The 106,744-nt window shown below is 39.8% G+C and overlaps 1 protein-coding gene across 7 annotated transcripts; it reads left to right on the top strand.

Annotated features, from left to right (window-relative positions):
- The first annotated feature begins 5,464 nt into the window (after positions 1-5,464).
- Positions 5,465-86,743, top strand: TWSG1 (twisted gastrulation BMP signaling modulator 1). Of its 7 annotated transcripts, none has more exons than XM_063077361.1 (8): positions 5,465-5,589; positions 7,371-7,530; positions 22,915-23,014; positions 50,286-50,552; positions 52,692-52,802; positions 62,281-62,384; positions 84,123-84,243; positions 86,663-86,743. In XM_063077361.1, the coding sequence occupies exons 2-8, from the start codon at positions 7,408-7,410 to the stop codon at positions 86,716-86,718; spliced, it is 882 nt and encodes a 293-aa protein (XP_062933431.1). In that variant the 5' UTR covers positions 5,465-5,589; positions 7,371-7,407; the 3' UTR covers positions 86,719-86,743. The 7 variants fall into 7 exon arrangements, with proteins under 7 accessions (XP_062933431.1, XP_062933430.1, XP_062933429.1 ...); XM_063077360.1 differs by lacking the exon at positions 86,663-86,743 and adding an exon at positions 85,717-86,337; XM_063077359.1 differs by lacking the exon at positions 86,663-86,743 and adding an exon at positions 71,863-72,065 and having other exon boundaries at positions 84,123-84,235.
- Positions 86,744-106,744: the final 20,001 nt, after the last annotated feature.

The raw sequence follows: 106,744 nt of genomic DNA on the forward strand, positions 1-106,744 counted from the left end.
GAATTTGATAGTGGTGGGGGTGGCTTAACATTGTGACTGTACTAAATGCTACTGAATTGCATACTTTAAAATGGTTAGAATGGTAAATTTTATGTTATGTGAATTTTAACACACATGCACACACAATAGACATTAAGTCTGCTGGATACTTGGAAGACCCTCTTGTACACAATGGTGTGGCCCTGCCATCAGGGACTGTGGTTGCCTTGGGTGGTCTGCTGCAGGGACACTTAGCTCTACTCCCAGCTGGCCATTCTCTGGTCATCCTTTCAGTCTCCACGCCAAAGTCTCCCTCTTCTCTGTCTTTTCAAGTTCGACCTCACCTTCAGTTCATGTGTAAGCCTCAGGGAAGTTTTCCAATTATTCCAACTCCACTCACTGATTCCTGGTTTTCCTGATCTTTTAAAGAGCCTATTAAGCTCTCGACTCTCTCTATGCAGTCTTCTGTTTTTCACAAATTGTTTCACCTTTTCACTACTGTTCTTATCTTGGCTAATACAGAGATGACCAAAGTCCTAGTTTTTGTGGATCCTCCAAGGGCCTTAGCAATCCCTGCACACAGTGGAAGTAATGCATTAATGACATTATTACTGCCCTGGGGAAGCCTCCAAAATTAGTTGACGAAACTAAACATATATACATACACTAAGAGTAAAAAGTGAGTGCAAATAAATGCTTTAGGAGCTCAGAAGCTGTTGGGGACTTCAGCTGAGCGGGCCCTTAATTTAATTGATTCATTGAATAACCATGGACTGAGTACTTACTATGTGCCAGGCACTGTTTGCTCATGGAAGATGACATTTGATATCTGAATGGGGTTTAAAGAGTGAATAGAATTTATGTAGCCGGAAAAAAGGTAAGAATCCCGTCACAAGCAAAAAGAAGAATGTGCAGAAATACAAGAGTGGGAAAATGTGAAGTGTGAAATAGACTAGCTCGGCTTATGGAGAGGATTCATGCAACATCAGAAAAGAAGGTTGCAGAGCTACCTAGACTGGCGTGAAAAGATGTCCTAGGTATATTAAGTGGGAAAAGTAATTTGCAGTGCAGTGTGCTTAACATATTTCATTTTTGGCAAATATATGTTAACATATGTGACCCCCAAAATACAGCAGGAATATACATATAACTCTTAGTAGGGGCAATCTCTAGGGAATAAAATGGAAAGGGGCTGTCATTATGAAGTTCCATAATCTTTGGATTTTCCCCAGCCAAGCATGTATTACTTCTGTAATTGGGGAGGAGGAAGGGAAGCTAAAATGAAGGTAAATTAATAAATATTTTAAATACATAAGCTACAGAGTTTGGATCTAATTTGGTAGGCCTCAGTGAGCATGTGTCAATATTGGATTCTGTGAAGCCTAAGAGGCTTTTGAGAACATTTGTAAATATCCCAATAGTCCTTGATAACCCTTGCAAACATCTTTTGCTGAAAGAGCATTTTCTCTCAGTAGGCAGGCCCTGATACTTCCTTCCCCTAACCTTTCGGGTTAGCCTGAAATCCTGCAGCTCCAGACCCTGAGCCTTACTTTAGCTTGGTGGATTTACAACTCCTTCATCGCAGAGGGACTTCAGAATTCGAAACAAAACTAACAAAAAGCATCCTCAAGAACTACTACATTTTTTGTTTAAAACGGGAAGAGCTGAGAGGGCTTTGAAAGTAATTTCTTTCCTATTCTTTTGGTAACTTTGCAGTAATTCCCTAACAAAGCCACAAGGGAGGACTTATGGAAGAGAGTGAAGAAGAGAGAAAGGTTTCTCCTCACACAGCCTTCCATCCCCAACACATCTTCCCCCCAAAACAGCAGGCAGAGCAGCTTAGAAACTGTGGCTCCCTTTATTCCAAATCTCCAAAACCAAATCACCTGGTTCAGTTGACTCACCCAAGTGGAAAGAGATAAGAATGGGACCATGGATTCTCAACCAGAATCCCACGCCGCTGCAGTCAGCTGGTCACTGGGGTGCTGGAAAGCCTCCCCGCCTGACCCTTCACCTTACCTCCTGCAGGCCAGGACTGGGGCTTTGTCCACCCTTTCCCACCTTACAGAACCAGCAACATGGAGCTCAGAAGTGGAGAATCAAACCAATTGATGCTTAGTTGGGCACCAAAAACCTTTGCCTTGGACTCCCCTTACACTTCTTCTCTTCTGGGGCGGATCAGTAGTGCAAAGCAAGGCCCAGAGGTGAGATGAGAGTGGGCTCTAGTCCAGAAGCCTACAAACTACAACTGTCCTTTTATCATCCCTGTGGTGGGCCGAATAATGCTGCACCTCCCCCACACCAAAGATTTCCACACCGTAACCTGTGAACATGTTATCTTATATGGCAAAAGGGACTTTGCAGATGTGATTAAGTGAAGGATCTTGAGATAGGGAGATTACCCTGGATTATCCAAGTGGGCCTAATATAATCACAGGCATTATAAAGAGGGAGGCAGGAGGATCAGAGTCAGACAGGGAGATGTGACTGTGATAGGAGAATTCAGAGAGAGAGAGAGAGAGAGAGTGGAGGCTGCAGGAGGAATTGATTTGAAGATGCTGAAGCTGCTGGCCTTGCAATGGGGGGAGGGGCCCCTAGAAGCTGAAAAGACAAGGCAAGGGATTCTCCCCAAGAGCTTCTAGAAGCTGACACCCTGATTTTAGGACTTCTGACCTCCAGAACTGTCAGGTAATAATTTGGTTGTTTTAAGCCACTAAATCTGTGGTAATATGTTACAATAGCTATAGGAAACTAACACAACCCCCTTTCTGTGGCTCGCTGGGAGTCTCAATCCACTGGTGGATGCATCTGTAGCTGATTGAAAGTTAGGAGGATCGGTTCATTTGACCTTTTCATCAAACCCCACTAAGAAGCTTTATGGCACTGTAAGACCATCTCACATTGATCATAAAGGTTTCTGGTAAAATAAAACAGCCACTATAGTGACTCCTATGGCTCCCAGATCCTCAAAAGGCCAACCACAGATCTGGAACCACTTGATATCCACCTGAAGTCTCAACCACCATTTGACCTTCTGAGGTCTGTCAAAGAGGACCTTTAATTGAAATTTAAAATAACTGTATTTTTTTTTCTTATTAACAAAGTAATACAGCAAAGACATTGGAAAATATACATGAGCAAAAAGAAAAACATAACATGTAACAGCCTGAACAGAACTGACTCCATTTTGTTAAGCCTTAGAATTTAAAAACTTGTTCTCTCCTGTAAGCCAAACCACACAGCCTGCAGCTAATTGCTAGAACACAGTGACTCTTGCTCTCACATTGTACACAAGTAACTAGAGAAAAATTATTTACCCACATGGCCATTCTTTACTAGCTTACTAACCTAATCTTATTTGAGAATACCAGGAAATGAACCCATGGAGAATAAAGTATGACACTGGTCACCACCCACCTGGGAATTTCCTTGATGATTATCATCTGAAAAACTCAAGCGGGTCTGCACATCCCCGCTTGGTCACTATGAATCAACTTTTCACCAGAGACCCCTATAAAGCCCTTTGGCAAAGCTGGGAGGGGTGGAGATTGTCTTTGAGACACAAGTCCACCATTTCCCAGGCTGCCAGCTTCCTGATTAAAGGCTACCCTTCCTTACACCAACCGTTGTCTCTCAATGATTGGCTACTGTGCGGCAAGCAAAAGGACCTTTGGGGTCTCAGTAACAGACCAACACTTAGTCTTACTTAGATAACTACTGCTTGCTAACACCATAATTATCTTTCCAGACCTTTAAAAATAACTATACAGAATTTTTAAAATTAATCATTCTAAAAATACTACTTAAAATTTTTTATATACCATGAATATCTTTCCATGTCAACCATATCCATCTGCAACACTAGTTCTCAAAGAGTGATCTGGGAACCCCTGGGGGTTCCAAGACCTTTTCAGGGGTTCATGGGCTCACAAGTATACAGTAAGTTTCCTAGAGGCTAACATAATATATGATATTGCAACAGTTTGAATACAGAAGCAGAAATAAAAATACAGCTGCCTTCTATTAAGCTTAACATTAAAGAGAATAGCAAAAATCTAAAACCATGTCCTTCTCTCACTGTTCTTTCATTTTGTAACACTGTATATACTCATTTTTCATAAAATATGTTACTCCTGTTACCATGAGTTTATTTTTATATGAAATAATGAATATTTTAAAAATTTCTCGGTTGTAATTTCAAAAGTGTCGATAGATGTAGCACACATAAACAAAACCTTTTTGGAGCCCTCCCTAATTTTCAAGAATGTAAAGGGATCCTGAGACCCAAAAGTTTGAGAACGTCTGATCTACAATATCATTTTTTAGTGGCTGAATTAGTCCACTGATCTGGAGTGTCGTAATTCATGTAACCAGTAAGTAATGCAGAAGAATAAGATCCTTGAATTTATATTTGTGTACACCCTTACTTATATCTTTAGGATAATTTTCAGGGATTTTTTTAAATCTATACTTATTGTACAAAAAATAGAGCAACATCAATAATGCGAACCGCCCTCAGCCAATCAGCTATTTCCATCCTTTCTGTTTCCGGAAAGCATTTAAGACTCGTTGTAGATTAAGGGTTTGACACCAGGTTCTCATTTACAAGGGGCAAGTGCCTCGTGGATCGTCTAGTCCAGTGAGCTTCAAGTCCATCGCCCTGGAATCTTGTTTAAATAGCGAATTCCCAGGGCTGTGGGAAAGAACTGAGTGCAACTCTCGATTTCCTTGAACCCCATGTTTCTAAAATATAGGCTGAAATGAGTATCCCCGTGGGGCACGCTCGGGCCTGCTCTGCCGCCTAGGCCGCGCGGCGCGCTGTGGCCATCGTCTACCCGCAGGCGTCCGCCCTTCCGGGCCAGGGTTCTCCGCGTTTCCAGTGCCAAGCACAGTGCCAGGGACGCATGAATCGCTCCACGAACTCCGGAAGGCTCTACCCTTGGAGGTCCTTATTCAGTAGGTCTGAGGCAGATCCCTGAAATCTGCATTTTAAATCATGCTGCTTCTGATGTCAAATAACAAGTGCCGCGGTCTTGCGTGCCGATGGCGGGGCCAACACCAGCCCCCTCACAGGGGCGCTGTGAGGATTCAGGGGCTCATTCTGAACGCACGGCACGTCCTCAGCTCAGCCACCAGAACATGACTAGCCTTTAATCCTTAGTAGCTGCTGATCTGCGCACTCCGCAGCCGAGGGGACCGTGAGAACGGGTCTGACAGGAAGGTCTGCGGGAGCCCGGGGTGGGCTGCGCAGGGGACCTAAGCCGCGTCGGGGAGGAGCGCGGGGGCGGGGCCGGGGCGGGGCCGGGGGCGGGGCCGGGGCGCGCTAGTTGACGGGAGCGCCGGGGAGTGAGAGACGCCTCCTGGCGGGAGCTGGCGGCGGCGGGACCCGAGATAGGGCGGAGGGGAAGGGGGAGCCGGGAGCCGCGGCCCGGGAGGAGGGCGGCGGGTGGGCCTGTCTCTTTAAGGAGCCCGAGGCTGGCGGGCGCTGCGCAGAGCGGACGGCGGGAGGCGCGGCCTGGCCTCGCTCGCACAGCCGCCGCGGCGCGCCCCGGGCTCGGCCGACCCGCCGGGGAACGAGGGGCAGTCGGCCTCGCGGCGCCGCGGCGCACGGTGAGCGGGAGCGGCCGGGGGTGCAGCCTCAGTGGCCGGGGAGGGCCGGGCGCCGAGCTCGGGCCTCTGGAGGCTGGAGGAGCCTGGGCCCGGCGCACGCAGAGGACAAAGTGGGGTGCCGCGGCGGTCGGCTCGGGCGCGCAGGCCGGGCGGCGCGAGCCCGCAGCATCTCTGTGGCCGTGCGGGTCCGGGCCCTCGCAGCCCGCGGCGGCCGAGCCGGGGAGGGTGGGTGCGGGAGTCCCCCGGTGCCCGGCCCCCCGGGCTGCCCGCGCCCTCGGGGTCTGGGACAGCTGAACAGAGGTGTCTGCCCTGTCCTGGGTGCTGTCAGTGCCGTCTGCCTTGGGGACCACAGTCGCCAGTCTGAGGTTCGCAGAAACTGGTCGTGATGGATGAAGAGTAGTGCGGATGCGTCATTGTTTCTAATTCCTTAGAAAACAACCGAGAGGCCCTTTAAATAATTCCGTTACCTGATCGTACATGCCCTTTGCACTTGAATACTTTTTCCAGCAGCATTTTGGGAGCGAGGTGAATTTGTTAAACATTTCAGGAGACAACTATCAAAGATGGGGGGAATCCCATTTTTAGTGATCGTAGGGTGAAAACTAGTTCCAGAAAATCCGTTTTCAGATATCTTCTTTGGCCTCCACAAGTACATACTGGTGGCTCCAGAAATCATCCGACTTGGTATGTGATGTTAAATAAATCAGAAAATTAGGTCACTAACGGTCTTCAGGGAATCCTCTCGGGCCTCAGTGAAGATCTCCAGGGCTTTCTCTTTCAGAACTGAGTCATACCGGCTACAAAGCCCTTTATTCTTTTCACCTTCTTATTGCTTTTCCTTTATTGTACTTCGTGATACTTAGAATAAAAGTTTAGAGTAATCATAAAGGCCCCGTAAACCCACCTTTTATCTTTTCTCCCTGTTACATCAGTAGTCGTCTATTTTAATTGGTTATATTTTATGGGTGCGTTTTAACCCCAAGAAATTATGTTCTTTTTTTTTTATATATATATATAACCAGGTTGGCCATTTTAGCCCCAGTCAGAATTTGTGCTGGCTTTCTTTTTCTTTTTCTTTTTGAACTGTAACATCTTAATAACTTTGAAGAGTCTATGGTACTAATAGAATTAAAACAATATCTTCACATTTTAATAAATTACTTAGAGTTCTTAACGCAATTAACAATTTACTGTCCCTTTTTGCTATTTGCTTAATTATTTAAAGAGTGACTATGGACTCTACTCCTTTCTTTGAGCTGCTTTATTTTGGCTAATTGTAGTGAGACAAAATAGGATAGTCATGAGTAATCAGAATAATTTCCATTTACAAATTTGTTTTGATTCTAAGACCTGAAAAATTGCTAGATGTTTTAAAATTATAATACAATACTAATAGTTTTTATATGGGCTTAAAGTTGAATAATGGACCTAAAACTAAAGTTGAATGCAGTATTGAAACTAGTTATTTGCTTGATAGACTCTCAGATTACTGAGGGTTTAGATATATTCACTCTAACTTTGACAGTCACCGTTTCTGGGTAATCTGAGGAATTTCAGTATTCTAGGTCTTTGAAAATGGCTATCAGCATGATATTATATAAGATATGGGTTTTTTTTAATGTTTAAGTAATCTTTCATTGAGAATGATCTTTACATGATCACTCAAGAGTCTTTTGACACAAACAGTAAGTCTTGGTTTATGTTTTTTTCATTTTTGTATTTGTTTTTACCCTACTGCTTATCTTTGATTTTTTTTTTTTTTTTCCTTTTTCTTTGATTAGCTTCCTGGGAGTTACTGATTGTCTTCTGTGAAGAAACATGAAGTCAGACTGTGTTGTTATGCTTGCTCTAGCCATCTCAACGTTCCTGATGTGGCTCCCTGTGTCACTGAGCTGTAATAAAGCACTCTGTGCCAGTGATGTGAGCAAATGCCTCATTCAGGTAGGATGATGGGTACTTTTATTACTATTAAAATATATTGTAGACCAGATATATAGGGTATACATACACATCTAGAGTGTGCATATAGTACAGTGTAAGGCCTCAGTATTAGGTCAAGGCCTGAGGTACATGACACACTGGTCTGTATTTTTACTCCCTTAGTTCTCTTGCGTACAAATGAGGTTAAATTCAAGAAGTTCAATACCAAGTATAAAATCCTGCTTTATAAACATGTCATTACAAGGTGATGAGTACTCTCTAAAGAGTTTCCTTGTGCTATGGGTTTAATGTATCTTACAAAAATTCATGTACTGGAAACTTAATCCCCCTATAACAGTGTTAAGACAGTGGGAAATCCTATTATGGAAATTGAAAGGTCGGGCCTTTAAGAGATGATTAGATTGTGAGGACCATACCCTCCTGAATGGATTAACCCATTAATGGTTTAATGGATGGTCATGGGCATGGTTATGATGGCTTTATAAGGAGAACGAGTGAGCAGGTTAGCACTCTTGCTCAGCCGTTCACTGTGTGATACTTGTGTCACTGTGGAGAGTCACCACCCACAAGAAGGCCCTCACTGCATGTGTTCCCTGGGCTTTGGACTTCTCAGCCTCCGAAACTATAAGATAAACTTTATTTCTTTATAAAATACCTAGTGTCAGGTATTTTGTAATAAGCAACAGAAATGGACTAATACACCTTGTATAATCTAGTTTACATAGCAAAGAGGCTCAATGACTATATTTGGACAAAAATTTAGCTAGTCAAATAATAGACAAATACATAAACCTAAGTTTAATGTATTAGTTATCTATTGCTTTGTAGCAAAGTGTTCCCAAGCATAGCAGCTTAATGCAATAAACATTTACTATCTCATGCAGTTTCTGAGGGTCTCGAATCCGGAAGCAGTTTAGCTGGGTGGTTCTGACTCAGGGTCTTTCACAAGGTTGCAGGCTGGGATTGCAGAATCTGCTTCCAAGATACTTGAAAATTTTATCTCTCTTCCAGTCATCAGGACAAGCCTATTAATGTAGCTACCGTTCTCATTTTTTTGAGGAGAAAAGTGAGGTTAGGTAATTTGGCTGGTTATTACTCTCCATGAAGTTGTGTTAATTAGTGGTAAACTGCATGTCTTACATAGCTGTTCTCTCTTTCCCCATCCTATTAGACCATCAGCAGTCTTTCGCCTTTTGTACTTCTGCCTTTTTTTTTTTTGTGACCGGTAAGGGGATCGGAACCCTTGGCTTGGTGTCGCCCTCACTGCGCTCAGCCAGTGAGCGCACCGGCCATCCCTATATAGGATCCGAACCTGCGGCCTCGGCGCACCCAGCGCCGCTGTGCTCCCAGCGCCACACTCTCCCGAGTGAGCCACCGGTTGGGCCCGTACTTCTGCCTGTATTAACCTCCATTCTAGTTATTGGCTGTGGGCTAAGAAGCTCGATAACCACACATGTTAGCATTCTGTGTAAAATATGAATCAGCTAACTCTTGACTATAATCCTCATTTGAGAGTACATGTGTGTATGTACTAGAGTGAAAATTATTTTTATAGATCAGAGGCATTTTGTGCTTATTACTGACATTTTGGACCTCATTAATAGTTGAAATTCTAGTTGCCCCCATCTTACTTTGCATTACAAACCCAAACAGTTAACTAGAGATGTTTGTTTGTTGGTGGGTTTTTAACTTTTTTGGTATGGACATTTTCAAGTATAAATAGAGAAGAGTGTAATGAACCACCCATCAGCAATTATAACAGTCACTAACTTATGGCTACCCTTATTTCATTTATACTCCACTTCACCATCCACCCCCAGCTCTGTTTTCATTTCAAGCAAATCTCTTATATACTATTTTATCCATGTGTCTGAGTATCTTTAAGGATAACTCTTTAAAACGTATACATCAGACCAGTATTACAATTTAAAAATTAGTAGTACTTCTTTAATCATCTAATTCTACACATGGAGAGTTTGACATGGCATGTCTGCTGGGGCTTGTGCTGGCAGGAAATTTTGTCATCTGCACGTGAAGTCCGGCTTTGTGCTGTGGACAGCAGGGAATTTGTGCCACTTTCCAGGTAGTTTCAATATAGCTTCATTATTCATTATTAAAAATAAAGTCTCACAACATTTTCTATACTCATGGTTAAGTGGAAATTCATTTAAATCCCAAATTATTTTTTTGACTTTTCAAGTCTATAACTCTCATTAGTTCAAATAGTTAACAATTATACTTTATTTAAAATATCTAGCTTTGTACGGGAGTATTTAAAAGAGAAAGCTTTTGGCTAATATTGATAAATACTCTCAAAGGATTTTTTGTTTGCTTTACTTTTTAACTTAAAAAAATTTAAGACAAAATACTTTAAAAAGTAAAGAGTACTATATAAGTGTGAACATTGGAAAAGCAAGTGAAGTGTGTTATCCTTGTTACTAGTGATGAACTGATATTGATACACTATTATTAACTAAAATTCATAGTTTGCATTAGGGTTCACCCTTTGTACTTTCTATGGGTTTTAACAAATGCATAATGTCATGTATCTGCCATTACAGTGTCAACCAGAATAGTTTCGCTACCCTAAAAATCCCGTGTGCTCTAACTTGTTCATCTCTCCTTACCTCCCCACAAACCCCTAGTCACCACTGTCTTTTACTATCTCAGTAGTTTCACCTTTTCCAGCATATCATGTACTTAGAATCGTACAGAATGTAGCCTTTTCAGATTGGCTTCTTTCACTTAGCAATATGCATTTAAGTTTCCTCCATGTCTCTTCATAACTTGATAGCTCATTTCTTTTTATTGCTGATTAATACTTCAGTGTATGAATGTATCACAGTTGTTATCCTTTCACCTATTGAAGGACACCTTGATTGCTTCTAAGACTGGTAGTTTTAAATAAAGCTGCTATAAATATCTGAGGCTAATCATTTTCCTGAAGAGAATTTTTGGTTGGTTGGTTGGTTGGTTTTGATTGGCTCGTTTTCTTGTGATTGAAGGGTGGGTTGATGGTCAGTAGATCCCTGGTGTGGGGTGTCTGCTCTAGTAGATGCTAGAGTGTGGGGTAGCCTCACTGGTCTGATAGACACTTGAACTGTTAACACCCTCTTTTTTAGCCCTGTTCTCTTCAGTTGAAGAAGGCATTGGCTATTGGTATTTCATGCACCAGCAGTTTTTAAGTGGGATCCTTAGGTGTCTTAAGGGCTTCAGGGGATCCCCAGAATTATATTCAAAATTGTATATGTACAGTTTTCTGGGGACAAGATCCATAGCTTTCAAGAGGTTCTCAGAATGGTTGATGGCCCTGAAAAGGTTAACAGTTGCTGAGTCTTTGCTTTCTATTGCAATATACTGAGTTATCATTAAAATTCCACTTTCATATTCAACAAAGCACAAGCTACATTGACGTTTTAGATGACAATAATAGCTTTCTCCTTAAACTTACAGAAGAAGAGCATGTACAGAAATGACTAATAAAAGGTAGGAGGTAAGTACTGTAAGAAAGACAGAGATACAATGCTGTAGAAGTTTAAAGAAAGATATTACTTCTCTCTCAGAAAGAATTTAGATTTTTTTTTGCTGGTTTGGTTTAGGTTGAATAACATCTGTAGTGCTGAAATGAAGTACTATGAGGATAAGTTAGAACATTTGTTTATGTTGAGCCCTCTGCACTCATGAAATAACTAAGTATAAAAAATTTTCCCTGGAAGCTCATAGTTATGTAAATATTTTTTACCGGCATGGTTGCAAGGCAGTACAGTCACTCCTGCCACTCCTACAAGTTGCTTATGCATAAGGGTGGTCCCTATATAAATATTTATTTTGTGCTTCTAACAGGAAAGAAATCTACTCTAAACATCAAGAAAGTAAGATTGTCATCCTCTTGATATAGTTCCTTGCTCATATCATGAGTGGTTCAGCTATCCTATTTCAGGAAAAAAAAAATTGATAATATAGGATTTTGCTTTTAGCAAGGTTTTTATACTTTCTTCTGCTGCTTTTAAAAGGACCTTTTAAAATTTGCATCAATATTATGCTCTGCTCCAGAAATCTCAAGGCCTATTATGTACCAAGGATGGAAAAACCCTGTATTGACTTGTGAGTACTTTTGGCTGATATTTATGGTCATTTTAAGGAGAATATATACATTATATTTCATGAAAATATTCAAACTTAGGTCCAGAGATCATTGATGCATTATTTTAGCACATTACTGGTTATCTGAAAGTTTATTTAGCATTTTTATGTGCTAAATCAGCAGTCTGCTTTTTTATTCTAAAAATTAATTTACATATTAAATAAATTAAAAATGTTCTGAAATAAGTTGGAATTTCAAAATAGTTTATTTCTTACCAATAATTCTAGTTTTGGGGGGGGTTATTTTTTATTTTTTATCTTTTTTGGTGGCTGGCCAGTATGGGGATGTGAACTAGTTTTTTAAAGTATATTTTGTCTTAAGTTAAAAATATAAATAGAGGAGCCGGCCCGTGGCTCACTTGGGAGAGTGTGGTGCTGATAACCCCAAGGCCACGGGTTCAGATCCCTGTATAGGGATGGCTGGTTGGCTCAATTGAGAGAGCATGGTGCTGACAACACCAGCTCAAGGGTTAAGATCCCCTCACCGGTCATCTTTTAAAAAAAAAAAAAATAATAATAATAATATAAATAGTTCAGGGAACTTTAGGGCTTTCTTAATTACTGTAAACTAAAAAATTAACTTTCTCTCTTTTTCCTTAATCAGTGCAAATTGGATTACACATTAGTCTTTTGCTGCAGTTAGCTTGAATTTGTTGCTTTACTAGTAATATTTTGGCTTACAATATAAAATATTTTATCTTTTCTCTGTGAACATTATTTTCCTATATTGTTTTTTCTTCTTCATCCTACTTCTTGCTATTAAAAGTTGTGGTTCTTACCCATTTTTGTCCTGTTTTGCTTTAGTTAACACCCCATGAAAATCTTTGAAATTAATGTCCAAAGGTAGTAAGTTAAGCATGCTGTAATTTAAAGGAAGAATAAGTCATTGTTTCCCTCCAAATGTTTACAGCAGATATAATAACTGCTAAAATGTATAAGAGGAGATTAACTTTATTTTTACTGGCTATTTCACCTATTGAATTATTACATTAATACAAAGATCAGGATTTCATTGGAACACTTAGAAATTTTCCAACACATGTAAAATAGAAAGAATAATAAAATAACCCTCCATCTACCCATCACTCAGCTTCAACAGTGATCAATATATGGCTGGTTCATCTATACCTACCCCAACTCACCCCAGCTGGATTATTTTAAAGAAGTTCATTGGGGCACTTTTACAGTAAATAGGATTAACATCATTAAATTTTTGTTACTAGGTTTATATAAGAAATGGGTGCCATTTGATGTAGTTCATGTATATACATGAACTTGTATGCTGATTTATTTAGCCAAAAGGATAAATTCTGTTTTCAGTACCAACACTTAAGTTTATGTTATTTTCAGGGCAAAAGTTTACCAATCAGTTAGAATCCATAAAGAATAATATGATAATGAAAATTAGGTTGATATTTCTTTTCTGAGTTTTTATGTTTATTCTTTTGTATGTAGGCTAATTGTTTGAGGATGTTTTGCTTTATTATTTGTTTTTAAATACCCATTGACCTAAGTAAAGGTTGTAAAAGAACTGTCAGCATAGGTATAATCTAATGCTTGGTTGATTACTGATGCTTACACAATATGCATTTACTTAATTAGATTTGTTCTTACACCCGTTTTTTTTAATCAAGATATTATAAATACTTAGTTTGCTTAATTTAATATTTAAAAACTTCAGTATGTGTTTTTGAGTATCTTATTTAATATCTCCTACTCAAAAATTCAGAAAATACGTAGAAATAGAAAAAGGAGATCAGTCCTATTATCCAAACACAGACTGTTCTTACTCTTTTGACATAGTCATTTCTAGGTTTTTATTCTATGTTTAGGTGATTTTTAACAATTATGTTGTAATTGTATCCAACTTTTGTGTTCTCTATTTTTCACTAGCATTGTTTTATGTTTCTTTGTAAAAAAATAAAAGTATTTGTGTTAGTTTGGAAAAGTTCAGTTTTAGCTGAAAAATCAAATAAAGAAATGTATTTTCAGTCTTCTGCATTGCTTTAATACCAGCTTGCATTTAGATAATGCCTTATACTTTTCAATTCAGGTTTATTTTTAAAAATTTTATGGAGAATCCACAGTGTACCATACTGGGTTTTCAAAGATCTCCCAAGCATTTTTTTGGTCAGGTTTATTGAGGTATAATTCACATACAGTACAATTTACTCTGTTTAGGTATATAGTTTTATGACTTTTGACAAACATATACTTATGTAACTACTACCACAATCAAAACAGAGAATATTTCGTAACCCTAAAAAGTTCCCATGTGCCTCCTTTGTAGTGGGTCCTAGCTCTTTCCCCGCCTTAGCCCCTGACAACAACTGATTCGATTTTTGTTGCTGTAGTTTTGCCTTTTCCAGAATGTAATGTAAATGCAATCATACAGTAGGTAGCCTGTTGTTTCCATCTGGCTTCTTTCACTTGGTATAATGCTTTGTGATCCATCTATATTGTTGAGTATATCAGGTAATTCTTTCCTTTTTGTTGACAAGTAGTACTTCACCATGTGAACTGCCACAGTTTGTTTATCTATTCACCAACTGATGGACCTTGGGTTGTGTCCAGTTTTTGATGATTATGAGTAAAGTTGATACCTTCCTGTGCAGGTCTTTGTATGAGTCTATGTTTTCATTTCTCTTGAGTAAATATCTCAGGGTGGGATTGCTGGGTCACCAAAGCATTTTGATATTCATTACCTCATTTGGATGCCAAAGTCTGGAAGGGAAAATCCAGCCATACCATCCCCTTTTTGTGGCTGAGAAACAGACTCGGGGTCATATGCTTCAGCTTGTGGGCTGGGACTTAAATCCTCTAAGTCCAAGTCATTTGTTGTCTTTACTAGACTATAATGTTGTTTTCAATGATGTTTCCTTGTTTTAACAACAGAGCTAATCTCTCAGATCTTGGCAACAGTTAGAGAATGGAAATATTTATCAATAAATGAGCATCAGAATATAGATAAGATTCTTTCTCAAGTTATTAGTTTCCATCTCTGGCCTGGAAATTTGGAAGTTTATACAATAAATTTTAAATTCTTATAGTGTAGTTATAGTCTTAAATACTGCCTCTCCTCCAGTTTATTTTGCATAGAGGATTAAGATCTCACCAGAATGTTAATTGTATATGGAATAATATTTTTTGTTAAAGTTGACTGAATAGTTATATAAAATCTCTGTCTTCTGGTATTCAAAAAATTGAAATTCTTTCATATTCAAGGTTTTCCTTAATACAAATGTAGTAAAATATATTTTAAATGATAACTTTTCCCCAAAACTTTTTATCTTTGCAGATTTTCATTTCATATAAGCTTTTAAACAGCTTGCCATATTCTCTCTAAATACTCTTACTGGTCAATAGAAGATAGCCCAAAGGTATAAATTTCAGTTTTCCATTTAGTATAAAGTTTTTGTTTTTTCCATCATAAAATTATTGAACCAACATGGTTACCACAGTTTAAGGACTTCTACCATAGTACTAGAACATATGTCTTCGTACACTGGCTGTAACATGCAGTGGAGGTAGAAAAAGCCTTGAGTCAGAAGACCTGGTGTCAAAGCCACAGTTGTGTGAACTCAGAGGTATCTCTAAACCACTCATTCTGTCTTCTCATCTGTGCAGTGAGGATCAACCACACTTTCTCTGAGACTCCAGACTAGACTAGCAGATGATATAGTCATTAACTGGCTGAAGCAACAAAAGAATTAAGTACTGAATTCCAAGTCACTGGTTTTGCGACTCTTAGCCAATGATACCTATTTTACCTTTACAAACAGTGATTAAACTTGGGCAGTAGCACTTCTAATTGTATTCAGGTACTGAGAGTGAAAGATATAATAATGCCTTTGATTAAATAACCTAAAGGATTATCTAACTTTAATTATGGGCTCATTCTGTCTAAGGATGAGTAATAGCTATAATTGAGATGATAAATTAATGAGAAATAAGCTTTATATTTCTCATTCCAGTGTTTCAAAAACAGGACTATCTAACCAAAACTGGGGTCAAATTCCAGCCACTTACTAATTGAGCAGTAATTGATGTATAAATTTCATAAATTCATTTGAAAATTGAGGATAATACCTATCTTGATAGGGGCTTTATGAGATTCCACATAATGCATATAAAACAGCACAGTGCCTGTTCGTGTTAACTTAAGAACTTTGGGGGAGGTGGTGGCAGTAAATAATTGGAAGCATTGAGTCAGTCTTTATTTTGGACTTCTGTGAACTTTGTGTTTGGTTTTAATCACATGTTCCACTCAACTGAGCAGTACCCAAGTTTAGTCATAGTGAGGTTAGTAAAGAATGTAAATAACCCAGTCCAAAGAGAAAATTACAAATTTTAACTCTACTGTATTTTCTACTTAAGAAGTGGAAACTTTGAAATAATAGTAAAATGAAGGCTAACAAAATTTTTCAAAGTGCTAATAAAGAATGAGAAAGTGGACAGGGTGTGGAAGGGATTAAACATTTAAGGACTATTTCTGAATTTTGGCACGTAAGAAGTCCTGTTATACAGCTATTAAATTATGTTGACAGATTTTTATAATAGGGAAATGCTTATATTTTTAGGTCAAGATAGTGTATATTTATTATTTTGTTAGAAATGCATAAGAATTTACCAAAGTGGGAGGAATTTGAGTGTTTTTTCTCCTTCTACTCTAGTAGATATTTTCCAAGGTCTTTTATAATTAAAAAAACAAAAACAAAAAACAAACAAAAAAAAAACCCTGAACAAATGTTGTAAAGCATTCCTTTTTATTTTGACTCTAGCCTTTCTGGTTATAGAAGATTCACTTATGTCCTCATAACTGAAACAGCTAAAAGTAAAGTTTTCTTTTTAAGTGTCCTGAAGAAAAGATTCTGCTTGATTTAAATGGAGTAATTGTGTTTTTCTGTAATCCTTAATTTATCACAGAGAGATACATTTTGACGGTCTTTTTAAATCTCCAATATTTGAGTTCAAAACACTTTAAAACTATTTTTTATATTTAGAAGCATTCATCCTAACCACAGTTTACTTGCTGTCAAAAAAATTAAAGTGTATATTTCCAAATATGTTCATGACAAAACATTATGCAGTGATGTGATATTTAAAGACATGTAGAGTGAAAAGAAAAAGGTGAATTACTTGATGAGCTACAGTGTTTATAACTATTTACATGTGGAGATTCATTGTTACACTTTGTTTCTTGACTTAAAAACAATAGTCATAAATCAAGTGATTTCCGTACATTTTTGCTCTCTTGATTTGCAGCGAGATTTTGAGATCCTAGATGCCATATATTAAATTTATCTATATGCATTGTTTTTCTCCTGGAAAGTGAGAAGTTTGTTTTTGAAAATTGAAAAGGCACAAATGCGGACCAAAAGGATGGTTTGAGGATCTTGTTTTTCTTATTTCCTAATATCCTAAAAAGAATGCTGACATGAGTTATGAAGAATAGAGTATTTGATTTACTCTCTATTCTTTACTCAAATTACTAAAATATCTTAATTATGTGATTAAATTTCTGTTTTATTAAGACAAAGGTTTTTTAGTTTTTACTATAGTAAGGTGGAAAGAAAGAAAAATATTAGCTAGGATATTGTTGCTTGGCATCCACCCAGTTATAGCAGTAATTCTTATCATTAAAGTCTTAGCCTGGATTTTTGTCTTTTGAACAGTACACTAATAAAGATTATCTTTCGGTCATTTCTCCCATATCTCTCCTTCCTATAGCTTTTCACTTTGTATTCTATCACTAAATTATAAATCAATAAGCACCTTAACCACAATATATTATTTTATCATACAAACATTTAAAAGGACAGCACAAACATCTGTTAAGAGGGTGTGAAATACATTTAATCTTCAGGGCTGGATAACCCAGGCCAGTTCAAGCAACTTAAATAGGCTGTTAGTTTTCACTTTCCATTATTAGCAGTAATTTTATAGTATCACCCATCCTTTTATTGCAATTTAAAACATCTCACAAATACCTAAGAGTAAAAGGCATAATGAATGCCTTGAAGACTCAGATTTCTCTGATGGAAGCCATTAAGTTGACATTCATTTTTCAGTTATTTAGCATAATATACAGTAATTTATTGAACAAACTACCATTTGGAAGCTGCATTAAAAGGAGAGACACTAGGTTCTTTGTAATTTGTTACTTTTCTTATTTGTTTCTCTTGAGTTAGCTTAAATAATAATGTAAATATAAGCAACTAAGATAGTAAAGGGATATTTTCTATATGGAATGTAAATTAAAATTTAAAAGAAACTTTATTTCTTTTCTATGGGTCTATGTTTCCATTTCTTTTGAGTAAATATCTCCGGGTGGGATTGCTGGGTCACCAAAGCATTTTGATATTCATTAGCTCATCTGGATGCCAAAGTCTGAAAGGGAAAATCCAGCAATACCATCCCCATTTTTGTGGCTGAGAAATAGACTCGGGGTTGTATGCTTCAGCTTGTGGGCTGACAACCTTTATAAAGCTAAAAAACAAAAAGTATCAGTATCGTTACCTCTGATAGTATTTTCTAAAAATGTGCCCTCAGAAAATTTTCTCTGGCTCCAAAGACAAGACAGACAGGTTTTTATGGAAAAACAAGTCACAAAGCATAGCTATAATAACTGTTTTTCTAGATTTCCTGGTAAGTTTGAGATTTTCTGAATCAAGTGTAATTGAATGGGGCCTGTTGCCTGATGCACAGCAAGCCAAATACTGACACTAGTTTTTGCAGCAGAGAAAATGGTTTATTCACAAGACAGCCAAGCGAGAAGATGGGAGAAATAAATCTCAAACCACCTTCCTGATAGTGGGAAAGAAGGGTTATTTATGGGGAAGTGGTTAGGAGTGGTGTGAGGTATGGGGAATTGTGATTGGTTAAAGGGTCTGAGGAAGTCTTCAGTGATCTTCACAGGTGCAAGCCATCTGCATGCCTCTTCATGGGTTGCATGTTCAAAAAATGGCAGCATTAGCATGATCTGGAGGTGGAGTTTTTGGCCCTCTGACATCAAAGGTTACCCATCAGATATTCAAACAGGCTCAGTGGAGAGGTGTGCAGCTCAACCAGTTTAACTTGGTTTGTCCTGAACCAAGCTAACTCCAAGGCTCCTGCAAAACACTGTGGGCGAACAACTCATGACTTCTGTGTCAGAGACATTATCTTAAAAGGCAGATAGGAAGAAACAGAGTGAGAGGTCAGTTATGGAAATTTATTAAAAGAATGAGCAAATTAAACAGGGAATAGATATTAACTGAAAAGACACCTGTTACATAAGCATCACCAGCTTTGTGATTAAGCATCTATACTTCTCAGTAAGTCCCTGTCCTTTTAGTCATCAGGCCCAGCAAAGTTACCTAATGTCTGTGTAAAATGAATGCAGCCTCAAGAACATTCATTGGGGAAAAGACACCTTCTTCAGTAAATGGTGCTGGGAAAGCTGGATATATCCAAGTGTAGAAGAATGAAACTAGACCCATATGTCTTGTCATATACCCAAATCAACTGAAAATGGATTAAAGACTTAAGTATAAGACCTGAAACTATAAAACTCCTAGAAGAAAACATAGGGGGAACACTTCAGGATGTAGGATGGGCGAAGACTTTATGAGTAAGAACCCAAAAGCACAAGTAACAAAAGAAAAAATAAATAAATGGGATTATATCACACTAAAAAGCTTCTTTCTGCACAGCAAAAGAAACAACAGAATGAAAAGACAACCTACTGAATGGTAGAAAATATTTGCAAACCATGCATCCAACAAGGGATTAATATCTAGAATATACGAGGAACTCAAACAACTTCACAGTAAAAAAACCCAAATAATCCAAGTAAAACATGGGTAAAGGAGCTGAATAGACATTTCTCAAAGGAAGACATACAGATGGCCAACAGGTACATGAAAAAAATGCTCAGCATCACTCACTAATCATCAGGGAAATGCAAATCAAAATCACATTGAGATATTATCCACCCCAGTTAGACTGGCTAATATCAAAAAGAATAACAAATGCTGGCAAGGATGCAGAGAAAGGGAAACCCTCCTACACTGATGGTGGGACTGTAAACTAGTACAGCCGTTATGGAAAACAGAGTGGAGTTTTCTCAAACCACTACAGATAGAATCACCATGTGATCCACCAGTCCCACTTCTGGGTATATACCCAAAGGAATGGAAATCATCCTGTAGAAGGGACACCTGCACTCCCACGTTCATCATAGCTCTACTTACAACAGCCAAGATATGGAACCAGCCTAAATGTCCATTGAAGGGCGACTGGATAAGGAAAATGTGATATATACACACAAAGGAACATTACTCAGCCATAAAAAAGATGAAATCCTGCCATTTGCAGCAATGTGGATGAGCTTGGAGAAAATTATATTAAGTGAAATAAACCAGGCACAAAAAGAGAAATACCTCATGTTCTTACTCATAAGTGGGAGCTAAGATACAAAGAAAGAAAAACCATAATAAAACTTGGACTTTCAGAAGGAGAGACAGACCTATAGTTACTAGAGGTGTGAAAAGGGGAGGATAGGGGATAAGGAGTAATTGGGTAAGGGACACGAAAAGTAATTATGATTTGTAATAATGAACATGTTAATAGTATTGATTTGATCATCACATACTGTACACAAGTAATGAGAGTCAACTAATTTGCATACATTAGGTCGCAGATATACACTGATAACAAACTAATGAATTAGAAAATAGCACAATTGTTGAATCCCAGAATTACTGTGTAATAGCTGGGGGACTTTGGGAGAAAAAAACAGGAATTAAAATCACTGTTACAAGAAATGTCATATTAGAAGGATGGGCTTATTCCAATAGTCTTAGAAATATAATATGATGAATTTAATATAGAGATAAATATTATGTCCTATGTTTAAGTTTTAAAAGCCCAGTATTAATAAGAAACAAGAATTATATATTATATAGCATTGGTTAATTTTTAAAAACATGTATATCAGTGGTGTTCTATTAAGTCTCAGATTTTTAAATCTTACTGAAATTGTTAGAATAGTAAACTAATTTTAGGCTACTTTGACTTTAAAAAGTAGTGTCCAGAATCGAGAAGTTAAGAGATCTACACAGCTTTTTACTAATTACATTATGCTCTGAAGTATGATGATGATGATTTACAATCACCACACTCCAGCTGACAAAGGTTGTGTCAGGATAGTACAATTTAACATTGTTTCATGGGAACAACAGAGGAACCTAGGGGAGGGAGTACAGGGTGTTTAATCTAAAATGAGTGGACAGGGGAGTAAAAGATAGACACTCTTGTTTTAAACAGGCTTTTTTGGTTGGAAGTGACTAAAGCCTACTGCAATTGATAAAAATATCTTGACTGATAAGATTATCTCTACCTGATAAGAATATCTCTAAGAGCAGGAAGTGCAGCTATGCCTCTCAAAGGACCAGAACTAAGAAGTAGAACATTGTTAAGGAATCAAGTGGCTTTTTCCTCCCCTATCCAGTGCTCTTTTTCTTGTGACTATGCACGTGGCCTAATATGGCCTTCCCAATCCCAGCTTTACGTTATCTCCCAGTTCAAGTTCCTAACAGAGGTTGACAGATACCTGTGTCCCACTTCCAAAATCTTGGAAGAGAATATGATTGACCAGCTAAAGTCTATTTTCTATCTTTGTTCCAGTTATTTTTATCCAGGGAGAAGAAAGGTCATATAGTTCAAAACATAGCTGCAGAAACCCAGAAGGGTAGGAATCAAGGGTGGGTGGCAACCAAGAGGGACAGACGGTCCCAACTGTCCAGTGCACAATCCGTGGACAATTCGAATGGCATTGTTGAAGAGAAATTATGTTTGGAGGAGGGAGCAGGGGTCTTAAAGAGCAGGCTTCTGGGAATCTACTTTAGTTCAACATAAGAAAACACTTATTAGAGCTTTACCAGATTGGAAAGGCTATTTTAGGTTATTAGGTTCCTCATCCGTTGTGGGTGGAAAGACCATTTGTCTTATTTCTAGGACAAACGTTAGATGGGAGAATGGTTTAGTTGACCTGTGAAGTTCCTTCTAAGCCTGAGAGTAAAATCAGTTTTGTCATAAGTTATTTCCAACAAAATCATAAAATATTAACGTTGTTCTTATAAATATGTATGGTATCTCTTAAACCAGGGAAAGTCGAGTGGGCAGTGGTAGCTGCAGAACTTCTGTTTAAGTTGGGTTGTGTAGGAGTGACAGTACAGTGGCAAGGGGGACAGGGGCAAAGGCTAAAGGCATCTCCTTGAAGCTTCATTTATAAAGCAAGCTGTATTAGTTAGCTTCTGTGGAGTAACAAACCACCCCAAAGTTCAGTGGCTTAAAACAATGACCATTTATTTAGTTCTTGCTTTTGTGGGTTGGCGGTATCACCTGGGTGGTTTTCTGGCCTCTTCCCCATGTCTGTTGTCAGCCATTGGTTGGTTGGAGGCTGGCTGGTCTGCGATGGCTTCAGGTGGACTGATGTGTCCACATGTCCTTATCCCGGGCAGCTGGGCAAAGTCCTAAGAGACAGAGTGGATGCATTCAAGGCTTCTTGAGGCCTAGATTCAGAATTGACATGTGACTTCCACCAAATTCTGTTGATCAAAGCAAGTCTCAAGAGCATCTAAATTCAAGGGGTCTGGAAATAGATCCTGTCCTTGACCAGAGGATACGGGAAGTTACATTGCAAAGAGGGGTGGTATAGGAAGGGGAATAGTTGTCGCCTTCTTTGTAAATAATCTACCACACTAAGCATACTGTTTTAATATTTCACAGATCAATAAAAGAAGCATTTTTTAGAAGATGCTTTTATTCACTCCTTACATATTGAAAAATCACAGCTCCCACTACAAGTTGGCTGTTTACCTAATTTAGACAATGAATCCAATAGCTGAAAGGTAGATTTTGTTCTTGTATTCAGTTATTTATTGAGTTGGTGTCTGGGGTAAAGTTATGGGTTATAAACTGCAATGTTTTCTTTGCTTCAAAACAAGGTAAAAGCATGCAGTACATGTTTATCAAATGAGTCCAAAAGAAAAAATCTACTTGACATTGTAGAAATAGTTATGTTCCTACAAATAGTTAATGATGTTGAATTAAAAATTGTGGCAAGAGTAAATTACTATAAATGAAAATATTGTGGGTGTTTTTTTGCTTAAAAAAGTAGCAATTTTAGACAATTTAGTTATTTTAACAATTTTAGTAATTTGCAATTTTAAGTTTAAACATCTGTCTTGTTTTTAGGAGCTCTGCCAGTGCCGACCCGGTGAAGGGAATTGTTCCTGCTGTAAGGAGTGTATGCTGTGTCTCGGGGCCCTTTGGGACGAGTGCTGTGATTGTGTTGGTAAGTTGATATACAGGGAAGTTTCTTAACATTTCTTAGCACAGAATCCTTGACTTTAAGAGACTTTAGAGAATGTAAATGTATTTTATACGTATAAACAAGTATGTGTATAAAATATAGTAAGCATATAGAACATTGTGTTATTACATTCACTTGTATTAAATAGTATTTTCAAAGAAATGATAAATTTTTGCAGTGATGAATTTGCGAACTACCCTAATTTGATCACTACACGTATACTTGTATTGAAATTTAACTCTGTGCCCTATAAATATGTACAATCAAAACATTTAAATTAAAAAATAAAAATAAAAAACCAATATTTACATATGTGTATTTTAATTTTTATAGAAAAAGGTCTTGGAAGAAATTTAAAGTGCTTATTCCTTCAGAATTAGGAATGGGGGACTAAGGAGGAATTTTTTTACTCCTTATTTTGAAACTTTTTATACTTTTGTATTTTTAATAAGCATTTTGTTTTGTTTTAATAAAAAGTATGTTTTATAAGAAGTATCTGAGATGAGAAACAGTCTTCAAGATATATTAAGTAAAAAAAGCTAGGTGCAAAAGTGTGTTTAAAGAATGTTATCATTTGTGTTTTAAAAAGAAACTTACCTGCGTAGACTGTTGCTAGAAGAAACACCCATCATCCCTTCTCTCACCAGTCGTCTTCTTTATCTTTTAAAACCACAGTTCAAGTATCCCCTTTTCTTAGAAACCTTCCTCTTTTGACTGAGATGGGATCCTGCATGCTTCTGCTGGGTCATTTACCGCATGCTCCTGTAGTTGCGTTGCATGTTTCTTCCAACAGAGTATAAACTCCTTGAGAACAGGGATATTGTCATATTGATCTTTTTTACTTTAATATCTGTTTTTATTCAGAGTGAGATGTAGGCACATACTTTAGAAATCATGCAGTGCTAAAACAGTCCTGTCTTACTTCTTTCTAATCCTTTGGTCCTGTGTCCCAGAGACCACCACTTTCAACTCTTCAGAGCTGCGTTGCTTCCATAATTCTAAGTAATACCCTTGTACTGCTCCCTTGATTTTTTATTTTAGAGGCTACCAATTGACTTCCTGTTACGGTAGACAAGGATTTAGTTCTCTTATCTTCCCAAAATGGGATTAAAACTACAACTAGTTAAATCAATATTTACCTTAACAATCAGTTTAATAAATTAGTGTGAAATACTAGTTTGATGCGTAATAATGTAAGCACTAAGTTTTTAAATGAATTATTCTGTTACATGTCTTTTTGTATTTTGGGTATACTTCCTGAGAGATTTCCTAGTCTTTTAGCCCTTGTATTAAATTTTGAAAATTTTGACTTTCTTTTTTTGTCCCTTTTCGGGAAACATACTGTTTTTATTTTATAAATAAGATATTTATCTTATTCTTCTGGGACTGTTATAGAGTTTTGTTTTGAGGTTTTTCCTTCTACTCCTTGCACTGTTTTTGTTTTCTCGAATGTCTGGTGACCATTGGCCATCTATTCCTATGTAAACTTCGGGTGCTGTAAGCTGATTGGGAACGTGTCTGCCTCCCTAAAAGATGACTGGAGGATGAGCTGCCCTTTTGTTGAGGAGCCCTCTATTTCATGCCTATAAATGTTCCTCTTTGGGGTTGCGCAGCTTTTTCAGAGAAGGATCATCCAGATGCCTGTCTGAGGTGGGGTGAAGGTGAGGGGTAGTGGGCCTGGCAGCAAATGCCTAGGGCACTTAAGGGACAATGTCACAAGATTCAGTAAGTGTACTTTAATTTACTTGTTTGTTTGTTTTTTTTTCTCTCATCCTTATCTCCACCCTCTGCAATTTTTAGCATTCCCAGTCCAGGGCCTCTTTCATTTGATTTCTCTAGAGAATAACTTTCTCATCTTTCCTACGATAGCAGAAGAGAGTTAGGGACTTGAAGTCATAAGTACCTGCAAAGTAGGCTTGCCTCTGCCATACTTGCGGCCCCAATTTCTGAGTCTCCCAGGGTTCTGTGGGGAACACTGGCCTGTGAGGGAGACTGTGTAGTCAGTCACATTTAGCTTTTGGGTCCTTCAGAGATGGAGTTAGTGTTTTAGTTTTTTGGTTTTCCTTACAGTTTTATGGTGAATTCTGAGAGAACAAGAGCAGAAGTGTCTTTTCCTCCATCCTCTTATATTCATCTTGGTATCTCTAACAGCTGGTACAGTGTCTGGCACATAGAATGTACTTTTTTATGACTGTCACATAAGTAAGCTCTTTCTGCATTATTCTCCCAAGATGGTCAGTCTATTCTGTGCCATTGATGGGTATAATTTTGTATTATATCAGCAGAAATAAAGGAAGCTTTGAATTATTTTAGAGTATTAAATGTAAATTAATTTAATATGTGCAATGAAACTAAAAAAGAGAAAGTAACCATATTTATCTCTAATATACACATATAAGCATTTAATTTAAACATGGATGCCAAAATACACAAATGCACTTTTAGCATGGCCTAAATAATGTGCTTGTATGTGTTTAAGAGTGTATATGTGAGTGTGAATGTATGTGTCTGTGTTGTGTGTGCATGCGTGCGCGCGTTCACGCACACTAACCATCACCGTGGTAACAGTGCCATTCAGCTTCTTCTTCCAGGCAGAGAGTTCTGCATTTCTTCTACTGGGGAAGAATAATTATACATGTTTGTATCTCTACAATTTTGGAAGCAACTGGTGTGCTTTTGGGCTAGTTGTCATTTTTTTAAAAAATGTTATTTACCTTTAGGGTTGAATGACCAGTTTTAAATTTTGAGTGAGTTCATAATGTAACTTTATCTTTCATTTTTAATTTAGTTAATCTTTCTACTTTCTAGGATAAAGTTTAGATATCTCAGTTCTGTTTATACAGCAGTACTCCTTCTTGTAGACAGCTCTCTCCCAAATTAGGCTCTCTTCATGTCCTTTGCAAACCTGTGGCTGCTCCTCTCTTCTAGGCTGAAACAGTCCCCATACTTTTCCCCATGCTTTTCATGGGTGGGGTGCAGACCTCTGAGAGGACCCAAATTAGAGTACAGCCTTCCTTTCCTGTCTCATTCTGTGGACTATAGTATACACTCAGTCTAGCAAGCTTTCTCTTCCAGCTCCCTTATATAAGAGAATTAGTTTCTCTTCTCTGATTTTCTCTTAAGGTAAGAAACCACCTTAGTTTATTTTCATCCTTGATGTCCAACATATTCTTCAAATCTAGTAGTTTTTGGATCCTGGGTCTCTACCCTTAGGTACTTTTCCAAATGTACTAAAACAGAGAGAGTACAGTGAACTGCTGTGCACCTGCTGCCCGGCTTCAAGAACCATTAATATATTGCCATACTTGTTTCATTGATTCATGTGTCCATGTGTCCATGTGTCCATCTGTCCTCTCCCCTCACCAACCTTTCTGTTTTGTTGGAGTATTATAAAGTAAATAATTTCATTACACACCCAGAGTACTTTAGTTATGCATTTCAAAAAAAGAATAGCTTTTTTTTTACATAACAAAGTGTAATTACCATACTAATATAATTAATAATACTTCTTTAATATTGTCTAATACCCACTCAGTCCATACTCAGATTTTATTGATTGACTATTTTTTATAGTTGTGCTCAAATCAAGATTCAGCAAAGTTTTCTTACTGTATCTGGTTAGATTTCTGCAATTTCTTTCTGGAATAGTTCCTCCTGCTTCTCTCTCCCATCTTTTAATATTCTATTGGCTTTTTGAAGAAACCAGTCAATTGTGATGAAAAGTAAAACAAAATCTGGATTTGGCCAATTGCTTCCTGTGGTTATTTAACTTGTTATTTTGTCCTGTTTCCTATCGGCTGGAAGGTAGATCTAAAGGCTTCAATATGTTCATGCTCAGTTTTGGAGAGGTGGAGTACAGTGGTACAATGTATACATTAGAAGGCAAATAATACCTAGATGTCCTACTTTTAGTTATGCTCAAATTGATTGGTGGGTCGAGGTGATAGAAGTCAGGTCCCTTCATGGTAGAGATCCCCATCAGCCTTTCACTTGGTGGTTTCACTCTTCATTGATGACCATTGCCTCAAATATGAGTCCTAGCCAAAGCAAGGGGCCGGCTTTGATTTAAAAGATTATTTAAAAATCACTCACATATATAGTTCACCTTCCTTATGCTAAAAAGAACTTGGGAGTTTCCTTCTAGAATATTTCCTGTATGTCTTCTGCCTTTTTGAAAGACATTTTCAAAAGAGATCCTAAGTAACCCAGTAGCAACGAGCTCACCTAGGAATAAGTAAAGGTAAAATGAAAACTTTTATTTTTCTTATTCTTAATTGATGTAACAGATAAAAGTTTGTTAAAATAATAGCAACAATGTATTTGATTATGTATGCTTATGTGTGTATATTTTACATTAAATATGCTTTTGCTTGCTTATGTGTAAGTGAAACGAATGACAACAATGATACATGGGGCAGAAGGGAGGAATCAGGATGATTCTGTTATTATAAGGTACTCATACTACCTATGCAGTGATAGAGAGTTATTTGAAAGTGGACTTGGGTTAGTTGTAAATGTATATTGCAAACTAGGGCAACCACTAAAAAAAGTAAAAAGAGAAGTACAACTGAGATGCTGAAAAAAGGAGAGAAAATAGAATCAAATAAAATGCTCAATTAAAACCACAAAAGGCAGAAAAAGAAAAGAAGGCAAAAATAGGAACAAAGAACAAGAGCAACAAGTAGAAAACAGTAATAAGTATGATAGATATTAATTCAGTTATATCAATAATAATTTTGAAAGTCACTGGTCTAAATGTACCAATTAAAAGACAGAGATTGTCAGAGTGAATCAAAAAATAAGACCCAACTATATGTTGTCTATGAAAAACCCACTTTAAGTGTAAAGACACATATAGATTAAAAAGTTAGTGGATGGAGAAAGATACACCATGGTAACACAAATCAAAAGTGAGTGGAAATACCTATATTAATTTCAGTCAGATAAGACTTCCCAGCAAAGAAAGTTATTGGGATAAAGAAGGGCATTACAGGGCCAGCCCCATGGCTCACTTGGGAGAGTGCGGTGCTGGTAGTGCCATGGCCGTGGGTTCAGATCCTATATAGGGATGGCCGCTGCGCTCACTGGCTAAGCGTGGTGCAGACCACACTGTGCCGAGGGTTGCAATCCCCTTACCAGTCAAAAAAAAAAAAAAAAAAAAAAGAGGGGCATTACATAATGATAAAGGGGTCAATTTTCCAAAAAGAAATAACAATCCTTAACGTGTATTCACCTAACAACAGAGTGCCAAATTACATAAGGCAAAAACTAATATAACTGCAAGGAGAAATAGGTTAATCCACTTTATATCTATCAGAAATAGACAGATCCATCAGGCAGAATATCAGTAGGGACACAGTCTAATTCAACACCACCATCAATCAGCTGCATATGATCAACATCTATAGATTACTTCATCCAACAACAACAACATACACATTTCTCTCAAGCTCACATGAAACATTTACCAAGGTAGAGCACATTCTGGACCATAAAACACGCCTTAGCAAATTTAAAAGACATATAACATCTGCTCTTAGATCACAATGGAATTAAACTAGAACTCAATAACAGGAACATAGTTGGAAAATCCCAAAATATGTGGAGATTAAACAACACATTTCTAAACACATAGATGAAAAAAGAAATCTCAAGAGAAAATTTTAGATATTTTTAGCTAAATGAAAATGAAAACACAACTTACAAAATTTGTAGGATGCAGTGAAAGTGGTGCTTAAGGGAAATTTGTGGCTTTGAATGTATATAATAAAAAAGTCAAAAGATCTAAAATCAATAATCTAAGCATACACCTTAGGAAACTAGAAAAAAATAGCAAATTAAATCCAAAGTAAGCAGAAGAAAAGAAATAATAAAAATTAGAGCAGAATCCAATGAAATTGAATATAAGAAATCAATAGAGAAAATAAATGAAAGGAAAACTTGTTTCTTGAAAAGATCAATAAATTGATAAGCCTCTAACTAGGCCAAGAAAAAAAGAGGACACGTAATCAATAATATCAGAAATAAAAGAGTGAACATCACTACAGATCCTGTGGACATTAAAAGGATAATAAAAGAAGAGACACCCCAAGTTAGCCATGCTGGAACAGGCAGGTGCTGTGAGATCCCCAGCCTAGGCCAGTCCCTGTAGCCAGAGAGGCCCGAGAGCTGCCAGGCCCACACACCCTGAGACAGCCACACTGGAACAGGCAGGTGCTGTGGGACCCCCAGTCCAGACCAGTGCCTACTGCCCGGAGAGGCCCGAGAGCCACTGGGCCCACACATCCCAAGTCAGCCACATCAGAACAGGCAGGCGCCATGGGTCCCCCAGCCCAGGCCAGTCCCTGCCATCCAGAGAGGCCCAAGAGCCACCAGGCCCATACTCCCTGAGCCAGCCATACCAGAAAAGGCAGGCAACTTGGGACCCCCAGCCCAGGCTAGTCCCTGCTGCCCAGAATTGGCAGTCACTTCAGGATCCAGGCCAGACATCAGGGTAGAATGTGTGGACTGTGATACCCCCTGCCACAATGACTAAACACCACAGGAAAGATACCAGATACATGAAAAATCAAGAAAGTACATCACCACCAAAGGAAAATAATAAATCTCAAGCTCTAGATCCTATAGAACAGGAAGTCCTTGAAATGACTGACAAGGTATTTTGAGCAACTATTCTAAGGAAACTAAATGAGATACAAGAAAACTCAGTTAGACAGCATAATGAAATGAGAAAAAATATACAGGACCTGAAAGAAGAAATGTACAAAGAAATCAATGCCCTGAGAAAGAACGTAGCAGAGCTTGTGGAGCTGAAGGATTCATTCAACAAAACAGAGAGTCTAAAAAACACAACAGAGAGTCTAACCAGTGTCTAGAACAAGCAGAAGAGGGAATTTCTGACCTTGAAGACAGGCTGTTTGAATTAACACAGGCAGACAAGAAAAAAGAAAAAAGAATTTAAAAAAATTGAAGAAAATCTAAGAGAGATAACAGACAGCCTTAAGCACTCAAATATCCAAATCATGGGTATTCCAGAAGGGGAAGAAAATGGAAATGGCATTGAAAACATATTCAATAAAATAATTGCAGAAAACTTCCAAGGTATAGGGAAAGTCACAGAATCTTCAGATTCAGGAGGCCCAAAGATCTCCAAACATATTCAGCCCAAAAAGGTCCTCTCCAAGACATGTTACAGGAAGACTGCCAAACTCAAAGACAGAGAGAATCTTAAAAGCTGCAAGAAGGAAGTGGCAAGTCACCTAGAAAGGAGCCCCAATTGGACTAACATTAGACTTCTCATCAGAAACCCTAAAAGCCAGAAAAGAATGGGATGATATATTCAAAATACTAAAGGACAAAAACTGCCAGCCAAGAATACTTTACCCAGCAAGGCTGTCCTTCCGAAATGAAGGACAAATAGTATATTCTCAGAGAAGCAAAAACGGAGGGAGTTCACTACCACATGACCATCCTTACAAGAAATTCTCAAGAGAGTACTGGGTTTGATGCCTGAAAAACAACCATCACTGCCATGAATACTCAAGATAGAACAAAACTTATCAGCAAAACAAAAATGCTAACAATAAAGAGGAAAAAATAGTTTACTGCCTCAAGAAACCAGCAAACACAGACGACAAACAGAAAATCAGAAAGAAAGGGACAAAATGTACTTAAGACATCTAAACAAAAATCAATAAAATGCTAGGAGTAAATCAACACCTTTCAATAATAACTCTAAATGTAAAAGGATTAAAATCCCCACTCAAAAGACACAGACTGACTGACTGGATTAAAAAGATGGACCCAACAATATGCTGCCTTCAAGAGATTCACCTCATCTGTAAAAACACACATAGATTAAGAGTGAAAGGATGGAAAAAGATATAACATGCAAATAGAAATGAAAAACAAGCTGGAGTAGCTATTCTTATATCGGATAAAATAGACTTTAAACCAAAAACCATAAAAAGAGTATACTGTATAATGATAAAAGGACCTATCCATCAAGAAGACATAGAATCATAAATATATATGCACCCATATAATCATAAATATGATAAATAAATCATAATAAATGATTATGATAAATAAATTATAAATATAATCATAACCATACAATCATAAATATATACGTTGGAACAGCCAGATTTATAAAGCAAACACTGTTAGATATAAAGAATGAGATAGACACTAACACCATAATAGTGGGGGACCTGAACACCCCACTCTCAACATTAGACAGATCATCTAGGCAAAAAATCAATAGAGAAACACAAGATCTAAACACTTTAGACCAATTGGACTTGGCAGATATCTACAGAACATTCCATCCAACAACCTCAGAATATTTATTCTTCTCATCAGCACATGGAACATTCTCCAGGATAGACCACATGTTAGGTCACAAGTGAAGTCTCAACAAATTCAAAAAAATTGGAATTATTCCATGTATTTTTTCAGATCACCATGGATTAAAATTAGAAATCAATAACAAATGAAACTGGGAACTATACAAATACATGGAAATTAAACAACATTCTACTTAATGACATATGGGTCCAAGAAGAAATCAAACAGGAAATCAATAAATTTCTTGAAACTAATGAAAATAATGACACATCATACCAAAACCTGTGGGATACTGCAAAAGTAGTACTAAGGGGGAAATTTATCACATTAAATGCTTACTTCAGAAGAATGGAAAGATGGCAAATAACCTAACACTTCACCTTAAAGAACTAGAAAAAAAAGAACAATCCAACCCCAAAGTTAGTAGATGGAAAGAAATGATATCAGAGCAGAACGAAATGAAATAGAAACCTGAAAAATGATACAAAAGATCAAAGAAACAAAAAGTTGGTTTTTTGAAAAGATAGGTAAAATTGACAAACCTTTAGCAAGGCTAACTAAGAAAAGAAGGGAGAAGACCCAAATAACAAAAACTAGAAATGAAAAAGGTGATATTACAACTGGTACCTCAGAAATACAAGGAATCATTAGAGACTACTATAAACAACTGTATGCCAAAAAATTTGAAAATCTGGAGGAAATGGGTAAATTTCTGGACACATACAAACTACCAACATTGAGCCAAGAAGATATAGAAAATCTGAACAGACCAAAACAATAAAAGTGATTGAAGCTGTTATCAGAAGGCTCCCAACAAAGAAAAGCCCAGGACTGGATGGGTTCACTGCAGAGTTCTGCCAAACCTTCAAAGAGGAATTGATACCATTTCTCTACAAACTATTCCAAAAGATTGAAACAGACGCCATTCTCCCAAACTCATTCTATGAGGCAAACATCACCCTGATACCAAAACCAGACAAAGACACATCAAAAATAGAAAACTGCAGGCCAATATCCTTGATGAATATAGATACAAAAATCCTCAATAAAATACTAGCTAACAGAGTACAGCAACACATACACAAAATTATCCACCATAATCAAGTGGGATTCATCCCCAGGATGCAAGGTTGGTTCAACATACACAAATCAATAAATGTGACACACCACATCAATAAAAGCAAAGACAAAAACGGTACAATCATCTCTATAAAGAATGAAAAAGCATTTGACAAAATTCAACATTCATTCATGATAAAGACTCTATACAAGTTAGGTATAGATGGAAGGTATCTCAACACAATTATAAAGCCACACATGATAAGCCCACCGCCAATATCATCCTGAACAGGAACTAGACAAGGATGCCCACTCTCACCACTCCTATTCAACATAGTGTTGGAAGTACTAGCCCGAGCAGTCAGAGAAGAGAAGGAAATTAATGGCATTCAGATTGGAAAAGATGAAGTCAAACTGTCCCTGTTTGCAGATGATATGATCCTATATATTGAACAGCCTAAAGCCTCTACAGAAAAACTCTTAGAGTTGATAAATGATTTCAGCAAAGTTGCAGGATACAAAATCAACACACAAAAATCAGTAGCATTTCTATGTTCCAACAGTGAACATTCAGAAAAAGAAGTCAAGAAAGCTAGCCTATTTACAATAGCCATCAAAAAAAAAAACTTAGGAATAAAGTTAACTAATGATGTGAAAAATCTCTATGAAGAGAACTACAAACCACTATTGAGAGAAATTAAAGAGGACAGAAGAAGATGGAAAGAGATCCCATGCTCTTGGATGGGAAGAATTAACATTGTGAAAATGTCCACATTACCCAAAGTCATCAATAGAGTCAATGCAATCCCCATCAAAATTCCAAAGACATTTTTCTCAGAAATGGAAAAAATTATCCAGACATTTATATAGAATAACAAAAGACCATTCATAGCCAAAGCAATGCTGAGCAAAAAAAATAAAGCTGGAGGCATAACACTACCTGACTTTAAACTATACTATAAAACTATAATAACCAAAACAGCATGGTACTGGCATAAAAACAGATACATGGATCAATGAAATAGACTAGAGAACCCAGAAATCAACCCATACACCTACAGCCTCTGATCTTTGACAAAGGCACCAAGTCTACACACTGGGGAAGAGACTGCCTCTTCAGTAGATGGTGCTGGGAAAGTTAGATATTCATATGTAGGAGAATGAAACTAGACCTATACCTCTCACCATGTACCAAAATCAACTCAAAATGTATTAAAGAACTAAATATACATCCTGAAACAATAAAACTCCTTAAAGAAAACATAGTGGAAACACTCTAGGAAGTAGGAGTGGGTACAGACTTCATGAATAGGACCCCAAAAGCACAGGCAACTAAAGGAGAAATGAACAAATGGGATTATCCCAAACTAAAAAGCTTCTGCACAGCAAAAGAAACAGTCAACAGAGTGAAAAGACAACCAACAGAGTGGGAGAAAATATTCACAAAATATACATCTGACAAAGGATTAACATCCACAATATACAAGGAACTCAAAAAACTTTACAGCAAAAAAACCCCAAATAACCCAATTAAAAAATGGGCAAAGGAGCTAAATAGGCATTTCTCAAAGGAAAACATATGAATGGCCAACTGACACATGAAAAAATGCTCAACATCACTGAGCATTTGGGAAATACAAATTAAAACCACTTTGAGATACCATCTTACTCCAGTTAGGATGGCTAATATCCAAAACACTGAGAATGATAAATGCTGGCAAGGTTGCAAAGAAAAAGGAACTCTCATACACTGTTGGTGGGACTGAAAAATGGTGCAGCCTCTATGGAAAGTGGTATGGAGGTTCCTCAAACAATTACAGATAGACCTACCATATGACCCCGCTATTCCACTGCTGGGAATATACCTAGAGGAATGGAAATCATCATGTTGAAGGGATACCTGTTCCCCAATGTTTGTTGCAGCACTCTTTACAATAGTCAAGAGTTGGAACCACCCCACATGTTGATAATCAGATGAATGAATAAGGAAACTGTGGTATATCTACACAATGGAATACTCCTCTGCTATAAAAAAGAATGAAATACTACCATTCGAAGCAACATGGATGGGCTTAGAGAAAATTATATTAAGTGAAACAAGTCAGGCACAGAAAGAGAAATACCACATGTTCTCACTTATTTGTGGGAGCTATAAATAAATAAATAAATAAATATACAAACAAATAAAGGGTGGGGGGGAAGAAGATGCAACAATCACAACAATTCCTTGAACTTTTTAAGACAAATGAACAGATATGATGGGGGGAGGGAAGATCAGAAGGGGGGAAGAGAAATGGGTAAAGGGACATAAAAATTAACTACTGTATATTGAAAAGTTAAAATTTTTTAAAATCAAAATCAAAATTAAAAAATATAAATAAATAAAAGGATAATAAAAGAATACTTTGAAAACTCTTTGCCCACAAATTTGATAACCTAGGTGAAAGGGATCAACTCTTTGAAAGACACAATTTGTGCTAAAACTCACAGAAAAAGAAATAGACAATCTGAATAGGCTCATATCTATTAAAGAAATTGAATCAATAATTAATAACCTTTTAAAACAGAAAGCACCAGACCCAGATGGGTTCACTGGTGAATTCTACCAAACATTTAAGAAAGAAATTATACTTATTCTCTACAATCTCTTTCAGAAGACAGAAGCAGAGGGAATACTTCCTAATTTTTCTGTGAAATAAGCATTGCCTTAATACAAACCAAACCAAAGACATTACAAGAAAAGGAAACTACAGATTAATATTTCTTATGAATACAGATCCAAATCCTTAACAAATTGTTAGCAAATCTAATCCAGCAATGTGTAAAATGAAATATGCACTGTGACCAAGTTGGTTTTTTCCCAGGTATGCAAGTCTGGTTCAACATTTGAAAATCAAGTAATGTAATTTATCACATTAACAGATTAAAGAAGGAAAACTACATGATCATATCAATAGATGGGGAAAAAGCATTTAACAAAATTTAACACCCATTCATGGTTAAAAAACAAACAAACAAACAAACAAACACCTCTCAGTAAACTAGGAATAGAGGGAAACTTCCTCATCTTGATTTAAAGTATGTACAAAAAGCCTACAGCTACCATCATACTTAATGGTGAGAAACTGGAAACTTTCCCACTAAAATCAGCAACACAGCAAAGGTATCCCCTCTCACCACTGCTTTTTAATATTATATTGGAAGTCCTAGCTAATGCAGTAAGACAAGAAAAGGCAATAAGAGGTTTACAGACTGGGAAGGAAGGAATAAAACTGTCTTTATTTGTAGATAACATGATTGTCTGAATAGAAAATCTGAAAGAATTGACCAAGAAAAAAAAAAAAAAAAACTCACAAAACCCCAAACTCCTAGAACTAATAAACAATTATAGCAAAATTGCAGGACTCAAGTTTAATATACAAAAATCAATTGCTGTCCTACATCCCAGCAATGAACAAGTGGGATTTGAGATTGAAAACACAATACCATTTACCACAGGACACCAAAAATGAAATACTTAGGTATAAATATAACAAAATACCTACAACTTTTATATGAGGAAAACTACAAAACTCTGGTGAATGAAATCAAAGAAGAACTAAATGGAGAGATTCTCCATGTTCATGGATAGGAGGACTCAATATTGTCAAAATGTCAGTTCTTCCCAACTTCATCTATAGATTTAATGCAATCCCACCAAAATCCTAGGAAGTAGTTTTGTGGATATCAACAAACTGATTGTAAAGTTTATATGGAGAGGCAAAAGACCCAGAATAGCCAACTCAATATGGAAGAAGAATGAAGTTTGAGGACTGATGATACTACTGGACTTCAAGACATACTGTAAAGCTACAGTAATCAAGACACTGTGAAATTGGCAAAAGAATAGACAAATAGATCAATGGAACAGAATAGAGTCTGGAAATAGACCCACATAAATATAGTCAAATAATCTTTGACAAAGGAGCAAAGGCAATACAACGGAGTAAAGATAATCTTTTCAACAGGTGGTGTTGAAACAACTGGACATCCACATGCAAAAAAATAAATCTATACACAGATTATACACCTTTCACAAAAGTGAATTCAATATGGATCACAGACCTAAATATAAACAATACTGTAAAACACTTAGGAGAAAATCTTGATGACCTTGGGCTTGATGATGAATTTTTAGATGAAACACCAAAGATACAATCCATGAAAGAAAGAGTTAATAAGATGGACTTCATTAAAAGCAAAAATTTCTGCTTTGCAAAAGACACTGTCAAGAGAGTGAAAAGACCAGCCACAGACTGGGAGAAAATATTTGCAAATTACATATCTGATAAAGGACTGTAATCCAAAATATGCAAAAATTCTTAAAACTCAACAATAAGAAAACAACCCTATTAAAAATAGGCCATAGACAGCAGAAAGCTCACCAAAGAAGATATACAGATGGCAGATAAGAATATGAAAAGATGTTCCATCGTATGCAATCAGGGAAATCTGCACATTAAGCAACAAGATACTACTCTGACAACACCAAGTGCTGACAAGGATGTTGAGCCACAGGAACTCTCATTTGTTGCTGGTGGAAATGCAAAATGGCACAGTCATTGTGGAAGACACTTTGGTGGTTTCTTATAAAACGAAACATACTCCTACCATATAATACAGCAATTGTGCTCCTTGGTATTTACGCAACGAGTTGAAATCTTATGTCCACACAAAAACCTGCACACAGGTGTTCATAGCACCTTTGTTCATAACTGCCAAAACTTGGAAGCAACGAAGATGTCCTTCAGCAGGTGAATGGATGAATAAACTGAGGTGCATCCAGACAGTAGAATATTGTTTAGTGCTAAAAAGAAATGAGCTATCAAGTCATGAAAACACATGGAGGGAACTTAAGTGTATATCACTGAGTGAAAGAAGCCAGTCTGAAAAGGCTACTAGCTGATTCCAACTGTGTGACATTCTGGAAAAGACAAAACTATGGAGACAAAAAGATTAGGGGTTGCTAGGGATTGGGCATCAGGGGAGGGATGAATAGACAGGGCACAGAGGATTCTTAGGGCAGTGTATTAGTCTGTTTCTGTTGCTTATGACAAAATAATGGAACTGGGTGATTTATAAAGAAAATGAAATATATTGCTCACAGTTTCTGAGGCTGGAAGTCCAAAGTCCAGGGAATACAGCTGGTGAAGTCCTTGGTGCTGGCTTCAGTGATGGCAGGGCATCACATTGCAAAAATGGTGGAGCAGAAAGAGCCGAGAGAGAGAGAGACTCTCCTGTCTCTTCTTTTAAAGCCCTCAGAATCACACCCTGGCCACCGTTTTTAATCCATTCACTACTACACGTTCCTATAATCCAATCACCTCTTCAAGACTCCACCTTTCAATTGCCGTATAGGATTTCCCACCCTCTTAACAGTCACAGTGGGGACCAAGTTTCTAATACATAAAACTTGAGGGACATAATTCAAGCTTCAGTGAGTTTTGGGGAGACATAATTCAATCCACTACAGGCAGTGAAACTATTCTCTATGATACTATAGTAGTAGTGAGTACATGTCATTATACATTTGTCCAAACCCATGGAATGTGCAACACCAAGACTGAACCCTAATGTCAGCTGTGGACTTTGGGTGATAAAGATGTGTGCCTGCAGGTTTATCAGTTGTAACAATATACGCCTCTGGGGAAAGTGATCATGGCAAAGGCTATGCATATGTAACTGCAGGGGAAATCTCTAGGAAGTCTCTGTACCTTCCTTGCAATTTTTCTGTCAACCTAAAACTGCTCCAAAAAATAAAGTCTAGTAAAGTAAAAATTTCTGAGAGGTTCTAACCCCAGTAGCAACGAGCACACCTAGTACCCAGATCTTGATTTCTAATACCCTTCTCCAATATGAGGACCCAGGGCTCCTTGGAGAAATGGCTGATTCTAACATTGAGGTAGAAAATATACAAAATGAGCCTGGAGCATATTATAGTATCAAAAAGCAAGGAAGTGCTAAAAAAACAAACAAAAAACCCCTATCTATTTTAATGGTGGTATGTCACATTTACTCAGGCACCAACTGAAAGAGCTCCTAGTGGCCACAACTGGAACAATTTAAGCAACAAAATCAATAAAATAGTACTGGATTATAATCCAGAGTGAAAAATAAATATTTGTAAGTCCATACTGATATAAGTGATTGAATAAATGGGAGGAATGCAGAAGAATTTCAAATGATTTCTGTAGATGCTGTACCCTCACAGAGAGGAGTGTAACTCCACCTCCTTAGATGTGGGCTGCAAGTAGTGATGTACTTGTAGAGGGTATAGTGTGGAAAGGGGAGAAGAAGTGACTTTGAAGTGGAGAAACTGGTTAGTGTCTGCAGTTCTAAGTCGTACTGGCACTGTGCCCCTTGATCAAGTGTGATGAAAGTGGCTCTTTGCTTTTGTGGTCCCTACCTGGTAAACCACACACAGCCCAAACCTTATTGTGAGAAAACATCAGATGAATTTTGGTAGTAGGGTATCCCACAAAATACCTGACTGAAATTCCCCAAAACTGTCAGAGTCATCAAAAACAAGGGAAGTCTGAGAAACTGCCACAGCCAAGAGAAGCCTAAAAAAGCACAACAGCTAGATGTAATGTGGCATCCTAAGTGGGCTCCTGGAACAAAAGAAGAACATTAGGTAAAAACTATAGAAATCTCAATAAAGTATGGGTTTTAGTTAATGAATCAGTATTGCTTCATTAACTGTGACAAATGTACCATGTTATGTAAGATGTTAATATTTGGGGAAACTGGATGTTGGGGTAGAGAAATTCTCCATATTGCCTTCAATTTTTCTGTAAAGCTGTGGGGAAAAAAGTTCATTAAGAGTAGATTACAGAGGGAAAAACAAGAATGGACTGAACAATTTTATACATTAAAAAAAAATCTATCCAGGTATCCTATTGTCAGAATAAAGAAACTAGTTTTTAAAAAATAACTTAGGATTTTTATTGGGAGTGCACTGAATCTGTAGATCAATTTGTGGAGAGTTTATATATTTTTAATATTAAATTTTTCTATTCATATGCATGATGTCACTTTCCTTTTTAATGTCTTTAAGTCCTTAACGTCTTTCAATAAAAATTAATCATTGTTAAAACAAAGAAATCAAGTTTAAAATGTATGTCAGTGCATTAAACAAAGGACAGTACGTTTTGTTAGTATTGTAAAATTTTAGAAACTCAGATGAGACTGTAAAGTAGAGTGAATTAATTGTAGACTTTTAAAACTTGATGCTTTTTAAAGATATCTTATCTTGAAGAAAAAAAAAAGATCCTAACTTCTTACATCATGCATTCCATCTGTGCTATGTGGCTCACTATAGAATTTTGTATAGTGAAACAATTTTCAGTTCTTTAAAATGTCAGTGTTGCCATGTCTAAATTGGACTTAATCTAGTCAGTTAAGGAATATTTTGTGAAACTAATGATAGCTAATGCTTATACAGCATCTTTTATGTGCCGCGCACTTTCCATATATTACTTCATTCAGTACTTACAGTGTATCTGGGTGTTAATATCCCTCATCTGTTTTGCCCATGAGGAAACTGAGGCTAGAAAGTTTACAGACCTCCCTAAGGTCAGACAGCAAGTAAGGAGGAGAGCCAGGAGTTAAGCCAGATAGTCTGGCTTTAGTGTCTATGCGCTGTGAGCTATTATGTCACGTGGCTTCTATACGTTGTATGTTATTCAGCTTTTAATGAAGGTGAAGGTGGAGGTGGTTGTCATTTTAAAATCACATCGTAACACAGTAGCTTTCATTTGTAGCCATTATAATTATTACTCCTAAGCTAGTAAATGATGTTGGCTTTAATAAATAGTTATTTAAAACTACTGATTTTTTATGATCTCTGTAAAGATAATTGAGATTGGGGACAAAGCTCTAGTCTGTGAAATCTAAATTGTCTCTTTGGATCTTGCCAGAATGTCTGAGAACTGACTTCTTAGATGCAAAGACAGCATCTTTGCAGCCATTCATAAAGTTGTCTCTGCTGAACTACACTTGGTTTTATGCTCTGAGTCTTCACTGAGAGGCAGCGTATAGATATGAATCATGTGTAAGAGGGCAGATTGTGGTGAGGTTTTTATATACATCAAAACAGAGCACAGGTTTTAAAAAGATTAAGGAAAGCTGCTCTGGACGATGGCGTGCCCTCACTTTTCAGTTTCAGTCATTATTTGTTTCAGCAGTGTCTTTTTGCATCACTCTATCTTCTAACATCATCAGCCAAATTGCTTCTTTTTTGTAATTTGTATTTTGAAAACAACAGGAGTTGTTTTGTTTTTAGGAAAAGACAAGTATAGTAAATTTGATTCTTTTTAAAACTAGACATGCCCAGTGGAGATTCTGATTTACTCCTTTTATTCATGCTAAGGAAACTAAGAGCAGGATACGAAAACTTCTGTCTACTCTTAAACCTCTCTCAAAATGAGGTCTATTTGATCAGATGCTGTGAGTCCCATAGGCTCTTCTGGGTAACTGCTGGGCACATTCTGCCTTGAGATCTCACTACAATGACTGCAGTTTCTGAACATCTCTTCTAATGCAGCTGTTCTCAAACCCTTTTTTCAAATCTCAGAACCCCTTTACACCCTGAAAAATTCAATCTTTTGTGATATGCTGTTATGATTAAAGAATATAAAGACAATTCAGCCCCACACAGCTATGTAAATGGAAAGAAAGGAGCATTTTAATATCCTTTTTAAATAATTGTGTATATTCTTCTTTGATACTACACTAAAACTGGACAAGCAGTAATTTCTTAAAGGTTGTTTACAAAGTAGAATCTGAAACCAGATTCTGAAACTCTGTACTCTATCAAAATCCATTAGTCTATCTTTGAATAACTTTTACCCATGCATAATTTTGTAACATCATGTATTGTTCATTAGTGAAACCCATTGTTCAGTGGGTTCACTGAGCTAGGCAGATCTTCCAGATGTTGACACATTTCATTATACAGTATCAAAAAATGACATTAGTTAGTTTTACCAGGATCTCATCAGGAAAGTATAGAAGTATTAGGGAACTGTCAAGTCATGTGGCAGGTACAAAATTTTCCAAAATTCTAATTTTTGCTTAAAAACTTGCATTTTTATTATCAACCACAAACACTGTGAGTTGTATCCTTAAAGTAACATGCTCACTTCATTCATTTTCAATAAAATGTCTGCCGACACATAACTCTTCATAGTTATAGTTTGTCTGGTAGTTATTTTTTCAATTAAAAGTAATGTTCCAAGGAAAATGTAGCTAGTTCATCTTGCAACTCAACAAGTACATTTCCTCAAGACAAACATTGTACTTCAGTTTGTAGCAAGTATTTTCTGCATACTTCTAAGTTCCTCACATAGAATATTAAAATGTTGTGTATTTAAGGGTCACATTTAATAAAACTAGTGATGTTACCCATTCATCAAGCTTCTTACGTGAACTGACTTTTTTTTTTTTTTTTTTGCTATGTGTGGTGGTGAAGAATCTAATGACTACTTGCAGCAGTTCGGTGCCACTGCCTTGATTCATGCTGATGCACCAGGAGTTTTACCCATCATTGCTTTTGAACCATCAGTGCAAATGTTAGAATTATTTTAAAAAGTCTTAGTATTAATATGAAAATGATTTTGTATTATAAACCCTGAAAGGGTCTTGAAGAATCCAAGGAGTTTATAGACCACACTTTGGGAACTGCTGTTCAAATGGATTTTTTTCTTGAATATCTGGAGAATTGTATTAACATATTCAATATTTTACAGAAAATTATTCATGATGCATATCTTAGTAGGTTACTTAAGGTTCAAATATTTTGTTAAATTTTAGGGAAATAAAGTAAAAAAAGATACCCAATATCTACTATTAACACATTTATACTTCTCCTTGAAATATAATTTAAAAACTAAAATCACTACTTACATATAGTAAATTTAAACAATATAAGAAGGTATATGTAATGAAATGTCTCCCAACTTTATACCCCCAGTTCCTCTCCCTGAAGTTAAGTGTTTCTCTTACATACTTCCAATAAAGAAGTACATGTTTTTCAAACTTTTTATTGAAATGTAATGTACATCCAGAAGGCATACATCATAAGTGTACAGCACAATGAATTCTCATAAGCTTAACACACCCCTGTAACTAGTGTCCATCCCCAAAACAGAACATTACCCCATTGTGCTTATTGCATGTTTCAGACTATGAAACATGGTTGCACTTAACAGACTATGATACTTTTACAATTATTTTATTTTTACTTAAATCAAAAGGCATCTTTTAATATTTTTAGCCTTTTTTTCTTTTTCATTAAGAGAAAACTCTTGTGTGAACCATACATCTCAAAGAACTTTTGTTGCCTTATTTTGTTCTAACTTTTGAAAAACTTAACTATATAGAGAAATAACAAGCATTTATCTCCAACAAATGCTAGAAATCTGTGACTTAGTTAACAGCAACAAAAAAAGATTGATGTGAACCACTTGATATCAAAATATAAGTGTTTTAAGTGCAATGGCTAAATATACAAGTATGAAGAATAGAAGGAAGGCCAGTGTAGCTAGATGTTAGTAAACAAGGGAATGGGTGGAGAGAGATGAATGGGAGAGGTAGGTAAGGACCAGGACTTGGAGGCATGGAAGGGAGTTTGGATTATATCCAAAGTGTAATGGAGTCCACTGAGAATGTACAGTGGTGAGATCTGAATTACATTTTTAAATGATCCTTCTAACTAATATGTGGGAGATAGACTTGAGGAGGTGAAGAGAGGAGACATAGGAATTAGGAGGTTGTTGCAGTAGTTCAAGTAAAAGATGATGGTGGATTAGATTAGGATTATTGATAATAGTGGAAATGGTAGAGCTCAAATTCAGGAAATATTTTGGAGGTAAACTGTTAAGAGTATCATTCAAATTGGATGTAGGATATGTGGAAAGAGGGGAATTACTGATTGACCTATGAGTCAGATGACTGAGGTGGGGTAGATTTAAAAATCAGTATCATTAAGGAGGTGTAGGAACTGGAAGGCCAGGCTTTTGAGTGGATATTCAGTGTGAATATTGAAATTGTCAAGAATGACAATAGGTCTAGTGGTAGAAATGAGGTAGTGATCAGATACAGAAGTTATTAGTGAATGAGGGAAAAGTGCCTGAGTGTATAAAGATAATAGCCAAAAGGAGGTATAATATTCAATAATGTGTGTTTTAAAGGAGCTAGAGTTTCTAAAGAGAGTAGAAGACAGAGTTTAAAATCCATCAAACTACAGTGTTTTCAAGTCCAGTCAAAACTTGATGGGGGCTTGGTTTACGACATGAAGAGATCTGGCCTCCTTGGAAAAATAGTAAAGTTGGACTTGACCAGATTTGATGACACTTTGAAAGTAGGAATTGAGGGTGGTGGAAGCCAAGAATTACCTGTGGGTTTCTGTTTTGTGTGACTGGCTAAATTGTGATGAGGAACCAAAATAGAGGATACTGAACTAAGACCCAGATGTGTTGGGGAAGATGCTTGTGAGACAGTTGAGTTTGAGAGGCCTATAAGATTCTCAAATGGAGATGTTCTGTAGGAAGTTGGATACAAATATCTGGGAGAAAACCGAAGGATGGACAGAGATAAATAGATAATGACTGATCACATTTTCCATTTCTTTTAAGTAAATGTGACTTCTGGATCAATATGGTAGTCTAAGTTCACATATTTTCTTCCCTTCCACTTAAGAGCCCAGTAAAATGAAATAAAGGAATACAATTGGGAATTAATTCTAAAAACCAAAATAAAAGGAAAAGATTGCATCAGATATCTAACAGGAAAAATGGAGATGCTTGCTACAGAGTGGAAGAAACACCAAAACAATTTGCATAAAAGGGGAGTTGTGTTAGGAGTAGGAGCGACCTTCCCAGCTAAACCTCAAAAAGCCTCCAGGTTTAGCTTCGTGGAGTGTAGGAGTAAGAAATAGATTTGAAAATAGCAAGATTATTTGAAGACTGGTCTGTAGAATAACTGCATGATTTGATAACTTATCCCCACCGTCATTCTTCAGAAAAAGTTCCAAATAACACTGGGCTTATCTCTAGGGAAAAAAATTGGAGAACTTCTCTCTAGAGAAATTGATGGGAACCAACTGAAAAGGAATAGGGTCCCCAGAGTCAAGGCTTCCTCATTCAGACACTATAGGGGAGGAAGGTGTCTTCAACCTAATGACCAGACATGCAAGAAAAACAGGACAAGTACCTTGAAAGAAAGAACAAGGTAAAGAGCAGACCAACTGATCATGAAGGAAATCTTTAGGAATAAAAAAAATCTTTATAAAACTGATTATCTTTTAGAAAAATTTGAGAAAATGGCATATCTGTATTATGAAAAACAACAGAGCAAGAAAGCATTTGCAAATTTAAAATTCAATTGGAAAAATTATAAATTTAAAGGGGCCAAAAAATGTTATTGGAATGTCATAGAATACAGAACAGACAGATGGGAAATAAAACAGGAAAAATATAGTCTAGAAAAATAATAAATAGGAGGGAAGAAATTACCAAGGAAATAATTGTAGAAAATTTCCCAAAGCCAAGGAAAAAAACAGTGGGTCCTTAAATTGAAAGAGTCTACAGAATGCTGAGCAAGATGAATGAAAAAAGACCTACATCTAGACACATCCTCATAAAATTTTACAACTTCCAAGTTAAAGGATATTCTAAAAGATTTCAGAAAGAGTTTAAAAGAGTTCATGTACAAGAATAAAAACCACATTGCTGTCGGACTGTTCATCATTAGTATCACTGGGCCTTAAGTGGTCAGTGGGAAAGTTATTTTGACCTGTCAAATTGTTGATCAAAAATATGAATGCAAAATAAAGACATTTTTAGACAAGTAAGAACTCAAAGTTTACTTCTCATACCATTTTTGAAAGGTTTAATTGAGGATCAGTCAAACAAAACAGGGCAGAAAACCAAGAAAGAGAAAAGCATGGGTTGATGGAAACAATTGCTTTAACTGGGAGTTCAGTTAAGGGGAGCTCTGGAAGGACAGCTGTGCAGGAGGCATGGGAGACAGATGGTCCTGATGGAAGCAGTAAGTGAGGTCTCTGAGAAGAAACTGGGACCCATAGGATAGCAGAATAATTTTTAAAGATACACTGAAACCTTATTATTATGTGGCCCACAAGAAAGAAAAGTCCAAGCACAGAAATGCCAAGAAAACACAAAAGTTCAAAAATAAAATAATTGTCCATAAAGGAATTAAATATGGCAGTTCATTTCTTATTATAAAAATCTTCAAATATACTGAAGTGGAGAGAAGTGCCCTGGGCTCCCGAGCTGGGGTGGGGGGTTGGTGGGATGAGGGCCTTGGCCACACCCCCTGACACGCGCAACCAGCCCAGTGATGACCACCAAGCCACCGCTGGAAGCCCCCTGGTCTCCTGAACCGGGGTGGTGGGAGGCTAAGGGCTTTAGCCACAGCCCCCTGACATCTGCATCCAGCTCAGCAGCGACTGAGCCACAACTGGAAGCCCCCTGGTCTCCCTGCAGGAATGAGGGAGGTGCCATGGGCCTCAACTATACCCTGTCTTCCTCCTTCTCCCACCCTATTTCCTTTCCCCTTCCTGCCCTCCCTCCCCTCAACTGCTCTGCAACAACATCTTAGAATGTAAAAAAATAATATTAATAAATAGACTTTTAAAAATATGTATATGTACAGAAGTGGAGAGAAGAGTACAATGAACTCCTATGTTCTCATCACCCAGATTCAACAATGACCGAGAATATGCCACATTTGCTTTACCTACCACTTTTTTTACTTTCTTTGCTGAAGTAAAAGCAAATTATACACAGCAAATAATTTTTACCCCTACATTCTTCAGTGTCAATCTCTACGAAAAGGGACATTTCTAATCGTAATGCCGTCATGACACCTAACAAAATTAACAATAATATCTTGTTATAATCTGAAATTCAATTCATGATCAAGTTTTTCCAGATGTCTCATTAAAAAATGTGTTTTTATAGTTGGCTTGTTCAAAGTGATCCAAGCAAGGTCTTTGTATTGCATCTGGTTGTTGCATCTTTACTCCACAGTGAGCCTCCTTTTTTTCCCCCATGCCATTTCACATATTAAAGAAACTGCATCAGTTGACCTAAAGAACATCCCACATTCAGGATTAGACTGTTTCCTGTGGTATCCTTTAATTTGGTCCTCTGTCCCTCTGTATTTCCACCAATTTAAAGCTAACTGTAAGAGCTTGATTAGATTCAGGTTTAATATCTTTTGGCAAGAAGACCTTATAGGTAATGCTGTGTGAAATGCAGCATGGTTTTCAATACTTTGTGGAGTTCAAGGAAAAGTGTATTTTATCTTGAAATCAGAAATATTGTCCTTTGACAATATGACTTTCTACCCTAAAATGTGGTTGTGTCAAGTAAACTACTTTTAACATAGCCTTAGTTTTCAAACCTGTGGTCTTGACAGGTCAGATATGTAAAACAATTAAGCATTAATCAATTATAACAGAAAAATTCTTTTGATTTAGTCATTTGATTTGTCATCAAGACCAAGGGCATGATGACAGTGAATTTTGGCTTGCTGAAAGAAAATACTATCTAAATTCTAGTCACTTAAAGGATTGGGGGAAAAAATGTTTTTTAAAAGGGGGCTGGCCGGTTAGCTCAGTTAGAGTGTGGCCCTATAGAATCAAGGTCAAGGGTTCAGATCCCCTTACTGGCCAGCTGCCAAATTAAATTAAATTAAATTAAAGGATTTGAAAATGTTTGCCTTTTGGTTGTTGCCATTTGTTTCCTGGTTTTTGTCCTCCCTGACTGTCATTTGTAGAGTTAGTTTCTTTAAAATTTTTAATATAATTAGTATTTAAATTTCCATGTAGTGAAAGAATGCAAAATAGTAACAATATCTTAAGAAAATAGTCGTGAAAATAAATGACAGCTCCAAACACAACCTATACGTTTAACTAAAGAAAAGCTCCCTAATAATGATAAACTTCAGGACAATGGTAAGGTGCTTCCCAGAAAGCTTTTACTAACTGAATTTAAACCACAAGTAGTTGGTAACTCCAACCAGAAATCGATCCATTGTACATAATGAGGATGGACAGCTAAAGAGTTTCCAGAAATTTCAAAAGGTTTCTTTTCCTGAGCAGGATAACTTCTACACTTCATTGGAAGATCAGATTTCATAGCTCACTGTGCTTGAAAGAATGCAGAGTTTGGAGAGTGCTAAAGGCAGGAAATGGGTCTTCAAAATCAGCATGCCCAATGAGTCTCTTCGATGATCTCTTTGGATATATAATCCTGATTAAAAAGAGAAGGTAGATGAAAATTTTACAATTATGCCATGGAAAAACATTAGCTAGCAAGCATTTACTTCATGCTTACTGGTTTTAATACAATATATTGAAATATGGATTACAAATGTTTTTGGCCTAAATTCGTTAAGTGCACAAAACTCCAAAAAAATTTTTGTTTTGATGTAATGAAATCTCTAATAATGAGCACTTAAGTTTCTTTAAAGTCTTCAGTAGATGTTGAGTTTACCCTTTGGACTCAGTTGTTTACCTTTTCATCTCTGATTACTAATTTTCATTAATCATAGAATCTAGGAGAAAAATATATCACGTATATTTGTATAATACAAGTATTCCAAACATTATTTGATTTTCAATGCCACTTAAAGATTATTTGTAGAATGTGGTTATTACAGCAGTGGACATGAAATCAGGAGGCTGAATCATGATCTTGGCTCTAATCCTAGGTTATGGAATGTTGGCCAAGTCATTTAATTTATCTGGAGTTATTTCCTCTTTTATGAGTAAAGGAGTCAGACTGATCATTTAATTCATGACTCTGTCATACAATCTAAGTTTTGAAAAATTTTACAAAGACCATGCCCAACTTTGTTTTCCTCTTCAGCTCTTGTCATGCTCCTTAAACCAACAAAGTGTGGAAAACAGATGAGATGAGTTTTTCTCCTCTTTGAATTTATAAAATATAGGAATTTATAAATTTGGTTTAACTTTTTAAATTTTTAATCTGGGAAGAAGTGAAATTCCATGTTAGACCTAGTAGATGCTAAACAAAAATGAAACATAACTTAGCATTTAAAGATAATGTTCACAAAAGGAAACCCAGAGGTCTCTGTTCCAGTTACTATTGCTACTAAATGATTTACGCCAAAACACAGTGGCTTAAAACAACAATCAGTTAATTAGCTCACGAATCTGCTCTTAGGGGTAGCTCTGCTCTGCTAGGATAGACTGAAGACTGGGGCTAGTTGAACACTTGTCCAGCTCTACCCTTTGTAGCAAAATTCCTTGAAAAAGTTTTCTCTGCTCACTGTTTCCATTCTCTCCTGCCATTTTCTCCTTTTGAAATTATTTTTTGAACTTCAAGTAGGTGACAAAAGAAAAAGAAAGATATTTTAAAAAATAATTTATTCTGAAATAATTTTAGACCTAGAGAAATCTTGCTAGAAGGGTAAAAAGACTCCCGTATTCCCTTACTCAGATTCCTGTTACTAATATTTTATCATCACATTTGCTCCATTGCTCAGTAACCCCCCAACACACACTCACACACAATCATTCGTTTTTGTTTTTTTAATCTTTAGAAAGCAAGCTTCACACACGATGTCCCATCACCACTAAACACTGCAGTTGATGTTTTTCAACAACAAGGACATTCTTCTACATAACTAGCATACAACTCACCAAATCAAGGGAAACACTGCTACCGCAGCTGCAAACCCCATTCAGATGTCACCAGCTGTCTCAGTGGTATCTCTTGTTCCTTTCTGGTGCAGGATCCTGTCTGGGAAAATGTGATGCATTTAGTTGTCATGTCTCTTCAGACTCAATAAATCTGAAATAGTCCCTTAGTCTTTCCCTTGACAGTTTTAAAGAGTACAGACCTTACATTGTGTAGAATGATCTTCAACCTCAACCTACCTCATGTTGACTTATGGCTAGACTTAAGTCACACATTCTTGGCAACATCATCACTGAAATGCTATGTGCCTTATGTCAGGTGACACACAACATCAACCTGTCCCCATCACTGGTGATGTTAACCTTCACTTCCTGATCATGTTGGTGTCTGCCAGATTTCTCCACATTAAAGTCACCACTAACCCTTTTGTAACTGATAGTATTTTGTGGAGAGTTTACTAAAAATACACCAATATGTTCCTCATCGAATCTCCACCCATCAGCCTTAGCAACCATCAAGGATTCCTGTCTGAATCAGACACCTCTGTGACAGTGCCAAGTGGTGATTTTCTGTTTCCTTCCTTCCTTTTGCATTTATCAGTTGCTGTGGAAGAGCTTTCACCTTCTCCTCCATTTATTTATTCATTTATTTATAAGGACTCATCAATTCTTATTTTATTCACAGGTGGTAATCCATTATTATTTTAATGCTCTAATTCTCAATTTGACCAGTGGGAGCTTCCCGTGTCTTTTCAACATGTCCCATAATTCATTGAACACTTCCTTACTTTCTGGCACAAAAAACTATTTCAGGCTCATTTTGTACTTCCCCTGACCCAGCCCCGGACTCAGTCTTTTCTCCAAGGGATTCTGGTTCCTGTTAGTGGTAGGTATTTGTGCACTTGGGTGCTCAAAGCCTCTGGGTGGGGCATTATCACTTCTAGGCCCTCTCAGCAAAAACAGCTAGGAAGATATCTACACATAATGTTAGCAGTCATACAATTTTAATATTATGTTGGAGCTTTGAGTGCAGGGCAGTAGCTCACAAAATCTCATGATGGTGCAGTCAGTGAGAAAAATAAACTTTTATTCTCTTTGCCACCCCCTCCCCAGGAATGTGTAATCCTCGAAATTACAGTGACACACCTCCAACTTCAAAGAGCACAGTGGAGGAGCTGCACGAGCCCATCCCCTCTCTCTTCCGGGCACTCACAGAGGGAGACACCCAGCTGAACTGGAACATTGTTTCCTTCCCTGTTGCAGAAGAACTTTCACATCATGAGAACCTGGTTTCATTTTTAGAAACTGTGAACCAGCCACACCACCAAAATGTGTCTGTTCCCAGCAATAATGTTCACGCGCCTTATTCCAGTGACAAAGGTAACTGTCGACAGTTGACTTTTTCTGCTCCGCCTCCTCATTTGGTTTGCTCATGTGGTCTGTGACACTTACATTAAGATGATCTTTTGGAGCAGCTTTTTGGTTTTGAATTTATATAGTCTTACATAAATTCTAGATTTCAATAACACTGATCCTTGACTAAATGAGGGGGCATGTCAGTATATTGTCAGAGCTCCTTCATACTCCTGGCAGTGTAGGCTATATTGGAAAATCGATAATTGTGGTATTTATTTGTGTTAGGCTTCAATTATTCTTTTTATAAGATAGCAGCAGTGCTGCTGCTTACCTAATGCAGTATTTCTTATTGTCAGGTAATGTTTCGTGTCCCATGAAGTCAGGTTTTTATAACAGCATTGGCACTACCAATGCTGCCAAGGTCATCAGCTAAATTTCTTTATGAGCAAGTTGGTATTACAGACATCTCATTTCCAGGTATAAACTGACCTCAGCCAGTTCTCTGCAAATGGGGGCTGCCGGTCATAAGGGGAACTACATCAGAGAATGACTCATACAAATATGCGAAGCATATTAAAGAACATGTATTAGTGAGGATAGGTCACATCATAATTTTGGAATGGAAAGGGTATGTAACTTTTATAAAGTCTTTGATATTTTCCAATAAAAGGCACCACATAATATTACTGTAGGAGAATAAGGTAATTATGAAAATTACAGTTATTTCTCAAAATATGAGATGAATTTGTATAATACTGTAACTTGTACCCTTTATTGTTTATAACCTACCTATACAAAGTAGTATGTACTTCAGACATTAATAGTAAAAGCAAAACAGCTTTTTTTAAATGACAGAGTAAGAATTTTTATTTCCTTTTAGGTTAAAGTACTTTATAAAACAAATTCTAAGTTTTGGAAAACATCAGAAATATATGGAATGTGATAATAATAAGATGTTTTGCTACCCTTTTCCCCATTATTAAAATGTAAATAATTATAGATATTAAATAATAATTCATAAATTTTGCTCAAACGTTACCTAAATTCATGAAATAATTATCAGAAAGCTAATTCCTGGAAATGCCAACTATCCTGTAAGGCAGAGCTAAAGTTTCTCCTTGACGCCTTCCCCAGGCACCCCTTCCCCCAAAGAGAAATAGTTACTTTCTACTCCTCCTCCCTTCACTGGTGGTTCTGCTTGTTGTCTGTTTTTAACTTACAGGTCCACCATCTTCTGTCCTTCTACTTAGTTCCTTGGATTCTCTGATTATTCTTGGAGTCCTTAATGGCTGTCCCGTCATAGGTGTTCAACAAGTATTTGTTGAATAAATAGATGAAGTGAATTTAGTACTGTCACAGTCACTTGGAGAGTGGGATGCTTCCCTTGCCTTACTGCCAGTCCCTCTGGTCTGCCTGGACTAGTGCTGTGTCCACTTCCTGAGTTTCCATTAAGCCTTCCCTACTATTCAGACCCTCAGTGATTCGTCAGTTCAACAAATGGCTCTGTAAAAACATCAGCCTTTGATCATGTACTGCCTATTAATGATTTTTATTTATTTCATGTACCCTAGCTAGGTAAGTCATATGGGGTTAGCCCCTAGGAGAACTAAAAATTGAAACATGAAAAATGTTTGTTGGAAAGCAGGACTAGAAATCACTATGAAGAAGTATATTTTCTAATAGTTAATGCTGATTTGTGCCAAGCATTGCTAATCACTTTGCATCATTTGAATTACTTAAGTTTGTTTATTTTATTATAAATTCTCAGTGTGACTTTGCAACGGTATTTTTCAAACTTCTTTTGGCTAGAGGATTCTCTCTTCAAAGTAAATATTATCAGAAATGCCTCGTTTAAAAAGCACAGCTTTGTAGCATAGTAACATTTTTAAGCTCAATAATCTAACCTTCAGATCAACTTTGACATCTGATTAAAGACACTAAGGAATCCTTTTCCTTTCTTCAGCTGGAGTAGAAGAGTCTGGCTTGCTTCTCTACATAATTAACAAATGAATAACATTTTTCCTATACCTTATCATTTTGTGCTGTGCAGACCGGCAATGAGAGAACTAAGATAAATAACAATTAATAATATTCAACTGGGTATTAAAACATTTCTAGTTTTTCCTCTTTCTTGCTCTGAAATCTTAATGTTTTGTTTTTCAGAACACATGTGTACTGTGGTTTATTTCGATGACTGCATGTCCATACATCAGTGTAAGATATCCTGTGAGTCCATGGGGGCATCCAAATATCGCTGGTTTCACAATGCCTGCTGTGAGTGCATTGGTCCAGAATGTATTGACTATGGTAGTAAAACTGTCAAATGTATGAACTGCATGTTCTAAAAAGGAAAAGAAATGCAAACCAAAGCAATTTAGTCAAAAAGAAAGGTATGAAAAGCTATTCTGTGCGTCTTCTGGTTGTATCATGATGCCAGCAAGTTAAGAAGATGTAAAGAATTTGGAATGAGTTACTTTTAAAGTATGACATATCCAGTAATGTGTTAAATTGTATGATTATAATTGCTCTTACTAACTTCATTGCCCGCTAGCAAAAAGCCCTTTCATGTGACTACATGTACAACTTTGGTCATATGAGAAGCAGGTACACAGAGAATTCCTTGAATGATCTGAGGGTTTTAACATAAAGCCTGATGTTTTTTCTTCTAGCATTTCAAAAGCTTTTTGTTTTCAAAGTATTAGCAGAAGAATGTTAGCGTGAATTATGATTTCTTCATGTGCTACTCCTAAGACACTGAGTTTTCATAGTCGTATGTCATTCTTCACTGTGCCTTGTACTGTTTGTTCATCTGTTTTATAAATAGGGTAGATATTCAGATATGTCTCTGAAAACTCACATAGAAATCACCATAAGTAGCTTAAATTTTATAGCTTTTTATGTGTAAAAGCATTTAGAAAATAAATGTTTTCTAAATTCTCTAATTGAAAATTCTTACATCTGAAAATCCATCCCATAATAAGCTAACAAAGCTTTAGGGAAAGTTTCTCGTTCTCTTCCATTCCACCTGCCCAAAGTACTGACATAGGTAGTGATGAAGAATTTTTACCACAAATTTCAGGGCACACCTATGAAACTGCATTAAATACACTGCTGGGGTAAATAGTTAGCAAGATAAAGCATTTCTGTGACTTAAGGTACCAGCTTAGAGAGCACTAGGGTTGGGGAACAACTGCCTATCAGACTCCACTTAGAGCACCAGCTTGTGCCTGCAGTGAAACGGCCTAGCTGAAGGGTAAGGCTGTACTCCAAGCGCGAATGAGCCTGCCCAGTCTCAGCCAGGACAGGTGAGTGATCGATCAGAGGGGAATTGAAGAAGAGAATTTATGGGTTTGACCAGGGAAGGCTGAAATGCTGGGAATTATGGGAAAGAAATTTAAAACTATTCACACTCATTATTTTTGTTATTTTGTAATCTTTCATTTAAGTTTATATCTGGACCTCATGTTCCTACTGAATGAGCATAATCATATTATGAGAGGTTAAGATTATGAAATTTAAGAAAAGAATCTCTGTTGAAAATGGCTTTCACTCAAATACACTACAGAATATTTAGTCAGTTTTTAATACAATGTTTCAATAAAGATAAGCTTACATACTATGTGCCCTTCACAGACTACAAATCTGAATCTTCAAGTGTGAATCTAGAACATATTTATATTACAGAGACTCAAAATTACTAATTTCTCTAGTGCGTATTTGAATTATAAGTAACTTTTTAGTAATACCTCTTTATACATCTACATATTTTAGTATATAATTAATAGATAATGCTGTTAGATACATTTTATATTATTCATTATTTGAACAGTAGTTAATTACAAAATCATTTGTAATATTATGATTAACTATTATAAAATGTAAAGTCTTAATACCTTTTCTGTTCGTTCAGATAACTAATAAATATTCAAGGTACTTTACCCTTTTAAAAACTTGAGAATTAGCTCATGGATTTATTTCGTTGGTAGGAAAACATTGGGGTATCCTTTTCTTACTTTTACCTAGAATGCCTCTGTTTAAAAGTGCCTTGAAAACATTTTAGCTCCCCTTTCTTCCCTTAGCTTTAATACCTATAAATCTGAGGGTTCTCTTGAACTTAAGAGAGGGAAAAGTTTAAAGGAATCTGCAGCCAACTGCTCCATTTCAACTTTGTTGTTTTCAAAGTAATTTCATACCTATGAGTGGAGGAATGTTTTTGTGTTTATTGGCAACATGCTTAATGTTTTCTTAATGATGACAACAGACACATTTAAACTGTATCTTTTGTGGGTCTTCATTATTAAATTTTAAAATGTAATATTTCTTTTCCACCCTCTACATTGGGAGGATAATTTCTTAAATCACATTGTTTTAACTGATTTTTCTTACCTCCGTTTCTCCCACTGGAAATGATCACTAGATGTAATGATCTTTCATATTTAAATTTTGCTTAATTTTTCCGATTTATGAACAGATTAAAAGAAAGAGTTTGCCTACAGATTTCATTTCCAGTTCTATAATGTATTTCAGGTTTTGAGTAATAATACTTTTCCAAATTGAAAATGTAACATTTGAGAAGCCAGTAGCTTCATTAAAATTTAGAAGCATTACCATTCTAAGCACATTCACTTCTATATTGAATCTTTGGTAAAAATTCTTTTTTTCTTTTTTAATCAAATATTAGGTTGTTACCTTCTTTATAACCAGATCAAAAACACTAGATTTTAAATCAGTGGGCATTATAAAAGTCATATATAAAAGGGTTCTTTCCTATAGTAAGATATGTGTTTGCTAGCAGGTTTTTCTGTTGTTTTTTTTTATTACCTATAACATTTACTTATTACTGAAAGTGTACTCATAATAGCGGCACCAAATAAAATAATAATTTAAATAAAATCTAGTCTTTGTTTACATAGGATGCTATAAAAGAGAGGTCTTCATTTAGAAATATGATTTCTAATGTTTCAGAAAACAAAATTGATATGTCAGAATATTTGAACAATGATTTATAAATCAGAGTAACATCAAAATGAAGAAAAGAAACTAAAACTCTTCTGAAAAATGAGGTTAATATAAACAAACCACATTTTAAAGATTTGTTTTTATGAAATCTTCTTTGAAGACTTTAAAAATCTATTGCGCATTCCCAAGAGTCTATGTTTATTGTAGTTTATGTGATCTACAACATATAAAATTGTGTATTTTTTCTTTGGTCGTCCCTATAAACAAGAAAATATTTTAATAAAAAATTGAAATGAGTGTGAGTCATGTTTTTCGTTAACCTCAGCGTGGAACACTGAAATAAGTTTGACATTTCTGTCTAGTGGAGTTAGTGTTTAAGAGGTTAGCAAAGCATGTCCTGTTCTCTCCGGATGTCCCTGAAGGTGCTGTTGGAATGAGGGATCTTTAAACAGTTTGCTGTCTGCTTTTTCACATGCTTTATTCCGGTGTGGGGGAATCTTTGAAATGAATACTGAACCGTTCTTGTTCTGCGGCCTTACGATGCCACCCACCTTCACAACAACTATCTAATGGTTGGGAGTTAGGAAAAGATCAAGGTGGGAAAAGACCTTCCCAGCTGTCCCAAAGCGATTCTCACGGGATAATGTCACTATTAGAATTATGCCATAGGCTATGCTCTCATGATGGAGTTAGCATCATGTCACAGAATCCACATCTGAACCACCTGGTCACTGGGGGGGCCTCAAGAAGGGAAGGCAGGAGAATGCCCGAGCAACTTAAGATGGAGCTGAGGAATTTGGGAGGTAGGATGAGTTTCAAGGAAAGACAGAACCTTTGATTGGGAATGTTGTTCTTTCGCTCAGGGTGTCCAGAAGGCAGCTGGGCATGTGGAGCGGAGAGTCAGAGGAGGGTGAAGCTGGGGTGCAGGGCTGGGAGGGGAAACCACCAAGCCTGAGAAGGCAGGGGGACATGGAGCGCTCCAGCCTAGCACAGAGTTCTGTGAGCCACACAGACACCACCATGAGCTCATGGTGGGAGGAACTGGGGCTCTCTGGCCTTTTAGTTTTTTCCTAACCAATTAAAAGCAAATTCATTTTACCTCCTTTTATTTTAAAGTTTGTGCTTGAAACATGGTGTTAGCAACAACTCCAGGATTTGGCTTTTGAGGTAAGAATTCTCCTTAAGGAAAGAGAAAAAAGGTTTCTGCCCTCTCCCAGTAGTGATGGGAAGTCCCCGGAGTCTGTGCCGTGACTCACAGAATGAAGCCTGGGAAACTGCAGACCCCTGCCAGTCAGGGTGACAGAAATTCCCTCATTGGACTGAAGGTAGCCACTGAAGTTAGACGCAGTCGCTTCCAGAGTATCTCTCCAGCAAAAACAATCATGTTGCCCACCCTCCCAGTTCCATGCTATACCCAGCTGCCAGTGTCATCTTGCTGGACACTGCAGGTCACTGCTACTGCCACTTCTGCTTGTGCACAAATAGCAAGCCTCTGTACTCCTCTGCCTCAGACAGGTATGAGTAACCCACTAGGAAGTCGGAGCAATGGCAGATGACCTGCGTTTTGTTTTCCAGAAGCTTCCCCTGCTCCAGGGTGTTCTGCTGGAGGGAAGAGAGGAAGTGAGCACCTTTGAGGCCCTGAGAGAGAAGCCAGGAAGAGCCTCCCTACCCAGGCCAGGTCTCCAGACTGTGGGGACCGTGGCCTGCACTCAATATGCCTTAGACAAGGCCAGAGCTCTGGTCTGGCCACCAAGACTGCGGTTGCCTCTTTGTAGGGGTTTCCACTTGGGAATATCAGCAGCCCAGCCCTCATTGTCCAGGGCCCCCCAACTTGCCTGCAGAATTCTGTGAGTCCCAAGATGGGTGGCAGAGCCCCTCTCCTGGCTGATGCTGGATGGGATAGGTCTCAGGTCAGGTTTCATTTGATTTAAAGAAAACAGACCCACTGGGTTTGTGGCATTTGTGTCCTCAGCCTCCTCCTGGACTCAGCCTCCACACACCTCCACCTCCTGCCTCACACAGCACCTCCTCCCCTCACTCCCGTCACCCTGGCTCTGCCTCCTTCAGCACATGAGCCCCTTCCACCCTCAGGGTCTTGCACAGATTGTTTCCTCCGCTGGGTCTGCTTTTTATACAGATCTGCCTCCGTGTTCTGGTTCAGGTCTCAGCTCCAATCTTACCTCTTTAGAGAGGTCTTCCCTGACCGCTATTTCTAAAGTGGCAGCCCTTCCCACTCACCCCATGCCATTACCCTGTTTTATTTCTTTGGTAGCAAGTAACTCTCCAAAAGCACTCATCACTTACTTGTTTATCATCTGTTCTCCTCCTAGACTGTGGGCCCATGATGGTAGGGACCTGGTTTCTCTTATCACTGCCTTAAACACAGCTCCCCAGCACCCTAAAGTGTCTCCCGCATGGCAGACACAGACTCTTCTGCAGACGGATGACTGACAGTGATCTAATCATATGCCTGCATAAGACGGTGGCTCCTGGTTGACCTCAGGAAAGCCCCAGCTACTCAGCAGGCCTCTCAGTGTCCTGCAGCCTGGTCCTACTCTCCCGCCACACCTACCTCACACCTCTTCATCAACAGGCCAGGTTGCAGTCCCACTGCTGTTGGTCCTCCTGTAAGTGCTGCTTCATCAGCCTGGGACACTTGTCCCTCTGTGTCCCTCATTCCTTTCACTGACTGGCTCACTAAGGTCTCCACTTAGCCTTTGACCACAGGGAGTAGCTCAGGAGGTAGCAGGTACTGACCCGCCACACTTCCATCTGCTGTCCAGTTTTGAGTGGGCCATTTACAGAAATATGCAGATAACACCTTTAGTCATGTGGCTCAGGGCGTTTCTAGACTGCTGACCCATGGGGGACTTTTGAGGAGTCCAGGGGACTTCTTTAGCAACCTAACGAGAAGACCATCCATGTTTTTGATGTGAATTTTTTTGGTGTGCTTAAGGGCAATTTTTATTTGCAGAAAAAACTATTCAGAAATGAATATTCATATTAAAAATTAATGTTCAATTAATTTACAAAATCTTCCATATGGTTTTTGTTTTTGTTTTTTTGCCCCTGGCCAGTACAGGGATGGAACCCTGAATCTTGGTGTTATCAGCACCATGCTCTAACCAACTGAGCTAACTGGCCAGCCTGCTTCCATAAGTTTTTAAACACAGTTTACAAATATTGTTTCTATTTAGCAGCCTAACCAAGCAACAATCCGTACACATATCTCACAGCCACTTTTACAGCACCCTCATTCAGTGTTTGCTATACTTAACTAGTAAACTCGCTACCAAAGTGAACCTGTTGAAAGTCCCAGTGCTGCACATAAACTTAGAAAGATTTCAACTTAAAATTAACTCTAATTCAGTTTTTCAATTATACATTTTAAATTTGAATTAAGAGGCTGCTCTCTAATAAACCAAATCTCCTACAACATTCAAATATCCCAATTCTTAACAAAAATACTGATAATGTGGTTTTGATTTTCTCATCCCAGATCCTCTAAATCATTCTTAGGTTGAAAAACAGGTTCCCATTAAGCAAGATAATTAACCAAGGTTTCTTATAACCTCAGTAAAAATGGGTGCCAGAGAATTTGCAAACTGACAGAGGCCAGATCAGAGGACAAGATTTAGCTAGACATGTTCCAAAACATGGGTCAAGGAGGACCTGCCCCTGGATTTCCAGGGGACTTTATTCTCAGGAGTTTGTCATGGCTGACCACAGGCCCACCTTTCCTGATCTCCCCTTCCGTCCTTATTTGGGCCTCTCATTTTTTTTTTTTAATGGCTGGTAATAGAGACCTGAAACAATTGTAGCTTAAACAAACAGAGTTTCTTTGTCTTTTTCTTGCATATCATGAAGTCTGAAGATAGGGAGCCACAGCTGGAATGGAGCTCCACATGGTCACCAGGAAATAGGCTCGTTCTTTTTGCTCTGCCATCCTCGAGTTTGCCTTCTGGAGCTCCAACCATATTATATGCTTTCCAAGAACGAGGAAGATTAGTGCAAAAAATCTACACCTGCCAGCCATGCCAACCTTCGGGAAGCCCATGCAGCAACTTCTGCTTATGTCTCACTGGCAACCACTAGGTGCAGGAGTGACAAGGAATTAGCACCTGAAAAAAGTTCCTAATTCTCTTAGTAAGGAAGGAGAGCATAAAGAAGGGGAGAACAGTAGGTGCCAAGCACTATGTGTGGGCGCTTATAGCATCCTAAATACTTCCATTCAGAGTATTTTTCACCCTGGGTGGTAACTGACTGTTGACCTGGCTGTATGCACCCTCACCAAGATGAGATTATTAGTTTAACTTGAGTACACAAAGCTAGCACCTGGCCCAGGTAGGAAAGCACTGGTTCTCAACAGAGGGACAGATGAAGAAAGATGAGGTTTTGATTATGAAAAGGGGCATGACTTAAAATGATCTAGATGAAGCTAGCTAGTAGCAATTTCCGAGTGGTTTGGTTTTGAAGAAGTATACATGAGTTGGATAACTTTTTTTCACGTCTTAACAGTAGCCTTTTTATCTGTGTAATAGAGTTTCTCATTTAATACAGCTACATTTTTCTCTTCGGCTGAATTTCTCTAGAAAAGATCAATGTTCTCTAGTTTTCTCTGTTGTATTTGGAGGTGAAATAAATTATTTCTTTTAAGCCAAAAAGCATCTGTAATCCATGATTGTGCCAGTTTGTTGAAGCTTCATTGATTAGTCTGCATTAACTTTCATCCCTGAACAAGAGAACCCAGCCTTGAGATTCTTCCACATTAAAAACATGAACCAAGGACCTTTCTCTTAGGTTTCTGGAGTAGTCATGCAGGACAGAGCTTTCTAAAACAATGCTTCCAATGGGAATATAATGCAAGTCACAGGGGCCGGCCCGTGGCTCACTCGGGAGAGTGCGGTGCTGGTAACACCAAGGCCACGGGTTCGGATCCCATATAGGGATGGCCGGTTCGCTCACTGGCTAAGTGTGGTGCTGACAACACCAAGACAAGGGTTAAGATCCCCTTACCGGTCATCTTTTAAAAAATAAATAAATAAATAAATAAATAAAAATAATAATAATGCAAGTCACAAATGTGAATCACACGTGTAATTTTAAGTTTTCTGATAGCCACATGAAAAAAGCAAAAAGAATGGGTAAAATTAATTTAAATAATATATTTTCTCTAATTCAATACATCCAAATTTCAACATGTTATTTATATAAACAATTATTTTATTTTATTTTTTGGCAGCAGGCTGGTACAGGAGTCCAAACCCTTGACCTTGGGGTTAGCAGCACTATGCTCTAACCAGCTGAGCTAACTGGCCAGACTATATAAAAAATTATTAATGAATAATTTAGGACCAAAAAAAGTATTAGGTCCTTGAAATCTGGTATATGTTTTATCTTTAGAAAGCATCCCAACTTGGACTAGCCACACTTTCAGTGCTTGATAGCCACATATGGCAAGTGGATAGCACAGATCTAGAGGACTTATACCATGTTAATACATTTTCTCACTTATTTTCCTGCTGCTCTTCTGTCTAGTTCTATATGTTATTGAAAACTGGTATTCAGTTTCCAGCTATTACTGTTGTATTGTCTGTTTCTCCGTTCAATTCTGTCAGTTTTTGTTTAATGTATTCTGGAGCTCATATTAGGTGCATATATGTGTATAATTATTATATCTTCTTGATGGGTTGACCCTTTTATCATTATAAAATGTCTTTCTTTGTCTCTAGTAGCAATTTTTACCTTAAATACTATTTTGTCTGATATTACTGTAGCCACTTAGCTCTCTTTCGGTTATTGTTTGCATGGCATATCTTCTTCCATCTTTTTGCTTTCAACCTATGTGTGTCTTTGAGTCTAAAGTGTGTCACTTGTAGACACCATATGGTTGAATCATGTTTTTTCAATCCATGCTGCCAATCTCTGCCTTTTAATTGAAAGTTTTAATCCATCTACTTTTAATGTAATTACTGATAAGGAAAAATTTATATCTATCATTTTGCTGTTTGCTTAGTATTTGTCTTTTGTCTTTTTGTTCCTCGTTTCCTCCACTACTGCCTTTTTCTTTTTTGCATTAAATACATATTTTCTAGTGTACCATTTTGCTTGTTTGGTTGGTTGGTTGGTTTTTTGGGGTTTTTTTTGGCAGCTGGCCAATATGGGGATCTAAACCCTTGACCTTGGTGTTATAACTCTAGTGTACCATTTTAATTCTCTTGTCATTTCTTTTGCTATATATTCTTTTGAGTTATTTTCTTAGTGGTTGTCCTGAAGATTACCATTAACATCTTGATTTATAACAATCTAGTTTTGATTAATACCAGTTTAATTTCAATAGTATGCAAGAACTTTGTTGCTATGTATCTCCTTTCCCTCCCCTCCTTTGTGATGTTATTATACAAATTACATCTTTGTACTTTGCCCATCACACAGATTCATAATTATCGCTTTATGCAGTTGTCTTACAAATCAGATAGGATGGGGAAAAAAGAGTTACAAACACAAAAATACATTATACTGTCTTTTATATTTACCTCTTTAGTTACCTTTACTGGTGTTCGTTATTTCTTCATGTGTATTCAATTTACTATCTAGTGTCCTTTTATTTCAACCTAAAGTACTGCCTTTAGTATTTCTTATAGGGCAGATTTGGTTGCAAAGGGCAGAAACACAATTTAAAACAGTTCCACAACAACAAAAAGGTTGGGAGAAGGCTCACATACCCAAAAAGCCTAAGGATACCATGCTACAGACATGACCAGATACAGGAAATTGTCTCTCTTGCTTGCAGCTCTGTGGTACCCTGCACTGGCACATTCTCAGGAACACACGTCTCCAGGTGACAATCCCAGCAGAAAGAGATCATCTCTATTCAGAAAGCTACAGAAATTCCAGGTAAGACTCACACTGGCCCTGGGGAGGAGTCAGTCCTACTAAATCACATGGGCACAGTCGGGGAGTAGAGGGTCCCCAAAGGAAATACAGAGATCACCAGAAGAAGGGCTTTGGATGAAACACAAGAAAAAACTGAAGATCTTCACTAGGTCTGCTTTAGGAGAACTTTCAGCTTTATTAAGTTGTTCTCTTGACAAATCAGCCAAGCCTATACAAGCCAGACTTTATAACAACTGGAAATCTGCATGTTTAAAATATTTAAATATCTGTATTTTTCATTACAGGCCTGGCAATTAATTTTTTTTCCTGGTTTGCCATGTTAAAAATTTGTACTAATTAATCTAATAAATCTGTCAAGAAGTATTCCTTTAGCTAAAATATGAAAAGAACTTCTATGAAGGCCAATTTAAATCTCAAGTATGTGGATATTTTCTTAGGATAAAATGTATATTTTGAGTTTTAATAAAGGGTGTTATAAATATAATCCATAAACAGAGACTTATTCTGCTGTTGCTACATGTTGTACTATTCTTTTAAACTATTCATAATTTGTAAAGGAGTAATGTAATAATAATTCGTTATAGCTTTTTATTTCCTTTATCCAGATACACAGTAAAAATACTAAAAATGAGCAGATCCAAAATTTAAGAACACTATTAGATCCGATACTTCAGCTGCAGAGAACCCAGGAAAAAAGTTTACTGATTTTTAAGGCCTCAGTATAGAATATAAGCTATTGTGTTTAATGTTTCTTCCACTTGATAGGAGTCTGATCATGTATTCCCTGCCTTTGGAAAAAGCTCAACATGCTATTCCAGATTTTCTTAACTGTTTTGAATTTGCCTCTTTTTTTTTTTTTTTGTCTTTTTCGTGACCGGTACTCAGCCAGTGAGTGCACCGACCATTCCTATGTAGGAACCGAACCCACAGCGGGAGCGTCGCTGCGCTCCCAGCGCCGCACTCTCCCGAGTGCGCCACGGGCTCGGCCTGAATTTGCCTCTTATTTAAGTGGATTTCCCCCCAGATTGTAGCTGAGATTTTCTTCCGAGACTGGTAGGAGATTCTTTAGGTTTTGTTTTCTTTACAAGTATAAATTGAGACATTGGTAATTAAACTCTTGAAACATGCCTATTGGCATTTGGTTGAATAAAACATGTATTGGTGGAATCAGTGTGTAGACTGGTTGTGGGGTACCAACAATTACTGACAGAAAGCTGTGGGCACTTCTGAATGTTTTACCAGTGGGACGATTTCATTTCAAGGACCTCTTAGCATAAGAGTGTGTTTATGAGTTGGTGGTCAAATGAAGTAGGCAGTGAGTAAAGCCATATGACACCTGGAGATGGTTGTAGCAGCTAAAGACCTTGCCAAGCAGCATTTTGATGTGTTTAGTTCCAGTGGCCAAACTTTTCATTTCTAGTTCACTCATGGTGGCCGATTTCTGCATACATTTCATACGTACTTTTGGGGTGTAAGCTCATGTTCAGCGGGACTTTGTCTGTGCCATTCCTAGGAAACCTGAGCTATGGAGATACACTTTGTAGGAGGATTTTTGTTTGCTTCTGCAGCTGCTCCAGGGGGTTACCAACCCAGAGACCCTTGATGTTAGTTTCTCAGGTTACAGGAGTAAGTGTAGGTTGGTAGGATACATTTGAACTCCAGAGTAGCATGAAGGCATGATCATGAACTGTCAGGGAGACATTTGCCCCACCCAGAGCCCAAACCAATACAGTTGTTCTTTTATCATTTGTTCTTCCATTTGCAGAAGGGGATTTTTTTCCCAGTCCACCCTTTTGCAAAGGGTGTGGCCTTTCACGTGTCCCAGCTTCACGGGAAGACAGTCCCACCTTCGTGGGCCTACGCCTCATCTTCTGGCTTCTGCTTTCCCCCATTAAAGCTCATGTCTCTTGCTCACTGCGATTGGCTCACACCCCCAGGGCAGGAACAAGCAGTGTCAGTCTGCCTTTCAGTTTCAGCATCAGACTTCTCTTGTTTCTTGTTTTGATCTGGGAATTTCCTTAATTCTTCACGAGCTCAGCTATACATTTTAAAAAAGGTTTGGTCATGTTTTGTCAGCATTTCTTGTTATTTTTTACCTGGATTTTTTTCTAGGCAATCTAATCTGCTGAAATGCTGGGAACAGATGTCTGAACAATTACTTTTCAATATAAAGCATATACATTAGTAATGTCAAGGATTCAGAGAAGGATGGTATCAAGAATCTGATGTGCCATAGACATTAACTGGAGTAACTTCCTGCTACTGTGACCTCTTGGTGGCCTCCTCCGTGCTGTAATAACCCTGCCTCCCAGTCACAGCTGATCGTTCCCGACCTAAGCCAGGGAACCCCATCTCTGTCTCAACGATTTGAAATTTGAAGACAGTACTCAGAAACCAGGTCACATTAATGGCACCACCGTTGAGAAAAGTTCTACCAACTTCTCTAGAGTTGATCTACTGACTGCCCTTCCCAATTTGATTCCTTTGATTCTGAGAGTTTCCCCAACAACTTTCTAATGAAATGCTTATTTCTGTTACCGCATCCAAAAGAACGTAAACCAATACTAAATTGCTTACAAAATGCATTTAAAATCAGGTTAGGGATATTAAATCATGTTATAAATGCTATAGTAATTGAACCAGTGTGGCACTGGCCTATAAATAGACATTTATAGATATATATTTGTAGGTATAGATAAATTCCAAATGCATAAAACACTGAGTAGAAGATAGAGATGGTGTTGCCCAACCAGTGAGGAATTGTAAATAAATAAATGTGGAAACAACTGGATAACCACCTGAGAAAGAATAAAGCTGGAATCACAGCTCACACCTTGTACCAGAATAAATCCCATATCAACCAAAGATTTCAATACAAAAAATTAGGATTCTAGTCAAGGTGGCAGAATAGATGGTCCCCAGCATCACTCTCTCCCACAGGTCAACAAATTTACAACTATTAAAAATCAATGACAGCCAAGCTGGGGCCGCTGGAGCTCAAGGGAAGAGGAGGAGAGACCTACAGAGTGCATGAAGGCAGGAGAAGCCACGATAAGAGAAAGAAAGGATAGCACCTGCCATATTGAATCCTGGTCACTTCCAGGCTGGAACTGGTGAGCACACAGAGCAAGACATGGCAAAAGCCACTGCTGTGCCCTTCGGATGAAGTTACTTGGAGGCAGTGGGGAGAAGAGGGCCTTGGTGGTCCTCAGGCCATCAAGACCACTAACAGGGTTCCTGTGAACTCACATGGGAGTGAGGGGGCACAACAACTGAAAAAAGGAGCCACTCACAGGCCAGTGAGTCATCACAAGGGACCAGCACAGGGCCTGTCCCATGGAAAGTGTTTGGAGCACAGGTGGTGGGGGAGACAAGCCACCTGGGGAACAGCAAGGACAGCTGATCTGCCCCACAAACAGTGTAGGACCACTCAGTGGAGACTGGTCAGGAATATAGAACTGCCGGGGGAGAATTTTGGTGAAAAGACTCAGATCTGGACCAGAGTTTCTACACAACCCAGGTTTACCAAACCTCACAAGACCTGGCAGTACCTACAAAGTCAATCACTAAAACCTGAGCTGCACAATAAGCCTTCCCCAGAGAATCATCAGCAAAGCAGCAATTTAACTCAATCACAGGGCTCAAGTGCTGGTTCCCACAGGAAGTCCCCCCATTTTAGAAGTAAGCAAAGGATAACAAATTAGTTCCAGTGCAGAGTTTAAGTGTTGGGAACAGCAAATAATCCAACACAGAACCGAAGAAAAAACAAAATTCCCACAGATCAGAGACAAAGTTTGATATTAACTAGTAAAGGTCTAATACCACCAAAGAACACCTATAAAACCTAGAAGGATTGGAAGCCCCCTGGCCTCCCATGCCAGGGCTGGGGTAGGGCTGGGAGCCTCAACCATGCCCCCCGACACCCATAACCAACCCAGCAACAACCACTGAGCTGCCACAGGGAGCGCCCCAGTCTCCCGAGCCGAGGCAGTGGGGAGATGAGAGCCTTGTCCACACCCCCTGACACCTGCAACCAGCCCAGTGATGACCACTGAGCCACCACAGGAAGCACCCCAGGCTCCTGAGCCAGGGTGGTGGGAGGCCAAGGGCCTCCACCACACAACCCCAATATCTACAACCAGCTCAGCAATGACTGAGCCACCACTAGAAGCCACCTGGTCTCCCCCCAAATTAAAAAATACCAAATGTATGACAGCACAATTATGTGTGATCATAGGCTGATTAGTTCTTAGTCCATCGAGATGTCTTATTTAAGGGGAATGTGTGAGCAATCTTCATTACATGGCCCTGAAGTTAGAACTAGATGCCAGGTATAGTTTCACACTTGAAACCCCCAAGTTTCACGGGTCTGGAGCAAGGAGGGGAGCACTTCCCAAGCAGGTTGCTGGTTTCTCAAAGCTTGGTAGCCAGGAAACCAACGTTGGAGGTGATACGCATGTTGACTGGAAATGATTTGACTTGAATGCGCTATGTCTGATTAAAGATTGGTGTTGGTTGAGGATATTATATGTACGGTATTACATTGCATGTACGGTAAATCACTGTATGTATTATGTACTGTAAATCTTATCACGTGCTTGCTTATGTGCATGGGGTAAATAATGTTATGTACGATAATACATGTATGTACTATAATACATGTATGTACTATGTACTGTCTAGAATATTGGGTACTAGCATAATATTCATGTGGTAAATCACTTAATGCATGATATACATAGGGCATCTGTAATTTTGCATTGTGGTCTCAATACTGACAGTACTTGAGAAAGTTGTTTTTAAAGCGTGCAGGGAGTTGTCTAAATAGAACTTCAGCTTTGGGTGTTGATAGTGGAGTGAAAGGCTCTCTCCTTGATTGCCCTATTTTCTCCATTTTTGGTTTACAAGACCAAAGTAGTTTTCTATACTAGAAGGACTCTTCATTTGAGGAGTTTGTTTTCAGCTAGGTTGGCGAGGGGTATGAGGGCTAGGATGATGAGGAAATATAGGATGGGTGCTGCTTGGCCAGTGGTGATGAAAGGGTGTTCTACTGGTCACCACCAATTCACATGAGTATGAGGAAGTCAGATACTAGGATTCAGAACAGGCACTGGCTGAGCGGTTGGAATATGATGCTGTGTGGTTTGGACAGTTGAAGGGCAGGGATGAGTGCTAGGATTAGGATAGACATGATGAGGTCAAGGACTCCTCCTAGTTTGTTGGGGATGGAGTGTAGGATTGCGTAGGCGAATAGAAAGTACCATTCTGGCTTGATGTGGGGTGGTGTATTTAGGGGGTTGGCTCGGGTGTAGTTGTCGGGGTCCCCTAGGAGGTCAGGAGAGAACAGGATGAGAGCAAGGAGGAGTAGGGCTAGTACAAGGGCTCCTAGTGCATCTTTAATTGTGTAGTAGGGGTGGAAGGGGATTTTGTCTGAGTCAGATGAGATTCCTGAGGGGTTGTTGGATCCTGTTTTGTGAAAGAATAAAAGGTAGTTGATAGCTAGGGCTGAGACGATGAAGGGCAGGATGAAGTGGAGAGCAAAGAAACGTGTGAGGGGAGCTTTGTCTACGGAAAATCCACCTCAGATCCATTCTACTAGGCGTGTGCCAATATATGAGATGGCAGATAATAGGTTTGTGATTACTCTTGCTCCTCAGAAGGATATTTGTCCTCAGGGCAGGATGTGGCCTATGAATGCTGTGGCCATAACTGTGAAGAGCATAATGATGCTGATGTTTCAGGTTTCTAGGTAGGCAGAGGATATGTAGTATGTGTGTGATGAGGCAGATGAAGAATGTGGATGCCCCGTTAGCGTGCATGTATCAGATGATTCAGCGATAGTTTAGATCTCAGCAGATGTGGGTAACAGAGGAGAATGCTGTTGTTGTGTCTGCTGTATAATGTATGGCCAGGAATAGTCCTGTGATAATTTGGAGTAGCAGGCACGTGCCTAGTAATGAGCCAAAATTCCATCATGCCGAGATGTTCGATGGTGCCGGTAGGTCAATGAATGAGTGGTTGATGATTTTGAAAAGGGGTCGGATTTTTGTCTGTTGGTCATTAGGTGCTTGTAGTTGAAGTACAACAGTGGTTTTTCATGTCACTGGTCATAGTTGCAGACCTGGGAGCAATTATGACATATACTGTATTTTTGTTGAGTGTTGTTATTGGTTTTGTGGGGTTTTCTTCAAAACCTTCTCCTGTTCATGGTGGATTGGGGCTCATTATTAGTGGCGGGGTTGGTTGTGGGATCGTGGTTAATTTTGGGGGTCTTTTTTGGAGCCAATGGTGTTTTTGGTTTACTTGGGGGGTATAATGGTGGTGTTTGGGTATACCACTGCTGTGGTTACTGAGGAGTATGCTGAGGTTCGGGGTTCAAATGTTGTGATTTAGGGAGCTTTACTGCTGGGGTTGGTGATGGAATTGTTTGTGGTTTTATGGATAATAGATTATGATGGGGTGGAGGTTGTTAATTTTGAAAGTACAGGTGATTGGGTGATTTTTTGAGGGGGAAGGGGAGGATTATTTTCATGGGGTTTCTGCAGGTGTAGCTGCGTTATGTAGTTACGGGTGCTGGTTGATGGCCGTGGCTGGTTGGTCTTAGTGAGTATTTTCATTCTTATCGAGATCATGCATTGTTATTAGATCACTCGAGGAGATCACATGGCAGGAATGAGGGAGCGCCAAGGTCCTCAACCCCACCCTCTCTCCCTCCCTCCTTCTGCCACCCTATTTCCTTCCCCTGCTTGTCTCCCCCTCCCCCACAACTGCTCTGCAACATCATCTTAGAATGTAAAAAAATAATAACGTTCATAAATAAATAAACTTATAATAAAAAAAAAATTAAACCACAAGAGTACCAAAAAAAGAGAATTATTTTTTAGTCTTAATGTGGGGAAAACCTTTCTAATTACAATTTTGAAAAATCTAAAAGCCAGTAAAGAGAAAATTCGTACATTTTACTCCAAAACTAAAAGTTAAGTTTGGGAACGGGAAAAGAAAAACATAAACAATGAAAAACACAAGTGGAAAATTGGTAAATTTTTTCTTGACAAGGCTGTAAGAAAATGGGTAACAACCTGATTTTTAAAAAAGGCTGAAGCATATACGTGGACTATTCACAGAACAGGAAATGCCAATGACCATTAAACTCGTAAAAAGATTCTTGACTCTCTCAAAATCTGAGAAATGCCAATTAGAATATGAACACGTGAAATAAAAACATAGAGATGCCATTTTTCATCTCTCAAATTGACAGTCATCAAAAAGCTATATAACACACAACATTGGAGAGGCCGTGGGAATGTAGTTTTCCACGGTCTCTGTGGAGGGAGGGGCGCATTTAGCATTTATGCACTGATCCAGCTAATTCACTCCTCTTCAGGCATTCATCCTACAGAGCCTACTTAACACACGTGAGCAATGATGTGCACACAGGGATACCCACCGCAGCGTTGTTTGTCATGGCAAAATATTGGACCTCAATGTCCAACAGTGGTAGCTGAGGGAATTATGATACGTTCTTATAATGGAATACTAGGAACTGACAGGGATCTTCTCTAAGACATAGTGTTAGAAAAAAGCAAGGTTCGGAACTATGTATAGTTTGTTAAACTATGTCCATAGTTTGTTTTGAAAAGAGAAACATTTATGTCATATTTGCTTCTATGCAAATAATATATCTGGAAGGATTCACAAGAAAATGAAAACATTGGCTTCCTGCAGGGAGGAAAAGCGAAGTTCTGAGGGTCAGGAGTAGGAAGGAGACTTTTTACTGTATGCCATTTTATACCTTTGAATTTAAAGTGATCATTTTTGGTGACTGGCCTGTTCTGGGATCTGAACCCTTGACCTTGGTGTTACAACACCACACCCTAACCGACTGAGCCAACCGGCCAGGCCATGTATGTTTGGATTTTGAACTATGAGAATGTATTGCCTTTTCAAAAAGTAAAATTTTAATTTAAGTTTAAAAAAGAAAAGACATGCACAACAGACGTATTTAACCTGTTTTTTTCCCTCCTTAGGAAAAAAATAAGATCAGGTTAAATGGGAGAGAGTGACATAAAAACAATGACAGCCGAGAGAGATGGGTCACAAAAGGAGGTCCCATGGGAGCTCAAAGAAGAGGCTCCTAATAGTACCAGCAAGGCCCTTCAAAGAGGAAGAGACTTATAAAAGAAAGGTCACACTTTTGCAGCACCTTGGTTATCAGCCTTTAGAAAACAGGTTTGTCTGAGCGATTAGATGCCAGAGTTTCTGATAAAAACGTTAGTGTGAGATGGGGCTAAGTGCTGTCTCCTACCTGGAAGCTCCCACTGCTGTTGATGTGGTCGTGTTTTGGATGAACAACGACATAGATTTGGCTCTCAAACTCTAATAGATAGTCTCAAAAAAGAGGATCTTATATCTGAGCGATAGGATTTTAGGACAGATAATCCTGCAGTTCGTGCTTCCCCTACCATGGGATTTACTTCTTTTCCCTTAGGGAAGAGTTCAAGAGTGTAAATTCAGTTCATAGCATTCATTTAAACAGCTGCATTCCAACTTCCTTAAACTAATCAGAACCAATAAAAGCACCATCAAGAAACTCCAAGCCTTGCTTTTAAAATTCCCTGAGAATGATTTGTAAGAAGGATGTATTTTTAATCACCTAAAGCTAACTAACCAATGGCTCGCATCTGCTGTTACGTTTAAAACCTGTGGAACTACTGCCTACGTCCCCTATTCCTCCTGCACAGATAAGGGGGCCTCCATTACATCCTCAACTTGGAATTTCCTTGCTGTTGCCAGTTCAGGAAAGAGTTCAGGACACATGGCTGGGCCCAGTGCTCGTTCCCAGGATAGGGAGGAGGAAGCATCGGAGAGTAATCATTTTAACGTACTCCTTAATTTATTAAAGCAAATCTTGTCTAGCAGAGTGTTTACAATGCTCCCTTTTGTGAGTTGTTCTGAATAGATATACCAGATTTCCTCCAAGGGGCCTTTTTACGCAAGTACAGACGTGGAACAAAGCTCATGCCAAAAGGCCCCGGGCCTAGGCTGGCCAGCAATTCCCAGGTGGTGGCAGGGTGCCAGGTGCGTTCACGCTCCGAGGCCCCAGACACAAATCTGGTCTCCGTAGAGAGCACATTCTCTTACTGATTAGGAATCTTGAATGACATTCAAGAGGCGCAGGTGTTCAACAATTCTGCAGCTGAATTCCAACAGCAGAGCGCTGCCCCCGTGGCCGCAAGACAATGTATGTCTGTGAAGGGGGCCGGGGAGGCCTTCTGCATGGGTCTCCTGCATTCCTGTCTGTCTCAGAAACTCTCCTGTTCTTGTTCTCTATTGATTTCCAAGTAAGAGTAAAAATAAACATCCACTGAAAGGGGGGAAAGGGGAAAACTATTTCTCATCTAATGCTTGATTCTCCTGATGATGATAGGTACATGAAATGGACTAAAAAAGCAACCACCATAATTCAGTCACTTTTCAGATTCAGATATTATTGCGGGGAACCAGGAGCGGGGAGCCGACAGGCGCAGCAGCAGGAAGAGTGTGTGGCATCCGCCAGCCGGGCTGTGCCAGGGGCGTCTCCTTCTCCTGCCTCTCCAGCCCATCAGCAGCCCCTGCCCCCATGGTGGGTGCCCCGCTCCCCAGCGTGCCCACACGAAGTGTGAATTGTCTGCATTACTCACGGTGAGTCCACCTTCAGCTCGTTCTTTATGAAGTTGTCTCACCAGCCCCCAGCACTGAGTGACCCAGGCCACCTTGCTAATTGGGCTGGGCATAGGTGTCCCAAAGCAGCCTCAACTCCAGAGGCTGGGGGCTAATGAGGCCAGGCACAAACAAAGGTGGGCCACAGGTACTCTCTGGTAAGAGTTAGAACCAGCAGCCCCGGAGAGCACGGTGCAGGTGGCAGTGGGAACCTAGCTGAAAGATTCTAATCCTGTGTCCCTGATGGATCCTGTGTAAGCTGAAATGGTGAAGGAAAGAAAATCTGAGTAGAAGCTCTGAGGAGCAAAGAGACAAGAGGAAAAGAGGAGTGTGTGGAAGCTGTCTAGTCACAGTGGCAGAGTGAAGCCATTACTCGGGTTCCTACAGCTGAGGCCTCTGGACCTGCTGAGTTTCCAGAATAATCCTTAGTCCTGACTGTTCATGGCTCCTCCTGTGTCCTTTTGCAGGTGTTTCCTTGCAATGAGCCTCTCCCCTTCTTGAGAAATTTCAGTGAGTCTCTATTCTTTACAGCCCAAAACCCTAAGTAATACAATATTCTAGTCTTTAGTTCTGTGCACAAATGCAGCTATATACTCTTTCTTACAAAACTGGGTCACACTGGAATGCTATATTGTAACTTGCCTTTTTATGTGACTTGACAATATATTGTGAGAATTCTCCTAATATCACCACAACTTTATAAAGGATTTCCTTGCAAGGTCCTTCTGAATAGCTATCTCCATAGCCAAGTCCAATTTGCTGTCATCCAACTGAAAAAATACCTGCCATAGAAACCCACCGTGCCATTGACTGAAATTCTTCCCAGGTCTGCCTGTCTTGGAGCCCGTCCTGCTTCCACTCTTGGGTGTCCCCTGCCTTTCCAGCAGGCCCTTGGTGAGCTTTAGCAGAGGTCAAACACAATCTTCCACTAGCAGAAACATAGTGGAACCATCCAAAGAACACGAAATGAGCCACAAAAAAGCCCGACGCATAACTTACAGTTCTATCTATTCTGTGGCATTTTATTTTATTTTTTTACAAACAGAACCCCACTTCATTAGCAGTTAGTCTGAGACTGTACGTTAATGGAGGAACATTCGCATGTTTAACACAAACCCAAAACAGCTGGTTCAAGAGCCCTCATCAGGTGAGCTTGGTAACGGCCCCTCTTCATCCTTCTTTCCCCCTTGCCCCCACCACAAGGGAAGGAAACTTCTGCCCGCTCCCCACGTGTGCCACCACCCTCTCCAGTCAGCACCTCCTCTCCCCAGGAAACAACATGAATTTCATGCACAAGTTACAAAAGGAGCCCTCTTGCTGACGATAAAAGCTAGCACAGTTACAGAAAGCCCACTCCCCCTGTGTGGCATTTTAAAAATGGTAAATCTGTCATCGAGATAAAAACTCAACACAGAAACTCTGAGCACTTTGGTATAACGCAAGTAAAGATGACCCTGCCACCGACCCATCTCATAGGGCCGTCAGAAACCCTTTAGCCACCTTATGCCTGCAACTTTCACGCTCCTGTGGCTTCAAATGTGCTACTGAGGCAAGTTCTGGCAGCATCCACAGCCCTGAGGCACATTAGCATTGCTCCAGACATGGACCTAGGGACCCTAATGCAGGGAGCCCCAGCCCTGTCCTGCTGGGGTCCTGGGTCCAGGCCCCTCTCATGGAGGCATCATCTGTCCCTCAAGCCCTCCACAGCCTTGTGGTGTTTCTCTAGCGAGTGGCATGGTGGTCTCTCCTTCTGGCCATTGTTGACCTCACCAAGCTCCACCGGATGTGGCCAGCATTGCTCCATCACCGTGCCACAAATCCTTGCCTGGAGCACTCACGGGCTGAACGCGTTCTGAATTGGGAGCTTTTAAATGTCCTGTATTTTAGGCTCTAACTATTCATTCTCGGTTGCCTGTTTTCACTTTGGTCTGACAACACATATATGGCCTCCGAGGCTCAACTTCTCCATCAGCAAAACGAAGCCATTTCTTCCCATTTCACTGTTTGGTCGTGAGGCCTGAGCTGCTGGCAAGGTCACATGCCATGACGCTCGTAACCACCCGGCTCATAGATCACATGGGTGCTCAGGCTTCTTTGTTCTTGTCCCTTCTTCCTTCATAATTTCTCCAGGACGATGCCAGAGATTGGAGAAAATAAAGATATCAGAAGGCTGTGATGCTGGCATCATTACACAGCAACGTGTGTGAGGTACATGGCAGAAAAGAAAGAGAGAAAGAGGAGAAAGAGAAAGAAAAGGTCCCTCACTTCTCACAGTGAGCCCGCCGTCAGCCAAAGGCATTTACATGTGTCACATCCTGGGGATCACTCGGGTTACACAATCGTCAAAACTCGACAGTCTGAACACTTACACTGCCTGTGCATTTGTTGTACTTTTATTATGTCAACTTTTTTTCAAGAAACAAATTAAAACAGAAAGCAATGCTGCATCCTATTAATTAGCATTATAATATTAGAAGTGGGTGGAAATAAACTGGCTTTCCCTCGGACTCTCCCGGTGGGCAGGGACCTTGGGCCCCGTTCCCTTCCCACCTCCCCATCCTCTCCCTATCACTTGCTTGGTCCATGTGCAGCCAGCTCATGGGTCCTTTCGCCTTCATTCTTGGCACTTTCCATCCATCGTCCTCATGGCCACCCAGATGACCTCTGTGAAATGCAAGTATTTTCACATTATTTCTTGCTTAAAATCGATGCTTTAGTCACTTCCCATTTCCTACCTTCACAGGGCTTGCAAAGCCCTCCTTGGTGAGCTGGGTCCTGCCCACCTCTCCAGCTCCCTCACATGCCATTGCTGCACTCCCATTCCACGCCCCAGAAATATAAACTGCTTATAATTCCCCCACATCCAATTTATCCCTTTGCCTGAAATGCCTTTTCCAAAATTACGAAATTAAAATTAGTACCAAGACAAACATATACTGTGCTTATGGTCTTCCAAAAACAGTGGTCAAGTTTTATACATTCACATTAAACAGGGACATTTACTCAGTGTTGTATTTGACCAGCTGTGCTGTGAAGAGGGCACACTGGGCTTGGGGCCAGTTTATCATGTAAGCCCTAGCTTTGCTCCTTAAAGACTGCAGATCCTTGGACTGGTAACTTAGGATGTCTGAATCTCATCTTATTTTATGTAAAATGAGAGATACAAATATTCCCCCTAAAGGAGGAGGAACTCGTGAGATGCTGGCTCTAAAGGAGCTTTATAAACTCTGCAGGGCTGCACAAGTGCATTCTGCATATGAGGCAACCTGCGTGCAATGAGCAGATTGGAGCAGAGTCCTTGTGGAATCTTGGCAACCTTTTGTTGCATTGGTTCTGTCTGAGAATGTCTTGAATTCTAGGAAGAATTTTCTATGGCTAGCTCTGGCATGTAAATCACACTATTGTCTGCTCCATCCAACACCACAAAAATTCCTTCTTCAAGGGCAAATTTAAGAGCATGCTGCATCTGCCCTCAGTTCTGAGTAGTGACCATGAATCTAACACAGCACATGTGTTCCAATGGGGACAGGCTATTGGAAGACATTAGCAGACACAGTAGACAGAGCACTAGGTGCAAGAGAACCAGACTTTAATCCTGTCTCTGCCACCAGGTGACCTCCTTCGCCGCAATTCTCTCACCTCTCAAGCCTTGATTAAATTAGTGCTAAGGTCCCTCCTGGTTCTTACATTCTATGTATGGCCAAGATCACAGTGATGGCTGCTTTAAAAACAGTTTTGAGTAACATTCATCTTGAGGTCCTCCAGGATCAAACCACAGTGTTAATTGATCTACAAAGTGCTTAGCATATAGTCCAATCAGACCGTTCTCACCAGAGGTGCCATCAATATATACGTCGAGTGACCTCAGATGCTGATTTCTTAGGAGAAACTTCCTTTTTGTGGAACTAAGAGGTGCCTCGTGAAAAGAACTGGTTAGAAACTAGTCATCACCTCTGGGAAGGGAAAGGGAAGCAGTATGACTGACTTCTTACTAACTTTTCTTTCCACCCTTTTAATTTTGTCCTTTCTGTTTGTCTTAAAATAACCATGTAAATACTTGCTTATGAAATGATTTGGTGCCTGGGCTTGCTTTCAAATGCTCCAGTGCTGGGGGCGTGGGGGAAGGCAGTGAAATAGGATGAACCATGTGTTAAAAAGAAAAACTTTAGACAAATGTAACAGTTTAATTGAGCAAAAAATGCCGGAACCAGAATAGGTTCAGAGCAACTCCCTGGCTGCCATGTGTTCAAGGTAAGATTTATAGTCAGAAAAAGGAAAGTGAGGCACAGAAACAGAAGTGAGGTGCAGAAACAGCTGGACTGGGTACAGCAGGCATCTGCCTTATTTGGCCCTGGTGTGAACAGCGGCTGCCTGTGATTGGCTGAGATTCAGCTACATGTTGCAAGAGCTGCTTATAGTCTGTTTGCACGTCAAGTTAGGTTACAGCTCACTATGTCTGGAGAAACTTTTAGAAGGAACTTAATTTAACACGTGTTGATAATCGTTGACGTTGGTTGATAGATACATGGGGTTCCTTATACTGTTCTGTCTACTCTTCGATATGTTTGAAATGTTCCACAATGAAACTTATAAATAATAAATATTTTAATTTGTTAAAAAGTGCACTTAAAATAATTAGTCACAGACAGAAAAATTTTTCTTTATTTCACCTTTCCCTTGAAAATTTTATTACTCTAATGAACACAGAAAGAAGGTTTCCTATGATGAATCAGTTAAATTCTTTCAAGAGGAATTAGAGTGAGAAACCAGGGGTGAAACTGGAATCAGAGGCTGGCCTCCCCACTCCTGCCAAGTGGCAAAGCCAGCTAAGACTGAGAGGGAGAAGTGGCAGGTGTCACTCGGGGACATGATCTCCTGCCCTTCCTTGACCAAGTCTGAGCCAAGATGGACGCTGGGCCAGGGCTGCCTGCAGTTATTGGCTAAACAGGGACCTTCGTTTGTGGGTACTTTTCTTGTCACATTGGCTCTTCCTTTATGGAAAAAATGAAAGTACTAAGGCCATGAACAGGAGAGAGATAGCAGAGCGGGTGTCAAAGGAGCACCCATGAAGAGTGTCCTTTCTGAATGAGAAGATGGCCTTTACAGCACTTTTACCTGCACACCCACCAAAAACTCCTGCTGTTTTTATGACTTACTTAGAGATGCATTTTAAAAACGAATCTATGAACAAGGATCTGGCAATGGGGAAAACTGCTGAAATAACCTGGGCTTCCAGGTCAGTTGTGTTAATTTCTTGTTGCTGCTAAAACAAATTATCATCGTAAACTTGGTGGCTTAAAACAACATGAATTTAATTTGCTATAGTTCTGTAGGTCAAAAGCCCGAAATCAATGTCACTGGGCTAAGGTATGGGTGTCAGCAGGACAGGATCCTTCTGGAGGCTCTGAGGGGAGAACCTGTGTCCTTGCCTCTTCCAGCCTCCAGGGGCCACCTCCATTCCTTGGCTTGTGGCCCCTTCCCCCTTCAGAGCACATCATTCCCATCTCTGCTTCCTTCATCACATCACCTTCTCCTTCAGCCCTGACCCTCCTTTGTCCTCTTGTAGGGACTGTGATTACATTAGGTCCACCCAGATAATCCAGGATAATCTCCTGTTGGGAAAATAGAATAGTTTTGTCAGGTTCCCCTCGCCTTAGGTCAGGTTGGGGGTGGTGCAGCATTCTTTCTAAGCAAGTTGTGTGTGGGTGGAGTTAGTGCACCTGCGCAGTGCCGCAATTTGGCTGTCGTTTTACTGCCTCAGGCGGCCACCGCCACACAAGCAGCCATGTTTTCCAACCTGTGGCTTCCAAGGACCTGTTCACTGGTTACCTAGCTCATAGACCCGCATGTAAGGGGTCTGGTGACCCAGCTTGGTGTGTGTGGGGTCTGGTGACCCAGCCTGGCATGTGAAGGGTTTGTGACCCAGTCTGGAACGGGCTTGAGGGGTCTGTGGGCTCCAGACCCAGCCAGAGCTCAGCGATTGGCATTGTCAGCAGGATTCCAACACTAGCCTTAGCACTACAATTGGCGACATCGGCAGGATTCCAACATTAGCCAGAGCGCCATACATCTCCCCATCTCAAAACACTGAATTTATTCTCATCTGCAAAATCCCTTTTCCAAATATGGTCATATTCACAAGAGATTAGGAGTGGACATCTTTGTGGAGCCAATATTCAGCCAACTGCACAGTCACGGTGTGGCATCACTGGAAGCACCTTGCTGGTGGTCTAGGCCTGAGTCACGCTTCTCAAATGGAGGGCTGTGCACCCAGGTGCACTGGAACAAGCAGTTCTCTAAGTCACAGGGAGAGCAAGGAGCATTACCTTCATTTCAGGAGAAGGGATTCAAGACATTATTTTAATATTTAAACAAACGTGGGTGTGTTATAGAACAGCATGCAAAGCTCTTATGAATTTCAAAAGTAAAAATGTAAGTCTCCAAAAAGATGTCTCCACTAGTGGTGAGGTTCTTTGAGCTTCTTCCCTTGGCCCCTAGGTTGGTCGACTCTCCTCTGCCGATGGAGACACTCACTGGGAGAGCATGAGAGGCACGCTGGATGCGACCACTCACTTTATAAAGGAGGGAAGGTAGGCCCAAGAGCACACAACCTAAAAATGCAGTGGGGCAGACAAGGGTCGGTCACAGCCCGCCTGGCTCATGGTAGTTTGCTGTATGTTTGCTCCAGAAACCTCAGCTCACACAGGTCTGGCTGACTGTCACTGCACTCTCTGGTGCTTCCCTGGCACCATTCATCTTAAAGATTTCTCTGATGCTGGGAAGGGGGCTCTGAAAGACATGTCTTCTCATGGGGAAATGAATAAGAATTTTGGGCAATTTGCCCAACTGCCAAATATTTTATTCTATTTTCCTTGAAAGAATCTCACAGGATTTGATGGGACATTTAATGTTTACAGACATTTATATGGCAAAGCAAGAAGTAATGCATATTTTAAAGCAGTGCTTTTGAATCTAATACCCATTTTCCTTCAGAAGACGTGTCCTTCAGGATTTGACTCACGTGAGAAAATAGGAAATTCACCTTTTGGGGCCTCCTTCTCCTTCCTCCCCTTCTCCTCTCTACGTGCTTCCAGATTTCCTTTACTTCTTCCTAAAACAGTGATTGTCTTTTTGGAATACGATATGTCAGATTCCTTTAGAAGGTAAATATGTAAAAATGCAGATCATGTTATGACAGCATCGACCACCTCACACCTTGGCCAGTTGTGCCAGTCCCCATGGCACATATTTATTGTCTGCTAGTTACTTTTAACCCTAACATCACTGGCATATTAGTGTGTTGTACATGCAAGAGAATTGCTTACCCTGGTGAACTATGTGCAGGGATTGAGCAGGGAGAGCTGCTTCCATGCAGGTGGGTAGACAAGGTTCACCTTGCCTGTCCACACTCAGGATGTCTTTGGCCCATGCAGTTGCATGATTTGGAATGCCACGGCTTTGTTTGAACACAGGAAGCTTGGGAAGCCCTTGAACCAAGCATCCAAATTAGGCTCTTGGGTCCCAAAGTCATAGAAATGAACCATGCACCCAGCAGTAAAGCAAACAATGCTTTGTTAAAAGAGGAGAAAGACTTGTGCATAAGGGAATTAGCTACGGGGAAACTAGCTACCCAATACGGGCTGTTCAGGGTCATTTGCAGCATAAGGGGACAAGAGGTGCATGCCAGCATCATCATTCTGCACCTCCAGAGGTGGTCCATTCTGTTCATGGGTGCATCATGGGCGCATGCTCGGTTAGGGCTTTGGTACTCGCGCCTGCTCAGTATGTCTAAAATGGTGGTGTTGCTCATTATCACCACCCCAGTAGAGTCATTGTAGTGGTCACCTTGAGGCTTTGTGCACATGCCTAACTCTTAAAGGAAACTTAAGGTTAATCTGTAACTTAATTTTTACAATTGCAGGCAAAGAAAGAATGGGTAGATGATAATAAATCTTAAACAAAGCTAGCAGTTATATTTCAACAAGCCTTGGGGAAGGGGTTTTGTAACTCAGTGAATATCTGTTCCCCTCTTATCTAAGTTTATTTTATCAGGTTGGGCCATGTGATAATCATGTGCCCTGGGGGTCTCATGACTGAGGAGTGGAGAAGTTACAAAATATCCTCTGCAGGGAAAATGGAGTCAGTTTGGTTCACAGCCCCAGCCCTTTTCTGTCTCACCTGCAAGTTGCAAATTTATGGGTCAAGAAAAAGAAACTCCATTCAACAGCTGGAAAATTACCAAAACTTGGACATTGACAAATGGCAAAAAATAATGTTGGAAGTAGGAGTACAAAAGAAGTTTTAACAAGCTCTCTTGTTTAGCAGCATTACCTATTTCGGAATTCATGAGGTCTGCAAGCTAGGTTTGCATGACGAACAATCAAGTCATCTGTGAAGCAGCAAACACATTGAAGTCATGTTCAAAGCAAAGCCACATTTGTGTGACCAACACTGGAATGCTGCTGTAAATAAAGGCCAGTCCCTGAGATGTCTGAAAACTCAGTAATGCATAACAATGTGGGGGTATTTAGAGCAAACGAGGACAAATGGCATGAAGGTGAACAACTCAAAGAAAGCAAACCTTTCTTTTTCAGAACTTCCACCTCTAAATACTCATTTTACATTCTTAGTGCAGGGAATTTGACCATCTCCATTATAACCACCCATGGGCCACTATTAGAACTCTAAGGTCTCTTGTGCCCACGTGTGAAGCTATAACATCTAGCACATCTTTAAAATGACAAATTCAGTCAGGTCTCACTTGTCTTAACTCTCTCCATGTAAGTAGCATTTAAACAGATGCTCATTTTTTTGGTGAAGTCTGATACAATTCATGACAATATTAAGAGTGGCCACAGGTGCTAATCAGTACCTCAGGCAATTTTTTACTTTAACTAAACTGATTTTATCTACAAGGAAGTTAGTTGTTTTGTTTGTATTCGATTTCATAAAATTATCAGGAGCAAGTTAATATTTACTTTGTAGGTTCATACTCCTTAATAATATTTTTCATTTCTTTATTCAAATGTTGCTATATTAACAAACAGTAACTATAAAAAATATGCTATACAGAATGCTTTACATGGGTAAGGTTTCAGCAGCCAGGGTAATTGCCTCCCATTTCACATCCAACATTTCACTAGTGCTCAGCTGTTATGTAAGGTCTCTTTTCCTTAATCCACATCACCATGTTAAAGATAAACCCAGGCACATTAAAATTTTAAAGAGCTCTTTAAGCAGACAACCAGTTCATGAATTGGGCAGCTCCAGACCACGCACAGTTCGGGACTCCCCCAGAGTGGCACAAGGGGAAGATTTTTATAGGGTGAATACAGAAGCAAGGCAAAGAAGTCATTCCAGGGAGAAGTCCCTGGTTAGAAATTAGTTGGCAGTATCCAGCTGGCCTGGAATAAGACACTGAGTTGGGTTTTGATTTGCTCAGGTAGGAACCCAGGGCACTGGAGCCACCTCAGTCTAATGGCCTCCCAGTTAGTTACTTTGACAACCCTTTAGTGTAAACTAGAAAACTGATTATCTTTCAGCATTTCACTCTCATGGTGGAGGTATTTTTGTTTGCTATTTTTAAAAAATTATGATAAAATCCCATATTCTAAAACGTGAACTTGGACTACGAAGTTGTCTCCATATGTGGTTAGCTGATCTCGCGCTGGTTCTGACTTCCTCTGCCTCCTTCAGCCAGATTTCCATTGTGAGCAGATTCTTCTGGCCACTGCCAAGCTTTGTAGAATTTCACCTTAGCCAGTAAGACTAAGGTGATCTGGGTACTTTCCTTATATGTTTATATATTTGAAGTGGTTCTGAAGACAGCTACCTCTAGACTTAATTATCCTGGGTACAAACATCACTGAGTCTGAAAAAGCCCTTTGCCTACAGCAGCTCCCTTTACATAGTTTTTCATTGTTTTGTCTGATAGCTTCACTTCCGAGACCATCCCTTGCCCATGAAAAGCAGAAAGTAAATGAATATACATAAATCCACTACTCATTTTGCCAACAAAGTGCAATTTTTTGATTATACAAGTAGAGCCTGAATTCATGCTCATTGTAAAAAAATGCAGCAACATGGAAATACATGGAGTAAAAAGTGAAAGCCCCTTCACATGCTGTCGAGCTAGGGCTGGGTCTGGAGCTCACAAACCCCTTAGGCCCATTCACAAACCCTTCACACGCAGGTCTCTGAGGTAGGTCATTGGCAAAAAGGTCCTTGGAGCCTTGGTTGAAGAAAAAATAATCTTTATTCAGCACACACACGTCTAAGATTTAGGCAGTCCAAAGAAAAGCTCAGAAACTCGACTCCTACCGGCAAAGTCCAAAGAAAAACTGAGCAGCTGCCAGTAAAGTAAACATGCTCTATTTTTAGACATGAGCTCTGCCAGTCAGCGCTGCTTCACAAATTGAAGAACACACAATAGCAACAAAACTAAAAAGATACATGGGTACATATGTGCATTAATTCCACCCACACACAACTTATTTACAAAAAATGTGCTGCACCACCCCAACCAGACCTGAATCGAGGGGGCCTGACCAAATTATTCTATTTTCCCCACACATGCCCTCCTCCCATCTGATTCCCCTCCCACCCTAGATGGGCAACCTCCACCCTAGCTCTGCCCCACTCCTGCACTCCTAGGAAGATTGCTTCCTCCATCCCTCCTCATTCCCCAAGATCACAAAACCAAAGAGGACTTTATTCTGGACCACTTCCTAGAGTGGAAAAGGAGGTGCAATTTTACACAGTAAAGGGTCCCATAGATAGCTCAGGAAGAAGAGGGGAAAACCCAGGCCCTACTCTGCATGGTAGGAGGGCAGTTTAGGGGAGGCAGGCAGAAGGGCTGGAAGAGGGAAACCTGGGGGGCAGGTGATGAGAATCTGAAGAGAGTCCCCTTAAACAAAAGTGGGGGCAACCCCAGATGGCTCCCTCCCAGGGAACAGCCCTCATCTTTAGGATGTACCTTTTGAAGTTCAGGAGAATGTCTGAGTTGGCAAGAACTTGAATTATTCTGTTCCTTAGTTTCCTTCTGTAATGTGTCCATCCTAGGCCACCTTGGGTGGTGGGCTTGGGGAGAGTCAGGGGCTGACATGGTGGTGAGGGGGAAGGAGGACCCTGCCTTGCCTGGGCCTGTGGCAGCCTCCAAGGGGAGCTCCATGACAGCACAGGGCAATGCAGAGCAATGTTCCCAAGCAGAGGACAGCATGGGGTCCTGGTGTGCCTTGTAGATGAGCGCAAACTGCCCTCAAAAAAGCTTACCTATGTACATGGGGGTGTGTGTGGTTCCATTTATTTTTAAACCATGTAATACTCCGTGGGGAAAATAGAATAGTTTAACCAGGCTCCCTCAGCTTGGGCCCGACTGGGGGTCGAGCAGCACATTTCTTTGTAAACAAGTCGTGTGTGGGTGGAGTTACTGTGCATGTGCACCCATGTATCTTTCTAGTTTGTTGCTTGTGTGTGAAGCAGCAATGGCCAGAAGAGCTCGAGTCTAAAAACAGAGCATGTTTACTCTGCTGGCAGCTGCTCAGTTTTTCTTTGGACTTTGCTGATAGAAATTGAGTTTCTGAGTTTCTCTGTGGACTGTTTAGCTCATAGTGTTCTGTGTGCTGAATAAAGACTATTCCTACTTCAGCCAAGGCTGCAAGGACCATTTTGTCCAGTTACCTAGCTCATAGACCTGCGTATGAAGGGTTTGTGAATGGGCTTGAGGGGTCTGTGAGCTCCAGACCCAGCCCTAGCTCTACAATTGGCGTAATCGGAGCAGGATTCTGAGCAGGTACAGGAGCCAAGAAACCCTTGGAGAAGGAGGAAACGTGGCTATTTTTGAACCTGTTGTGCCCCGTGGCCACTTTCCTGTTGACCAGGATCTGGTTGCTGCTCACTGCACTGCAAGTCAGCATAGACCAGGCACTACAGTGGAAAGTCCCTTGGGAGGGGGAGGAAATGTGGCTGTCCTTGAGCATGTGGTGCCCAGTGGCCACTTTTCTGCTGACTGGAACCTGGCTGCTGATTACTCTGCTGCAGATGTATCAAGATCTGAAGAAGAAAGCAGAATTGCTGGAAGCACAGATGATGGTCCTGGAGGACGACGTGCAGCAACTGGCCACTCCAGCTTCTCACACCAGGGAGGATGATAAACCCAGTGGTGAGTTGGGGGAGACCGTGCATCCCCAGGCACAACCTGTCCTGCACCAGAAAGTGAAACACGAGCAGCCTGTGTGACCGGGTGGACAACCAATGGGTGATCCACAGGTGACCCAATTTACCACCTATGTCTCTTATACCCACTTTGAGTTAGTTGACTTGGGGAGACAGTTTTGGCAGAAACAGGGGGAGCCCCTGGCTGCTTGGCTGTTGTGGTTATGGGACCTAGGGCTGGATGGTGTGATATGCTCTGGTGAGGAGATGGAGAAATTGGCTTCCATCACCATGCACCCGTCCCTGAGGCAGCGGCTGCAGAATAGCCCCAGGTATACACAAGGGCCAGGTAATCGCTCCTTAATGGAATGGGTGAGTGCAGCTGCCCAAATCGTGTGGGCAAATGCTGGAGAACTGCTCAAGACTGTTAGTAAATGGCAAACGTTTGCTGAGTTACTTCAAATAATTCAAGAACCTGGGATGCTGCAGTCCATGTTTAATGTGAACACTCATGGCCCAGATGATGAAAATTTTACAGGCAACATGAGAGACACAGTGCTGCAGAATGCCCCATCAACGTTTTTTGGGTCACTGATGACCATACTGGCCCCATACATTGGTCATCCTATACATGAGGTAATGACCATGATAGCCAGCTTGGGTGAAGTAGAGGGTAGGAGACAAGCAAAAGGGGTCTGAAAAGTGGCTAAGACCAAACCCCCAAGAAATACTCGAGATTTTATCCCAAAGGAACCAAGCAAGACTAGCCGTAAACAGATGTGGCCTGACTTGCTTGTAGCAGGGGTTGATAGCAAGAAAACTGACTGGCAGCCAAATGCAGTTCTGTTTGTTTTGTGGCAGCAATTGCACCCTGAACAGAGTTTCACCAAATATCGGGAAACAGGTAGCAAGGTACGCTCAGTGGATTTAAAGGATTTTTTGGAACAGAATGTACTGTTCCATTCTGATTAGGGAGCAGGCCAAGGTGCTTATCTTTGGGGGACAGGCAAGGACTGGAGGCCTCATGTTGGATTGGCAATGATGAAGCTGATGCTCTGGCTAAGGTAAGGTGGCTGGAGAGAGCTCCAGCAGCTGATGTAGCTGGGTGGCTGCGTTGGAGAATGCAGCATGCTGGCTGAAAGACCAGGTGGTCGATAACTCGCTGGGTACCTCATAAACCTGAGCAAGAATGCCCCTGATGGGCATATGTGCTCCTGATGAGCAGACAGGTGCCCCCGATGGGCAGATAACTTGTGTGAGAGTGCCCGGGACATAGTGGCAGGCGGATCTTGTGGGACCACTTCTAAAGTCAGAGAGTTACTGGTCTTCTGTTTGTATGGTCTTGTGGGGCCCCAGACCAGGTAAGATTCCTATTCCTGCAACCATCCTTTCTCAGGACGGCAAACTGGCATGTATCTTACCAGAGGGTCAAGAATTTCCCCTATTGGTACCAATAACCCTTCTGTCTTTTCGCCCATAGTGTTCTGGCTGCAGGCACTGCACCAGAGTCAACTGGGTACATACATACATTGGTGTGATCATCTACTGAATATGCACTGAACGTCACATCAGTATGACTACAAGATTCCCATGGAAAGTCACCCCAATGATGACTACTAACCGGACATGTGCAACTAAAGAGAGAACTACAGGACAAGCCTTAAGGACAAGCCTTAAGCCATATTGAACAGACGATAGCTTGTATAAATAAAAGGATCATTTATCCTCACTAAGGGAACATTGCAGATTTTTAATGCATAGATTGTATGGCGAGGGACCCTGAAGGGGTGGATTGTGGGGAAAATAGAATAGTTTAATCAGGCTTCCTTGGCTTTGGTCCAGTTGGGGATTGAGCAGCACATTTCTTTGTAAACAAGTTGTGTGTGGGTGGAGTTAGTGCGCATGTGCACCCATGTATCTTTCTAGTTTGTTGCTTGTGTGTGTTCTTCAGTTTGTGAAGCAGCGCTGGCCGGAAGGGCTCAAGTCTAAAAATAGAGCATGTTTACTCTGCTGGCAGCTGCTCAGTTTTTCTTTGGACTTTGCTAGTAGCAGTTGAGTTTCTCTGTGGACTTCTTGGCTCATAGTGTTGTGTGTGCTGAATAAAGACTATTCCTACTTCAACCAAGGCTCCAAGGACCTTTTTGCCAGTTACCTAGCTCGTAGACCTGCGTGTGAAGGGTTTGTGAATGGGCTTGAGGGGTCTGTGAGTTCCAGGCCCCAGCTCTAGCTCTACATATGCACACACACACAATGTTTAAAAACATAAATGGAATCCTATTGAATTTATTTTTTCTGTGACTTGCTTTTTCCCTTAATATACTATAGTATTCCATGTCAGTATGTATAGAGCCATCTTATTCTTTCTAACACATACTGCCTATCTTTTAAAATCAGAAGGCCATTGTTGGTGCTTTTTTGGTTTCCAGTGGCTGACTTAGGATTAATGAGAAGACACAGGAGAGGGCTGAAGAGAGACTGGTGAGACCACTCCCCAGACATGCGGTGACTCACTGGAACCTGCCTTCTACAACCCTCCTTGCTGTTCACCAGCCCCGGTCCTATGGGAGCAACCTAATGTCACGTGGCCTCAGCCTCTATGTCTCAGCAAAGGAGAGATCAGGGAAAGCTGGGGGAGATCCCTACATTTCATCATTTTGGAAAATGTTTCTATTTCCTTTTAGGTTTCACAGCCCATCAAACCTTCAAAGACGTTTTAATGGTGTTAAATTGGCTTTCCCCTCCCTTTTTCTTTCTTTTCCTTTTTTTTTTTTTTTTTTTGAAGGAATCAAAGACAAACTTCAAATGCTTAGAATGTCAACTTCATGCACTTCAATGCTTTTATGTGCATTGCCAGGAAAGAAATTCCCAGAAGGAAACATGTCAAAATGATCTCTGTGAAAGGGGGAAAAAAGCTTATTTTAAATAAGCTTCAAATATTCTTGAAATATAATTATCGCCTTTGAAAATCATGTTTTTAAAATTTAATTGCCCAAGACCACAGTTGGGCTTTTCTTTCATGGAACTTTTCGAACAACCTCAAATGTAATATTAACTGGTAGTTTATTTTTCCTAAGAATGGAACTAAATGGGACAACACTGTGACTACTGGGACAGGACCAAGGGCAGGGAGCCAAGCAGACGTGTCTTCTGTGGTCCCAGCTCCCAAGGGAGAACTTGCCAGTGCAGCTCAGCTTTCCTGCCCCACAGGCGAGGGTGTCCTGGCTTGCCTTGTGGATGGGAGACTCATGAGCCAGAGATTAAGCACTGAGATTTGAATCTTCCTAAAGTTAGCCCAGAGGGGATTTCACAAGGTGAAATTCTCTTGGTGAAAGCGTCTATGTCGTTTTTAAGTTGTAAAACCAGATTTCAAGTTCTCCTCCCAGTGTGGAGTAACAGAGAACCCAGGGGAACAGCTCATCCCTTAGAGGCTGAGAGGGAAGCCTGCAAATCCCAGAGCAGTACTTCCCACCCCTGGACAAGGGTCTCCTGGTGAGTTCTGGGACGCTTTCAAGGCAGTGACTTCACAATCAGAATTATTGGAGCAGGGCAGCTTTCCCCAACCGAGGGTTAAAGGGGGTTCACTTAGTTAGAGGATAGAATGGTCACTGTTTCTATATCAGTATAATATAGATATAGTAATATAAAATAATTAAGTAATATAAAAGTAATATGAAGTAATAAAATAATTAAGTAATTAGTTTAAAATTTTTTAACCTTAAAACAGAAAGTTGGAGAGCCACCAAATGCTTATCCAATTATCAGATCAGATGAACTAGCTCACGTATTCATTACTCAGTAAATTTATTACTCAGCAGATGCAGTTGGCTCATTGGGTGGAGTGGACCATTATGTAGTTTTTCATTCCTTTACCTTTAGTTTCATATGGTTTAATTTCTTCTATATAAAACTACTGCTTAAAGTAGGAAAGCAAAGTGAAAAGGCAATCAATCCACCAGATGGGAGAAAATATTTGCAAATCATGTATCTGATAAGGAATTAATATCCAGAACATGTATAGAACTCTTACAACTCAGCAACAACAAAAAACAATCCGATTAAAAAAGTGGGCAAAGGACTTGAATAGACATTTCTCCAAAGAAGATACATGAATGTCCAATACACACATGAAGAGATGTTCTACATCACTAATCATTAGGTAAATAAATGCAAATCAAAACCACAGTGATATATCACTTCACATGCATTAGAATGACTATTATCAAAAAAAAGAAAAAGAAAATAACAAGCGTTGGTGGGGATGTGGAGAAATTGGAACCCTTGTGCACTGTTGATGGGAATGTAGAATGGTGCAGCCACTGAGGAAGACAGTGTGGTGGTTCCTCAAAAAATTAAACATAGAATTACCATATGATCCAGCAATTCCACTTCTGCATTATAATCCAAAAGAATTAAAAGCAAAGACTCAAACAGGTATCTGTACAACAGTGTTCATGGTAGCATTATTCATAATAGCTAAAAGGTGGAAATAACCCAAATGTCCATTGACAAATCAATGGATAAGTAAAATGTGGTATATACATAAAATGGAATATTACTTAGTCTTAAAAAGGAAGGAAATTCTGACATGATACAACATGAAGACATTATTACTAAGAGAAGCCAGAAACAAAAAGACAAATACTGTATGATTACACCTATATGAGAGACCTGTAGTAGTCAAACTCGTAGAGACCGGAAGTGGAAAGGTGGTTGCCAGGGATGCGGGAGGGGGAACGGGAGTCAGAGTGTAAGTCGGGGAAGATGGATGTACTTAATGCCATTAAGGAATATACTTAAAAATGGTTAAAATGTGGCCAGCCACCAAAAAAAAAAAAAAAAAAATTAAAATGGAAACTTTTATGTTATATATATTTTGCCATAATAAAAAAGTAGGGAAGCATAAGAAATACTTTTTTCAATTACAAACAAGTTGCCAAGGAATTGTTGATAATTTTGAAGTTCCTGTCAAGACATTTTCCACTAGATCTATACCATGTATTTTTCTGATCACAATTCTTATATAGCACATCAAAGTATCTCTGGTTCTTCAAAAATCAATGTTAAAAGAGAAAATATAGTTTAAAAAAGGAAAAATTCAGTTTGGCTCTTCACTTATGAAGAAAAAAGGCCTCTACTCACAGTGTATGATTTCTGAACAAATGACAACCTATAGCAGTTTAAAATCTTCTTCATTTCATTAAGAAACAAAACACAAAAATTATAATAATAAAGCAACTGGGTTTTGTAAAAACCAAAATTTGCAAGCATTTGGAAGCTGCTTTGATCTATTTTGATGCCATAATGCAGATACATTTTAATCTAAATTTTTTTCTTATTTAAACAAATTTTATATCAACATGACACATATAAATTACTTTTTAAAAAATAATAGTACAGCAGAGTTTCTGATGAAAATGTTACCGGGACCCCAAATGTCCTTTTGCTCACCACTCAATAGCCAATAATTGAGAGACAACAGTTGGTGTGAGGAAAGGCAGCCTTTAATCAGGAAGCTGGCAGCCTGGGAAATGGTGGACTCACGTCTCAAAGACCATCTCCTGTCCCAGGTTTGCCAAAAGGTTTTATAGGGGTCTAGGGTGGAAGGTTGATTCATGGTGACCAACCAGACATGCTTCAATATTTCAGCTAACTGTGAAGGAACTTCCCGGCTGGGAGATGACCAGCGTCATACTTTGTTCTCCATGGGCTCAGTTCCTGTTATTCTCAAGTAAGATTAGATTAGTAAGCTAGTAAAGAATTGCCACGTGGGTTAATAATTTTTCTCTAGTTATTTGTGTACAATGTGAGAGCAAGAGTCACTGTGTTCTGGCAATTAGCTGCAGGCTGTATGGTTTGGGTTACAGGAGAGAACAAGTTTTTAAATTCAAAGGCTTAACAAAATGGAGTCACTTCTGTTCAGGCTGTTACAAAAAGTCTATGTCTCCTGTCACACCCTTCTCACCCTTGGCCTACTCTCATAGGCAATTATTTTTCTGCATTTTGTTCTCTTACTAGTTACCTTCATAATTCTAAATATTGTATTTATATAGCACTATTTTTAGATTAGATAGATATTATCTAACAACTCCCTGCTCTGAAAGATGAGGATTTAGTTCAGGTCAAGATGGCAGAATAGATGGTCCCCAGCATCACTCTCTCCCACAAATCAACAAATTTACAACTATAAAAATGTAACAACAGCCAAGCTGGGGCTGCTGGAGCTCAGGGGAAGAGGAGGAGAGACCTATGGAGTTCATGAAGGAGGAAGAAGCCACGATGAGAAAAAGAAAAAACTGCTTGGAGCATTTTGTGCCATGGCCACATTAAGGCTGGAGCTGCTGAGCGCATGGAGCAGGAGCCAGCAGAAGCCACAGCTGTGCCCTTCGGATGGAGTTGCTTGGAGGCAGCAGGGGAGAAGAGGGCCTTGGTGGCCCCCAGGACAGCAAGACCACTAATAGAGTTCCTGTGGACCCACACAGGAGCGAGGAGCCAGAACAACTGAAAAAAGGGGAGCCATTCAGAAGCCAGTGAGTCATTGTAAGGGACCAGTGCAGGGCCCATCCCATGGGAAGTGTTTGGAGCCTGGGCAGTGGTGGAGAGGGGCCCACTGGGGGAACACTGGGACACAGCAAGGACAGCCGATCCATCCCCCAATCAGCACAGGACCACTCAGTGGAGACTGGTCAGGAATACAGAATTGCATGGGGTGCAGTTTGATGAAAAGATTCAGGCCCAGGGCCGGCCTGTGGCTCACTCGGGAGAGTGCAGTGCTGATAACACCAAGGCCACGGGTTCAGATCCCATATAGGGATGGCCGGTTAGCTCACTGGGTGAGCGTGGTGCTGACAGCACCAAGTCCAGGGTTAAGATCCCCTTACTGGTCATCTTTAAAAAAAAAAAAAAAGATTCAGGCCCAGATCAGAGTTTCTATACAACCCAGGTGCACCAGGTCTCTGGAGAGCCAGAAGTACCTATAAGGTTAACTGTTAAACCCTGAGCTGCACAAAAGGCCTTCCCTAGGGAAACAGCAGCAAAGCAGCAATTCAGCTCAACCACACAGGTCAAGTACTGGTTCCCACAGGAAGTTCTCCCACTTTAGAAGTAAGCAAAGGACAAAAAATTAGTTCTGGCCCAGGCACATCACCAGCACCTGGGGGCCCGCCAGGGGACCTGAGGCTGGAGCTGGGGACTGGACACCCCCCCCGCCCACAACCAGGCACACCACCAGCACCAAGAAGCATGTCAAAAACATCACCTCCATGTGGGTGGCCCACTACAGCCACCACAGTAACCACAGCTGCCGCAAAAGTGGGTAGACACTGCAACCACCACACAGATGGTCTGCCAACCACTGGAGTGCACTGACACAAGGATAGTCACCAGCAGAGACAAAGAAAAGAAGAGGACGTCTCTCCCCACGAAGCCCATTCCAGAGTGACAGAAGAAGCATCTGCTGTATGATAATACTGGGGGACCTGAACACACCTTTCAGCACTGGTCAGATCATCTAGGCAGCAAATCAACAGAGTACCCATTACTCTTTCAGAAGGAGAGAAGAAATCTAGGGTTATCAGTGGTGGGAGGGGGGAGGAAGAGGGGGACAGGGAGAGATTGGACAAGGGGCATAAAGTATAAGTACAATTTGTAACAATATATATACTAGTAATATTGATTTGATCGACATATGCCAACATTGAATCAAAAAATATGTAAAAGCAACTATGATTTAATAAAAACAAACAAACAAGCAAACTGATTAGAGAGATAGTTAAAAAATAAAATAAATAAATAAATAAATGTTAGTTTGTCCCGGGGCGGGGGGGAAGATGAGGATTGAACTCACACTATTGCCCTTCTCCTCTCAACTTTTACTTATTTTATTTTTAGTTCTCCTTTTTTTTTAACCTTTGTAATTTGGAACAATACACTTTGACCTCTATTTCACAATCCATTGATTTTATACAATATTCCTTGCAACTCTAGGATGTAAGATTCTTCTCCTACTTTCACCTCTCGGCTTAGGTTCCTGTACTAAGTCTTCTGTGGATTGTCTATAGGTTGATTTTAAAAGTTGAAAACTATTAAACAGCATGCACATGACTATCATATGTAGGTATTATTAACTGCAGAAATTTTTAAAAATATGCTAAGATTCTATTTCCTCCTCTTCATGTCCAATGTCAGCATTCTAGTGTCAACTGAAAGAAGTCCTGGAATCATAAGCAAAATAAGATTCTATTTTCTACATTATCAATTTCTCAAAATCATGTTACATTGTAGATTGTTTCAAGATTGAACCATTACTATCCTGTACAATTTTCTGTTTCTCCTGGAGTTTCTAAGTGCCTTTATTTTATAAAGGCACTTAGAAATATAACAAAAAAAGAAATATACCATCTTTTTAAAAGGCTTCTGGGTTACTTTAAGTCTTTGTTGTATGCCATATCTTTTTTTTCTTGGCTGTCCACACATGTCACTGAAATACTCAGATATATCCTCAAGAACTTCCTAAAAAAGGAATACATGGGAGGTATACTTTCTGAGTTCTTCTACATGTGCAGATGTCCTTATTTTGCTTTCTCATTCAGTTGATAGGTTGGCTGTATATGGCATTTTATATTGAAAATCATTTCAAATTGATGAATCATGACACCCTGATTCACCACTTTTTGCTCCAAAAGCAGTTTGTCTCTTTGTTTACCGTTTTCCTTTTTGTTGCTTATTTTCTTACGTATCTGGTGATCCATAATTGTTCGTGTTTACTCTCTGGCCAACTAATATTCCTTGAAACTACCCTTCATTAAGTGTTGACATGGGCTACAAGATGGTAGCTGAGACATTTCGGTGGTCAAGTCAACTTTCCATTAATAAGGTTCTCTGACAGAAAAAATCATTCTAAACTTAGTATATCAGAAGTTTTGCAGTCAGGAGGTCACAACTTCTCACCTCTGCATGTCACAACGTTCTGCAGACAGTGAAGTGACAAACTCATTAATGCATCCAAGTCCCCAGATACTACTAAGATAACAAAAGTTTCATGAGAATATAAATTTTATAAAATAATAAGATAAATACAATAGCTGAGAAGCCTGCTGTTTCAAAACATTAGACAAATGAAGTATTGTTTTCATGACAGAGGTTTTAAAGCAACAAGAAAGAAAATGCATATTAAGCAAATTTAAGAGAATATGAAATAGCAAAGCAGTATAAAATGAAAGAAAAAATTATATTGGCATGTATCTCTCTTACTTTTTGTACTTAGATCAGCTTCTTGATAAGCCAATCAAATTAAATTATTAAATTTTGTAATTTGATAATTGATTTGGTTGATAATCAAAAATTGTATAACTGACATATATTAAAGTACAGATTTTTAAGTATCAGTCTATTAAATCCTTCATGATTTTCAGATATTTTCACTGTTAAACTTCCAAAAGTACATGTTTAACTCCTAATGATTCTTCAAAGAGTTTCAACAGTTTTAGTTTTCTCAACAATCACAGTAACACACTGAACTTTTAGAAAGCTAGAGGTGGAAAAGGGGAGGGGAGGAGGAGCTAATGAGGAATTGGTCCACAGACACAAAGAATGATTGCGTATTGCAATGATGAATTAGCTAACTGTACTGATCTAACCATCACACATTGTACACAATTATTGAAAATCAACATTGTACCCCACATGCATGTATAATAAATTATCTAAAAAAAAATCTAGTTTTCTATTTTTGTTTATTAATGAACAAATTCAGTTAGAAATGCTACTTCAGGTAAAAGATTTGATTGCATACTATAATTAGGTACGAATCAACAAAGTAATGATTACTTTATTCTTAATTAAAATTTTTTTTCATTCTTACTCTTTTTAGAGCATTCAAATCAGGCTAATCAGGCTTATCAGACTAATCAGAATAATCTATTCTAAAGAATAAAAACATAACAAATACAAATGCATTGTTATGTTTTTTTGCCTAATTAATTTTAACTAAACTACATGGCATATATCAATTGCTAAATTTAAATAAATCAAATTTGTACTCATAATAATGGATTTATGAAATATGAAATAATTATGAAAATTATAATACAGCTATTAAAGTGTTTTTATATTGTTATACTTAAAATAATTTTTCTATAATATATTACACAAAAACTAAATATCTATCTATCTATCCACCCATATCAAGGACTGATTTTAAAATGTATATAAAATGCAAGGGAACTGGAATATCCAAAACAGTCTTTAAAAAGAACAAAATTTAAGAACTCATACTATCTGACTTTAAGACTACCATGAAGCTATAGTAATCAGTGCAGTACTAAACATGATGATAAACAAATAATAAATCAATGGAACAGAATAGAGAGCCTAGAAATAGACTCACATTTATACAGTCTATTTTTTGACAAAAACCGTCTAATAAGGAAGATAAAGGCTTTTATAAACAGTGCTGGAGCAACTGGATATTCATATGAAAAAAAAACTTTCACCTGTACCTCATCCTTGCCTAATAAATGTATCATACACCTAAACTTAAGAGCCAAACTATAGAGCTTCCAGGAAAAAACATAAAAGAATATCTTTATGACCATGGGGTACGCAAAGAGTTCTTAGGACCCAGAAAGTAGTAATTATAAAAGAAAAAGTTGAAAAATTGTGTTAGGAGGTGCTCAGTTTCCCTGGTCTCAGGTCCCTCCTCTAAGCCCTCCCCTAGAAAGAGTTACTATTGCTTGATGGACGTATTTTCAGCACCAACATAGGAAGATTGAGACAAGGGGTGGACTTGATGCAAAACCAGTAGCTGAGCATGCTCAGTAAAAGGAATTTATACTGGCTTATATGACCCCAGTAACTGAGCATGCTTAGTGGAAGGGAGTTTGTCCTTTGACTGACCTTCCACCAGAGATGCTAAAGAGCACAGAATATTCTTGAATATGTTCAGCACATGTGATAAGATTTAACTAATGAACATGCTCCCAAAAGAGACTAACTTAGCATGTGCAAGACTATGTTACATAACAGGGAACCACCCCCTTAATTGAATATTCATTAGATAGTATGAGTATGTATTAGATAAAACTATGAAAGCTGAATCTTGGCAGAAGGTGTGGTAGTTGCTCGCTTTCCTGGGGCCAACCTCCACTTTGCTGGCTGAAGTGTGTATGCTTTACTATTGTGTTAAGCTTACTTTTAGCAGGTGGCTGCTGACTCTCTTGAGGCAGACTACACTCTGTACTGAACTTTAAGTGTGTATTAAACTTGGCATGGGCCCTGCTCAGTCTCTGGAGCTAGGCCACACTTTCTCTGTAAAGTCTGTATTTCTTGTGTGTTACATTAAACATGCTTTCACTTTCCACTATGACTCTGCTCTTGAATTCTTTCCTGTGGTGGAGTCAAGAACCTGGTAAGAGGACAGGGTGGGTTGAGGCCAGCTATCAGGCCTCCCGGACCCTTTTATCTGGCATCAATTAAACTTCATCAAAATTTTTAAAATCCTACTCCCTGAAAAACACAGTTGAGAACATAAATAAGCAAGCAAGAAGAAAAGATTTGTAAAGGATATGTATCTAGAATATATTGAGAACTCTTACAACTCAATAAATGAGACCAAAAAAATCCCAAAAAAACCTATTTAAAAAAAAGCAGACACTTCTCAAAGGAAATTGTGCTAAAGATCAATAAGCAAATGAAAAATATTTGCTTACCAGGAAAATGCAAATTAAAACTACAATTAAGTTACCACTAAACTAACCAGAAGGGCTAGAATTAAAAACACTGACAAACCAAATGTTGGTGAGAGTTGAAATAACGAACTCTCATACATTGTCAGTGGGTGTATAGAATGGTGCAATCACTTTGAAAAAAGGTCGGACAGTTAAACAAACACCTACTTTATGACTCAGCATTTCTACTCTTAGGATTTTACCCAAGAGAAATAAAAACATCTTCACAGAAAGATTTGTACAAGAATATTCTGCCTGGAGATGGTTCTCCATGGATCTCTGACTTTTTATACATCTTGTGAGCAGATCTGGCTGCCTTTGTTCTGAGCAATCTATATGCTTGTACAGAGAACAAACTTGGAAGATAAAGGTAATGTCTCCCTCCAGCGCAGTCATAAAAGATTTAGGTTCCCTAGGCTCAGAGTTCCTCTCTTGTAACACAACTCCTGTGTGCTGGTGTCTCTTGGCCCTGGTTAAGTCACCCTCTGGATATTTGGGCTTTGGGAACTCATGCAAATACCGATACTCTGGCTACTGCTATTGCTGTAAGCAAGAAAACTCCTTTTCTCTAAATCAGGAGTCTTGTGTCATCTGCCAGAATCCATGAAATTGTGGCAGGCTAGTTTATTATCTTGCAAAAAGGGTAACATTTCAGACCCTGCCTAGTTCTGAACATGCTCATAGCAGCTCTTTTCCTAATTGCTCTGTTAAACAAAGTTTTAGGAGTTCATTGTTTTGGACTAGCCTCCTACACTGGGCCCCAGCAAATGACCAAACCAAAATGGAATCACTCATGCCAAGGGCCACGTAATCAAACTGAACTTTGAAATGGGCCAGTTTTCCTAAAAAACAAACAAACAGGAGATTCAGTCAACCTGAGTCAGTATGATCTGAAAGTCCCCTCCATTTCAACCCTATAAAGAAAGTAACTTCAAAACGACTGATACACTCTTTGTTCTGTTTCTGCTTTCCTCAGCCCTTTTCTGCCTAGAAAGACTACCTCCCCTGCTCAGCTTCATTGGAACACTCAATTTATAAAATAGAATGCCTGACTCTAGAATCACAAATAAAAGCCAATTATTATTATTATTTTTTTTTTTTTTTTGGCAGCTGGCTGGAACAGAATCCAAACCCTTGACTTTGGTGTTACAAGGTAGTGTGCTAACTGACTGAGCTAACTGGACAGCCCCAATTAGATCTTTAAACTAAATTTGTTGTAATCTTGTCTTTTGATAGCCCTAAAGTAGAAACAACCGTAAGTGTCCATCAATGGGAGAGTGGGTAAAATGAGTGTGGCATACTTATATGTGATGTAATACCACTCAGCAGTAAAAAGGAATGAACTACTGAAGCACATGACATGAATGAATCTCAAACACAGGCCAGGTGAAAGAAACCCTGCACAAAATAGTGAAAGACTCCCGCAGTGGGTAGTCAGTCAGTTCAGGGAGACCCTCCCAAGGAACAGCGAGACCACGGCTTCGGATGCAAAAACAAGAGGTTTATTGAACACACAGGTACCCGGGCGACTCAGTCTTTCGAAAGACTGGCGCCCCGAGTAGAGCTCCTGGGTCCTTTTTATAGCAAAAAGCGCGGGTACAGAAGCGAGAAGCAAGGTAATTGGTTAGTTTAAATCAAGCCAGGGGTGAACTTCGGTCAAGTGGGAGTCCTTGAAACAGCTGAGGGGCACTCTTGAAACTTTAACTGACTTGTCTATTTCTGGGAACTATCCGCCCTTTGCCTCGGGCCGGGGCCCAGGTGCATAACCACAGATATCCTGTTTGACTCTGTTCCCCTTGTTTCTTAACTTGACTTTTTGGCTGTATTTTCCCTATACCCTTGTAAAAAGCACTTCCTTCATTCCCCCATTTCTCTTGTGGATCGCTCTAATCTTAGAGCGGAATTAAAAGTTATCTTCGCCATTTAAGGTTTGGTATTTTTGCCTAAGGACCAGAATCTTAACTGCACTTACCCTATCATTGATGAATTGGACTAGTCTATTGATGACGTAGGGCCCAAGGGTGAACAACAGAAGGAGGAGTAATAGGGGCCCGGCGATGGTTGACAGTAGGGTGGTCAACCAAGGGGAGTTATTTGATCTGGTTATAAGCATTTTCATAGTTTGAGTCAGGAGGCCTGACTCTTTTAGAGGCCGGTGCATCAATTTCTGGAATATCCCAAGCCTCGAGACCCGCCGCCAGGGCACATATATCAGGGGTAAGGGAGGGCCACCAAGTCCAAAGGGGGTGGACTTCTGTCTTGAACCAGACAACCTTTCCAGTTTGGGACAGTACCTGCCAGGTGAGGGTGTTGGGCTGGTTAGGGTTATTACTTGGTAGGCTTGCTCCGCCGCCGCCGAATGCGCAACTTAAGAGGATTATCAGTCCTCTCCAGCTCCCAGGATTCATCTGGTACGGAGGGTGGCGCAGGCTTGAGGTGAGAAGCATGTACCCAGGCTGCAATGCCGTCTACTTTTACCGCTGTTGGTGTGGTCAGTAGCACCAGGTACGGGCCTTTCCACCGAGGCTCAAGGCTGCCGGTCCGATGGCGCCTAACAAGCACTTGGTCTCCGACCTGGAACGGATGAGGGATGGCCACGGCACCTGGCTCGTATACCTCCTTGATCTGGTCCCAGATCTGGGTTTTTACAACTTCTAAAGCCTTTAAGTGAGTAAATAAGACAGGAAGAAAGTTATCATCGGGACCCAGTGTTCCTCCCAACTCAAGTATGGGGGGGGGTCCCCCGTGGAGGATTTCATAAGGGGTCAGACCAAGCTGGCCAGGGGTATTCCTGGCTCTGAACAGCGCTAAGGGAAGGAGGGCCACCCAGTCTTTTCCACCGGTCTCTAAGGCCAATTTAGTTAAGGTCTCTTTGATGGTTCTATTCATTCTCTCTACTTGACCTGAGCTCTGGGGCCTATACGCACAATGTAACTTCCAATTTATCCCCAGTTGTGTGGCCAGTCCCTGGCTTACCTGAGCAACAAAGGCTGGGCCATTATCTGACCCGATCACCTTGGGGATCCCGAAACGGGGCAGGATTTCTTCTAGTATCTTTTTACATACAGTCAGGGCCGTTTCCGTTTTGGTAGGAAAAGCTTCTACCCATCCAGAGAAAGTATCTACAAATACTAGCAGATACCTGTTCCCATACCGGCCAGGCTTTACCTCTGTAAAGTCTACTTCCCAGTATACGCCGGGTCGATCTCCCCGTTGTCTTTTTCCGGTCTCTCGGTAGGTGGTAGTCGCATTAGTCATGGCACAAGCCGGACACCGATTGGCGACTTCTTGAACGGTGGACCGGAGATTCGGGATGGAGAGGCTGGTGCGGCTCGTTAGTTGAAGGAGCTTTTCTGGTCCTAAGTGTGTTAGCTGATGTAACCGCTGAATGAATTCTTTTCCCTGGTCAGGAGTGAGCTCTCTTGGCTTGGTCCTAGCTTGAGCAGGCTCGATTGGCTCTTGAAGCTTTATAGTTTCTGCTAGCACCCTGACCGACAGGGCGGCTTGTTTTGCAGCCTCGTCGGCCCTCCGGTTCCCGGCCGCCACAGGGTTATTTCCTCTCTGGTGGCCCGGGCAGTGGATAATGGCGACCTGCTTAGGGAGGTGAATGGCCTCTAGCAGAGCCAGAATTTCTTCTTTGTTTTTAATGTCTTTTCCAGCCGAAGTGAGCAGTCCCCTCTGTTTATATATTGCCCCATGAATGTGAGCAGTGGCAAAAGCATACCTGCTGTCCGTGTAGATGTTGATGTTTTTTCCTTCGGCTAGGCGTAATGCCTGCGTCAAGGCGATTAGCTCGGCCTTCTGGGCTGATGTCCCTCTTTTGCAGCCTTCATATGTGGGAGCTGCCACTAGGAGGTCGTCCACATATTGGAGTAATATGACCTGGGGGTTGAGAGCCCTAAAAGGAGTTAAATCCCGGTGGAGGGCCTCGTCGAAGAGAGTGGGTGAGTTCTTGAACCCCTGTGGCAGCCGTGTCCAGGTCAGCTGACCAGCGTTACCTTTTTCTGGGTCTCTCCACTCGAACGCGAACAGTGGCTGGCTGTTGGGGTGTAGTTTGAGGCAAAAAAAGGCATCCTTGAGATCCAAGACTGAGTACCAAGTGTGACTAGGCGGAAGGGAACTCAGGAGGCTGTATGGGTTTGGGACTGAGGGATGAATGTCTTGCACCCTTTTGTTAATTTCTCTCAAGTCTTGGACTGGCCGATAGTCATTGGTCCCTGGCTTTTTTACTGGTAGCAGAGGGGTGTTCCAGGGCGACTGGCAGGGCACTAAGACCCCTAGGTCTAAGAACCTTTGGATGTGGGGTCTGATGCCTTCCCGGGCTTCTTTAGTCATTGGATACTGTCGGACGGCCACCGGTGAGGCACCCGATTTCAGCTCTACTACTACTGGTGGGACGTTATTGGCCAGTCCCATACCTGTCTTTTCTGCCCATACGGTGGGAAAAAGTTGGAGCCAGGATGGGTCGATGGAGGGAGAGGCCGGCTTTTCATACAGCCGGTATTCTTCTTCTAGGTTTAGGACCAGGCACATGGTAGAGTGATCTCCCCATGTTACTTGTGGGCCCTCTGTAGAAAACTGGATTTGAGCTTTTAGTTTGGTCAGGATGTCCCGGCCCAACAGAGGAGTAGGGCACTCAGGTATGACCAAAAAGGAATGGGTCACTTGCTTATGTCCGACCCTTAAAAGTCTCTGTGTGGTCCAGGGGTAGACTTTGCTGCCGGTCGCTCCTACTACGACTGTCCGCCTGGACCCTACCTTCCCCATGGGTTGGGTCAGTACCGAATGTTCAGCCCCGGTATCGACCAGAAACTCGATGGGGGTCCCCTCCACTGTCAATGTTACCCTAGGTTCGGGGAGGGGGTCCGAACCTTGACTCCCCTAGTCGTCTAGGGATAGAACCCTAGCTTTTTTGTCGTTTTTCTTTTTTCGGGGGCATTCCCTTGCCCAGTGGCCTTTCTCTTTGCAGTAGGCGCACTGGTCCCTGTCGAGAGGAGGCCTTTTGTCCCTAGGTGTCGGTCTTGCCCGGTTGCTCAGGGTCCCTTTCTGCTTATCTGTAAACCCTTTATCACTTACTACTGTGGCCAAAATCCTAGTTAAGTTTTTTTCTTGGCGCCTATCGCGCCGTCTCTCTCTCTCTTCTGTCTCTCTTTTTTCTCTTTCTTGTTTTTCCTCTTCTGTCTCTCTCTTGTGGTACACCTTTTCTGCCTCTCTCACTAAATCTTGTAAGGAATAATCTTGGAGCCCCTCTAGTCTTTGTAACTTTTTCTTGATATCTGGGGCTGACTGGCCGATAAAGGCCATGGCAACTGCCGCCTGCTGTCCCTCAGAAGAGGGGTCAAACGGAGTGTATCTCCTATATGCCTCCATCAGGCGTTCCAAGAAAACCGAGGGGGGTTCTACCGGTCCCTGCAAGACCTCTCTTACCTTAGCCAAATTGGTGGGGCGCCGGGCTGCCCCTTTGAGACCTGCCACTAGAGTCCGGCGGTAGACCAGAAGACGCTCCCTACCTTCGGCTGTGTTGTAATCCCATTGAGGTCGATTGAGGGGGAAGGCCTCATTAATGAGGTTCTCGAGTTGTGTAGGGGCCCCGTTGTCCCCGAGAACGTTCTTGCGGGCCTCCAGAAGAATCCTTTCTCGCTCTTCAGTGGTGAAGAGGATCTGGAGTAGCTGTTGGCAATCGTCCCAAGTGGGCTGGTGAGAGAACATAAGGGACTCAAGAAGTCCCGTGAGTCCTGCTGGTTTTTCAGAAAAAGAAGGATGGTTAGATTTCCAATTATAAAGATCTGCTGAGGAAAAAGGCCAATATTGTAGAGGAACTAGGCCGTTGGGCTCGGCTGGGGGTCCTATGGCTCGGAGGGGTAAAATCACAGTGGAGTCAGGACCTGAGTCGTCTGCCGGACTGCGGGCACGGCGACTCCTGGTCCTAGCGGCTGGTCCCTCAGGATCGGAACTATCGGGCGCCTGGCCCGGCACCGGTCCGATCGCCTGAGGGGCCAGAGGAGGCGGCAGGGCCGCCGGGTAGGGCGGGGGCTCAGAGAGAAGGAGCGAGTCGTCTGGTGTCGGGAGGACGGGGGGTTGGGGAGGGGCGGAAGGCTTCCTTGTAGGTGGCCTTTGAGTATTTTCTGATCCCGAAACAACAGCGACTTTGCTGGAGGGTGGCACCCAGGGAGGGGGATTCTGGGCGAGGTCTTGCCATACCACGACATAGGCAACCTGGTCCGGGTGTCCTCCGGTCTCCTGAAGAACAATCTTTTTAACTGCAAAAATGACAGTAAGATCAAAGGTTCCCTCTGGCGGCCAACCTACGCCGAATGTGGGCCACTCAGACGAACAGAAAGTCTGCCATTTTCCTTTTTTGATCTCCATGGACAGATTGTGAGCCCTGGCTTTGACATCTTTCCAATGATCTAGAGTAAGGGAGAGGGGCGTAAGGGCACTTTGCCCCATCTCGAAAATTTCCAATAGGGGAACGACGACGCAAAGACCTATCACAACTAAGACAAAAAGAAACCAGAAACGGCGACGAGACCGAGTGCCGTAGAAATAGAAGAAAGAGTCCGATGGCAGAGCGCGCCTCCCGAGACGCGGTGAGACCAAAACACAATAATCCTCTGCCAAGGGGTCCACCAGGCGTCCCTGGTCCTCCCCTGATCCTGGGACGTCTCCCAGGATTGCCGGGTGGCGAGCCCCCGAACACGTCTGTTCGCTACCCGCACTTCGCTCCCAGAGCGACTAACCCGGAACAAACTGAAACCAAAATGCGCGCGCTCAGAAAAGACAGTCGAAATCACTGAGTCAGACACAGAGACGAGACACAGAAACGAGACACAGAACGACTGCTGGCCAGCTTACCTCCCGTTGGTGGGTCGGTGGTCCCTGGGTGGGGGTCTCCGATCCCGGACGAGCCCCCAAATGAAAGACTCCCGCAGTGGGTAGTCAGTCAGTTCAGGGAGACCCTCCCAAGGAACAGCGAGACCACGGCTTCGGATGCAAAAACAAGAGGTTTATTGAACACACAGGTACCCGGGCGACTCAGTCTTTCGAAAGACTGGCGCCCCGAGTAGAGCTCCTGGGTCCTTTTTATAGCAAAAAGCGCGGGTACAGAAGCGAGAAGCAAGGTAATTGGTTAGTTTAAATCAAGCCAGGGGTGAACTTCGGTCAAGTGGGAGTCCTTGAAACAGCTGAGGGGCACTCTTGAAACTTTAACTGACTTGTCTATTTCTGGGAACTATCCGCCCTTTGCCTCGGGCCGGGGCCCAGGTGCATAACCACAGATATCCTGTTTGACTCTGTTCCCCTTGTTTCTTAACTTGACTTTTTGGCTGTATTTTCCCTATACCCTTGTAAAAAGCACTTCCTTCAATAGTACTAACTGTATGATTGCACATACAGTTCTAGAATAGAACTTTTATATTGTTGCTTTGCCTCACATGGGGCGATGGAGATGCGAAAAGGATTACTCAAAGCCCATTTCTTCTGAGCAGTGGGACATCCTGAAGGGGTTAATTTCCAGGAACCCTCAAGAGAGAGGTGTTTCTCCTTTGGGAAATTAACCCTGAACTGGGGTTCTGTCTCAGTATTTATTCTCCAGGCCAGAAAGTTACAGAAAAGGAACATAGGTGGAGTTATGGCTAAGTATAGTTTAGCAATAGAGGCTGGTGACTTCAGTGAAATAATAAAATGACATTCCATAACGCAATTTGCAAAAGGTTAAGTCGATCCACCAACAAAAGTTTGCTCTTAGCAAACATTCTCTATCCCTACAGCAATTTCCTTAGTCTGTTTACATAACAACCTGCACCAAGGACATCTACCCTTTGAGCCAGCAATTTTGCTGTGTTACAATTCTATATCTACAACAGCGACTTTAGCCTGGGGAAAGTTTCCTGTTTTTTGCAAGGTTAACATTTCTATATGCCATTTTTAAAGGTTAGGTTACACCTGAAACTACAGGGCTTTGGAAACTAGGCCCTGTGAAATACATTTGCTTTCTAAATGTTAGTATACTCCACACTATATGAAGTTCTAGACCAGGCACAACTAATCTATGGTGTAAAAATGGAGGACAGTAGTTGTTTGTTGGTATGAGTTAAAGCTGGGGACTGACTAGGAAAGAGCACAAAGGAACTTTCTTGGGTGATGAAATGTCCTCTGGATAGGGGTTAGGTAGAGTTTTGCATTTTTAAAAACTCATAGAATGGTACACTTAATATCTGTCTATTTCACTGTATGTAAATCTTACCTCAAAAGAAAAAAAGAACTATAAACAAATGTTATGATCTAGACAAGTACACTCAAGCTGAAGTTTTTAAGGATAAAGTGTACTCACGTCTGTAATTTACTTTGAAATGAATAAAAAAATAAGATGGATAGATAAATGGATGGAGAATGGAAAGATATATAATAGAATAAACAGACCAACATATTAACAATTATGGAATCTAATAGTTGGGTATATCACTCTTTAAATCTTTCAACTTTTCTATATAATGAAAATTTTCATAATATAATATGGAGAAAAATACATACAAAAATTCTAATGGGGTTAGAAATATTTTATTTGAAACGAGTTTGTTAGTGAAAATAAGGTTGAGAAATATTACTGAAAGCCAAATTTGTCAGTCTTTTCAGTTATTATAAATAAGCTGTAAATCCAGAGATGTCTCTCAGACAACAGAGATACAGAGAGAGGAGAGAAATGAAAGATAACAAGGTTTCTAGCTTGGTATTAATGAAATATTTAAGATGTGTACATTTTTAATGTAAACTTCACTGATAAAAAAGAAGATATTTTTGGAAATTATCATCGACAAGTTTATAAGTAATATGACCCATACAAATCATCTCCTAAGTCCATCAAAGTTCTAATTTCAATGAAAATTTTATTAAATAATGAACATGTATTATATACTATAATTGTACAAGCTTAGATATTTCAATTCGTGACACACTATATTATATATTTTTTGCATGTTGTATGCACATCTTATTAAATTTATGACATAATTTTGGCCATATCTGTAATGCTTTTAATATTGAAATAAATTATTATTTCCTTGGGAAAAAATACAATTTACTTTGTATCATAATTCTCAGCAATAGATTTTAGAAAAAGGAGTTACTACTTGTATTTAAGTAGAGAATTATGTTAGAATGAGTTTTTTAAGTGTCTTACTATCTTTATCTTGTGTGAGGAAATTGGATCAGACAAACGTAGATGTCTTCAGCCCAGTATTCTGCTCTTTGCTTTGTTTCCTGAGCAATGAAAATAAAAATTACAGCTGACTTTTTCTTTCTAAACAGAAAATATCATTATTTTCCTCCCTCATAATGCATCACTTTCATAAATAGTTCAAACAATACAGAGACAGTGAACATATTCTCACTCACATTCTTCTAGATAACTAAGGTTGCTGTTTGTTATGGATGTGCAAAAATGTAATAATCTACCTTTCTAAAGAGATATGTAGTATTCTATTGCAATGGTTGATTTGCTCCCTTGTTGATGAGCCTTTCATTATTAAAATAGCACTATTATAAATACTCTTGTGCATGCCACATGTGCCATATTATAACCTTGGAATATATTTTTGGATAACAGTTTACGTGTACTTTAAATTTTTTTAGATATCCTAAATTTCTCTCTAGGAAGGCTGTACCAATGGACAGTTCCACCAACAGTGGTACCTTTTAGCTACTGCCTTAGCTTCCAGAACCCTGCATTTCCTACCTCACAACATAAAATATTTAACAAAGGAACTCTCTATTTATTTATTTATTTATTTTTAATGGACACATAATTGTACATATTTATAGGGGACACCATGCTATTTCGATACATGTATACAATGTGTATGATCAAATCAGAGTAGTTAACATATCCATCACCTGAAACATTTATCATTTCTTCGTGTTGGGAATATTCAAAATCCTCTCTTCTAGCTATTTGAAAATGTACAATAAATGACTGTTAATTATAGCCACCTAACAGTTCCACAGCACACTAGAACTTATTCTTCCTGTCCAGCTGTACATACCCATCACCAACCCTGTCCCCACACCTCCTATTTCCTTCCCTGCTTCTAGTAACCCCAGCTCCGCTCAACTTCTGCAGCTCCCACGTAGAGTGAGAACGTGCTGACTTCTCTTCCTCTACAGGCTCCTTCATGTTGCCACGAAGGACAGGATTTCATTCTTTAACCAAGGAACTCTGGAGAATGTTCCTCATCCTTTATTTACCAGAAATGCCCCCAGCTATTTGAATCAAAGACTCTCTCTCTCTAAAGGTTATTTCAATTGATACTCCTTTGTTGTAATTAGACCCACACATAAACTTCCAGGAAAATGGTAATCCACCCTATTTTTAAGAGCCTATCTAGTCTTAAAAGCTTTTAACACCCACTGTAAGGAGAAATCCTTTTGATGGCAAACTTCAAAGCCCTGTTTTGGTTAAAGCTCTTTTCTTTTTTGTTTCAACTTCAATAAAAAGATGAAATACCCAATTCCTTTACCTAAAAACTAGAAATCCAGTCATTAAAGACGTGTCTCCACAAGTTTAGCTGAATCCAACAGAACTGAAACATTTTCATTCATTAAACAAGGACCAACCTTTCTCCTCTCGTGGAAAGCTCTGTGCTGGGCACCAAAGGGAAAAAGGGGGAGAAACGGTGGGGAGGAAGGGGCAGTGACCCAAGATCTGCTTGAAAAAAATGACTCAACAAGACTGTTGAGCGTTCAGAAGGACTAGCAGCTAATGCGAATATTTTTAGTCGAGTCACGAAT

Source organism: Cynocephalus volans, chromosome 13, assembly GCF_027409185.1.
Source record: "Cynocephalus volans isolate mCynVol1 chromosome 13, mCynVol1.pri, whole genome shotgun sequence".
Lineage (NCBI taxonomy): Eukaryota > Metazoa > Chordata > Mammalia > Dermoptera > Cynocephalidae > Cynocephalus > Cynocephalus volans.

Excerpts from the sequence above, each read along its gene's own strand:
- TWSG1 (XM_063077359.1), top strand. The coding sequence starts at position 7,408 with ATGAAGTCAGACTGTGTTGTTATGCTTGCTCTAGCCATCTCAACGTTC. Across the intron at positions 50,553-52,691 it reads GCCTTATTCCAGTGACAAAG|AACACATGTGTACTGTGGTT; the intron begins GTAACTGTCGAC and ends TTTGTTTTTCAG. Across the intron at positions 52,803-62,280 it reads CTGGTTTCACAATGCCTGCT|CTCTGTGGTACCCTGCACTG; the intron begins GTGAGTGCATTG and ends TCTTGCTTGCAG.